We start from the raw sequence: 129,199 nt of genomic DNA on the forward strand, positions 1-129,199 counted from the left end.
GTTTTGGTCCATGAAATGTGGACCTGAGATGATTTTCTGAAATGGTCAAGTAATTAGATTTTTATCTAATATTTGGTTGGCACATTGGGCTGAAATGTCCTGACCTGTTTTCCAAGCCTTGCCGGTTAGAATTGTACAAAGCCTCCTCCATCTAATACATTTTCCAGAAACAAAACTGTGGAAGAGCAGTGGCAATGAAGACTCAACAACTCTTCTAATCCATTAGCAATTTTACCTCTGTAAGTGCTGACAGAGGTTTGATCAAGCTCCAGCAGTGGGGACCCCACTCCCAGACCATCTGTTCTACTACTTCACCATTTTTATTACAAGGAAGTGCTTTCCAGGGTCTAACCTCCATTTCCTGTTCCATGCTCTTCTAGTTACTGACCATTAGATCTCATTAAACAACTGTAGGTAGAAAGTTACTATAAGTAGCTTGTTGGTTTCTTTAATGGGTCACTGTATTTAGATTTATCTGTCAAATTCCCTTTTTTTACTTTGGAAGGTGAAAGTTCATGGTTGATAAAATGAGTCAAGAATCTAGAAAGCAGAGCATACAATGGCTTAAATTCTGTTGCATGCCTGCTAAAACACAGTGGGAGTTGCTGACTTTAGAATAGTAAGAACATGAGATCCTATGATAGGTGGTTTTTTTTTTTAATGGAAGCAAAATGTGTTTGGCTTCAAAAATTCATTAATGAATACACAGTTATAGTGTTTGACTGGAAAACCTAATTCTGTCTTTACAATAATAACTAAACAGCTTTGGAGAAACTAAAAACAGTAGTTTGAAAGCACAGATTTGATCTCATCAGTGATGCAACAATTAACTGCTACTGTTATTTGCTAGTCCAAGTTTAATAGCTAGATTCAATGTCAGTGATAGTTTTCAATTGAAAGAGATGTTTCCTTTTTTCCCTGATGTGTCCCAGGAAACTGCCTCCAAACAAAATGTGATGGTTTGGGAGTTACCTGGCTCCCCCCACCATGAATTCACCAGACTAGACTCAGTTGGCTGGAAGTTAAGGAAGCCATATTTGCAGTTTAGCACAATTTACAAGCATATATATATATATATATATAATATACACAAATGTTTACAGTAATATACAAGTTAAAAGTAACACAGAAACACAAAATTGCTCCCAAAACGGCCCCAGCGAAAACCTTCTCCCCCCTTTCCCCTTCTTTCCCTCCTTTCAGAAATAACCAGATCAGTCTCTGTATATCTCTTGTGATAAATCTGGAGAGATCTGAGGTGAGATGTCAAAAAGACAAACAGAAGGATAGAGAAAAAAAAAGGTTAGGTCAGATTAAAGAGTTAAGGCAGATGCAACCACACAGACCACCAGAGAGAAGGAGAACAAATCAGAACTGAGAAGTGAGTGTCTTATCTTTGACTACTTGCGTTTCTCAGAAGAATGAGTGATATAGTTCACTATTATTTTTCTTTCTTCTCACAGCTAAGGATTTAATTTCTCTCAGTAAAATGTTCATACTAGTCTCAAACACAAAATAAACAGAGGATTCTTCATGTGTGATTGTGCAAAATGAAAAGGTGCTGACAATAAAAGGGACCAATCTGTATGATAACATAGTCTTGGAATAAGAACAGGAAGCTGTCAGTTTGATCTGAAGTCTGTTTCAGCTGTCAGCTGAGAAATGGCAATTAATCCTTTACAACAGGTTAACCAGAAGTGTGATGCAGGAGGATGAGCTTCTTCAGGCAAGTCAGACTTCTGCTTTGGAAGAACTGGATCCTCCGGAGAAGACAAAAGGTAAAGCACTGGTCTTCGGGTTTCACATGCCGGAGTGAAGTGATTGTTACACGTATAAGAAGGTGAACATCCCGAACTCCCTGAGAAAGCAAAGGTGATCCTTGTAGGACCTTCTGTCTGCACCCTTATTTGGGGTGCTCTGCAAAGCCAGTCTGCAGACTAAACACAGTACTTGTGCACCAGGAGAAGAGCTGTTGAAAGTGGTGTTTGTATTTTCATGTAAAAGCATCTGCTGATAGAAACGTCATCATCACTTTTCAGCTCAGGGAGGCTGGATTTCTAAGTTCGTTCTCTTTCCCCCCACCCTTCCCCTCCTCTCTCTTCCCCCTTCCCCCTCCTCTCTCTTCCCCTGCCCCTTTCTCTTTTCCCCCCCCTCTTCTCCTTCCCTCCTCTCTCTTCCCCCCCCCGCTCCCCCCCCCCTTCCTCCCGATTCTATGCATGGACTCTATGCATGGTTCATCTGTAACATTTGTTTTTAATGGATTTTTGTTTTCTCTCTTTTTTCCCCCCACAGCTTCGCTTCCTGGTGGAGCTTGTATGGCCTCTGTCGTTGTTTCTTGCCCTCGTCTGGCTGAGGAAAGTTAATCCACTGTACCGCCAACATGAATGTAAGAGTATTTCAGATATTTCCATGCTCTAACTTGTACTAGATGGCTACTCAGAGATACTAGGCCCTGTTTTCCAAGTATTACTCTGCACTGGTAAAAGAACAGGGTTTCCTTCAAGCAGCATAGTTAATTTTAGCATATATTGTGGTCACACTCGCATGAAGTGTCAGGATTCTGTCCAGTTGCACAATTTTGTCATTCTGTTACAGAGAAAGGACTGCCTTGCTACCTTTGAAGTTAGCTCAGTATTCACCTCAATTTAAAATAATCATAATGTTTAGCTTTTTTTTTGCATTAGTAATGAAAGAAATCTATACAACTCCCATTGTGTTGCTTTTGCAGCGAGTCAGCCCGTCATGCTGTTTGAATTCACACAGGCACATAGGCTGCAATAGAAAAGGCAATAATTCTCCTGCAGAAACTCTTGGCACAAGGCTTGGCTTGGTGCCCTCTGCACTGAATAAACATCTACTTGGATGGCTGAGCCCATGGAGTTCAGTCTGGCTGGTGTCCAGTCACTAGTGGTGTCCCCCAGGGTTCAGTACTGGGACCTGTCTTCTTTAGTGTCTTTGTCAGCGATCTGGATGAGAGGGTTGAGGCACCCTCTGTAACTCTGAGGATAGCAGCAAGCTGGGTGGCTGTGTCCATCTGCTAGAGGGTAGGGAGGCTTTACAATGGGATATGGACAGGTGAGAGGCATGGGTCAAGGCTAAGTGCCAGGTCCTGCACCTGGGTGACAACAACCCCATGGTAAGCTACTGAGCTGGGGATGCATGGTTGAAAAGCTGCAACTTGGAGAGGAGTTCTGGTGACTAAATAAAAGCCAGCAGCACCCAGGTGGCCAAGAAAACCAGTGGCATCCTGGCTTGTATTAGAAACAGGGTGGGCAGCAGGGACAGGAAGGGATCATGGTCCTGTGCTCAGATCTGGGGAGGCCACACCTTGAGTGCTGGGTTCAGTTCTGGGCCCTCACTACAGGAAGGACATAGAGGGGCTTGAACCTGTCCAGAGAAGGGCCTGGAGCAGCTGGGCTGTGAGGAGAGGCTGAGGCATCTGGGGGTGTTCAGGCTGTTAAGCAGCCTGTGGGCCTGTTGCTTAGGGACTTGGTTTGGTGTTGACCCTTCAGTGCTGAGTCAAGTGTTGGAGGGCTCTTCTAATTGGATCTTTTCTGTGATTTATATTCTGTGTTTCTGTACCCTAGGTCACTTTCCCAACAAAGCAATGCCATCTGCAGGGGTGCTGCCATGGTTGCATGGCATCTTCTGCAATGTGAACAACCCTTGTTTCCAGAGCCCAACCCATGGAGAAGGTCCAGGTGTTGTGTCCAACTACAACAATTCTATGTAAGCACAGCTGTATGTGTGAGTCCAGCTTTCAGTAATACAGCCCTGCTAGAAAGCTGCCAATAGGCTGCTCTTGGCACCTCTTGGACACTCATGTGCATGAGTGATGCAAAGAGAAAGGATGGAGTGTCCTAGCTTGTTTAGAAAGATCCCTCAGTGCACTCATATTTTTAAAACAATGGGTCTGTGTTGTGGAAGCAGAGGGAAAGGTGAGCATTTAAGAGGACACCAGGTGCAAATAATGGAAGACAAAAATTTCCAGCAGTAATACACCAGCTTCACCTCAACAACAGTCAGCAAAATAGAGACAGAGCTCATGATGATAGGTTTGGGCCCTTTCAAGAAAGAGTTCACTTGCACAGGTCTATGGGTAATGCACATTCACAAAATAAACTCCATCCTCTGCATTGCCTGCTGCGTGGTGAATGGCACAGGACAAATCCTTCTGATACAAGAGTATGAAACCCTACAGCTTTCATCACTCCAGTGGTCCCTGATGAATGAAGCAGCAGCAAAGGGAAACCTGCATTGCTACTTCTGTAGCACCTCTTTTGTGAAACTTTGGTCATCACAGTCACTTCCAGATACTAGCTAGGGAACAAAACAGGATGGGAAATTGATGGATTGCTGGTGAAAACGAGCTGGGGGGAGTGCTTTACTGTAGTATTGCTTACAGCTGAGTTATGACAGACAGAATATGATACACAGATCCTTAGAGTAAAAATCATCAGAGTAGCCATAAAGAGGGTTTCAAATCTACTTTTGCAAACAGTCCAACTTGGAGCATTGGATGATGGAAAGTCATAAGCTATTGATGTTGAGGTCATTAAATCTCCCATAACAAGAGTGCACATAGCTTTGTGTTAGAATCTGACATTTTCTTCCTAGTAAGGAGAATTAACACAGTCAGCTGGCCCATCTCTGTGGGCTACGGTTAGCCACATGGCAAAGCTAGAGCATTCTGGATTCTATACATTCTGTCCTGTCTAGGTTGCTTGTTACAAAGCAAACTGTCCCTTTGAGAGTCAGAATGATTTCAACACGTGCAGAGGAAGCAAATACATTGTGCTTCCTGAAAGAATTTAGCCCTTCCTGTTGGCACTTTCCTGTAACCTAAAATAAGAGGCGAGGACTGAACTATACCATTCCATGTATGGAAAAGCATGACGTCTTTAAAGCACTGTAGCAGCCTTCCCCACGGTGAGAAGAGTTGCTCATACTTTATAAACTTGGGACCTGCTTGCATCCCTGCTTGAACTGCAGCTTCCAACCCATAACCAGCAGGTGAGCAGTTGCCTGTCACAGCATTGCTCCTGTTTCCCTCTCTCTCCTAGGAGAAGTGTTTTGAAATGATCAAAGTGTCATCCTTACACTGGAGAGAACTGAGCAGTGAGAGGGAGGAGGATTCTGTTTGAGCCATTCCATGTTGCTTTTCTGTCTGAGCAGGGTGGCATGTGCTCAGTGTCCCATCCAGCTGCTGCAGCTGAGCCTGGGCCAAAATGAGAGCAGATTTGCAGTGTCACCTTGAGGTGAAGACTGTCTGGGGAAGATGCCATCTCTCCAGCAAGAGCAGCATGGCTAACAAAGGTGTGAGAGGCAAATATTCCACAACACCAGCAGCCCCTTTAAACCTTCTGTAGACTTCCAAACCCAAATGAATTTGTCACCTGAAACTGCTCTGTCGTTACCACAAAACTGAACTTTGAGTTTCAAGACTGAAGAAAACCAAATTATTTTTACCTCATCCCTAGCAGAGAAAATCAATCTTTTGATTGTTTTCTAAATGTGAAAGTTTCTCAAGAGTTATCAGTCTTAAATTATTGTTGCTCACTGTTCCTTTTTTCAGCCTTGCAAGGGTATATAAAGATGCCCAGGAGCTCTTACTGGGAGCCCCTGAAATCCGTGATCTTGGCAGGATCTGGGAAGAACTGATCGTTATGACTCAGTTTATGGAAACAATGAGAACTAACCCTGAAAGAATTGAAGGTAATTGCTCTGTTTATATCCTTCAGACTGCTGAACTTTCCTTTCCGAGTGCTGAATAGTAGTTACTCTGCAGGCTGAAAACATTCTAAGGTGTTTTAAATGGCTGTTTGTTATTCTGCTTACTGCTTGAGTGAGTAAGTTAAAGCTCATCCAGTGTTACAACAATCATCTTTCTTTTGAGAGCAAAGAGAAAGGCAATCCACTCCGATCCACAACCATCTTCCTTAATAACAGTACACAAAACTCCAAAGGCCAAACCACAGGTATCTCGGTACCAGCCTGGGTGAAGACGTTTAAGTGCAATTACAGCAGAGGCACAAGCAGTGAAAAAGTGTCACCGAAGAATGCTTTGGAGGAATGGAAATCTAGAAATAGGCCTGGATACATACAAGGGGAATGCCCCAGAGAGAGATTTGAGCTCCTTTATTTCAAGCATTAGCTAAAATAGTGAAGGAGGAAACACTTTCCTCTTGTTTTGCTGATGTGTTTAGAGAGGAGACACTGTACACTTATAAACAGGATTCCATTGTTCTTACTTAAAACAACCTGACAACCCGGGGGAAAATATTTGGCTTTAAGCATGGAATTTGAAAAGATACCCCTGCAGCTAAAGGCACAAAAATGGGCTGGCTTTGAGACTTGATCTGTCCCACTCTCAAGTCCTTTCTGCCAAGAGTAATATTTTTATTAAAATCAAATAATCACTCTCCGTATATTTTTAATGTGAATAAACCATCTGACATATTTGCTCCAAAATCTTTGTTGTGGTAGGCCTCATAGGCCCAAAATAGGCTTATACATGTCCTGCCTTGCCTAGGCATGATTTTCTGATCCATCAGGGAGGCAAGCATGGGAAATGGACACAAAAGAACCTGTATCCACAGAGTCTGGCCTGCCCAGGGTCCTGTGATGTAAGGTACACACACTTAGCTTGTGCCTGCCTAGTGCAAGGCCTGTGCTTTTCCCAAGTTAGGGAAAAGCAAGCCTATGGCTTTGCCTAATATGGTATGGCTAACTGCTATTCTTGTGTCCAAAGGGCAATTAATCTCAGCCCACATTGATAAAAGGAGATACACAGGTGAACAACCTGCTTTTGCTTCCCTGCTTTACTTCCCTGCTCTTTGCCTGCTCTCTCTGCTGTGCCCAGCCCTGCTGCTATTGCACGCTGCCTTATTGCTTGCCTGCTGAACGCCAGTGCTGTGAGTTAGCAGGAGCAGACCCTGGATATCTGCATGTGATCAGCCTGTGTGGCCAACGTGACATTGTGCTGAGACTGCACCACATCTGTCTCTGCACCTGAAGGTCCTGCCTGGAATTCCTGGACATATACACAGATTGTCCAGAAGAAGCCAGGAGACAGGGACAGAGATTGTCTGCGTCCTGTCCCCAGAAGCCAGGAAGATTCAAGTTTCAACGCCCAACAAGACAGAGTCCCCTGAAAGCATTTGGGCACTGTTTGGTCTGTGGCTAGCCCCTGTGAGAGTAATAATAATTCATGAGTAAATGCTTAAATATATCTTTGTAATTCTCTACTGCCTTCTGCCATAGAGCAGAATGAGCTTGAGCCCAGCTACTGGGCAAGCAGCATATTGACTGCAAGCGGCATTTGACTGCAGAACCTTCTCTTCCAGTTCAATTATTGTTCAAATATTTTGCTGGTTATTACTAGATCTAGATATTTTCCATAGAATGTTTCCATGACTGTGTAAGAACCAAAATATTATTAAAATTAGTGGCTGGGGGTGGCGAGAGTTCTGAATATAAAAATTAATAAACAATATTAATTTTGGAAAATATAATCTCGCATCAATTAATTTCCCCTCCCCAACAATCTTCTCAGAGGTTTGCAGCAAGAAGGCAAAAGGAGGTTGTCTCCTGTGAGACAATCAAAGTGTCCCAGAACCCAAACAACATGAATTTGGATGTAGTCTGAGCTGCAGTTTGTACACAGCTGTAGAAACCAAACCGATCTGTTTAGAGGTGGGGAAAAGCAAAACATGTCACGGATTTGCAACATACTTCTAAGGGACCATACTCTTGGTTTGGGAAATTGCCTTTGCATCCCACTCTCAACTTTTCTCAGCAGCTGTAACCTAGAACACATCCCTCCCCATTCCTGTGAAATACAGTGCTGATACTTTTGCAGAACCAGTGGGTTTTGTTAATGTGCTTTACTTGGAAAAAAATAAGTTTGGAATCTTCTGTTTCAGAAAGCAAAGCAACAAAGTCAGTTTTGGAGCTAAACTAACAACATGTGTATCATCACCTGTTTTCCACAGACAGAAAGGGTACTGCAGAATTGGTTCTTTAAATTTTCTCTGTATGTAGCTTACTACTATTGCCTGGAAGTAATGGTCCTGATGTAATATTTTTATAGCTACAAAGCTGAGTAATGAAAAATAACAAATCTTAGAAACTGAAATTGTTCCTTCTGATTTTTTAAGCCAGATACACCTCTGGAGTCCTTCCTTGTCCCATTTCAGCCTTGCATGGACACATTTGACAAGACGTGTTTCTGCAGTGTGCTTTTCCCTCTGCAATGCCTGGGTGCCAGGAAAGGCATCAATGAGAATGAGAGAGGCCGGCCTCCTAGTATTGTTTTCAGTGTTTACTGCTTGAATAAATATATGTAGAAGCAATTGAATAGGCTTATTGCAGATGGAATTGTGGAAGTTAGTTGTCAAACCCTGATAAGACTCTACTCACAGAACAGAGATACTCATCAGCAGATCCGTGCATATTTATCTGGAGATGCCTGCAGTTCCATTTCCCATGTCACTGTGGTGCATGCTGGTCCTACCAGTTTCAGCTACCTTACTGACAGAACTAAAATTTGGCAGACATTCTTCACCAAACTCTTGATTCTTTGCAAACCTGCCTTCATAAAGGCTGTAGTATTCAGTGGACACAAGCAAGATTCACTTCCTGAGCTTTTGCTTGGGGTGCACTGGATTCACACTGATAATGACTTATACTAGACAAGTTGAACAGATCAATGCTGTTTCACTGTGAGGGCAGCAGTGTTTTGAATTTTGGTACAGATGAAGGAATTTTTTTGGCCTCTCTTGTATTCATTTAGCAGTGGGTAGTCTGATTCATCTGCCTGAATGTTTGACAGGTTTTAGCTTAGTAGATGGCAACCTTTTTTAATACAACTATTAAGCTTTAGGTTTCTCCAGGGAAGTTTTTATGGGTTTTATGAAAGATTTTCCATAAGACATTTTTGTAACACCGCAGAATAAGAAGAGCTAACTAAGATTAATCAACAACAAGTGATACATGAGTGTGAATATAAATGATTGATTAACATTATTTATACAAGGCCCAGAAAAAAAAGATACTAAAAAGAGTAGCACACTTGAATCTGGACATTTAAAACAAAGCATTACCTTAGAAAAAAAAGGCAGAGATTTCAAATGCTCTCAGGGATGGTACTTCTATTGCTGGTGTTCTGTCTGAAACAAGAGCTCAGACAGGCAGAGTTAGAAAAAACAACATTTTCTGATGATCATTCACCAACAAAGGATTAAAATGATTTTGAATTTAAAAACCAGTTTGAGACTTATTAGTCACTGCTGCACTGTGATGGGATGAAAATTATTGCCAAATAAAATCACCAGACCAGCTCAGAAGGCTTGAAGCAAATGAAGCTATGTATTTACAGCAAGCTGAAATCTAAAAACATACCGTACACTGCATGTGCAGAAACTATATTTGCATATATTGACTATTATTTATAACTCATAAATAACACAGGCCAGAAGGGACTAACCACCACCTTCTTCTGGCCAACCAGAGAGAAAAACCCAGAAAGGCACCAACTGTTATCTACTCAGGTTAGTGCAGAAGTCAGTCAGGGCAGAGGAGGGAAGGATGACAGTGAAAAGCAGGAGGCAGAAAGAAGGCAAAGGAAAGAAAATTGTCTATGCAGCAGACTTCATCCTAAATAGCAAGTGAATGGAACAATATAGGTTTATCTATTGTCGTTGTTCTATAGCCAATATGATTATTTATTTAAAAACTTGTATAAAGCTGGAGTGTTAACCCTAAAACACCATGTGCATATGTGAGACCTTCTGTGGGTTTGGGCCAGGATATGAGATATGAGTTAGTTTTTAACTTCCTTTGTTAGATGCCTCACTAATCTCTGCACTCCTCTTTTTGTTCAGGAAGAGGAATACGAATTCTAGACATTTTGAAAGATGGGGAGACCCTTACTTCCTTCTTGCTGGAAGATGTTGGCCTCCCAGATGTTGTAGTTTTCCAGCTTATTAATGCACAAGTGCGTCCTGAACAGGTGGGTGAAGGAGAATGCAATCTCTTGAGTTGTACATGTGAAACAGCTTACGTGAGGACCTTGTGCTCAGAATACCTGCTGCTTCAGAGGTTGTTTGTACAACTTCTTTTTGTAAGTCTCAAAGAAATGTTGGTTTGTTTTTAAAAACATTTTGAATATGCATGAAATGCAGGGTTTTTTTCATGTTATTGTTGCCACCAAACCACAAACATCTAAACCTGTTGTTGTCAAGCAATGTATTCACCCTGGCAGTGATAAACATTTGGATCTTAAGTAGGAGGCAGCTGTGTGTCTTGTAGGCAGCAGTCCTGACGAACAGCAGCAGAGAACTGTTTTGAGGTTCTTAACTGAACAATTACATTCCCCAGTGCTGCATTGCGTCACAGGAATAGGTTGGAGTGGAGAAGCAGATCTTGCATTCTGACTGAATGATAGATCTTTTCAGAAAATTCAGAGTGAAACTGCAGGTCAAATCCCTCCTGAAGCAGCTGGGCAGGAGACTGCATTTGACCAAACTCAGGCTCTCTGCCTCTGCATGTGCTGATGGCTGGGAGCTCTGTGAGAAATGTTGTATTAATGAATGGATGTTGCTGAATCAGAACTCTGGATTATGCTGTATTATTATGTGGGTGGAAGCAAGTGAATAATTGAGGCCGAAAGACAGAATTCCTGGTTTTCACTACCACATAAATCACAAATGCTGGAGCTGCATGTGGCCGGAATGAGGGAGGGCATTAATGAACTCACATGCGGTCCCTTTTGTGCACCACAGAGTCCAGCTGCTATAGCACTCAGACTGCTTATCTGCTGTATTCCTGGTTGCGACTGGGGGAACCCTGCTTTTCTCCTCATTTGGTCCTGAAGCAGTATTACAAGATCATAGCAAAGCCAGTAAAAGCTGACATCCTACTTAATTTCACATCTCCCTGTCAGCTGAGATGGTGAAAATGCCCTTCCTTACTGGTCTTAACAAGAATACATACAGATGTCCTGCTGGTCTTCTCTTTCCCTTTTAATCTCTAACCTCTTCATGAGGTCTGCTGTGCCAGAGCTGTATATTGCTGTGTATTGCTCTCTTAGCCTCCCACTAACATTCATTAATGTACTATTAAGAACTGCCTGCCAGTGAATGCAGGACTGAAGTCTTCAACACTGTCACCAGAAGTATGATTTAAATGTGTTAGATTGTGATATCTTTCTGCTGTATGATTGCAAAGGAGATGTAGTTCTCTTTATGCTGCATATTAAAGAAATGTGAACATCAGAGATGAAGCTGGAGGAGACCTGATGTTGAATATGTCTTATGCTGTTGTCCATGAAGTTTTCTTGTTAGAAGGAATCATAGATTACAAGATCATATCACAAAGGCTGATTTACAGCTATGAGGAAAGAGAGTGAAGTTACTCCAAGAGCAACTGATGTAGAAAATGGGTTCTGATAATTTTCAAACCACCACTAGATCATTCTTTTCAACGTCATCCCCTGTGGCAGATGAAGCTCTTAATTCCTATAGGATTATCAATAAGCAACTTACTTGGGTTGCACTTCTGGTTCCGGTGGAAGTTGAAGAGCCATAACTAGAACCTAGATCTGTGGTCATCTGAAGCCTTGGCCATGATAGTTGGTCTCTAGGTCTGCGTGTTGCTCTACCCTCTGTTTGCTTGCACATCCACTCTACAGCCTCTCCCCTTGGCTCTGATGGCACTGAGCTGAGCAGCTTTAGAGCTGTTTGTTTACAAGAGCCTGACCTGTTGCAAATAGCTGGCTGCAGATCTAGGCCTGAGCTGGCTGGGAGAGCAGGAAATGACACAGAGTGCTGAAAGCTAAATCTGATCAAAAAGCCAACTAGCTGAAAAAATATTTTGTCAGCTTTGGCCAAACAGTGACACACTGAAAAAAAAAAAAAAAAAAAAAAAAGCAAGTGTTGAAGTTTTTCTCTGAGGGCTTGGGGATTTTTTTTTTTTAAGTTATTCTAAGATAAGAATAAGAGACTGATGTCTAAACCTAGTAAGGTCAAGAAAGAGCGGCAACAGCCCACCCTGCCGGAAAAAAGGGAAGGGCGGAGGTTTGATGTTTTTCCAATCCTATCTGGTTGTGAACACTCTTGAAAGGCAGTTAGTTTGTAAATAATCTCACTCCTGCTGCTTTTGCTTTTGAACGTTTGATTTTTTTTTTTGTTTGCTTTTTAATGCGTTTAATCCTTCTCAATGACATTCACGTCACAGTTTTCTCAGTTCACCAGTAAAACCAAAGTTCTCAGCTGCCTCCCTGTGGAGCTCGGTTTCACTGCAAGTCACACTCTACGATGATCATGTCAGGCATAGGTAGTATAAAGCGACTGAATAAGTAAGCAGATTCTTACACTGACACAAGGCCTGTCAAATGCAGTCTGAGGGAGGGTGCGGGAGTGTTCTGTTTTGGAGGGGTTTTGCAAGCTAGACTGTGTGTCAGTTGGATTTCTTTTGCATTCTGCCTTTCTAGCTGTGCCCATTGACATGGGGACAGCTGTGCTGACGGCAGTTCTCTCAGAGACTTTTGCTAGACATTTCTATGCAATCCCAATGAACCCTCTGTGTCATTCATGTGTTCTTTTTGTCAGCTGAAGCTCAGGGCAATCATGGTACATGAAACATGGTGTTGCCCTAGGTCTTTCTTCATCTGCCTTTCCTACTCTGGTTGCTGACTTTCCACAGTCACACTTGCAGCTTTGTTGATAACTTCAGACGTCTGAAGCACTAATGATCAAATCCTCAGGCTTGAATCCACTCTGTAAAGCAACTGAAATAAGTTTCTTCTCATTCCTCTGGTTTTTGTTTGCCACCAAATTGGTCTCAGATACCAACCATAGGAGATTTGCGGATACAAAGTTTTTATGCCATTCAGGATGTTTTAGATGGCCTTGTTAACTTGCTTAGGAAAACAATGCAGACCTGTGTCTGGTCTGGTACAGGAGTGCTGTGTTTGGTGTGATCCAAGATTTGAGTGTTTATTTCAGTGCATCTTATTGAATTAATTTAGCCCAATGATATTTTGTCAGTGCACAGCTCTTGTCTGAAGGGCTCTGTTTTGTCTCAGATATAGTAAGGCATTTACAGTCAGCACAGTGTTGAGATTTTGTCCTTATAACTTGTACTGTGAAAGGAGATGGAGAGAGGATGGGAACATAAGTTTATGAGGCATGTCCAGTACTGTTTTTTATTATATTGCCATATATTCCATCCATTACAAAGCAAGTAGAATGACTCTTAGCCTTCAGGGAGTATTTTACTACAGCCATGTAAAGCCCAGATAAATCTGCAGATTGTTGCAGACTTACTCTGCATTTATATTGGTTTAATTATAAACCAATCTGTTGATTTAGTTGGGGCAATTAACAAGGCAGGAATTATAAAATACGTAGTTAATTTTGTTTCCTGAAAGCCCTGCCCACAACTCTATATAAATTAGTTAAACTTGGGTTCTAATTCAGTCGGGAAAATCTTCACAAGGATGATTATGGGCAATGCATTAATTTAGGAGAAGCAGACAGTTGGACAAGTTTAGCCACAAAAATGGCTTTGCCCCACTTACAAATAAAAGGCAGCCCAGAGCCCTAGGGAAAGTCTGTTCTACTCACTGCAGTGGAATAGAATTTTCAAGATAGTCCCTGGCTCCTTTGTGTTGGCAGTGTTGGAAGTGCTTGGTTGTTGAGAGGCTTCTAGATCTTCATGGGGTGCTGGGAAAGAGTCAGACAATCTCTGACCTAATACTGGGTCTTCTTGGCATGGAGGTTTGCAGAGATGCAGACAGAATCTCTTGAAGATGTACAGAGAGCATGATGTTGACGTCACTTCTCACAATGTTGTGAGGAACTTAAATGCCTTCTAGAAAACTTGAAGCACTTATGTTTCCAGGTAGTTCAAACCCAAAACATCAGGCTTAATCTAGTCTGAAGCACAAGGCAGAGCAGCACATGTTGTCCAAGAGCAGTGAGGCAGAGGCAGCACAACTGCTTGCAATTTAGCTCAATTTATATTATTTGCCTGAATGTAATGGCTCCTTTAGCCACAGAGATTCACCAATCAAAATGGCATTTGCAAAACCAACCATATTATGTGAAATCGGTCCTTGCTCACCCTTATTTGGGCAAGACACCAGCAAGTACCTAAACACCTGTGGGTACCTGTTTATCACTTTGGGAGGGGACGTAATTGCCCAAGCCTTTGTTTTCCTCCCACTCTTGCTTGCCCCATCAGGAGAAGGGTGGGGCAAGCCAGGACATCTAATAGGCCTATTAGCCTTCCAGGACATCTGTTTCCACTAGTTGAACATTAACATTAAAGATAGTAACTGTTTCTGTTCCAGGTTTACATTAGAAGTGGTAATCAATAGATGGGTGTGGTTTAATGCAAATTGGCTTTCTAAAGCCTGGCTTTATCATAGTATCATAGTATAGTATCATCAGGGTTGGAAGAGACCTCACAGATCATCGAGTCCAACCCTTTACCACAGAGCTCAAGGCTAGACCATGGCACCAAGTGCCACGTCCAACCTTGCCTTGAACTGCCCCAGGGACGGCGACTCCACCACCTCCCCGGGCAGCCCATTCCAGTGTCCAATGACTCTCTCAGTGAAGAACTTTCTCCTCACCTCGAGCCTAAACCTCCCCTGGTGCAGCCTAAGGCTGTGTCCTCTTGTTCTGGCGCTGGCCACCTGAGAGAAGAGAGCAACCTCCTCCTGGCCACAACCACCCCTCAGGTACTTGTAGACAACAATAAGGTCACCCCTGAGCCTCCTCTTCTCCAGGCTAAACAATCCCAGCTCCCTCAGCCTCTCCCCATAGGGCTTGTGCTCAAGGCCTCTCACCAGCCTTGTCGCCCTTCTCTGGACACGCTCAAGCATCTCAACGTCCCTTTTAAACTGGGGAGCCCAGAACTGAACACAATACTCAAGGTGTGGTCTAACCAGTGCAGAGTACAGGGGCAGAATGACCTCCCTGCTCCTGCTGACCACACCATTCCTGATGCAGGCCAGGATGCCACTGGCTCTCTTGGCCACCTGGGCACACTGCTGGCTCATGTTCAGGCGGGTATCAATCAGTACCCCCAGATCCCTCTCTGTCTGGCTGCTCTCCAGCCACTCCGACCCTAGCCTGTATCTCTCCATGGGGTTGTTGTAGCCAAAGTGCAGCACCCTGCACTTGGAGCTATTGAAGCCCATCCCATTGGACTCTGCCCATCTGTACAGGTGGTCAAGGTCCTGCTGCAGAGCCCTTCTGCCTTCCAACTCAGTCACATCTGCCCCCAGCTTTGTGTCATCTGCAAACTTGCTGATGACTGACTCGATGCCCTCATCCAGATCATCTATGAAGATGTTAAAGAGGATGGGGCCCAGCACAGATCCCTGAGGGACACCACTAGTGACCGTCCGCCAGCTGGATGTGGCACCATTCACCACCACTCTCTGGGCTCGGCCCTCCAGCCAGTTCCTAACCCAGCACAGAGTGTTGCCATCCAAGCCATGGGCTGACAGCTTAGCCAGCAGTTTGCTGTGGGGGACAGTGTCAAAGGCCTTGCTGAAGTCCAGATAGACCACATCCACAGGCCTCCCCACATCCACCAAGCGGGTCACCTGATCATAGAAGGAGATCAGGTTAGAAAGGCAGGATCTGCCCTTCCTAAACCCATGCTGGCTGGACCTGAGCCCTTTGCCATCCCTTAGGTGCGCTCTTATCACCCCCAAGATAACCTGCTCCATCAGTTTCCCTGGCACTGAGGTCAGGCTGACGGGTCTGTAGTTCCCAGGTTCCTCCATCCGACCCTTCTTGTGGATGGGGACCACGTTGGCCATTTTCCAGTCTCCTGGGACCTCTCTGGTGAGCCAGGACTGCTGGAAAATGATGGAGAGCGGCTTGGCCAGCTCATCTGCCAGCTCTCTCAGCACCCTGGGATGGATCCCATCTGGTCCCATGGACTTGTGGGTGTCCAGATGGCTGAGCAGATCCTGAACTAATTCTTCATGAATTTCCAGGGGAACACACCGCTCCCTGACCCCATTTCCCTTTTCAAGAGGCCATTCTTCTCCTCCTCCTTCCTTACTGTTGAAAACTGAGGCGAAGAAGGCATTCAGGACCTCAGCCTTTTCTACATCATCAGTTATAGTATTCCCCTCCTGGTCCAGTAAGGAGTGGAGGCTCTTCTTGTCCTTCCTTTTAGCGTTGATAAATTTATAAAAGTGTTTTTTGTTATCCTTCACGGAAGTGGCCAGCCTAAGTTCTAGCTGGGCCTTAGCCTCTCTAATTTTTCTCCTGCATAATCTGGCTTCCTCCTTAAACACGTCAGGAGAAGCCTTCCCCTCCTTCCAGAGGTGATACATCCTCTTTTTTTCTCCAATTCCTTCAGGAGCTGTTTACTCATCCAGGCTGGTCGCCTTCCCCGCTGGCTCATCTTTTGGCACATGGGAACTGCCAGCTCCTGTGCCTTCAAGAGCTCCTGTTTAAAGTAGGTCCAACCATCCTGGACCCCTTTGTTCTTGAGGACTGCTGCCCAGGGGACTTCGGAAATAAGTTTCCTAAGCAAATTGAAGTTTCCCCTCCGAAAGTCCAAGGTGTAGGTTTTGTTGCAGTGCCTCCCTACCTCCCTGTATATTGAAAATTCCACTAACTCGTGATCACTACACCGCAGGCAGCCTCCCACTGCCACATCTCCTACCAGCCCTTCTCTGTTGGACAGCAGCAGGTCAAGCTGAGCTTGACCCCTAGTAGGCTCACTTAGCAGCTGGGACATGAAGCTGTCCTCCATGCACTCTAGAAATCTCCTGGACTGCCTCCTCTCTGCTGAATTAAGTTCCCAGCAGATATCTGGCAGGTTAAAGTCGCCCACCAGGACAAGATCTGATCTTGAGACAGCCTCCAATTGTTTGTAAAATACCTCATCTGTTTCTTCATCCTGGTTGGGCGGTCTATAACAGACTCCAACCAGGATGTCAGATTTGTTTGTCCTCCCTCTGATTTTAACCCACAGGCTCTCAACCCCTTCATCCCTCACTTCAAGCTCAGTGGCATGGAGTGACTCCCTAATATACAGAGCCACCCCTCCTCCTCTTCTCCCTTGCCTATCTCTCCTGAAGAGATTATATCCCCCCAGTATAGCAGCCCAGTCATGCCTGTCATCCCACCAAGTTTCTTAAATGGCAACTATATCATAGTCACCCTGGTGGACCAGGACTTCCAATTCCTCCTGCTTGTTACCCAAGCTGCGTGCATTGGTGTAGATGCACTTCAGCTGGGCTCTTGATTCCCCAATTGTCCCTAGTTTCCTTGCCACTCTCTCCTTCTCAGGGAGAGTAATTGCCTCACCCACCCCCTTCAGACCTAGTTTAAAGCCCGCCTAATGAGCCCTGCCAACTCCATTGCCAGGACTCTCCTGCCCCTCCTAGACAATTGCACCCCATCACGATCAAGTAGGTCCGGTGCAGTAAAAGTTCCCCCATGGTCAAAAAACCCCAAATGCCGCCGCTCGCACCATCCCCTCAGCCATTTATTGATATTGTAGGTTCTGCTGTTCCTCTCTGTGAACTCCCTTGCCACAGAGGGAACTGAGCAGAACACCACCTGCGCTTCCGCCCCATCTATCAATTTCCCCAGGGCCTTAAATTCCTTTTTAATTGCCCTGGTCCCCCTCTTTTCAATTTCATCCCTGCCAGCCTGTATTACCAGCAAGGGGTAATAATCAGAGCGGTGTATTAGGTTAGGGATTCTCCTGGTGATGTCCCTAACCCGGGCACCAGGAAGGGAGCAGACCTCCCTGTGAGACGGGTCGGGATGACAAATGGGTCCCTCTGTCCCCCTCAAGACAGAATCTCCAACAACTGCAACCCTTCTTTTTTTTTTTGTTTTTTTTTGTGGAGCTAGTCACCACAGTTGGTGGAGACTGCTCCACCCTAGGCAATGTCACAGTTGGATGCTCCTCGTTGTTCTCACCCTCTGTACCCTCTGCATGCAGGGCCTCATACTTGTTGTGCAAGGGCAGAGGAAGAGGAGGAGAGGGCTGGGGTGGATTTCCCTTACTACCCCTGACAGGGATCTGTACCCATCCCTCACTGTTTCCAGGGGCAGATTCCTTAGCAGGGGAATCTGCCTGCACACAGTGGTAATGAATAATGGCTGTGGGAAGCACTGGAGTGGAATAATCATAACTGAAATAAACCACTGAGGGAAATCAAGCTCGATGATCAGAGGGAATAGATTTTTTTTTTTTAAATAATATAACTGCCCTAACTAGGAAAGGTAGAGTGGTGTGGCAGAACTGGCTGGTCCTGAGGAAATATCTTCAGGCAATCCTTCAAGCTATTCCTCCACAAGGATGAATGCCTTGACATTAGGTGTGCTGAGATGACAAATAGAGAAGAGTCATCAGAACTTTTGTAATGAAAGGAAGAATTGCTAATTGGAAGAGGGGAAATGTGACTTGTACTCAACATTGGTGAAGCCACACCTTGAGTTTTGTGTCCAGTTTTGGGCACCTCAATACAAGAGAGATGTGGAGGTGCTGGAGCCAGTGTAGAGGAGGACAATGAATCTGGGAAAGGGTCTGGAGAATAAATCTGATGAGGAGCAACTGAAGGATCTGGAACTGCTTAGTTTTGAGAAGAGGAAGCTAAGGGCAGACCTCATGGCTGTCTACAAGTACCCAAAAGGAGGTTGTGGAGAGGTTGGTGCTGGTCACTTCTCACAGGTCATTAGTGACAGAACAAGAGGGAATGGTCTCAAGCTGCAGCAGGGCAGGGTTAGACTGGACATTAGGAAGATTTTTTTCCAAGCAAGAGTGGACAGGCATTGGAATGTGCTGCCCAGGGAGGTGGTGGAGTCACCAAGCCTGGCAGTATTTAAAGGTCGTTTGGATGTGGTGCTTGGGAATATGGTTTAGGGTGAACTTTGTAGAGTAGGGATAATGGTTAGAAATGGTGATCCTGGGGGTCTTTTCCAACTGGAATGTTTCTGTAATTCTGTGACATAAGAGGCAAGCTGATCTAGCATAACATTAACTGAAAGTGGTTCCGAAGTTGAAGTGTTGGCAGGGGTTGACATCAAAATGTTTAATTCTGATAATTCTTCAATTTTTCCTGAGTAGTATGAAGGTTCCATAACAGTAACTGAAATATTTTTTCTGGTTACAGTTTGCCTATGGTGTTCCTGACTTGACTCTGAAGGATATTGCTTGCAGTCAGACGCTCCTGGACCGCTTCATTATCTTCAGCAGCAGACGAGGTCTCCCTTCTGTGCACAAGGTCATGTGTACCTTATCCCAGGAAAGTCTACAGAGAGTAGAAGATGCCTTGTATGCAAATGTTGATTTCTTTAAGCTATTTCAGCTGGTAAGTATTAACACAATCTCTCTGCCTTATTGTTGTTTCTTTCTCTGATATTTCATTGGCCTTTGGGATTTTTCTTTGTGATACATCACCAACGCTCCAAGTGGTCTCTGTTTATACCTGCAAAGGTGAGGTTATGGATATGTGATTGTTAACCTTCCTCAGCAGGATGCTAGACTATTCTGAGTATGCTTTGGGATGAAACAGATGAAATGAACAGTACAACAGAACTTAAAGATTCAAATGCAGCTTTAATATCAGAGTTGTGTATGTAGCTGATTGTTCTAGGCTGTGTAGCAAAATATTGTATGCAAGATCTACAGGGACCTTGCTAAGGGTTCTGAAAATACTTCATACATCTGCTCTTTCCTATGTGAGGCATGACTGAATGTGATGAGAGCAGAGCCACAGTGCAGCCTGAGGTAGCATAACCAATATGAGCCTTTTAACAAATAACCCAACCAACTTGTACTTGCTTTCAGAGTTTCTATAGAAGCTTTTCCTTATCTGTGTTAATTTTCATTGCCCTTCTTTGTGCTGTTCCTATTTCTGCTGTGGTCTTATTGCAGTAAGTTAAACACAACTGTGAACTTCAGTATGGAATGATTATGGCATCTTTGATATTTTTTTGATTGCTATTCTTAACATTTCATTACACATTTAAAAGTAGTAATGTTAAATTTTTTATGTATATATATATATGACATTGTGGTGTTTTTTCCCCTTTCATTCTCTATTCTTTTCCCGATTTTTTTAAAACTCCTTTTGTATTCCACACAGTTAGCTGTTGCTTTCAGAGCACCATAAAGACTCAAAGATCCCTTTCCTCCTGATAGCAAACTAAGAGCCCATCATTGCCTGCATGTGTTTCGTGCTTGTTTTCCCTGTGATCACAACTCTGCATTTTTCAACAATAAATTTTATTTGCCTATTTCCACCTTTTTTGCTAAGTGTCATGAAGGCATCATGTTGTCAGTTTGCCATATGCAGCAGACAAAAGATATCAGCAGCTGCCATAGAGCCATAGAAGTTATCAATCTGACTGCCACAGCAGTGTAGTGCTGTGATTAATTTAACATGGATTTTCTTCAGCTTTGAGTTGCTCAAAGTTAGGAAGAGAAGATGCCAGAAGCTTTAATTGACCTAGCAGCTAAATTACTGTTTGATTATTTTAGCACTGACAGTCATTCATTGTGCCTGTGTGATTTTGCCCAATAAGAATCTGAGGTTAGCATTTAAAAAGTTGCTCTTTTCTATTTCTGAAGATAAACTCAGATATTTTCATATATTAGGTGCTTGCCAAAAGTAGGAAGGAATTAATGCCACAGTGCTCCTAAGATAGGTTTTCATCATTTAAGGACTTCATGTGAATATGCACAGCTGTACTGTTTTGCTTCAAAAGTAAGTTGCTAACACATGATATTGCTGTCATACCAAAGGAAAGATGAGAGCTGATGAATCAGATTTCTGTGTTTAAACAAAAATCCAACTCACAAGGGAAGTAGAAACAAAAGCCTGAAACAAGAATCTGGAGTTACAAAAGACAGCGTTCAGATGTAAACTTATATTCTGACGTGGTACTACAAGATTTGTCTGCCAAGGCTTCCCCTTGGAAGACTATTGGAAGGGTATCCACACCCTGACTTCCAATGGGCTTTAATATGCAGCCAGTTGTGGAGAAGAGGGTTTCTTTTTTCATGTTGCTACAGCTTTGGGGAAGTCTTTTTAGAGGCTAATCTAATAAATATTACAGTCTAGCTATCTAGAACTCCAGCTTTATATTTTGTTGTAAAAACAAGAAGAAAGAAGTGCCTGAGAAAGCCTCAAGAGTGCTCATCCAAGCACGTGTGTAGTTACTCAGCCAGCTGGCAGTGATGTAAGCAAAGTGGTATGTGAGAATGCACTCTGGGCTCAGCTATTGAAGAGGTGAGTGACAGCTAAAGCATTAACTTCTGCTGGAAGGGCCACTGGTCCAGTCTGCAGGAATCTGCAGAAGTAATGCTTGCTGTCAGACCTGATGGCTAGACTGTCTCCAAAGCCAGGGAATTGCTCAAGTGTAATGTACTGACAGTTTTGCTTTCATGGCAGATTGAGGACTTCTGTGCCACAACCTTTGCTGAATTCGGAAGTTAATAAGAGTCTGCTGTACAGCTCACTGGAAGCGTAGCCTCTGTGAGAAGCAGCTTCTCAGAAATCCCTATCCCTGCATTCCTCCTTCATTTTGTTCATCTTTAGGCATGGTGGGCTTAGATCAGCAGAAGGAATCACAAACTGTATTTTCAGTTGCCTGAGACTGGTGCAGCTCTTATTAGGAAGAGTTCTTACACAAGCTGCTGTGTGAGCCTGTGCCTGCACTTGTGTACTGCATTTATGGCCCTATAAGCCAATCCATCTGCATTTTCTTCTCTCACTGTGGCAGGTGTTTTCACATAGAGACTATAAACCCACTCATCTGAATTTCTGATCTGTGCACAGCTTCCCACAGTGTTGGACAGAAACTCACCGGGTGCTGACTTGAGAACCTGGGGCAGGGTTCTGGCTAATGTCTCTCAAGCAGTGCAAAAAGTAAGTGGTTTAACAATAGATGACATCACTTTTTTGGGTGGCACACAGCCCTCTTTTTGCTTTGTTGTTTTTATAGTTCAGTTACCTGCTGTATCAGAGTGAAAACACACTTGTTTGGGAAGAGTTTATTCCTTAGCAATTAATTCTTCTGTCATTACAAGATACATGTGAAAGTAAAGTCAGGAGTTGTGAAGTGCATTCTGTTCTCCAGAAAAGGCACGAGAGAACAAGAACTGAAAATGATGCTTGTGACACCGACAGCGGAGATCAAAGGATGAGGTTCTGACTACATCCATGCTTTACCAGTCTGGCTACAACTGAGACCTCACCAGGTACTTGCTTTCTTTGAAGGTCACAATTAACAGCCTTGTCTTGCTGCAGCTCGTCGGGAAGCCAAGCGTGCAGGAGCTCTTGACAGTTCTGCAGCCATTTGTGCAAGAGGGAAGGCCAGAATCCTTGGACCATTTGGTGAGCTCCCTGTCTGGTCTTTTCTGTGGCTACCCAGAAGGAGGTGGATCTAGAGTGCTCTCTTTCAACTGGTATGAAGATAATAACTACAAAGCTTTCCTGGGAATTGATTCAACAAGAAAGAAATCCACTTATCTTTATGATAACACAACCAGTAAGTTTTTCTACCAACTATTAGAAAGACTCTAGACAGATGAAACTTATGTTAGAGTACCACTGCTACTTTTATAAAATAACAGTTTTGAGAGATTGATTCAGAAAACTTGAGACAGGTGAAATAGGGTTTTTTCCTTCATACTTGGCTCATAGCTGGAAGCAGAGAGGACCAGGAATTGAGAACTTGCAGAAATGTATGTATGCTTTCAATATGAAGGCATAAGTGTTGTCATTGGCATCACTGAGACAGATCCCCTGTCTTCCTGGTATCGGGAAGAAAGAGATGGCCTTGGAAAAGGTTCAGGGAAGTACAGTGATGCACTCTGGAATTAATTTTCTCCAAGATAATTTTTTTAAAAGTCTTTCAGCTTGATTGATGGCCCAGTGTACAAGAATTTCAAAATCTCTCTTTTGAAATAACACTCAAACTGCTACATGGTGGCTGTCCTCTTCCTGCACAGAAGTATAGCACAGTAACACTCTGGAGCATGATTCAATCCCACAGACAAAGCATTTCAGCGTACCAGGTTTTGTCACTTGGATTTCTTCACTTAACCTTCCTGCTCTAGTCATAGGAGAAAATGCAAAGCTGAACCCATTCTAGCTTTTCTACCATTCATTATTTTGTCTTTGTATTATGTCCTCTTCACTCTCTAGTTTTTCTCTACATGGAGAACATTATCAGGCACTTTTCTGTACTAACAGCCACATTATAGAAAGTAGTATATTTCTGTGTCACTCCTGCTATCGTAGATTAAAAAGTACAGATGAGCATTATGCTTGTGGAGAGTTTCATCCCTTTCTCTGTGTTGATACTTGGCTCTATTTGTCTCTGAATCCCTAAAAGACCAGTAAAAGGCCCAGTACTTCATTTCTTCAGCCAAGGAAAAAAATAGTTGCAAGCTATCCAAGTAACCTTTGTTGCACAAGAGTAAGATATTTACATTTAAATGTTTAGTTCTGAATTATTGTAGGATCCAGTTGTGAAATGTTCTGGAGTTCCACTTTGAGACCTGCTGGATCTCCAGTCGGCTAGTTTATACTCTGAGGGAATTAACCACTAATAGGAGGGAAGAGAGCTTCTTAGCTCAAACTGCAATACAAGAGTATAAACTTAGCCATTATAAGAAAAGCAATGAGAACCCAAAATCATTCAGTGAGATCTGAGTTGTCTGGTTCCCTTCCATCTGAAATTCCTTACAAATAACAAAGGGTTATATTTATTTCTATTTACTCTTCCAGAGTGTTTGCCTTATTGCTCCAATATCTGCTTTACAGCCTTTTCCTTCTATTTAGAGGTGCTGCTACTGAATTGCAGAATGTGCGTGACCCACACAGATTCAAAATGCTCTAAGCTGTCTGTGTGACCAGTACTAAGCCATGCAGGACATGACTAGGCCAGGATTTCAATAAGGTTGCATAAAGACTGTCTGTCTTTCTGTCTTCAGCACCCTTTTGTAATGCATTGATCCAGAGCTTGGAGTCAAACCCTTTCACCAAAATTGCCTGGAGTGCTGCGAAGCCCCTGCTGATGGGAAAAATTCTCTTTGCTCCCGATTCACCTGCTGTACAGCAAATCCTTAAAAATGTAAGAAATTTAGAAGTACAAACCCATGTATTTCTAAAAGCCTACTGGAATGTAGGGGTAGATGGGTACAAGCTCTTTAGGAAGGATAGGCAGGGAAGGAGAGGAGGAGGTATTGCCCTCTGTATCAGTGACCAGCTAGAATCAGTGAAGCCCCACCTGGGGAAAGATGATGAGCTGGTTGAGAGTGTTAAAGGGAAGACGGGGAGGGTGATGTTACTGTAGGAGTGTGCTACAGGCCACCTGACCAGCAGAACCAGACAAAAGAGGCCCTTCACAGGCAAAGAGAAGTAGCTTCTAAGTCATAAGCCCTGGTCCTCATGGGGGCTTTCAACCACTCTGACATCTGCTGAAGGACAACACAGCAAGGTGTCAGCAATCCAGGATGTTGCTGAATTGCATAGATGACAACTTCCTCCTCCAAATGGTAGAGGAACCAACAAGAAAAGGTGCTATGCTGGACCTTGCTCTCACCAACAAAGAAGGGCTGATGACCGATGTGAGGCTCAGAGACAGCCTTGGCTGCAGTGACCATGAAGCAGCTGAATTTAAGGTACTCAGGGCAACCAGGAGGACGTATCCTAAGCTTATGGCCCTAGATTTTAGGTGTGCAGACTTTGATTGCTTCAGGGATCTGGTGGCCAGAGTATCATGGGATGAAGCCCTAGAGGGAAGAGAGGCCCAGGACAGCTGGTCAGTATTCAAGGATCACCTCCTCTGTGTCCAGGAGCAATGCATACCAACAAAGAGAAAAGCAGGAAAGAATACTAGGAGGCCTGCTTGGCTGAGCAAGAAGCTCCTGGACATGCTGTCACACAAAAAGAAACTTTAAAAGGAGTGGAAGAAAGGACAGCTAGAATGGGGGGTATGTAAGGAAGATGCCCTAGCAGACAGAGATCTAGTTACGAAAGCCAATGCACAGTTTGAATTGAATCTAGCCAGGAAGGTCAAAGGGAACACCAAGAATTTCTACAGGTATATTAATGGTAAAAAGAAGACTAGGAAAGGTGTGGGCTCCCTCAGAAAGGAAACAGGTGAAATGGTCACAAATGACATGGAAAAGGCTGAGGTTCTCAATGACTTCTTTACCTCAGTCTTTACTGAAAAGGCCTCCAGCCACACTCCTGGAGTCATGGAAGATAATGGCAGGGACTGGAAGGAAGATCTGCCCATCACAAGTGAAGGTCAGGTTCATGATCACCTGAAGAACCCGAAGGTGTTCAAGCCCATGGGATCTGACAGGATACACCCATGGATACTGAGAAAACTGGCAGATGAGGTTGCTAAACTTCTCTCTATTGTATTCTAAAAGTCATGGTAGTCTGGTGAAGTCCCTACTGACTGGAAAAGGGGAAACATAACTCCCATTTTCAAAAAGGGTAAGAAGGAGGAGCTGGAGAACTGCAGGCCAGTCAGTCTCATCTCTGTGCCCAGTGAGATCATAGAGCAGATCCTCCTAGAAGCACTTCTGAGACAGGAGAATAGTGAAGAGGTGATTGAGTACAATCAGCATGGCTTCACCAAGGGCAAATCCTGCCTAACGAACCTGCTGGTCTTCTATGAACAGGTTGCAACACTGATAGATGAGGGGTAACTGATGTCATTTATCTGGACCTGAGTAAGGCCTTTGACACTGTCCTGCAACACATCCTGGTCTCCAAGCTGGTGAAATGTAGGTTTGATGGGTGGACCACTAGATGGATAAAGAACTGGCTTGGCTGTCAATAGGTCCATGTCCAAGTGGAGGCCAGTGGCAGCAGAGTCCCTCAGGGATCAGTCAAAAGACCAGTTGTATTCAACTTCTTTGTCGGTGACCTGGACAGTGGCATTGAGTGCACCCTCAGCAAGTTTGATGATGATAGCAAGCTGTGTGATGCAGCAGACATGTTGGAGGTAAGGGATGCCATCCAAAGGGACCTGGACAGGCTGGAGAGGTGGGCACAAGCCAACCACGTGAGGTTCAACAAGACCAAGTGCAAGGTCCTGAGGACGGGGACTTGGGGGTGCTGGTGGACAATAAGCTCAACATGAGCCAACAGTGTGCACTTGCAGCCCAGAAAGCCAACCAGAGCCTGGGCTGCATCAGGAGAAGTGTTGTCAGAAGGTTGAGGGAGGTGATTGTCCCCCTCTACTCTGCTCTGGTGAGACCCCACTTGGAGTACTGCACCCAGTTCTGGAGCACCTATTACAAGAGGAATGTGGACATGCTGGAGCGTGTCCAGTGAAGGGCCACGAGCATGATCAAAGGGTTGGAGCGCCTCTCCTATGAGGACAGAATGAAAGAGTTGGAGCTGTTCAGTCTGGAGAAGAGGAGGCTCCGAGGTGATCTTATTGTGGCCTTCCAGTACCTGAAGGGGGCCTACAAAAAAGCTGGGGAGGGACTTTTTAGGGTATCAGGTAGGGACAGGGCTAGGGGGAATGGAGGAAAGATGCATATGGGTAGGTTCAGACTAGACATGAGGAGGAAGTTCTTCACCATGAGGGTGGTGAGGCCCTGGAATGGGTTGCCCAGGGAGGTGTTGAGGCTCATCCCTGAAGGTGTGTAAGTCCAGACTGGAATGAGGCTCTGACCAACCTGATCTAGGTTTGAGTGTCCCTGCCCATGGCAGGGGCATTTGAACTAGATGGTCCTTGTGGTCCCTTCCAACCCTGACTGATCCTATGATTCCAAGAAACATCTCTAGAAAAACAAGGAACGGCTCAGCTGCCTCCACTTAATCAGATTTCCCTGTCAGAACTCCATTTGCTCCAATGGCCATCACAGAAGGGATTGTTTGAAAAGAACCAAAGGAGACAGATCTTTACCCATTCTCCTATCTTGGTCAACACTGTGCTTTTCCCAGGCCAAACAGTCTTTTGTTGATAGGATTCCACATTTATACTAGTGACAGCAGAGATGTTTATCCATGTTTTACAGATACAGAAACACCAGCAGTGCCAGGCCAGTAAATATTTATATGATGCAGCTGTGAGACTTGGTTAGACTCACTGACACCTAACACAGCAAAATTACAAACCTATAGCAATATCTGGTTGAAATGATAAATAATTTTAAATTGATAAAAATAGGATTGACCCTGGGCTAAGGATAAGAGCCTTAAGTTGGATGAAACATATCTGAGCAGTTCAATCAAGGTCAAGTATGACCTAGGTGACCTCACAAGCAGCGATTAATTTGTCCTTGACACCTGTGTGAAGCACAGAAGAGCTGCTGCTTGTAGCTTACACAGAAAAACATAAGATGTATAGCAGCCCAATGTTTCAAATCTTAACTAGTATCTCACCTATGAGAATGTGGCTTCTCCAACTGCCTCACATTTATTCATCTATCAACATCATCATTTTGAGTTCCTAAGTGAGATAGTTATAAAAGAAAAGAGGGGGAAAAAAATCATTCTACCTAAAATCTCAGTATTTAAAGGAATTGCAATTAAGTGGAGTTGATGTGCACTTTTTTTTCACATTATATAGACAACAGAAATCTATCCTGTGTGACCTTGATTCAATTTTGTACATTGTTTTTCTGAGGATTATTGAAATTTATGCTATTTTAAAAAGTTCATTAAGTATGAAGGTAAAAATGACAATGTTTGTAAGTTGTAATGTCACTGAATGGCTGGATCATAAATTCTTACCTATCTAATACTCCTTTCTGCTCTTCTATTCCTCAGGCTAACTCTACTTTTGAGGAACTTGAACGCCTCAGAGTGTTGACCAAAGCTTGGGAAGAATTAGGACCTCAGCTGTGGTACTTCTTTCAAAATGGCCTGCAAATGAATATGATCCGTGTAGGTAACGTGACGAGGATTCTCAGTAAGGGCAGCCTCTCACCATCCTTTATTTTACCAAGAGAGAAGAGAATTAATTTGAAATGTTTGACTGGAAGTGCAGCCTTTGCAGCAAGGAATCTGGGGTCTTTAAAACTGTTGGACTTGCTACTGGGCTTAGTTTGGACACCAGTCTTAGGTATTGTGTTGTCTCTGTGACAAAACGTCATATCTGGTCACTCTCTAGAATCTGACTAATGACTTCTTAATAAAGGCAGCAAACACTGCCTTCCTGTCTCTACAAAATGTCTTTCAGGAACAGACAACCTGATGTTATTTGGCTCTATATAGGCAGAGAAGGCAGCAGGATTATGGTTTTGATGGGCCCAGCAGTTTGCTACCTTAGGAAATTGTTTATTTCCAGGTCACTCAGAACTGACTCTGATCAGCTGCAAAGTTAAAGTTTATAAGGCAGTTCATGCTAGAGAAAACATTTGTTTTTATGCACTATTCTGTAACGGAGTAGACATTTATTACCTTTGTTCTCTTATATGGAAAGGATGCAATAAATAGTCAAGGACAAATTTCTTTTCAGCAGCTCTTGGCTCTCACCTGTGACTCAAGTGTGTAATTGCCCACTGACACAGAGAACTCCTTAGCACAGTCTAGGGCATGGCAAGAGGATCCTTGCATTGAAGCTGTCCTGATGTGTTTCCTCAGGACTCTCTGAAGCATCCTACAGTGAGGAACTTCTTGAACAGCCAGCTACGTGCTGAAGGCTTCACTGCTGAACACATTATCAACTTTCTCCACAATGGGTCTCCAGGAAGCCGGGAGGAGGGAATGGCAGACTTTGATTGGCGGAATATCTTCAGAGCTGCAGACCAAGCACTGCGTCTACTCAGTCAGTACCTGGAGGTAAGGTCATCCCTCCTACTGCTGGGAAAATCTTGAAGCAGATTAGGAAGTACCTGGCATCTGTGGCAACAGACAATAATAATAAAATTGGAAGACTTCTTAATTTGTTTCAATTTTAGTCTCAACATTAAAAGTGTGTTTTAAAATAATGCAGTAGTGTGAGCACATAGGGGCTTATTATTGGGGGGAAAAAATCAAAACACTTCAATCTTATGATCCTTAAATACTATATTCAAAATGTTGGCTGAATGTCTGAACACACTTTCATGGCAAGTGGTAGAAAGTGAATAAAAAATCTCAAGGAAATGTTTGTAGGTTTGCTTTTGTTTTTGATTTTTTTTTTTTAATGCTAATTACCACTAATTTCATCAAGAGCAGGACCAGAGAAGCTAATCATTCTTTGATAAACTCTCCTTCAGGTTTTTAAACACCTGACCAAAATGTCATTGAAACCAGTGTGGGGAGTTTACCCTTGTTCTATAGCCCCTCCTGACAAGATGTTTGTGTTCCTTTCCTGGAATCTTTAGCCTTCTTCTCTAGTGCTGTGCTTTAAGTTGGGCTCTCTGAGACTTTCCAAGAGCCATGGTGTTAGCAGAATAATTTCTCACTTAAGCTGCAGCAGGTCAGTGCTGGAACAATCACAATATGAGGGCAGTTAGTGTCCTGAAGTGTTCTTCATAATGATCTTGTTCTTTTAAAGTCTGCTATTTACAGTTTGATGGCATTTTAGAATGTCTTCACAGGGTACAATGGGAACCAGGACTCCCAGGGCCCTCTCCACAGGACTGCTTTCCAGCCCTTTTTGAAGACTGGAGTGACCTTGGCTCTCCTCCAGTCCTCAGGCACCTCTGTCTGCCACGACTTGGCAGAGACGATGGAGAGCGGCAGAGCAATAACCTCAGGCAGTTCTCTTGGCACCCTTGGGTGCATCCCATCAGGGCCCATGACCTTGTTAATATTTAATTTGTATAACTGATTCCTAACCCAGTGGGGAGCGTTCCCTCCTCCAGGCTTCCTCTCCATCCAGAGTCTGGAGTACATAGGAGAGTTCAGCCTTAGGTGTAAAGGCTGATGCAAAGAAGGCATTCAGCAACTCTGCCTTCTCTGCATCCTCAGTTATCAAGGCTGCCTTCTTGCTTTCTCGTTCAGCAGTGGGCCCACATCTTCCCTGTACTTCCTTTTTCTACTGATATGTTTGAATAAGCCCTTCTTGTTCTGTTTTACTTCCTTTGTCAGCTTCAGTTCCAAGAGGGCTTTGGCCTTCCTTGTTACTTTCCTACAAGCCCTGACTACCCTTCTACAGTTCTCCCAGGTGACCAATCCCTTCTTCCATGAATTGTAAAATTCCTTCTTCCCTGAGATTTCCTTCAGGAACTTCTTATTCAACCATGCAGGTCTCCTAGCACGTCTATCTGATTTTTTTTATTCAGGGGAACACATCTAGCTTGGGCTTGGGAAGTGGTCTTTAAAAATTAGCCAGCTTTCTTGGGCTCCTTTACCCTCCAGAGCCTTAGCCCATGAGATTCTGCAAGCATGTCCTTGAAGAGCACAAAGTTAGCTCTGCAAAAGCCCAGGGTTACAATTCTACTTGTTGCTCTCATTCTACCCTTTAGAATACTAAACTCCACCATGTCATGATCACTGTCCCCAAGGCTGTTCCCGACTTTAATGACCATAACCAGTCCCTCTTTATTAGTTAATACAAGGTCCAGCAGTGCACCTCTCCTTGTTGGTTCCTCCACTACCTGCATCAAGAAGTTATTGTTAATACACTGCAAGAGCCTTTTGGACTGTCTGTGCCTGTCTGTGTGATCTTCCCAGCAAATATCAGGGTGATTGAAGTCTCCCATGAGTACCAAAGAGTTAGCTCTAGAGGCTACCTCCAGCTGTCTGTAGAAGGCCTCATCAACATCTTCCTCTTGGTCTGGTGGTCTATTCAATTTCATCTCCTTTTCCACATCTCCTAATTCTTACCCTCAAGCTTTCAACCTGTTCTGCCTCCTGTCTTGGACAGAACTCAGCTCATTTCAGTTGCTCTCACACATAGAGGGCAACTCCCCCACCTCATCTTGCTGGTCTATCCTTCCTGAACAGTACACAGCCATCCATGACAGCATTCCAGTCGTGGGAGCTGTCCCACCATGTTTCAATGATAGCAATTATATCATAGTCATTCAGCCTAACACAGATCTTCAGCTCCTCTTGCTTATTCCCCATGCTCCGTGCATTGGTGTATAAGCATTTCAGGGAGGGAGTTAGTCCATTAGCTTACATTCTTGCCGTCTCACCACTCCTATTCCATGGCCCCACACCTAGCAGTAAGCTCTGCATATGCTGATTCCTCATTGCTTGATCCCTGTGGTCCATCTCTGCAAGATATAAAGAGTTCTTGTGTGTCCTCAGTGTGCTGCAGGGTAACAGGCTGAAGGCTCCTGTTAGCCTCCCTCCCTGATATGCCATATCTTGCCTCTTATCCAGCACACCACTCATTGCTACCTGCCTCCCCTGAGCCACCAGTGGAGATGACACATGGCCCCACAATTGTCTCAAGCTTGCTTGTAGTAAGCCTGGCTTCCACTCTCCCCACTTCCAACCTAGTTTAGAGCATGATTAATGATCCCAGCTAACCTCTGTGATATAAATCTCCTTCCACTTGGAGAGGGGTGGACCCCATCTGCTGCCAGCAGACCTGGTATCATGTGGAGTGACCCATGATCAAAGAAGCCAAAATCCTGTTGGAGGCCCCAGTCTCGAAGCCAAGTATTGAGCATGTGAGCTCTTCTCACTCTCTCTGGGTTTGTCCCTTCAACAGGGAGGATAGAAGAGAATATTACCTGGGCTCCCATTCCCTTGACCACTTGACCCAAGGCCTTTAATTTTTTTCTTCCAAGGTCATCATAACTTATCTGGAAGGTTAGTAATGGGTAGTAATCTGTGGGCTGTACCAGGGAAGGAAGCCTTCTTATTGCATCCTTGACCTGGGCCCCTGGTAGACAGTAGACCTTCCTTTGGAGTGGGTCAGGTCTGCATACTGGGCCTTCTGCACCCTTCAAAAGGGAGTCACCTATGACAATAACTCTTCTCTTTTTTTTGGATGCAATATGGTTCACCTTCCTTGCTGGCCAGTTGCATGTGCAGGACATCAAACCTGTTCTGCAAAGGCACCTGGGGAGCACTGTTAATAATAACTGAAGCAACACTCCCACCGTGGTGGGTGGGAATTTGTTGCCACAGCCCCTTGCTGATTTGGTAGGGGGAGTTTGGGATGGGGGTGGGAGATGGACAAGGCAGGAGTTTCTTTACTGCCTTGGCCATGGACTTGCCTCCCGTCCCTCTTTTCCTTTGAGTTACTGGCTTCAATCTGACAGGGCGTGGATACAGGGGGTACTTGACCCCTTGATAATGGGTAATCCTGTCTTTTCATCAAGAAGGCATAAGCTGTGCTGCAGTCCACCGAGTAAAGCCAAGATAGAGTGTGCAGACTGTTTCAAATGCAGGTTTTTTATGCTGGACTGGATGATCTTGGAGGTCTCTTCCAACATGGTTGATTCTATGTTAAGAAAAATAAAATCTACCTTTTGGCTAGTAGAATACAACATAAAAATCTCTTTTGGCTTCCTCACTATGTGAATTATTCCCACATCAGTGTCCTAGCCTGTGTTCTTACACAAGCTGCGGCTTCATTCTACTCACACATAAGATCTCTGTGTGTTTGCTATCCCAAATACTTACTGTCTCATTGACTGAATCCCTAGATAAGAGCCTATGCTACTCAGCTCAGCCCACACCCAGTCTATTCTGCAGTGAAAATCTAGGTAGAATCAGCTGTCTGTCAATACTCTTCCAAATCCATTCCCAAAGATTCCTCTAGAGAGCTACAGGAGTTCATCTGCAGGTGCCACAAATACCCTGAAAAGAACTCCTCATAACAACAAAACAGCAAATAGCTCTTCAGAGCCTTCAGAAACAGTTCCATAGCAGGACTTTGATGTGAAAGCATTGACACTGGCAAGAACTGTGCCAAATTCCAGAACTTAGCTGTGTGGGGTAAAATATCTTCGCTCCCCCCAAAACATGAATGCAACCTGAGCCATCACTCTAATTTTATTTCTCTCCTGGCATACAAGCCAGATTTTTTTTCTGTCTTGTTATGCTTTCTGGTATGATATTCTCTGGAGTTTGCTTTCATAAAGCAATCTGAGAGAATGAACATTTACAAAACATCAGGAAGAATAAAGCTACCAAAAAATACCTCAAGTTTTAAAGGAAACAGTGTGCTTTATCACAGGGAAACTTTAAATAAAGGAGGCTGTAAGATGTCTGTTCATTAAATAACAAGTTGCCTGTTTGGGCCCTTTGAAGTGGAGCAATTTTTGGTTATTGACCTGCCAGAAATAATCAAGAAGATAAGATCAAACAAGGTAATCTCCAGGAAATCTATGGAGCAAGGTAATTCAGTCAGTATCTTTCCAGCCCTTCAGGAAGTTGAATACTTCTGCCCTGGTAACTTCTTGCAAGTTCTAAAGAATGGAAGCTAAAGAGATGAATGTGAACGTGTCATTTTCTGGATAACTAATGATAGAGTTTGTAGTGTTCACAACATTTTGTCTTACAGTGCCTATTAGGAAGGAGTTAACTGGAGGCACATAAAGGACTTTGGGTTTGGTGGGCTGGTGTCTTTATACAGAGTGATCATTATACACTTCACAGTAATCCAGGAGACTCAGAAAGGAGACAGTTTGTTGCAAAGGGGAAGTTTTTGTGGCCACATTTTATCTCCTAGATGCAAACCAGAGAGACAGGTCTTGATCCTAGTCCCACACTTCTGCTTCACCTTTAATCTATCCTGTCAAGATCCTTCCTTTTTGAGGGAACCTTCCAAGTGTAATTCAACTGGCAAGGTTCATATTTCTATGGCTGGGTGATTACAGCGGCCTAAATACATTTCAAAATTGTTTTGGTCATTCTAATTAGTAACAGTGATAGCACAGGCTGGGGCTGTGCCTCCTGCCGACAGACTGCAATAGCAGCAGCACTTGCTGCAGTGGCTGCACTTGCTTGATTCCTCCCTTGTCCAGATGGACGTTTCTGCGGCTTGGAGGAGGCAGTCCACAAATATTAGGAGTAAGCTGCTGCCAGAATTATTCCATCCATTCACACAATACTAAATCACTTCACCATTCCTTTTAGGAAGAATGGTGTTTTTTAAGCTTGTCTTGATACTGCTGTGTGTTTTCAGTTTGTCATAACAATTAGTCTAAGATAAGGAAGCCTTCAGGAAGGGCAAGAGAGTGAATTTGTACTATTTCAGCATAAGCTCTTAAAGCTGAAAATAGCTGCAAATATTTCACATGCAGCTACTTCCCTTTTCTGTTTTCAACCACTGATGTTTGGTCTAATGCATGCCTTTTACTAGTTTATCCTCATGGAATTTGTCTCTGTGATTCTTTGTAGTGTTTGAACTTGGATAAATTTGAAGGTTATCTTGATGAAACTCAACTGACCCATCAAGCCCTTCATCTGGTGGAGGAAAACAAATTTTGGGCTGGTGTGGTTTTTCCAGACATAGAGCCTACAGCCAGCAGCCTTCCACCACATGTGAAATACAAGATCCGGATGGACATAGATGCAGTGGAGAAAACAAACAAAATCAAAGACAGGTAAGTGAGATTCCTCCTCAGTTCTTGCCTGCCATAACCTGAATATGGGAGACATAAGGATATTAGAACCTGCATCAAATACATGATAGGAATTCATCTTTGTTCACCAGCAGTTAGTATGGAATGCAGCTCAGAATTCATCTCCAGTTACCAGATGCTGACACAAGCAGTATTGCTCCTGATGGCAGCTGGGACAAGCAGTGGGCAGGTGCATGGACACGTGGCAAAGGCAATGGCTACAGAATCCATTTGGTAATCTGCTGAAGGGCAGTGAGGTTGGAGAAGGGCCTGGAGCACCTGTATTATGAGGAGGGGCTGAGGGAGCTAGGGGTATTCAGGCTGGAGAAGAGGAGGCTGAGGGCAGAGCTCAATACTCTCTACAGCTCCCTGCAAGAAGCTTGGAGCAAGGAGGGGGCAGCCTCTGCTCTTTGGTGGCAAGGAACATGAACAGAGGAAATGGTTCCAAGTGGCTCCAGGGGAGGTTCAGGATGGATGCTAGGAAATATTTCTTCACAGAGAGGGTTCTCAACCACTGGAACGGTCTGCCCAGGGCTTAAGCAGCCTGTGGAGCTGGTGTGTAGGGACATGGTTTGGTGTTGACCCTGCAGTGCTGGGTAGAAGGTTAGACTGGATGAGCTTGGAAGGCTCTTCCAAATGGATGTGTTCTGTGATTCTGTGAAGTTCTTACTTGGTTTCATCACTAGGAGAGGCAGACAAGGAAGAGCTGTGTGGTTTGTGACCCATCTGTCTCCCACCTAAATAGTAGCATGTCTCTGTTGTCCCCTCAAGTCCCCTGCACTTAAAGGGGTAACAGAAATTTCTCCCCTAACCCTTTCCTAAAGCCATTCTGCGCCCAAATGATGTTCACAGGGATTTTATTTTGAGGTACTGGGATCCTGGTCCAAGAGCTGATCCTGTGGATGATTTGCGTTACATCTGGGGAGGCTTTGCATATCTTCAAGACATGATTGAGCATGGGATTATAAAGACTCAGACCAACACTGAAGTTCCATTGGGAGTTTATCTGCAGCAAATGCCATATCCATGTTTTGTGGATGATGTGTGAGTAAAAGAAGTTTGTCTTAATTCTGATGAATACTTAGATTGCTGGATGCTTTAAGACTCTCAAGAAGCAATTCTAAACTTAGTCTAGCCTAAGATATATAATCAAGATTAGGAACTGAGACATAACTGGGTGAGCATGTTCTTTGTCTTATCCTGTCAGAACCCAGACTTCAGAAGCCATCTTTGCCAAAATTTTGCTCCTAATCTTGGTCCTGCCTGGACCAGGCAACCAGTGTCCAGACCTAAAATGAACAAAAACACTGGCTCCTTAAAACCAGCTCTTTTCTTTCCATTGTGCATCTCACACAAAATAAAACTGGGGGTGGTGGGTGGGGAGAAAAGTGAGTCTTTTTGGTCTTACTTTTCCAGGCAAGCATAATAACCTGGCCTAAACCTTCACATGGATTACAGACAAGAATTCATTGTCGTCAGGGCACCCCAGGTGGAATGCTTTGATCCCTAGCGATGTCCGCTCTAGGACACTCCTGTGATTACTCAGGACCCAGAAAGCTGGTCTTTTTAAACGCTTGTCTAACTAAAACTAAGCCTCATGCTAGAGCATGTGGAGTCATAAGATCACAGAGTGGTCTGGGTTGGAAGGGACACCCAAAGGTGTTCAGCATGGAGAAGAGAAGGCTCCAGGAGGAGTCTTCAGATTGGATGTGAGGAACAAGTTCTGCACTATGAGGGTGCCAGAACACTGCAACAGGTTGCCAAGGGAGATGGTTTGGCCTCATCCCTGAAGATATTCAAGGTGAGGCTGGACAGGGTGCTGGGCGGCCTGATCTAGTTGAGGATGTCCACGTTGAGTGCAGAGAGGGTTGGACTGGATGATCTTTGGAGGTCCCTTCTAGCCCAGCCTATTCTGTGATTCTCTATCAGTGCTTAGGAGCCTGCAGCAGCCACACAGAGATGATAGCTGATATCCAAACCCAGTGATGGCCTCTGCAGAGAGGCTGCTTAAGTGAAGCCAGATCATCCTCATAGTAAACGAGTAGGTTGTGCTGTGCATGGCCTGGTGATGGGTTACACATGTGAGCCAACAGGTAAAGCCCAGTTCATCCAACACCAGTTCCACAGAGTCACGTCTCTGTTGCAGCAGGCCATAAGTATTGGTGAAAAAGTGAAGATTTTGCATTTGTTTAACAATGGGTAAATTGTAATTCTGCATAGGATATGGCAAAAAGGTAATTCTCTAAGGCTCAGATTCAGGAAGATGAAGGCTGTTTGTCACTTTTTTTTTTTTTTCCAGCTCTAGGCATTTGGCCTTTAAAGGATAAAGACAGGATAATTTCATTGAAAAACCACAATCCTAAGCTCACTGAAAATATTTTCATCCTTTTTTCCCTAAAAATCTCTTTCTCATCCTGGCATTACACTTGGGGCAGTGCTTCACCAAGAAGCATCTGATAGGACTGAGCAGTCAGAGAATCTGAGGGGAGGTACAGAGAAAGGAAGCAACACCTCTATCATAACCACCCACAGCATCTGCTCCCAGCACCACTGTTTTGGAAGGGGTACTGTGTGGGAAATCCCCCAGGTCATGGATTGTATGAATTTCAGATGCCTTGATGGCAGCACCTGAAGCTTTGAGTATTTCATTTGTTTAACTCTTTTGCCAGTGGCTCTTGGGAGTGTAAAAGGACAGTGATACTCTGAGACTATTGAAGTTAGGTCATCTTATATGCAGTATGCAGGCATCCTGGCCTGCATCAGGAATGGTGTGGTCAGCAGGAGCAGGGAGGTCATTCTGCCCCTGTACTCTGCACTGGTTAGACCACACCTTGAGTACTGTGTTCAGTTCTGGGCCCCCTAGTTTAGGAGGGACATTGAGATGCTTGAGCGTGTCCAGAGAAGGGCAACGAGGCTGGTGAGAGGCCTTGAGCACAGCCCTACGAAGAGAGGCTGAGGGAGCCTCAAGCTACACCAGGGGAAATTTAGGCTCGAGGTGAGGAGAAAGTTATTCACTGAGAGAGTCATTGGATACTAGAATGGACTGCCTGGGGAGGTGGTGGAGTCACTGTCCCTGGAGCTGTTCAAGGCAGGATTGGACGTGGCACTTGGTGCCATGGTCTAGCCTTGAGCTCTGTGGTAAAGGGTTGGACTTGATGATCTGTGAGGTCTCTTCCAACCTTGGTGATACTGTGATACTGTGATCTTAAAATGCTATTTGTGCATCACAGTAAAAGCCTTGTGCAGTTCACTGTGAAGAGAGATGCATTTTCATCAGCCACCATATCTTAGGTGACCCCTGGAATCTCTCTGTAAAATAGAAATAAAATGTATCTCTCTGAAGGAAGTGCAGCAATGACGAGTTCATTAATATTTTGTTGTTTGTGAAGTTCACTAACAACATATTACTGATGTTTAGGTGGAGAATTTTCATTTCCATGTTTAATGAATGCATTCTTCCCCACCCTTTTCATTCTCCCTTTTCATCCCAATACTTCTTTGTGTTACTTAAATATCATAATTTCTCTCTTCTTGCTTTGGTAGCTTCATGATCACTTTAAACCGCTCCTTTCCCATCTTCATGGTCCTAGCCTGGGTATATTCAGTCTCCATGATTGTGAAGAGCATAGTGCTGGAGAAGGAAATGCATCTGAAAGAGGCCATGAAGAACAGGGGTGTAGCCAATGGGGTGATCTGGTGTGCTTGGCTCCTAGACAGTTTTGTCATGATGGCTGTGAGCACCTTCCTCCTGACAGCACTGCTCATGGTAAGGATTGATGGTCTCAAACACATTCCTCCTAGCTTCAATGGTTAGTTATGACATAAACTTTACACATTCAGATGAGGAGGAATGCCCTTACATCTTTTCTGATGGGGGGACTAGTGCTGGTATAAAGGCACAGTAGGAGTGTGTAGGGGCCAAATGCCCACCAATGCCACTCTTAGAGGGATATGAGAGAGGGGAACATATACCAAAAGGCTTGTAATAAGCTAGAAGCAATTTAGTAATGCAAAGCCAAAGCAAACCAAGTTGTTATTCTCTGCTGCCCATCAGCAGATGGTGGTTTGGTCACTCACAGGAAGCAGGCCTTTACACATAGTAGGTGTTTCAGAGGTCAGAAACCATGACTGAGTGTCCCCATGCTGCCTTTCACTTACCTGATCTCTGAGCTGACCTCACATGGCATGGAGCACCCCTTTGGCCAGTTTGGATCATCTGGGCTGGCTGTGTACCCCCTCCAAGGTCTTTCTTACCCCTCAGTGTGTTCCTGGGGCAAGGAAACATTGGCAAAGCACAGCCTGGGTGCTCTTTCAGCAGCAGCCAAACCTAGATGTGTTATCGGCACCCAACTCTACAGTGTTGTGAAACTCAGCTCTAGAAATGTGCTCTGGGCAGAATTCACTCCAGCTCAGCCAAACCCAACACAAGAACTTCAATCTACTCCATCTTGTTAGCCTATGCTGATGAGTAGTTCTGTTTCCTTGTGATTCTGGTGCAGCTTGGGTGGCGAGAGAAAGCTTGCTAATTTTTCTGCACTGATTTAATCACAAATCAGGAGGCATTAATACCAGAGAGCAATGTGCTTATATCTATACCTAACTGGCTTCCTTCCCTGGATTTCACCATGCCAGTGTGAGGCACCTTTGTAAATACGGTCTTAAGAGAGAGTGTATCATTTAATAAATCAGTCTCAGAGGCCCAGTGGCATATTGCAATAATGTTGAGACCTATTTACAGCCCTGTAGTCTTGAGCCTGATATATGGCTCAATACAAAGCTAAGCAGGTCTCAACACTGTTTTTTTAGGCATACATAGCTAATCAGCAGCAGTACCTGCTCTTCTCTGAGGAAGTGTTTACAAAAACAAGTCTAAGGAGGAAAGGTCAATAAAATTTTGCTCAGCAGCTTAGTACACAAGGATCTCTGAGAAACTGAACTTGGGCTCTGCAGCTGTGACACTTTTATGGAGTTTGGATGTAATTTATGTTCAGAAGCTTTAGAATTCTCCTCTAAATTATTTTTTAAAATATGCATTTTGTCAGGCTTCCTTAAATCGTTTTCCCTGCACATTGAGCAAGTGGACTGAGGAGATAAGATCAGTGGAAACATTATCATAGTTCAAATAACTTGATTTCTGCATTTCCTAGCAGACACATCTGACTGGAATCACTTTCTCAGTAAGGCACTGTGGAATGGCTGTTTTTAGTCTGTTACGATCTCAATTCAGTCCTCAAACATGAATATGAACTCCACAGTCTGATTTATTACCCTGAAGTCACAATCCAGGAGCAAAGATTAAGTTAGATGAAGGATTTGCTGTAGTGATGAGCACAGGTGTTGAAATGTTACTGCCTGGGAGAGCTGGATGTCAGGTCATGTAAGAGAGGCTGGTTTATTGTTCCTTACACAACAGGTGGCAATGGCAGTCCTGTGCCTTGCTGCTGGTTCAGCAAGTGGCAGCGCTTCTAAATGTTGCCGTTTCCCTTTTGCTTTACAGTGTGGAGAAGTCCTACAGTACAGCAGTCCACTGCTGCTCTTTCTGTTCTTACTGACGTTCACCACGGCCACCATAATGCAATGTTTCTTGTTCAGCACCTTCTTTTCCAAAGCAAATCTGGCAGCTGCCTGCAGTGGAGTCATCTACTTCACGTTGTACCTGCCCCACATTGTCTGCTTTGTCTGGCAAGAGCGCATGACTGTCAAGCTGAAGATCCTACTGGTGAGTTGTTGTGGAGGCAGGGAATTAATGTAGCCGAGTCAGGGATTATGAGCAGAGAATTAAGGGAATAGCAGGCTTTACTCATGGAAGTGAGATTGGTATTCTATGGTGATCCCTTGCTGGATTTCTCTGAGACTCAGCTTGTCCTCCTGGCACTGCAAGCAATATTCAATAGTCTGGATCCACACGGCCGAAGCCTAAGGTGGGTGGCAAAGCCGCCAAACTCAGAAATGTCTTCTGACATGGCTGCCACAAGACAGGGATTCATGGAAGCAATGCTGCCTTAGCAGTGGCAGGGGAGAACCAAACTGCTAGGGTCCCCCAGTCCGCAAGGCAGCCAGGAAGTTGGCTGCTGATATGGTCCAAGAGTAGTCAAGTCCGGGTGCCACCAGCAGCTCTCTCTCAAATGGGTCCCATGACTTGCCAAGCTTTCAGGTTTGCATAGAATGGTGTAAAAAAGGGGAGAACTGTCCATAGGCAGGGACAGCGTAAAAAAGAGAGCTGTGTAAAAAGGTAGTAGCCATCCAAAACTGGGGACGATCCAAATGGGAATTTTGTCACAGCAGGAACCTGTCCTGTCAGGAGCACTTTCAAGGCAGGAACCCCCTCACCTTCTCCCTTGCTCTATCCTTTTTTAGACAGTGTCCATTTTCCATTTTATTCTGGGCATGGAAAACCCAGCCAACCACCAGCCTGACTCCAGTGCAGGCTCCCACATGAGTTAGCATACATGAAGAAAGGCACCTCCTTCTCCTTCCCATTCAACCCCTTGGGGCAGGGGAAGAGAAGAAAGGAATTGGGAGTACTCTGGAACATAAGTCTTTGGCTGATAGTTAGGAGATTTGCCTTCAATTTTCAGTATCCTCTCCCACTGTTCATATGTGAGCAGCAGAGCATCACACACCATTTGGTCCCTGCTTGCTTCAGTCAAAGGAGACCTCTGAAGCTCTGTGCAAGTGAAAAAGCCTTTAATAAGCCAAGTGACCAAGAGAGATTTTCATGTCTTTCAGAAAAAACAACAACATTTTTTTTACCTTTTTGAATGCTAGGAAATTAGCATGGATTTCAAATGCTTTAAATACTTCCTTATAAGTTAAAGCAAATTTAACTTCCACTATGATTAATAAATACAAAGGCAATTCACAAAGTTAAGGTAGTTATCTTTTTCATGTACTGTAACCTTGTTAAGAAGGTAATACTTAAGGATGTGAAGACCTCAGATTCACGTTCCTGCTTTACCTGAATATTGTGTTAGGAACCAGCAGTGTGCCTGTGTAGCCCAGGTGGCCAAATGTATCCTGGGATGCATCAGGAGGAGTGTGGCCAGCTGGGCAAGACAGGTGATTTTCCCCCTTTTCTCTGCTCTTGTGAGACCCACCTCAAATACTGTGTCCAATCTGGTGTCCTCAGCAGAAGGAGGACAAAGAGCTCCTGGTGTGAGTACAGAGGAGGCCACAAAGATGATCCAGGGGCTGGAACACCCCTTCTGTCAGGATAGGCTGAATGTGATGTTATCTGGGGGTGTTCAGCCTGGAGGAGACACCAGGGAGACCTTAGAGCTGCATTCCAATAGCTGAGAGGGATCCTGCAGGAAGGCTGCAGAGGGACTTTGTTCAAGAGTGTCCACTAATAGGACAAGGGGAAATGGATTTAAAATGAGGGAGAACAGGTTTAGATTAGATCTGAGAAAGAAATTCTTCACTAGGAGGGTGACAAGGCTCTGGAAAGGATCATTCAGAGAGGTTGTGCATGCCCTTGCCTGGAGATGTTAAAGGGCAGGTTGGATGGGGCCTTGAGTAACCTGGGCTAGTTGAGAGGCTTCCCTGCCCATGGCAGTGCAGTTGGGTTAGATGATCTCTGAGGTCTCTTCCAGCCTAAGCCATTCTATGATTCGACTCCAAGTGCCAAAGTTCTGAGAAATAATCTTCCAGCTATCGTCACAGGCTGTGATACCATAGTATCAGGGGTAATAAGAGATAGAGAAAAGCAAGCTTGATACAAGCAAGTTCCAATCAGGAATCGAATCAAAATCCAAACCCCATTAGAATCTGAATCCCACCCAAATCCCTTTATTGCACCCCAAGCATAGGGTTATATACTTTTTTTTATCAGAAGGCCACACAAGAAGGTTACAAATCATCTCAGACTTTGATTGGTTACATGCACCTGCGTTAGGACTACGTTAGGATTACACACTACTTGGCATAGACATTCTTCATATTCTCTCAACAACACGTATATTGTGTCAGGCAATTCTAAGTCAGCAGAGATAGGTGAAAACCACAGACTCCAGGCTTACACTTGTTTACATTTGCTACACCAATTTCTAAGGTCATTCCAACACTCTATCAGCACTTACTGCACTCTCTCCTGTCCATGGCTGGACAATAGCTGCACCACAGTCACACAATTCTATAAAATCACTGCATTTAATATTACTGTATCCAACAAGCTATGAAGCTGTAAACATTCTCCATGCAGTGCCTATCAGGTCTCTTCATTATAGGTAGGGTTCACTGAGTAAATTCAGTAAGTTTCACTCAATGAATTCTCTGAGGCCAGAAGCTTTTTTCTGGTTTTTGAAATGGAGCTGTGAACTTAGAAAAGAATTCAGACTGATTTTCTGTTCCCCAATGAATCAGGAAGGGGAGCAAGTGTTTGAATTCAGTCTGCCATTTACTGAGTATTCTAACGCTGTAAGTAAAAAAAAAATACTGTCTTCTTTTGCACTAAGAATCCAATAAAAAGGGAAAAAGAAAATACAACACTTCAAAAGCTGTAACTAAGTCTAAATTTGCCTCTGACTCAACTTTCTGAACTGATGTACTACACAGTTGTAGCATATACCATCTTCAGTTCTATCAATAAAGCGCAAAACTTGATCATTAAGTCAGGAAATGAGTAGGGTTGGCCTCTGACAGATTCTCACTTGGGAAGAAGTCTTGAGAGCAGCACACAGTCTAAGCATAAAGACAACTGTTACCTGAACGTGGAGAAGGAGGCATACATGTAATTAAGAATGATTATTGCCCAGAAGCCATGGGTATTTTTCTCTGTTTCTGGTACACTTGGTCAGTCTCTGAAGAGGACCTATTACAAGATGCTGGAAAGTGTCCAGAGAAGGGCGACAAAGCTGGTGAAAGGCCTGGAACACAAACCCTATGACGAGAGGTTGAAGGAGCTGGGGCTGTTTAGCTTGGAGAAGAGGAGGCTCAGGGGGGACCTCATTGCAGTCTACAACTACCTGAAGGGAGGTTGTAGCCAGGTGGGGATTGGTCTCTTCTCCCAGGCAACTAGCAATAGAACAAGGGGACACAGTCTCAGGTTGTGCTGGAGGAGGTATAGACTGCATGTTAGGAGGAAGTTCTTCCCAGAGAGAGTGATTTCCCATTGGAACGGGCTGCTCAGGGAAGCGGTGGAGTCACCGTCCCTGGAGGTTCAAGAAAAGGCTGGATGAGGCACTTAGTGCCATGGTCTAGTTGATTGGACAGGGCTGGGTGATAGGTTGGACTGGTTGATCTTGGAGGTCTCTTCCATCCTGGTTGATTCTATGACTCTAAGGGATGAGAAGGGGCAGAGTGTGCATGTGTAGGGGCCCTGAAGGAAAAAATAAACATTTTAAAGGGAAAGCAAAGTAAGTGAAGAAGAAATGTTTTGCTGAAAACCAAACATTTTTTACTTAGCATGATATGATAATACATGGCTGAGAGGTGCTGTTGGGTTCCCTCTTGTGTCATTTTCCTCAAGCCTCTGTTCTGGGCAGAACTGTGTACCCTGCAAAGCAGCACTGTGGCAATTCTTGCTCTGGGTTTGCAATGCAGTGTTGGAGAAGAAGTTTGGGCACTAGGTTTAGTAGCTCATTTCATGAGAACCAGGTAGCAGATGCAGCAGTGGAGGAGATGCTTGTGGTTTTCCTTATCCTGAGCCTCTGTCATGTTGCCCATAAGGGCCCTGCCCCACAGTCAGGGAATAAACAGGTAAACGTGCACACTATAAACTTCTCGATGACTGTATAGTATCTTGCGTGTCAAAAATGGAATTGTGAAGGTTGCTTAGCAGCTAAAGCATGTACAGTCGAGATTGGGATCAGTCTACTACAGCTCAATACTGCTTAGAATTGCTGCCATTCAGAGGAGTAAGCATCTCAGTCCAACATAACAGTGAAAACACTTTCCCCAGCATATTTGTTAGGGGTTATCAAGCTTTGCAGTCTGGTTCCTAAAGGCTGCTCTTCTGGGCAAGCCATACAGAATGCCCTCATGGCTGAGCTGAATGTCATTTCCTTTATTCCAGAGTCTGATTTCTCAAGTAGCTTTTGGCTTTGGTACCGAGTATTTGTCACGCTATGAAGAACAAGGTCTTGGCCTACAGTGGGGTAACATCAGAACTAGTCCATTGGAAGGAGATGAATATAGTTTTCTTTTTTCCATTAAAATGATGCTTTTTGATGCTTTTCTCTATGGAATACTTTCTTGGTATCTTGACAACGTTTTCCCAGGTAAGTCCGTTTCTTATTCATTCTAGGTAGTGGTAGATGTTGTAAACTGTGTTAGTCTCATCAGTCTCCAAATAATTCTCTATCAGAAAAAATAAGGTATTTGACATTTTAGCCCGTGAGTCTTACCTAGTATAGCACTTTTCTGTCTATCTTTCTCCCTCCCCCCACACCTGATTTGAGTTCTGAGAAGGAGAAAAAGGAGTGAGGAGGAGCACACAATTTCTGACCCCATTCTGAAATTTAAATAGAAAATACATTGACAAAAAGACCATCTGTTGAAAACAACGTGTATGCATATTTTGTCCTTTGAGAGGTTTCAGGCATTTTCAGTGAAGATTTTTGGAATCTTCAGTTCAGGCCAACTGTTTTTGAGACACGTAGTGTCCTAGGCAGCTCTGAAAGTTCCCACATGGATTTATATCATAGATCATAATTTCATTTCTAAATGAGAATCCTGGTTGTAGAGCAAAAATTTGACCATGTTATTAATTACAAATTTTGTGAACTTTCTTTATGAGAAAAGGGCTTGGCCACGTACTTTAAATGAAACACAGAATTATAGAAACCTTCAGGTTGGAAAAGACCCTCAGGATCACCAACTCCAACCATTGACCCTACTCTACAAGGCTCACGCTGAACCATATCCCCAAGCAGCACATCCAAATGACCTTTAAACACCTTCAGGGTTGGTGACTCCACCACCTCCCTGGGCAGCTCATTGCAGTGCCTGAACACTCTTCCTGGGAAAAGAATTCTTCCTAATGTCCAGTCTAAACCTGCATTGCTGCAGCTTGAGGCCTCCTATTCTATCACTAGTGACCTGTGAGAAGAGACCACCACCAATCTCTCCACAACCTACTTTCAGATAGCTGTAGACATCCATGAGGCCTTCAGCCTTCTCTGTTTCAAACTAAACAGCCTCAACTCCCTCAGTTACTAAATGTTTATCTTATTTCTTAGTGGATATTGTCACAACATAATAAGTGCAGACTCTTATGCTGCACAAGAAAGTAGTTTTCATTGATTTATTCCTGCCACACATGAGCTGCAGTTTCACAATGTGCTTCCTGGCAGGTGTTTGTTTTGTTCTTTTTTTCCCTTGTGTGGTTATTTAGAATTTTAGATGTTGCAAATGTTGTATCTATGAAGGAAAACTAATGACAGATAAAGTCAGATACTGATTGTATGCACATGTCATTTAGTTACTGGGTTTAGAAAAGGGTTCTTTAAATGATTTTAGATGTGTCTGAGGATATTTCACTTCAAAATTAGAATAAGACCTTAAGTCTGCATTTTTGTGTCCCTATCAAGGTGAACTACACCAAATTAATGACTTTCCAGTTTCCAAGAAATGTGTTCTCACAAAGTATTTCAATACATTTTTAATATATTTCTTTTCAGAGCTTATTTGCAGTATAACTCTCCTGAAAGTTCCTCTGTGAAGTCCATGTTGCAACTCTCTTTATTTTACAAAAGAATGCACGAAGTAAAATTTCCATGAACACAGCAGGAGTGAAAGTAGCTCCAAGATCAAACTTGTGTTTTTCAGCTAGCACTTCATACAGAAGTCATGCCTCTCAGGGCTTCTATTCATTAGGTCATCTATTTCCTCCTCCTAATATTTGCCCTGAGCCCTGAGTGCCTCACCAGGTTTCTGCTTTTCTGTTCCTGTGGGATTTTTCATACCATTTCTCTGTCACATATGCAGACCTATTAAACCAGAGCTGTAGTCTTTGATCTTCCTGTATGAGTTCGATGGATAATCCTTTGAACTTTGGCTCAGTTCCTGCAGCCAGCCACTCACTGGCTCTGCTGGTCCCCTGGGATGTTTGTGCATTCTGCTCTGGGACTGATGTCACTTGAATCTGGCATTCATTCTAAATAAGAAACAATTGCTTTAGCACCACCTCTGAAAGGGTGTAATACAGCCCACAAAAAGGGGCTGCAGCCCTGTATACATCTATAAGCAGCAAACTGCTTACAGATGTATGCAGAGCATCTGTGTGCATTAATGGGAGTACATGCAGTTGCCTGAAGAATATGGTACTTTTGGCAAGTCAGCAATCAGCAGTCATTGCCACAAGCAGTGGTTTTCAATACAGAAGAACTGACCATCATCTTACGGTGAGTAGCTGGGCTACTCACTGAAACATCTGGGCACACAAGCATGTCAGTTTTTAACATGGCGGCTCAAACCCCTGCGTGCTGTAAGTCAATGGCATCTAGCAAAGCAGCACTGAACTTGCACTAACTCTGGTCAGGCCTGACAATAATCAGTGCTTTCTCTTTTCAAAGCAGACCTAACCTGTGACCAAAGCAACCCATTTCTGCTTAAGAGAGTGATTGGTTTGATGTGACTTTTTCCCACAAGACTCTGTGATGAAATAACAGCCAAGGTCTCTTTTCCCATTGCCAGTTGAGAATGCAGGTCTACATTAATAAATGTAAATATAATGAGTAATTCATGTAAACCCTTGAGTACTATGTGACCCTTAAAAGAAAATCCCTGATTGAGGCTGGGATCCATTCTTAAACAGTCAGGGTGTTCCTTTGCTCCTCTGCCTGCTCATGAGGATTTAAATTGTCTCTGTGCAAGGAGTAGTTTCATTCTGTAACTAAACCACATTCTACTTGAGAAAAAATGAGGCCAGACAGATCCAGTGTGCTTGAAACATTGTGCTCCTGTCCAAGAGAGGAAGAAGAAAACCAAACCAGTGCAAATCAGATCTGCTCTCTCAGGTATTTGATGGGTACTCTGACCTTCTTCTAAGCAACACTAGGACCAAAAGTGTTTATATCTCAGACTTTGCCTAGATGAATTTGTGCCAGCTGAGGAATGTGTTTATGAAGTGCACTTCACCTACCTGTTTTTGGTTTAGGGGACTATGGGCTGCCACAGCCTTGGTACTTCCCTGTGCAGAAATCCTACTGGCTTGGCTCCAGGCACTCAAAAGCTGAGCAAACAGCAGCTGCTGATGGTGAGTTCCGTTAAAACGTCGGTGTTCAGAAATAACTGCAAACCCACAGCTTTGAGGTTGCTGTGTAACATTGTCATTGCCTGAGAGCTTTTAAAGCACAGGTAACAATCAACATCAAACTGTTGCTCTCCAACCTACATCTTTTGAGACATTCAAGGAGTTCTCAATGCAAGATTTGTGAAATGAGTGAAAAATTAAATACTTTGTTGATGTTATTTGCATTCAGGCTCTCCTGTCTTTCCAAATCTGATTCTCTTCTGCCTACTTTGATGCCAGTTAAAGTATGTTTGCTTTGGATTTATGAGCTAGATCAGAATTGATTCTGCCTTTGTGCCAACTTGAATGAGTGTGAAAGTCCTGCTTTTGTGGATTTTTTTTTTCTGTCCATCAATACTGGAGTAGTTAAGAACAATATGGGGGTGACTGTATTTAAATTTGTATTAATGGAGAATTATTCATGTGTGGAACAGAGACTTGCTGAAGGCGATGTTTTGAACTATACCTTAAATCTACAGTGAAACCAATGAAAATGACAGGTGAAGAAATAACATCTTCAGACTGCTCATTACTGTATTTAACCTTCTCACTGCTGACAAGGCAGCCTCACCTCAGGGCAATACTTATATACCAGAAGGGAGGATTTTTTCCTATTAGCATGCTGATAGTATATCCATTGCTCACATGCTTTGCTCAGAAAAGAGGAGGTTATAATACTGGGGCTTTTGAAGAGGCTTTGCCTTCCAGTGCATTCTGAAGGGGTGAACAGATTTTTCTTTAGCCTCATTGTGAGGATATTCAGAATGGTAGCATCTGTCTCGGTTCTAAATTAAATTTCCAGAGACTCAGATAAATTTGATAGAACCAATAACAATTTCCAGAGTGCCCTTCACTCTTCCCCCTCCTTTCCCAATGAAAGGAATTGGAAGTAGAGAGAGAGGAAAGGTAAGCACACCCAAATAAATGAATCTCACTCAATTTGGAAGTTAAAAAAAAAAAAAGAAAGAACAATAACGAGAAAGAGGTATCTGAGGTAGGGAAGTTACAAAGGATATAGGGAAGGGAAAGCAAATACAAAATGTATAAATATAACCCGATTGTGATGGTGATGGCTTTGTCCGCCTTGTGGGTGATGGCCACATGGTGAAACAAAGAGAACCCAGGTAATGGTGGTATGCCGGGAGTTACAGAGAGAGATGCAGAGCAATGCAGAGAGAGAGGCAGAGAGTGAGTGAGAAACAGGAAGTCCCCCTGCTTTTATGGGACAGGAAGGGGGAGTGGGCTAACCATCACCTAGAGTCAGGTTCAGGGTTTACCCTCCCTGAAATGTTAACCCTATACATTCCACCCCTTGGTTAGACCATTTCCACCTTCCTACGAACAGTCTTCTTTTCCAAAGATAGGAAAATGTATCCATGGATTAGGAGTTCTCAAGTCCTTCTTGGTCCCTGGCTGTATCCCAAGGTTGGTGAGGTGAGGTGTGAGCAGGACAGGAATGTGGAAGAAGAATCAGTGAAACAGGAACAGTTCTTGTGGGAACTCAGTAAAAAGTCTTTTCCTTCTGGAAGGAAACATCAGGAACAGTCTTTTGCTGTAGGGCATCAGGAAAACAGATGTAGGTGAGATGTCTGTAGACATCCTCTGGAGGGAAATCAGGAACAGTGTTTCACTGCAGGGCATCAGTGGAGAATCAGGTTCAGGGTTCTGTTGGATGCCTCATTGTGATGATGTAGAACTCCTCTGGATCTCTGCTTATGTGGTGTAGGTTCTGTTGGACACCTTGTTGTGATGTGATTCTGTAGAACTTCTCTGGATAGCTGCTTGTGTGGTGTGGATTCTGTTGAATGTGTTGTGGTGAGAGTGTAACTAGAAAAACAACTTATAACCACTTATAAACTACAATACAATTATTACACAACTATCATACAAATATTATACAACTATAATACAAGATCATGTGGAACCAACTCTGAGAATTTAGACCTTTTCAGCCAAAGTGAGGTTTATCTGGGGAACGCACTCAATAGTACCAGTTTCCAGCATTACGCAGTATATGTGACCAGGACCCTCTGCAGATACCACCCCTCTGATAGGTGTTCCCCCACCAGAGACAGGAGCAACCCACACAGTTTTCCCCAGTAGATTCCTTTCACAGACTACAGGAACTCCATCTCCCTCAACTATGGGCAGTAGGGCAGACTGAGCAGGACCAGCTCTGTTGACTGATCCCCTGCTGTTCACCAGTCAGGTGGCTTCTGCTAGGTGTTTCTCCCAGTTTTCGAGCGTTCCACCTCCCATAGCTTTCAGGGTGGTTTTCAGCAGGCCATTGTGATGCTCAATCTTTCCTGCCACTTGTGGATAGTATGGGATGTGGTAATCCCATTCTATCCCATGCTCTTTTGGCCAGCTGCTTACAAGGTTATCCTTGAAATGGGTCCCATTGTCTGACTCTATTCTCTCTGGATGTTGTGGGTTTTTTAAAGAGAGCTGACAGAGATTACACTCTCAAATCAAATTGGAAAGAAAATACAGAATTATATCACAGTATCACAGTATCACCAAGGTTGGAAGAGACCTCATAGATCATCAAGTCCAACCCTTTACCACAGAGATCAAGGCTAGACCATGGCACCAAGTGTCACGTCCAATCCTGCATTGAACAGCTCCAGGGATGGCAACTCCACCACCTCCCCGGGCAGCCCATTCCAGTGTCCAATGACTCTCTCAGTGAAGAACTTTCTCCTCACCTCAAGCCTAAATCTCCCCTGGTGTAGCTTGAGGCTGTGTCCTCTCATTCTGGTGCTGGCCACCTGAGAAAGGAGAGCAACCTCCTCCTGGCCACAACCACCCCTCAGGTAGTTGTAGACTGCAATAAGGTCACCCCTGAGCCTCCTCTTCTCCAGGCTTAACAATCCCAGCTCCCTCAGCCTCTCCTCATAGGGCTGTGCTCAAGGCCTCTCACCAGCCTCGTCGCCCTTCTCTGGACATGCTCAAACATCTCAATGTCCCTCCTAAACTGGGGGCCCCAGAACTGGACACAGTACTCATGGTGTGGTCTAACCAGTGCAGAGTACAGGGGCAGAATGACCTCCCTGCTTCTGCTGACCACACCATTCCTGATGCAGGCCAGGATGCCACTGGCTCTCTTGGCCACCTGGGCACACTGTTGGCTCATGTTCAGGCGGGTATCGATCAGCACCCCCAGATCCCTCTCTGTTTGGCTGCTCCCCAGCCTGTATCTCTGCATGGGGTTGTTGTGGCCAAAGTGCAGCACCTGGCACTTGGAGCTGTTGAATGCCATCCCATTGGACTCTGCCCATCTGTCCAGGTGGTCAAGGTCCCACTGCAGAGCCCTTCTGCCCTCCAACCCAGCCACATCTGCCCCCAGCTTGGTGCCATTTGCAAACTCACTGATGACTGACTCAATGCCCTCATCCAGATCATCTATGAAGATGTTAAAGAGGATGGGGCCCAGCACAGATCCCTGAGGGACACCACTAGTGACCGTCCGCCAGCTGGATGTGGCACCATTCACCACCACTCTCTGGGTCCGGCCCTCCAGCCAGTTCCTAACCCAGCACAGAGTGTTGCCATCCAAGCCATGGGCTGACAGCTTAGCCAGCAGTTTGCTGTGGGGGACAGTGTCAAAGGCCTTGCTGAAGTCCAGATAGACCACATCCACAGGCCTCCCCACATCCACCAAGCGGGTCACCTGATCATAGAAGGAGATCAGGTTGGAGAGGCAGGATCTGCCCTTCCTAAATCCATGTTGGCTGGACCTGAGCCCTTGGCCATCCCTCAGGTGCACAGTTATTGCCCCCAAGATAACCTGCTCCATCAGTTTCCCTGGCACTGAGGTCAGGCTGACAGGGCTGTAGTTCCCGAGTTCCTCCATCCTCTCCTTCGTGTGGATGGGGATCACGTTGGCCAGTTTCCAGTCTCCTGGGACCTCTCTGGTGAGCCAGGACTGCTGGAAAATGATGGAGAGCGGCTTGGACAGCTCATCTGCCAGCTCTCTCAGCACCCTGGGATGGATCCCATCTGGTCCCATGGACTTGTGGGTGTCCAGGTGGCTGAGCAGGTCCTGAACTAATTCCTCATGAATTTCCAGGGCAACACACTGCTTCCCAACCACATCCCCCAGTTCAAGAGGCCACATGCCCTGAACTCCTCTCTCCTTACTGTTGAAAATTGAGGCGAAGAAGGCATTCAGGACCTCAACCTTTTCCTCGTTGCCAGTTATAATGTTACCCTCCTGGTCCAGTAAGGAGTGGAGGCTCTTCTTGCCCTTCTTTTTAGCATTGATAAATTTTATAAAAGTGCTTTTTATTATCCTTCACAGAGGTGGCCAGCCTAAGTTCTAGCTGGGCCTTAGCCTCTCTAATTTTTCTCCTGCATAATCTGGCTACATCCTTAAACATGTCAGGAGAAGCCTACCCCTTCTTCCAAAGGTGATACACCCTCTTTTTTCCTCCAATTCCTTCAGGAGCTGTTTGCTCATCCGGGCTGGTCGCCTTCCCCGCCGGCTCATCTTTCGGCACATGGGAACTGCCAGCTCCTGTGCCTTCAAGAGCTCCTGTTTAAAGTAGGTCCAACCATCCTGGACCCCTTTGTTCCCAAGGACTGCTGCCCAGGGGACTTTGCAAATAAGTTTCTTGAACAATTTGAAGTTTGCCCTCCGGAAGTCCAAGGTGAGGGTTCTGTTATAGTTCCTCCCTATTTCCCTGCATAATGAAAATTCCACTATCTCATGATCACTACACCCCAGGCAGCCTCCCACTGTCACATCTCCCACCAGCCCTTCTCTGTTGGAGAACAGCAGGTCAAGCTGAGCTTGACCCCTAGTAGGCTTACTTAACAGCTGCGTCATGAAGCTGTCCTCCATGCGCTCTAGAAATCTTCTGGACTGCCTCCTCTCTGCTGAATTGAGTTCCCAGGAGATATCTGGCAGGTTAAAGGCACCCACAAGAACAAGATCTGATGATCTTGAGACAGCCTCCAACTGTTTGTAAAATACCTCATCTGTTTCCTCATCCTGGTTGGGTGGTCTATAACAGACTCCAACCAGGGTGTCAGTTTTGTTAGTCCTCCCTCTGATTTTAACCCACAAGCTCTCAATCCCTTCGTCCCTCACTTCAAGCTCAGTGGCAAGGAGTGACTCCCTAATATACAGAGCCACCCCTCCTCCTCTTCTCCCTTGCCTATCTCTCCTGAAGAGGCTGTATCCCCCCAGTATAGCACTCCAATCGTGCCTGCCATCCCACCAAGTTTCTGAAATGGCGACTATATCATAGTCACCCTGGTGGACCAGGACTTCCAGTTCCTCCTGCTTGTTACCCAAGCTGCGTGCATTGGTGTAGATGCACTTCAGCTGGGCTCTCAATTCCTCAATTGACTCTAGTTTCCATCCCACTCTCTCCTCCTCAGAGAGAGTAATTGCCTCACCCACCCCCTTCAGATCTGGTTTAAAGCCTGCCTAATGAGTCCTGCCAACTCCAGTGCCAGGGCTTTCCTGGCCCTCTTAGACAACTGCACCCCATCAGGATCGAGCAGGTCTGGCTCAGTAAAAGTTCCCCTGTGATCAAAGAACCCAAAGTGCTGCCGCTCACACCATCCCTTGAACCAGTTGTTGATGGCATAGGTTCTGCTGTTCCTCTCTGTGAACTCCCTTGCCACAGAGGGAACTGAGCAGAACACCACTTGTGCTCCCACCCCATCTATCAATTTCCCCAGGGCCTTAAATTCCTTTTTAATTGCCCTGGTGCCCTTCTTCTCAATCTCATCTCTGCCAGCCTGTATTACCAGCAAAGGGTAATAATCAGAGGGCTGGATTAGGTTAGGGAGTCTCCTGGCAATGTCCCTAACCCGGGCACCAGGAAGGGAGCAGACCTCCCTCTGGGATGGGTTGGGATGACAAATGGGTCCCTCTGTCCCTCTCAAGACCGAGTCCCCAACAACTATAACCCTTCTCTTTTTCTTGGTTTTTGTGGAGCTAGTCACCACAGTTGGTGGGGACTGCTCCACCCTAGGCATAATCCCAGATGGATGCTCCTCAGCCCTCTCATCCTCCCTGCCCTCTGCATGCAGGGCCTCATACTTGTTGTGCAAGAGCAGTGGAAGAGGAGAGGGCTGGGGTGGATTTCCCTTGCTGCCTCTGACAGGGATCTGTACCTATCCCTCCCTGTTTCCAGGGGCAGTTCCCTTAGCAGGGGTGATCTGCAGGGCCTGCTCTCACAGATCCAGCTGCCTTTCGTTCTCCCTTATTGACGTGAGCCTGGATACTGCCACGGGCAGGCTAGCTCTCTATCGGCTCTGCAGCCAAAACAGCATTGTGCACAGCACCTGGCGGGGTTTTAAACTTCCCACGGCAGACGTCACGTGCCTGCATCACAGCCCCGCTCAATCCCACAAGATCACAGCCCTGCCAATCCCCCCTGCCTACCTGCTCTCTCGGTTCTGCAGCCAAAATGGCGTCGCGTGTGGCGCCCGGCGGGGATTTAAACTTATACAGTGATAGACATTACAAAGCAATTACCACAGCAAACCCCCTTGAAGTTTCCCCCATCCCCAAAAATCTAAATCTACATTCCCCAGTGCTCCAATCCTCCCCCCCAATGCCTCTGCCATCCAGGATGCCTACTGCTTACATGTTTCCGATAAATTGGCTCCCGCCACACACTCAGGGCAGGAGGAGGAGGAAAGGAGCATGGACTGACCTTGCTGTGGCTCTATAAAGAGATAGCAGAATTATGGGATTGAATAACAATCTTCAAGTCCCCCTAATTTTTTTTTTAACCCTGTAGCCTCAACCTGGGACATTGAGGTACCATGTCTCCACAGGATGTGACTCTGCAGACCCAGAATGGTGTTACGGGCAGTAACATGAGGTACTGGTTAGGTTTCCAGCCACCCAGTGCTTCTCTCCACCATGGTTAGCACATACTGTTTGCCACTGTGAGGCCGAAGCAGAGTGATGTAATTGATCTGTCAGGCCTCCCCATACTTGTACTTTGACCATCATCCCCCATACCACAAAGGCTTCATGCACTTAGCTTGCTTTATGGCAGCACAGATGTCACTGTTATGGATAACCTGAGCTATGGCATCCACGGGTATGTCCACGGACCTGTCTCGGGCCCATTGGTATGTGGCATTGTCTTGGGTTCTAATTCAAATTCCCAGAGACTCCCACAAATTTGACAGACCCAATAACAATTTGTAGACTGCCCTCCCCTCTTCCCCCTTCTTTCCCAAAGGAAGGGATTAGATATAGGGAGAGAGAGAGGTAAACACACCCGAATAAATCAATCTCACTCGATTTGGAAGTTAAAAGGAAAAGTTTAACAATAACTTAGAAAGGTATTGGAGGTAGGGAAGTTTACAAAGGATAGGGAAGGGAAAAATAGCAAAATACCAAAGGTATAAATACAACCCAAGTTGTGTGATGGTGGCTTTGTCTGCCTTGTGTCTGCCACATAGTATGGCTGGTATGCAGGCAGAGATGTGTAGAGTGAGGTGTGTGGAGAGAGAGAGAGAGAGGCAGCCCCCCTCCTTTATTGGACAGGAAGTGGGGGGGAGTGGGCTAACCATCACCTAGAGGTGTGACCCACCCCTGGGGAGGGGTCAAGACTCCTAGGGTCAGGTTCAGGGTTACTCCCCCTGGAGTGTTAACGCTATACAATCCACCCCTTGGTTAGACCACTTCCACCTTCCTACGAACAGTCTTCTTCTCCCAGGATAGGAAAAAAAGTGTCCATGGATTAAGAGTTCTTAAAATCCTTCTTGGTCCCCATCCGTATCCCAAGGTGATGTGCTTCTCTGGTCTGGTTGCTGAGGGGAGATGTGAGCTGGACAGGAACGTGGAAGGAGAGTCAGTGAAACAGGAACAGTTCTTGTTGGAACTCTGGAAAGAGTCATTTCCCTCTGTGAAGAAAAACATCAGGAACAGTCTCTTGGTGTATGGCATCAGGGAAACAGGTGTAGATGAGATGGCTGTAGACATCCGCTGGAGGGAAATCGGGAACAGTGTTTCACTGCAGGGCATCAGTGAAGAGTCAGGTGAGGGGTTCTGTTGGACACCTCATTGCGATGCGATTCTGTAGAACTCCTCTGGATTGCTGCTTGTGTGGTGTAGGTTCTGTTGGAAGCCGTGTTGTGATGTGATGCTGTAGGACTTCTCTGGATAGCTGCTTGGGTGGTGTGGATTCTATTGAAGGTGTGGTGGTGAGGGTGTAACTACAGTTTTCCCCAGTAGATTCCTTTCACAGACTACAGGAACTCCATCTCCCTCAACTATGGGCAGTAGGGCAGACTGAGCAGGACCAGCTCTGTTGACTGATCCCCTGCTGTTCACCAGCCAAGTGGCTTCTGCAAGGTGCTTCTCCCAGTTTTCGAGCGTTCCACCTCCCATAGCTTTCAGGGTGGTTTTCAGCAGGCCATTGTGATGCTCAATCTTTCCTGCCACTTGTGGATAGTATGGGATGTGGTAATCCCATTCTATCCCATGCTCTTTTGCCCAGTTGCTTACAAGGCTGTTCTTGAAATGGGTCCCATTGTCTGACTCTATTCTCTCTGGGCTACTGTGTCTCCACAGAATGTGGCTCTGCAGACCCAAAATGGTGTTATGGGCAGTGGCATGAGGTACTGGGTAGGTTTCCAGCCACCCAGTGCTTCCCTCTACCATGGTTAACACATACTGCTTGCCACTGCAAGACCGAAGCAGAGTGATGTAATTGATCTGCCAGGCCTCCCCACACTTGTACTTTGACCACTGTCCCCCATACCACGAATGCTTCATGCACTTAGCTTGCTTTATGGCAGCACTGATGTCACTGTTACGGATAACCTGAGCTATGGCATCCATGGGTATGTCCACGGACCTGTCTCAGGCCTATTGGTATGTGGCATCTCTTCCTTGGTGGCCAGAAGAGTCATGAGCCCACCGAGCTAAGAACAGTTCACCTTTGTGTTTCCAGTCCAGGTCTATTTGGGAGATGTGGGCAGCCAAGTTAGCTTGGTGGCTGTGCTGTTGCTCTTCAGTGGCTCTGCTCTTGGGTATGTGAGCACTGATGTGTCTTATTTTAACTGGTAGCTTGTCCAGGTGTGCAGAAATGTCTTGCCAGATGTCAGCAGCCCAAATAGGCTTCCCCTTTCTCTGCCAGTCATTTCACTTCCACTCCTTCAGCCACCCCCATAAGGCATTTGTTACCATCCATGAGTCGGTGTAGATGTATAGCATTGGCCACTGTTCTCATTTTGCAATGTCTAGGGCCAGCTGGATGGCTTTTACCTCAGCATATTGGCTGGATTCGCCTTCTCCGTCTCTTGCCTCTGCAACTCTGTAGGGTTCCAGATGGCAGCCTTCCATTTCCGCTTGCTGCCTACAAGATGGCAGAATCCATCTGTAAACAGAGCAGATGCCTTTTCCTCATCAGGAAGGTCACTGTATGGGTGGGCTTCCTCGGCATGGGTCACTGTCTTCTCTTCTGCTGGCTTTCTGAAGTCAGTGCCTTCTGGACAGTTGGTGATGACCTCCACAATGCCTGGGCGCTCGAGAGTCTTCATCCAAGCTCTCTGAGTTATTAGAGCCATCCAGTTGCTCCAAGTGGCATCTGTGGCATGGTGCAGAGTTGAACCTTTCCCTTTAAACATCCAAGTCAGGACTGGAAGCCTGGGAGCTAAAAGGAGTGGTGACTCCGTTCCAGTCACCTCAGAAGCGTCTCTAACTCCCTCATAGGCAGGTAGGATTTCCTTCTCTGTGGGAGTATAATTGGCCTTTGAGCCTTTGTACGCCTTGCTCCAGAACCCAAATGGGTGGCCTCGTGTTTCACCAGGAGCATTCTGCCATAAGCTCCAGCTAGGACCATTCTCACCGGCTGCTGTGTAGAGAATGTTCTTAACCTCTGGGCCTGTTTGAACTGGTCCCAAGGCCATGGCATGGACCACTTCTGGTTTTATCTGGTCGAATGCCACCTGCTGTTCAGGTCCCCACTCAAAGTTATTTCTCTTTCTTGTAGCGTCAAAGAGGGGTTTCATAATTTGGCTGTACTGGGGAATGTGCATTTTCCAAAAGCCCACAAACCCCATAAAGGATTGTGTCTCCTTCTGGTTAGTGGGTTCCACCACAATGGTCACTTTATTCACCACATCCATAGGGATGTGGCATCAGCCATCCTGCCATTGAACTCCCAGAAACTGGATCTCTCTGGCAGACCCTTTCACTTTGCTCCTCTTAATGGCAAAACTAGCATCCAAAAGGATATTAATGATCTTCTCACCCTTTTCAAAGACCTCTTCTGCTGTCTCACCCCATACAATGATGTCATCAATGAATTGCAGGTGTTCAGGTGCTCCACCCTTCTCCAGTGCAGTCTGGATGATGCTGTGGCAGATTGTAGGACTGTGCTTCCACCCTTGAGGTAGTCTGTTCCAGTGGTACTGGACTCCTCTCCAAGCGAAGGCAAACTGAGGCCTACATTCCTCTGCAATGAGGATGGAGAAAAAGGCATTAGTGATGTCAGTTGTGGCATACCATTTGGCCTCCTTTGTTTCCTGTTCATACTGGAGTGCCAGCATATCAGACACAGTTGCGCTGATTGGAGGACTCACTTCATTCAGGCCTCTGAAGCTGTGATGGTTTGGGCTCTTACCCGCCCCCCACACTTTGTAATTGCCTCAGCTAACTCAGAAGGGACTCCAGGAATATAAATGAAGCTATTTATTTTACAGCAGCAAATATACAAGCAGATATTTACAGTATATACAGTTATATGCAGAAATATACAAAGGATAAACAATACAGAAGCACAACTCCCCTCCCAGAAACCTAAGTCCCCAGAAGGGGTTCTCAAACCACCCCAACACCTCCCCTTGCCCTCTCAACCTTACCCCAGTTCCCAGGAAGAATAGAGGTGCAGCCAAGAGGTTAAGAAGGAAGGTTAGTGGCAGTGGGGTTAAGGAGATGTGGCTAGGTCTGAAGACAAAGGCAGAATGAAAAGACAAAATGGAGAATGTTATCAAATGTTTTCCTTCTTCTTCCCAGAACTCTCAGCGAGACTGATGAGGGAAGGAGACACAACCATGTTTACTTTCTCACTGCCCATTATCTAGTTCTTTTAAAAAAACATTCCAGCTTGCTTCAAACTAGCACAATCCACCCCTTGTCTACTTTGCTCAGAGTATCGCTGAGAATTATCCAATCTAATCTAAATCAATATTTACAATAAAACAATATATACAAGCTCAGTTCACACTTCAATCCAGATGTAGGTGATTCAAAAGCTCAGAACAGGGACTCCCAGGTGACGTTGGGTTCGTGCTCACGTACTGTAGATTTCTCTCAGTGTTGGACGCCGATGGTACCTAGAACAGAAAACTCCTAACAGCTTGTGTTACACACTCTGAATTCAAACTCTCTCAGCTAAGGTTAGATTTCTCTGTGGAATACACTGAATTTCACCATTCTCCTGCATTACCCAGTAGATGTGACCAGGACCTTCAGCAGACACCACCCCTCGGACAGGTTTCCCTTCGCCCGAAGGAGAAAATACCCAAACAGTTTTCCCTAACAGATTCTTTTCATGTACAACAGGAACTTTATCACTGTCTTCTGTTTGGACCAAATCTGATTGTGCAGGTCCTGCTCTGTTTACTGAACCTCTACTATTTACCAACCAGGTAGCTTGTGCTAAATGTTTGTACCAGTTTTTCAGAGTTGTACCCCCCATGGCTTTTAGGGTGGTTTTCAGCAAACCGTTGTAGCGTTCAATCTTCCCTGAAGCTGGTGCATAGTAGGGTATGTGATAGATCCATTCAATACCATGCACTTTGGCCCAGTTTTTCACAAGATTGTTCTTGAAATGAGTACCATTGTCTGACTCAATTCTTTCTGGAGTTCCATGTCTCCACATGATCTGTCTCTCCAAGCCAAGAATGGTGTTACGTGCAGTAGTATGTGGAACTGGATAGGTTTCCAGCCATCCAGTGCTGGCCTCTACCATCATCAGCACATACTGCTTGCCAGAATGAGATTGAGGTAAAGTGATGTAATCTATTTGCCAGGCTTCACCATACTTGTACTTTGACCATCTCTCACCATACCATAAGGGCTTGATTCACTTAGCCTGCTTAATAGCAGCGCAAATGTCACAGTCATAGATGACTTGGGTGATAGCGTCCATGGACAAGTCAATTGACCTATCACGAGCCCATCGGTATGTTGCATCTCTGCCTTGATGTCCAGATGAGTCATGGGCCCACCGAGCTAAGAACAGCTCACCTCGGTGTTTCCAATCAAGGTCGATGTCAAGGTCAGAGTTGGTATCAACTTGAGCAATTTTAGCAGCCTGGTCTGCCTTCTGGTTATGTTGATGTTCCTCAGTGGCTCTGTTCTTAGGCATGTGTGCATCTACGTGCCGCACCTTACCTGGAGTTCTCTCCAGTCGTGCATCAATGTCCTGCCATAGATCAGCACACCAAATAGGCTTTCCTTTCCTCTGCCAACCATTCTTCTTCCAGTCCTTCAGCCAACCCCATAGAGCATTTGCTACCATCCATGAGTCGGTGTAGAGGTAAAGGATAGGCCAATTCTCACGTTCAGCCACATCAAGAGCAAGTTGAACAGCTTTTACCTCAGCAAACTGACTGGATTCTTCTTCGCCATCTCTCACTTCAGTAACTCTCCTGGTCGGACTCCTGACAGCTGACTTCCATCTTCGCTTGTTCCCAACAAGACAACAGGAACCATCTGCGAACAAAGCATAGTTCTTTTCCTGATCAGAGAGATCACCATAAGGAGGAGCTTCCTCAGCACGAGTTATTTTCTCCTCTGGAGGTTTGGTACAGTCTGTGCCTTCCGGACAGTTGGTGATCACCTCCACCAGACCAGGTCAATCAAGATTATCCATTTGTGCTTGTTGGGTTATCAAAGCCATCCAATTAGACCAGGTTGCATCTGTGGCATGATGCGGTGATGAACCTTTGCCTTTGAACATCCAGTTTAGAACTGGCAATCTGGGAGCTAAAAGCAATTGTGACTCAGTTCCAGTTGCTTCGGAAGCTTCTCTCACTCCTTCATAGGCTGCTAGTATCTCTTTCTCTGTTGGGGTGTAATTTGCCTCTGAACCTCTGTAGATACGACCCCAGAAACCAAGTGGACGACCACGTGTCTCATTTGGAGCTCTCTGCCAAAGGCTCCAAGTTGGACCATTGTCACTGGCAGCTGTGTACAGAATGTTTTTAATGTCCGAATCAGATCTCACAGGTCCCAGGCCCACTGCATGGACTACTTCTTGCTTGATCTGATCAAAAGCAGCTTGTTGTTCAAGTCCCCACTCAAAATTGTTTCTCTTACGAGTCACATTGTGCAGATGTTTGGCAGTTTGACTGAAACCAGGAATGTGTAGTCTCCAAAATCCCACTGCACCCAAGGAAGATAGAGTGTCCTTCTTATTGGTGGGAATAGCCATGGTGGAGACTTTGTTTATCACATCCTGTGGAATGTGACAGTGACCATCCTGCCACCACACTCCCAGAAACTGAATTTCTCTGGCAGGTCCTTTGACCTTGTCTCTCTTAATGGCAAAACCTGCTTGCAGCAGAATGTCATTGATTTTGTTACCTTTCTCGAAGACTTCCTCAGCAGCTTGGCCCTACACAATGATGTCGTTGATGAATTGTATGTGCTCTGGAGCTTTACCTTTCTCCAGTGCATTGTGGATGACTGAGTGACAGATTGTTGAGCTGTGTTTCCACCCCTGAGGCAAACGGTTGATCTGGTACTGGATTCCTCTCCAGGTGAATGCAAACTGAGGCCTGCACTCCTTTGCTATGGGAATAGAGAAGAAAGCACTAGCAATGTCTATAGTAATATACTGTTTAGCCTCCTTTGATTCCAGCTTGTACTGGAGTTCCAGCATGTCCAGCACAGCTGTGCTCATGGATGGAGTTGCCTCATTGAGGGCACGAAAATCAACTGTCAGTCGCCAGTCTCTGTTAGGCTTGCACACAGGCCAGACGGAACTGTTGAAAGGTGAATGAGCTTTCTCGATGACAGCCTGACTCTCCAACTGACGAATCAGCTGATGAATGGGCAACAAAGAGTCACGATTAGTTCTGTACTGCCTGTGGTGTACAGTTTGAGTAGCAACTGGCAACTCCAGATCCTCTAGCTATGACGTCCCACAGCTGCAGATTCATCTGAAAGTTCAGGTCTAATGGACAACTTTAATTTACTGTGATGGTTTGGGGGTTACCCCGCCCCCCCACACTTTGTATTTGCCCCAGCTAACTCAGACGGACCCTGGGAATATAGATGAAGCAATTTATTTACAGCTAGCAGAATTTACAAGCAGCTATTTACAATATTTACAGTTATATACAGTTATATACAGAAATATACAAAGGATAAACAATACAAAAGCACAACTCCCCTCCCAGAAACCTGAGTCCCCAGGAGGGGCTTTCAAAACCACCCCAACACCTCCCCCCGGCCCTCTCAACCTTACCCCAGTTCTCAGGAAGAAAAGAGGTGCAGCCAAGAGGTTAGGGAGCAAGGTTAGTAGGAGCAGGGTTAATGAGATGTGACCAGGTCTAAGGCAAAAGCAAGAGTGAGAGACAAAATGGAGAAAAAAGTCTTTCTTCTTCCCAGAGTTCTCAGCGAGACTGTGAGAGAAGTTGACATCAATTGTTTTCATTTCACTGCCCCTTATCTAGTTCTGTTACCAAAACATTCTAGCTTGCTTCAAACTAGCACAATCCACCCCTGTCTACTTCGCTCAGAGTATCGCTGAGAATTATCCAATCTAATCTAAACCAATATTTACACTAAAACAATATATACAAGTTCAGTTCACACTTCAATCAGATGTAGGTGATTCAAAAGCTCAGAACAGGGACTCCCAGGTGATGTTGGGTTCGTGCTCACATACTGTAGATTCTATCGTAGATTCTCTCAGTGTTGGGCGACGATGTTACCTAGAACAGAAAACTCCTAACAGCTTGAATTAAACACTCTGAATTTAAACTCTCTCAGCTAAGGTTAAATTTCTCTGTGGAATACACTGAATTTCACCATTCCCCTGCATTACCCAGTACGTATGACCAGGACCTTCAGCAGAAACCACCCCTCGGACAGGTTTCCCTTCGCCCGAAGGAGAAAATACCCAAACAGTTTTCCCTAACAGATTCTTCTCATGTACAACAGGAACTTTATCACCGTCTACTGTTTGGACCAAATCTGATTGTGCAGGTCCTGCTCTGTTTACTGAACCTCTACTATTTACCAACCATGTAGCTTGTGCTAAATGTTTGTCCCAGTTTTTCAGAGTTCCACCCCCCATGGCTTTTAGGGTGGTTTTCAGCAAACCGTTGTAGCGTTCAATCTTCCCTGAAGCTGGTGCATAGTAGGGTATGTGATAGATCCATTCAATACCATGCTCTTTGGCCCAGTTTTTCACAAGATTGTTCTTGAAATGAGTACCATTGTCTGACTCGATTCTTTCTGGAGTTCCATGTCTCCATAAGATCTGTCTCTCCAAACCAACAATGGTGTTACGAGCAGTAGCATGTGGAACTGGATAGGTTTCCAACCATCCAGTGCTGGCTTCTACCATTGTTAGCACATACTGCTTGCCAGAACGAGATCGAGGTAAAGTGATGTAGTCAATCTGCCAGGCTTCACCATACTTGTACTTTGACCATCTCTCACCATACCATAAGGGCTTAATTCGCTTAGCCTGCTTAATAGCAGCACAAATGTCACAGTCATAGATGACTTGGGTGATAGCGTCCATGGACAAGTCAATTGACCTATCACGAGCCCATCGGTATGTTCCATCTCTGCCTTGATGTCCAGATGAGTCATGGGCCCACCGAGCTAAGAACAGCTCACCTCGGTGTTTCCAATCAAGGTCAATGTCAAGTTCAGAGTTGGTATCAACTTGAGCAATCTTAGCAGCTTGGTCTGCCTGCTGGTTATGTTGATGTTCCTCAGTGGCTCTTCTCTTAGGCATGTGTGCATCTACGTGCCGCACCTTCACTGGAGTTTTCTCCAGCCGTGCATCAATGTCCTGCCATAGATCAGCACACCAAATAGGCTTTCCTTTCCTCTGCCAACCATTCTTCTTCCAGTCCTTCAGCCAACCCCATAGAGCATTGGCTACCATCCATGAGTCGGTGTAGAGATAAAGGATAGGCCAATTCTCACGTTCAGCCACATCAAGAGCAAGTTGAACAGCTTTTACCTCAGCGAACTGACTGGATTCTCCTTCTCCATCTTTCGTTTCGGTAACTCTCCTGGTTGGACTCCAAACTGCTGACTTCCATATTCGCTTGTTCCCAACAAGACGACAGGAACCATCTGTGAACAAAGCATAGTTCTTTTCCTGATCAGAGAGATCACCATAGGGAGGAGCTTCCTCAGCACGAGTTATTTTCTCCTCTGGAGGTTTGGAACAGTCTGTGCCTTCCGGCCAGTTGGTGATCACCTCCACCAGACCAGGTCGGTCAAGATTACCCATTCGTGCTCGTTGGGTTATCAAAGCCATCCATTTAGACCAGGTTGCATCTGTGGCATGATGTGGTGATGAACCTTTGCCTTTGAACATCCAGTTAAGAACTGGCAGTCTAGGAGCTAAAAGCAATTGTGACTCAGTTCCAATCACTTCAGAAGCTGCTTTCACTCCCTCATAGGCTGCTAGAATCTCTTTCTCAGTTGCAGTGTAATTTGTCTCTGAACCTCTGTAACAACGTCCCCAGAAACCAAGTGGACGACCACGTGTCTCATTTGGAGCTCTCTGCCAAAGACTCCAAGTTGGACCATTGTCACTGGCAGCCGTGTACAGAATATTCTTAATGTCTGGACCAGATCTCACAGGTCCCAAACCCACTGCATGGACTACTTCTCGTTTGATCTGATCAAAGGCTGCTTGTTGTTCAGGTCCCCACTCGAAATTGTTTCTCTTACGAGTCACATCATGCAGAGGTTTGACAATCTGACTGAAACCAGGAATGTGTAGTCTCCAAAATCCCACCACACCAAGAAAAGAAAGTGTGTCTTTCTTACTGGTGGGAACTGCCATAGTGGAGACTTTGTTGATCACATCCTGAGGAATGTAACGGCGACCATCCTGCCACCGCACTCCCAGAAACTGTATTTCTTTGGCAGGTCCTTTGACCTTGTCTCTCTTAATGGCAAAACCTGCTTGCAACAGAATGTCAATGATTTTGTTACCTTTCTCGAAGACTTCCTCAGCAGTTTGGCCCCACACAATGATGTCGTCGATGTACTGGATGTGCTCTGGAGCTTTACCTTTCTCCAATGCATTATGGATGACTGAGTGACAGATGGTTGAGCTGTGTTTCCACCCCTGAGGCAAACGATTGAACTGGTATTGGATTCCTCTCCAGGTGAATGCAAACTGAGGCCTGCACTCCTTTGCTATGGGAATAGAGAAGAAAGCATTAGCAATGTCTATGGTTGCATACCATTTAGCCTCCTTCGATTCCAGCTCGTTCTGGAGTTCCAGCATGTCTGGCACAGCTGCACTCATGGGTGGCGTCACCTCGTTGAGGGCACGAAAGTCAACTGTCAGTCTCCAGTCGCCCGTAGGTTTACGCACAGGCCAGATAGGACTGTTGAAAGGTGAATGAGCTTTCTCGATGACAGCCTGACTCTCCAGTTGACGAATCAGCTGATGAATGGGCAACAAAGAGTCACGGTTAGTTCTGTACTGCCTATGATGAACAGTTTGAGTTGCAATTGGCACTTCCAGGTCCTCTATGTCATGATGTCCCACAACTGCAGATTCATCAGAAAGTTCAGGTCTAATAGACAATTTCAATTTATCATCCTCAATCTCTACAGATGCTATTCCAAAAGCCCATTTGTGACCCTTAGGATCTTTGAAACAACCTTGTCTCAAAAAGTCAATTCCCAGAATGCAAGGCGCATCAGGACCAGTTACAATAGTATGTGTCTTCCACTCTTTACCAGTTAAACTGATCTCAGCCTGTACCTTAGTTAACTCTTGAGATCCACCAGTGATTCCAAAGATAGAAATGGACTCTGTCCCTTTGCAACTAGATGGCAATAAAGTACACTGAGCACCTGTGTCAACTAAAGCCCTGTATTTCCGAACTCTTGAACTGCCAGGCCACCTAATGAATACATTCCAATAGATTCGGTTCTCTCCACTATCCCTTTCCTCCTCCTGGCTGGAGGCAGGTCACCCCTAATGCTGAACATGGCATGTAGGGTGTACACAATGATTGGTGTTGTTGTGAGAGGAACTGCAACTGTTGGAACAAATGCAGTTGCTCTCAGGAGCTGAAAAAGTGACAGCTACTTTCCTGGCATTGCTGCCTCTGTTTCTGCCACTCTGCAGATCCTTGACCCTCTTTGAAAGAGCTGAAGTAGGTTTACCATCCCATTTGTTCATGTTCTCACCGTATGTGTCACGCAGAAGTATCCACAGTGACGCACGTGATTGCTGCTGTCTGGGTGGAATTTGTCTCCTCCTGGGCTGGAATTGCCTTGCAGGAGGTGGGCGTCTGTTCCTGACGGCAGAAACATGCACCCATTCAGATGATGCAGGAATGGTATCCTTTACCAGATTTTTGAGATCCTCCTTCAGTTCTTTCATGCTCTCCTTAATGCCATCTCTAATACCATCTTTAAGCTCTGTAGTCATAGTCTTTATGGCACAGATTATACCAGAATGTGACAAGCTATCCTCTATCTGCCTGAGCTGGTCAGTGAATTCACCAACAGTGAAAGACCTTCCATTATCACTCCTTGCTAGAAACTTACTGGCCAAGATGTTAGCATAGGATGAAGGAGCAAGCTTAATCAGCTTCTTCATGAGACCTGTTCCCAAAGGAATATCGTCAGGCTCATGAGTACCATGATCTCCATAAAGCACTTCCTTCACAGCAAACTCCTTCAGAAGCTTAATTCCCTGCTCAACGGTGTTCCACTTCTTGGCAGCCCATGGCAAATCATCTCGGGAAGGATATCTCATAGCCACAGCCAACAGAAGGCGTGTCCACAAGCTAACCCTACCAAGAGGACTTGCCAGGTGTTTGTCCACTCCACTCTCCTTAGTGAGTGGTCCCAGCTGCTTGGCAGACTTGTCTCCTACCTGCAGAGCATTAGCACCAATGCCACGGCATCTCACTAGCCAGCTTAAGATTGGCTCACCTGATTCCCTTGTGTATTCCTTCCTAACTTCCCTGACCTCTCTGAGTGGATCCTTGGAGCCCTGGATGTCATCTTCCTCCTCCTCTTCCTGTTGTTCTGGTGGTGCTGGGCCTAACACAATCTTCCTCATAGCATTCCTAAACTCATTGGAACCATCCTCTCTCCTGGCAGCTAACCTCACAGCACTCCTCTCACTTGAGTATTGTTGTCTCAGCACATCTACAAGGTCTCGCAGACTAACTATCTCCTCCTCCTCCTCTTGCTGCTGATCACCAGAGGTCCCCTGTCTTACATCCTCCTGCGAACCACTCTTTGTCTTAGCTTTTGCCTTAGCAGGTGCCAGAAGGGCCTGAGCAGCAACAGACTTGGATGTGTCTGCTGGAGGATTTGAATCTTTAGGAGTCTGACTTGGAGGGTTTGAATCCTTAGGGGTCTGACTTGGAGCATTTGTATTACTGGGGGTCTGACCTGGAGCTTGTGAGTTCAAATCTGCCTTGCTTTTAACAGACTCTGTGGCATTGTTTTTATTTTGGTTCTGGTCTGCTGGCCGGGGGTTCAAATTGGCTGAGCTGGTGTCATTAGGATCTGGACTGACTGGGCTAGCGTTACCAGCACTAGTAGTATTATTAACATTAGTGGGATTATTTGCCTGTCCTCCTGGGATGCCTGCCAACCCTGACGTGTTTTCATTTTTGCTAGGAACATTCTGATTTTGGGTATTTGCCTGTGCTCCTGAGGCTCCTGCTAAACTCTGCGGCTTGTTTTGGTTATCCTTATCATTGTTTACGTTATTGGCAGGAACACTGGCTGCGTTCCCAGCACTTGGAGAAGGAGGGGCAGAGGCTGGCAAGGGGGAAGCCGATAACTGTGTTCCCTTGTTTTGCTGTGAAAGAGACTGCTTCTGAGACACAGAATTTTTCCTAGCTCTTACAGAAGCTGGTTTTGAATTTTTCACCAATAATGTCAAAATTAATATGAAATTTAAAACTACAAGAGCCAGTATAATGCCCAGCAACCATGCCATGCTCTGTTTCGAGTAGCAATCCTTGCAGGGATTTGGCATTTCAGTTTGGGGCTGGATGACCCTCATGAGAGCAGTAGATAAAGCAGACTCTCGATTGATTGTAACATTATTGACAAAAACTCTTGTAATATCACTAGTAATATTCTCAGTGACACTAAAACCAGCATAACCAAGAATAAAATCACCCCAGCTCCAGAACATGTTTGAAAGCTTAACTTTAGCCTTCTTAAAAACTACATGAAGCAAGAAATAACCAATTTGATCTTTGATCCAATTGTACACAAAAAACCAGAAAACAGGCCACACAGCAATCCCCACCAAGTACAATAGCTGCTTGATTAGCTTCATCTTAATTCCCAGAGCTTATTTCCACTCACTGAAATATCTAGCCCCACGTTGGGCGCCAATTAAAAATGTGATGGTTTGGGGGTTACCCCGCCCCCCCACACTTTGTATTTGCCCCAGCTAACTCAGACGGACCCTGGGAATATAGATGAAGCAATTTATTTACAGCTAGCAGAATTTACAAGCAGCTATTTACAATATATACAGTTATATACAATTATATACAGAAATATACAAAGGATAAACAATACAAAAGCACAACTCCCCTCCCAGAAACCTGAGTCCCCAGGAGGGGCTTTCAAAACCACCCCAACACCTCCCCCCGGCCCTCTCAACCTTACCCCAGTTCTCAGGAAGAAAAGAGGTGCAGCCAAGAGGTTAGGGAGCAAGGTTAGTAGGAGCAGGGTTAATGAGATGTGACCAGGTCTAAGGCAAAAGCAAGAGTGAGAGACAAAATGGAGAAAAAAGTCTTTCTTCTTCCCAGAGTTCTCAGCGAGACTGTGAGAGAAGTTGACATCAATTGTTTTCATTTCACTGCCCCTTATCTAGTTCTGTTACCAAAACATTCTAGCTTGCTTCAAACTAGCACATTTACCATCCTCAATCTCTACAGATGCTATTCCAAAAGCCCATTTGTGACCCATAGGATCTTCGAAACAACCTTGTCTCAAAACATCAATTGCCAGAATGCAAGGCACATCAGAACCGCTTACCATAGTGTGTTTCTTCCACTCTTTACCAGTTAAACTTATTTCAGCCTGTAAGTTAGTTAGCTCTTGAGATCCACCAGTGATTCCAGAAATAGTGATAGACTCTGTCCCTTTGCAATTTGATGGCAATAAAGTACACTGAGCACTTGTGCCAACTGAAGCCCTGTATTTCTGAACTTTTGAACTGCTAGGCTACCTAATAAATACATTCCAATAGAGTCGGTTTTCTCCACTATCCCTTTCCTCCTCCTGGCTGGAGGCAGGTCACCTCTAATGCTGAACATGGCATGTGGGGTGTACACAATGATTGGTGTTGTGAGAGAAACTGCAATTGTTGGAGTAATTGCAGTTGCTCTGAGGAGCTGAAGAAGTGACAGCTACTTTTCTGGCATTGCTGCCTCCGTTTCTGCCACTCTGCAGTTCCCTGACCTTCTTTGAAAGAGCTGAAGTAGGTTGACCATCCCATTTGTTCATGTTCTCACCATATTGGTCACGGAGAATTATCCACAGTGATGCACGTGATTGCTGATGTGTAGGGGGAATTTATCTCCTCCTGGGCTGGAATTGCCTCGCAGGAGGTGGGCATCTGCTCCTGATTGCAGAAACATTCACCCATTCAGATGATGCAGGAATGATATCCCTTACCAGATTGGAAGTGGGGGTTTTAAGAGCCTCCTTCTGTTCTTTCATGCTGTCTTTCATCCCCTTTATCTCTGTAGCCATAGTGTTTATAGCAGAAACTAGGGCAGAATGTGACAAGCTGTCCTCTATCTGCCTGAGCTGGTCAGTGAATTCACCAACAGTGAAAGACCTTCCATTATCACTTCTTTACAGAAACTTGCTAGCCAAGATGTTAGCATAGGATGAAGGAACAAGCTTAATAAGCTTCTTCATGAGACCTGTTCCAAGAGGAATGTCATCAGGCTCATGTGTGCCATGATCTCCATAGAGCACTTCCTTCACAGCAAACTCCTTCAGAAGCTTAATTCCCTGCTCACTGGTGTTCCACTTCTTGGCCACCCATGGCAGATCATCTCGGGAAGTATATCTCATAGCCACAGTCAACAGGAGGCATGTCCACAAGCTAACCTTACCAAGAGGACTTGCTAGGTATTTGTCCACTCCACTCTCCTTTGTAAGTGGTCCTAGCTGCTTGGCAGACTTGTCTCCTACCTGTAGGGCATTTCAACCAGTAGTATGGCATCTCACCAGCCAGCTTAGGATTGGCTCTCCTGATTCCCTTGAGTATTCCTTTCTAACTTCCCTGACCTCTCTGAGTGGATTGCTGGAATCCTGGATGTCATCCTTCTCCTCTTCCTCTTGTTGATCTGGTTGTCCCTGGCCTAGAAACAGAACTTTCCTAAGAGCATTTTTAAACTAATCGGAACCATCCTTTTTCTTGGCAGCCAATCTCACAGTGCTCCTCTCGTCAGATTACTGGGATCTAAGCATGTTTGTCAAATCTCGAAGACTATATATCTCCTCTTCTCCTCTTGCTCACCAGAGGACCCCCCTCCTAAGTGCTCTTTTGAAACACTCTTTGTCAAATGTGGTGTCTTAGGTCAGGCTTTGACTGGTGCCAAGATGGCCTGCGCAGAGACAGCCGTTGACAAGTCTGCTGGCGGGTTTGAATTACTGGGGGTCTGGCCTGAGGCCTGTGAGTTCAGATCTGCCTTAGAGGTAGGGTCTTTTTTGTCTGCTGCCTGGGGTTTTGAACTGGCTGAATTAGTGTTATTAATTGAGGGAACATCTTGGCTTTGATTATTTCCCTGTACTCCTTGGAATCCTGCCATGTTATCATTCCCGACAGGGACACTGGTAGCTTTCCCAGAACCTAGGGGAGGAGGTGTAGTGATAGCTCCTTGCTGTGCCCCTGAGTTATCTTTGTTTTGAGTTGGATCGCTGGGCTGTTTATGCGACACTGTCCCTTTATCTTTCTTTTTAGTTCTTAGAGGCATCACAGTCAAATTTCTCTAACATAATGCAAGAATTAATATGAAAATCAAAATTACAAGACATAGGTTCACACATGACAGAAATGCCACAGTCTGACATGAATAACATTCAGAATAAGAGTCAACCACCTGAATTTTAGGTAAGATAACTCTCATGAGGGCTGTAAATAAAGCAGAAGTAGTAACACTTCAATTTCCTGTGATGTTACTGGTGAATACCCCTGTAATGTTAGTGGTAAAAGACTCAGTGACATTAAAACCAATATAGCCAAGAATTAAATCCCCCCATCTGCAAAAAATGGTTGTGAGTTTAGCTTTGATCTACTTAAAAATTATATATATATAAAAAAATAACTGATTTGGGCTTTGATCCAGTTATAAACAAGAAAACAGAAAATAGGCAGGTCACACAATAGCCCCCACTAAGTAAAATGCTTCGTCATTAGCTTCATTCTGATTCCCAGAGTTAATTAACAATCACTCAAAATGAATTTACCCCACATTGGGCACCAAATAAAAAGATGTGATGGTTTGGGTGTTCCCCGCCCCCCTCCCCCCCCACTTTATAAATCACCCAGACTAGACTCAGCTGGCTCTGGAAATATGAGTGAAGCTTATGTTTACAGCTAGTAAAATATACAATCAGCTATTTACAGTATATACAGTTATATACAGAAATATACAAGATAAAATGTAATACAGAAACACAACTCCCCTCCCAGAAACCTGAGACTCCAGGAGGGGCTCTCAACCACCCCTTCACCTTCCCCCTACCCCTCTCAATCTTACCCCAGTCCCAAGGAAGAATAGAGGTTTGGCCAGGGCGTTAGAAAACAAAGTGGATTAGCCCAAAATGGAGGGTGAGGTTAGAGAGATGCATCTCAGCCAGCAGCCCAAGCAAGAGTGGTGCCAAGTGTGTTATCTGTTTTGACTTATGTTTTTATACATCTCAGCAAGACTGTGAGTGAAGCAGACATCACCACCATAGTTTTCCTTTTACAACCTGTAATCTAGTTCTTTCCACCAAAACATTCTAGCCTGCTTCAAACTAGCACAAGCACATACCAAATATTAGTCAGGATCTTCTACTCTGAGCTTATAATTGTCAAATCTTCCCTAAGCAGTCATCTTCCCTAAGTACCTGTTCCTGACACTGTGAAGTAGATTTTAAACCAGATGGCCTTGTTTTCCTAACCTGGGTAAAGTACCAACAAACGCTGATGGAGAGCCCAAGACTGAGGACCACCTCCTTTTCTTCAAAGCACTTACGGAGATGAGAGGAAAGTGAGTCATTATTAATAGTTGGTTCCTTTTGGTTTATGCAGAAATACCAGAGTCAGAAGGCTACCTGGATCAGAAGGCCATGGAAGGGGGAAAAAATGGAACAAATAAATCTGAAGGACTTGAAAAGTCAGAAGAAAAGAGAGACGACCAGGGGAAGAAGTATGGTAAAAACAAACAGTGTAAACACAAACGAGAAAAAGACCCCGGCGAGCAGGGGAAGCCCCAAGCAGATGTCCAGGACAAAGATGAAATTAATAGTAAGGAGAGAAAGCAACCTGAGTAGCTCTGAGTTTCTATACTCATTGTACTTCATAACAGATTAGACTCTGCAGTGATAGAGCTCAAGCTATGAAAGCCCAGCAGGTTACAGAGGATAGCATGAAGCTACCAGAGCTAAACTCCTAAGAGGCACTAAGTGTCCCAGCTGCTGATTCTTCTGCATTGACAATCCCTTAGAGTATTTCAGATACCATGCCTAAGAGCTCTTCTTCCAGGAGAGCTCTGCATCTTGCCCTTTGTTGTGCAAGTGCAGGCTGTGCCTGTGGCCAGGTAGTGTTCATGCTGATGGAAGTCTCAGAGATACATAGGTTGATTTCTTGTCATTGAACAAAGCCATGACCTCAATAAAAATACTAACGTTTGAGGAATGTCCTTCTCTCCCAGCCCTCTTGTCCTTCCCCCCTTTATTTTTCATCTCTAGTGTGCCTGATTTCAAATGGGTTTATCTAAATTGTTCTGTGTGTCTGCATGAAGCCTTTTCTGATGCTGCCATTAGCCACCACCTAAGAATTCCTGCATGACCTGTGTGGTTTTTGAGTCCCAAAGTCTTTTGTGGGGAACCAGAGGAGTTTCCTGTATGTGATACTCAGAGGAATTTATGTGGATTCTGTGGCAAAAGTAACTGTTACAGACAGCTCTAAGCCCACTCTGACTCGAAAACTAAAGATAAAAGTGAGGTCATCAGATCTCCCTACGTAGGGACTGAGAACATACATTTATGTGACTGGAAACAGGACAAGACTTCAAAAGGAAAAAGACAGGCAGAGGGCAAAGGTTATTTAAGCCATCTTCTCCTACTACTGCCTTGTTTTTGAGGTGCTGTATTCCTCAGCTCCAAGAGTCCAGCTGCTCAACAGAGGGAGGTCACCGCACAAAAAAGCCTGCCTTCTCTTTTGTCCAGCCACACAGCAGCTGCCAAGCATGTGGAGAAACGAAGAGCAGACTTGGGGTGGTTCAAGGACAGTTTTCAAATGGCTTGATATAAAAGCTAGTGCTGCATCTAAGTGTACTGAGATGCACAACTGTCCTTGTAATAACTTAATTCTAGCACAGTCCAATACTAGCCAGGATAGCAGAGTGGGGCAGACATTATACATCTGTCCTACTTGCTCGATAAGTTTTAAGTAGTTCTCACTCAAACTTCAGTCACACTTCCCCAAAATGCTGCAGTCTCTGAAAAATAATTTACTCCCTGCAAACTTCTGTGTATATGGAATGTTTATGTTTGGCCCACTATGGCAAAATGAAAGCCAGACTCCTTTGCAAAAAAAAATCTTCTCTTAAATAGAATTTGTTTTAAAATAAAGCTACCCATTCTAAATTAATTATTCCAGCTGCTTTCTAGTGTGCACAGCTCTCATATACAGTATATCTGGGACTTTTGCCTGAGTGTCATTTATAATGACAGTCCCCACCAAGGGAGGTGGGGCTGGTTTCACCCAGATGGCATTGGCTGCTCTCCACCTAGGCCTGCTGGGTACTAAGCACTTTAAGTAAATCGCAATTGTAAAGCAAGCCTCCCCTCAAAGCCTTCAGCATTCTGAGTAAACAAAAGGGCACAGGGTCTTTAGTTTAAAATTTTCAACTCCCATAATCTGTGTTCCCAATGGCTAAATTTACTTCAAAGGAAGTTTGTTTTGTCTAGAAGCTGATGCAATAAAATATCCTGGTGATGCTATTCAGAACAATGCTTTTTTAAATCTGGAAGAAAGCCATCCCATGGCTAGGTACTGCTTGGAGCTTGAACTGGCTTCAGCAAAGGGTCAAATTTCATCTACCAGGATTAAAGGCAAATACTGTTTTTAAAGCAGAATGGTAAAAGAATGCACAGATGGGCAAATGATTTGAACAGCAGATTTCACCCCGACTAGAAAGGCAACCTGCTGCTCATTTAATGTAATCTCTCAGCCTAAGTACCTCCAGACATTGTGATGGTTTGGGTGTTACCCGCCCCCCCCTACTTAAGAAAATTACCCAGACTAGACTTGGCCGATCTGGAAATTAGAATGAAGCTTTATATTTACAGCTTAGCACAATATACAAGCAAGTATTCACAATATATACAGCTATATACAGAAATATACAAGTTAAAAAAAAAGTAATATAGAAACACAATACCCCTCCCAGAAACTAGAGTCCCCAGGAAGGGCTCCCAACCACCCTTCCACCTCCTTTCCATCCCTCCGCCTTTATCCCAGACTTTGCCGTATGTTCAAAGTGAGTTTGGAGAATTGGCCAGGGGGGTTAGGAAGCAGACAGATTAGTCACACAGACAGCAAGTTAGAGAAAGAGAAAAGCAAGGCAGCCAAAGCCAGAGAGCAACTGTGTTATCTATGTTTGTGTTCTTGTTTTTATACATCTCAGCAAGCCTATGAGTGGAGTACACATCACCATTGTTTTGCTTTCACAGCCTGTAATCTAATTCCTCTCACTAAAATATCCCAACTAGGTTCAAACTAGCACAATCTACCTCTGTCTATTTCACTCAGAGTATTGCTGAGAACTGTCTAATCTAAAACAATATTTACAATAATGAATATTACAAGTTCAGTCCACACTTCATTCTGGCTATGTCAGATGTGGGTGATTCAAAAGCTCAGAAAACATCAGTTTGTCTCCTCACAGATGAGACGAGAACAGAGACTTCCAGGTGACATTGGTTCATGCTCACATACTGTAGATTCTCTCGTAGATCGTGTCTTATTGGATGCTGATTGTACCTATAACAGTAGACTCCTAACAGCTTGTATTATACACTCTAAATTTAAACTCTTTCAGCTAAGGTTAAATTTCACTGTGGAATTGTCGTGGAGGGGGATTCTGCCCGTACACTGGTTGTGGCAGAGGGAAGAAATTAATTAATGGAAGAGGATATTTATAAAAATAAATATATATTTATTAACTTCCAATATTTTCAACTCTTGCCACCCCCAACCACTGAACTTTAATATTAAATTATTCTTTACACGGTTATGAAGACATTATGGGAATATATATCTACAGAAACATATTAATAACTAGCAAACATTGAAACTATTAACAGAGAGAGAGTTTTCCCCATGGCTTAATGCCACTTGGGGTCTTATACTATTTGCCCAGCAAAGCTGAGCTGAAAGCTGCTCTCTGCTTTATGGCAGAGGTAATAGAAATTACAGAGGCATTTCAAGTATTTACTCACAATTCAGATTAATAAGAAATCACCCTCCGGGCTATGTCACAGCCTATTGCAAGTGTCCAATTCTTCAGGGTCTCTGCCTGTGGACTTTAAGGCTGGAATCCTCAGGCGTCAGGGGAGACGGCAGTCTCTGACCTTATGTGGCTGGATCCTGCTGGCTGCTCTCTCCAGGGGTACGCAAGCAGGATCTCCAGGTGCAGAGGCAGGATTCCGTGCAGTCTGAGCATGGGTCTAACGCTGACTAAAGGCAGGCATAAAGCTGCAAGGAAGTACACATGCAGGCAGGCAGGCAAGCATGTGACAGAGCCGCAAGTAATGTGGGGCAGGCTGCACGTGAGCCTGTGCACCTCTATTTATCAAATGTGGGCTGAGAGTTAATGGTCTCATTGGCCACTCAAATGACCTATCAGGTTGGCAGTCAGCCAAACCTTACCATACTAGGTAAAACCCACAGGCCTGGACTCCAAATATGGGAATCACATGGGCCCAGCACCAGGCAGGCCCGAGCTGGGCGTGTGGGGACTTACTCAATCAGGTGTCCTGGGCAACTGACTTTATGGCCCCGGTCTGTTGTGCCCCTTTGTGCTCGTTTACCCCTGGTGCAGGTAGAGAGACATATCCAGGCAGAACAGGCATAAATAAGCCTGCTTTTGGGCCTACAGGCCCTCCACAACAGGAATACACTGGATTTCACCATTCTGCATTACCCAGTAGGTATGACCAGGACCTTCAGCAGAAACCACCCCTTAGACAGGTTTCCCTTTGCCCAAAGGAGAAAATACCCAAACAGTTTTCCATAACAGGTTCTTTTCATGTGTAACAGGAATCACCTGTTCAGATTTATTTGTTCCATACCTGTAACATATCACCATCCACTGTTTGGACCAAATCTGATTGTGCAGGTCCTGCTCCGTTTACTGAACCCCTACTATTTACCAACCAGATTGCTTGTGCTAAATGCTTGTCCCAGTTTTTTGAAGTTCTACCCCCCATGGCTTTTAGGGTGGTTTTCGGCAAACCATTGTAGTGCTTGATCTTTCCTGAAGCTGGTGCACAGTAGGGCATGCCCAGTTTTTCACAAGATTGTTCTTGAAATGAGTGCCATTGTCTGATTCAATTCTCTCTGGAGTTCCATGTCTGGAGTCAAACAGACAGAAAGTTAGAGAGAGGGAAGCAAGGCAGCCAAAGCCAGACAGCAACTGTGTTATCTATGTCTGTGTTCTCGTTTTCATACTTCTCAGCAAGTCTATGAGTGAAGTAGACATCACCATTGTTTTGTTTTCACAGCCTATAATCCAATTTCTCTCACTAAAATGTCCCAGCTAGGCTCAAACTAGCACAGACAATCAGCCCAGATAATTTTCCTGCTGCACAGTGAAAGCAGAAAGCATGTGCGGCTTCAGCTAAGCCAATGATTTACCGCTCCAGAGAGGTAAATGCCAGTGCCTGGCTCCACTTTGGGTAAATCTAAAGAATTCCCAATGTGATTGGGAATTTTGCCTGGGTTTGGTACTGATGTAGATAGAGTATCTGGCCCTGGCACATGATGCTGTGTTTCATTGTGTACCTGTTCTTACTTGTGCACTTACTGATATGTCATCATTCAGCACTGGGATTAAAACATGTGCTTTGCTTTTTTCTTGTTAAAAATTTTTCTTCCTTTCAAGCAAACACCTGCTTTGAGCCTGAGCCAACAGGACTGATTCCAGGAGTATGTGTTCAGAACCTAGTGAAGATTTTTGCAAACAGACCCAAGCCAGCAGTAGATGGGATGAATATTACTTTTTATGAGGGCCAGATCACAGCCTTCCTTGGTCAGAATGGAGCAGGAAAGACAACTACCATGTAAGTTTATTTTAGAAGAATCAAATCCAGGGCAGTGCTCTTTTGCTCTTTCCTATTTTTTTAATCTTTCCCTTTCTCTCTACTGCCTCCTGCAGCTTGATGCACTCAGGTTTGTTTTTTCCACACAGGGAAATGCTGCCCCTAGGCAATGGGAAGATATTCGGGATTAGGTCAAACCCTGGGAAAGAGACAATGCATGGTACAAGCAAGGGAAAGTCTAGAGAGAAAGACAAAATTCTCTCTCTTAGAATTAATTTCCTGTTGATGAACTCCTAGTAGGTGAAGAGGGAGAAAGATCTTCTGGCTGAAAGAGCTGAAAATTTGAAACCCACCCCAGTCCACTTGTTCTTGCTTTCTCCATCTAACAGTTTTTAAAATCACTCATGTAATTCAATTTGCATGCAAAGGGCTGTAAGACGCAGGCTTTCTTTAAAAAAAAAAAAAATGGCTACCTATATGCAAGAGCCATGTTCACATTAAAATGTGCCTCTAGTTCTAGAACACTAGCATCTCAGGAAGCTGGACTTCAAGAATGTTTCATTGTTTTTACACATAGCTTTATTTGGAAAATAGGATTAATTTCTAAACAAAACATTTCATGAGTCTGTGACAATTTCTTTGAATGTTGAATGAAATTGTTTTATTATGATTTTTCCCATCAGAAAAATTATTTTAAAATAATTTATAAAGATTTTTATTTCAAATCCAATTTAAATTGCCCTTAAAAAAGTGTTCACCAAGAAACATGTTTGACCCAAAATAAAAGTGTTCTAAGCTTCTAAATTATTTTGTACATTTATTTTTCTGTTCTGACAAAACCAAGTATCTCTATTGCTTTGACATTTTCAGACCTGAAAAACATCCATTCTTCATCCAAATCCAGTAACAAGTTCTACCCATTTGCAACATAACATTTGACACCTTTCCATTTTTCAGAAAATAAAGGGGTAGCAAGGCTGGAGGCATCAAACCATTGTTCTCTGTCCTGGTCCTAGTCAGCCTCATTTTAGACCCTTTTGTACATAGCAGTGATACAATGTGCTGAACAAACCACTCTGAAGCAGAGTAACTCGTGAAACCAGGGTTTTGGCAGCCCCATCCCTGGATGTTTTTAACGTCAGGCTGGATGCAGCTCTGGGCAGCCTGATCTATTGGAAAGTATCTCTGCCCATGACAGGAGGGTTGGAAATGGAGGTCCTTTCCAACCCTGACAATTCTGTGACTTAATGCAGAGCAGAATTTTGAAGACAGATGTACCAAAAAATGTCATTAGCAGACCACAAGATTCTCCCTGTTAACAGAGAGAGGCATTTTACTTGAGTCATTTGATCAAGGGCCATAGTAGAAAGTCATCATGTTCTATCTAGTGGATTCGTGGAGTGCATCAGCCTGATCTGGCATGGAAAGGCAAGAGAGTGGGTATTTTCTCATGTTTTCTCAGGTCAATACTGACAGGCCTTTTTCCACCCACTTCTGGAACGATACTGATTGATGGCCTGGATATTCAGACTCATATGGATTCTGTTCAACACAGACTGGGGATGTGCCCTCAGCACAACATCTTATTCAACCAGTAAGTACCCTCCTGCACCAGCTTTAAGGATCCCCGTCTGCGTGCTCAACCATCCCCAAAGCTTGTGTTATTTCTCTTACTGTGCTGCCAGTAGACACCTTGGAGATGTGTCTCCAGCTCTTGACACTCACATGATGAAAGAGCCTTCTCCTGCAGAAATGTCCTGCATTACTTAGCTGGGAACAAAGAATCAGAGAATCATAGAATCAACCAGGTTGGAAGAGACCTCCAAGATCATCCAGTCCAACCTATCACCCAGCCCTAGCCAATCAACTAGACCATGGCACTAAGTGCCTCATCCAGTCTTTGCTTGAAGACCCCCAGGGACGGTGCCTCCACCACCTCCCTGGGCAGCCCATTCCAATGCCAGTCACTCTCTCTGTGAAGAACTTCCTCCTAACATCCAGCCTATACTTTCCCTGGCACAACCTGAGACTGTGTCCCCTTGTTCTGTTGCTGGTTGTCTGGGAGAAGAGGCCAACCCCCACCTGGCTACAATGCCACTTAAGGTAGTTGTAGACAGCAATGAGGTCATCCTGAGCCTCCTCTTCTACAGGCTGCACACCCCCAGCTCCCTCAACCTCTTGTCATAGAGTTTGTGTTCCAGGCCTTTCACCAGCTTCATCACCCTACTCTGGATACGTTCCAGCACCTCAACATATCTCTTGAATTGAGGAGCTCAGAACTGGACACAGCACTCAAGGTGTGGCCTTACCAGTGTTGAGTACAGGGGAAGAATAACCTCCCTCATCCTACTGGCTACACTGTTCCTGATACAGGCCAGGATGCCATTGGCTCTCTTGGCCACCTGGGCACACTGCTGGCTCATCTTCAGCCTACTATGTACCAGTACCCCCAGGGCCCTTTCTTCCTGGCTGCTCCCTAGGCACTCTGTCCCCAGCCTGTAGCACTGCTTGGGGTTGTTGTGGCCAAAGTGCAGAACCCTGCACTTGGCCTTGCTAAATCTCATCCCATTGGCAGGGCTCTCCTACCCTCCAACAGATCAACACCTGCTCCTAGCTTGGTGTCATCTGCAAACTTACTGATGCTGGACTCAATCCCCTCATCCAGATCATCAATAAAAGTGCTGAACAGGACTGGGCCCAACACTGATGCTTGGGGAACACCACAAGTGTCTGGCTGCCAACTGGATTTGGCACCATTCACCACCACTCTCTGGGCCCAGCTTTTCAGCCAGTTCTTGACCCATATCAGAGTGAATCTGTTCAAGCCACGAGCGGTCAGCTTTGCCAGGAGCTTGTTGTGGCAGATGGTGTCAAAGGCTTTGCTGAAGTCCAGGTAGACTACATCCACAGCCTTCCCCACATTCACCAGGCAGGTAACCTGATCATAAAATGAGATCAGGTTGGTGAGACAGGACCTGCCCTTCCTAAACCCATGCTGGCTGGGCCTGATCCCTTGGCCATCCTGTAGGTGCTTTGTGATGGCACCCAAGATGACCTGTTCCATGCCCTTTCCTGGCACTGAAGTCAGGCTGGCAGGTCTGTAGTTTTCTGGTTCCTCTTTTCAATCCTTCTTGTGGATGGGCATCACATTGGCCAGCTTCCAGTCTTTGGGGACATCTCCAGTGAGCCAGGACTGTTGATAAATGATGGAGAGCAGCTTGGGCAGCTCATCTGCCAGCTCTCTTCACACCCTAGGATGGATCCCATCTGGTCCCATGGACTTGTGAGGATCCAAGTGTCTCAGCAGGTCCCTTACTTCTTCCTCATGGATTAGAGGGGGACTATACTGGTCCCTGACTCCATCTGCCATGTCCTGGAGACAACCTGTCCCACTATTGAAGATTGAGGCGAAGAAGGTGTTAAGCATCTCTGCCTTTTTGTCATGCTTTGTCACTATATTCCCCTCTCTATCTAACAAGGACTGGAGGTTGTCCTTGGCCCTTCTCTTGCCATTCATATATTTATAGAAATATTTTTTATTCTCCTTAACAGCTGTGCCCAGCCTAAGTTCTAAATGGGCTTTTGCCTCTCTGATTTTTTTCCTACAAGACCTAGCAACTTCCTTGAACTTTTCCTGGGACACCTCCCCTCTTTTCCAAAGGCAATATACTCTTTTTCTTATCTTTAATTCCTTCAGCAGCTCCTTGCCCATCCAGTCTGGCTGCCTCTCTTGTCGGCTCATCTTCTGGCGCAATGGCACAGCTGCTCCTGTGCCTTCAGGAGTTCTTTCTTGAAGCAGGTCCAACCTTCCTGGACCCCTTTGTTTTCAAGGGCTCTTTCCAACAGAACTTTCTGAGTTAGTTCCTTAAATAGGCTGAAGTCAGCCCTTCAGAATTCCAATGTGGAGGTTCTGTTGATGCCCCTCCTGGTTTCTCCATATATTGGAAACTCTATAATTTCGTGGTCACTGGACCCCAGGCAGCCTCCAACCACCACATCCCCTACCAGCCCTTCTCTATTTGTGGGCAGCAGGTCAAGCAGGGCTGCCCCCCTGGTAGGCTCATGTAACAGCTGGGATAAGAAGTTGTCTTCCACACACTCTAGAAACCTTCTAGACTGCCTCTTCTCTGCAGTATTTAAGTCCCAGCAGATGTCTGGTAGGTTAAAGTCACCAGAACAAGGGCAGGTGATCTTGAGGCAGCCTCCAGTTGTTTAAAGAGTAATAAATCAACCTCTTCTTCCTGGTTGGGTGGTGAATGGTGCCACATCCAGAGTGGTGGTGAATGGTGCCACATCCAGCTGGCGGACGGTCACTAGTGGTGTCCCTCAGGGATCTGTGCTGGGCCCCATCCTCTTTAACATCTTCATAGATGATCTGGATGAGGGCATCGAGTCAGTCATCAGCAAGTTTGCAGATGACACAAAGCTGGGGGCAGATGTGACTGAGTTGGAAGGCAGAAGGGCTCTGCAGCGGGACCTTGACCGCCTGTACAGATGGGCAGAGCCCAATGGGATGGGGTTCAATAGCTCCAAGTGCAGGGTGCTGCACTTTGGCTACAACAACCCCATGGAGAGATACAGGCTAGGGTCGGAGTGGCTGGAGAGCAGCCAGACAGAGAGGGATCTGGGGGTACTGATTGATACCCACCTGAACATGAGCCAGCAGTGTGCCCAGGTGGCCAAGAGAGCCAGTGACATCCTGGCCTGCATCAGGAATGGTGTGGTCAGCAGGAGCAGGGAGGTCATTCTGCCCCTGTACTCTGCACTGGTTAGACCACACCTTGAGTATTGTGTTCAGTTCTGGGCTCCCCAGTTTAAAAGGGACGTTGAGATGCTTGAGCGTGTCCAGAGAAGGGCGACAAGGCTGGTGAGAGGTCTCGAGCACAAGCCCTATGGGGAGAGGCTGAGGGAGCTGGGATTGTTTAGCCTGGAGAAGAGGAGGCTCAGGGGTGACCTTATTGTTGTCTACAGCTACCTGAGGGGTGGTTGTGGCCAGGAGGAGGTTGCTCTCTTCTCTCAGGTGGCCAGCACCAGAACAAGAGGACACAGCCTTAGGCTGCGCCAGGGGAGGTTTAGGCTCGAGGTGAGGAGAAAGTTCTTCACTGAGAGAGTCATTGGACACTGGAATGGGCTGCCCGGGGAGGTGGTGGAGTCGCCGTCCCTGGGGCACTTTAAGGCAAGGTTGGATGTGGCACTTGGTGCCATGGTCTAGCCTTGAGCTCTGTGGTAAAGGGTTGGACTCGATGATCTATGAGGTCTCTTCCAACCCTGATGATACTATGATACTACTATGATAACATACTCCAACCAGGATATTGTTCTTATTGGCCTTCCCCTTAATTCTCAACCATAAAGACTCAACTTGATCATCCTTGATTTCTATCCCCATGACATCCTGAGCACCCCTAAAACACAGAGCCACTCCCCCACCTCTTCTCCCTTGCCTGTCTCTCCTGAAGAGTCTGTAGCCATTGATTACAGCACTCCAATTGTGCGAGTCATTCCCACCATGTTTCTGTGATGGTGACAATATCATAGTTTTCCTTCTGCACCAAGGCTTCCAGCTCCTCTTGTTTGTTACCCATACTTTGTGCATTGGTATACATGCACTTCAGCTGGGCTGCTGCTTTTACCCCTATCTCTAGCCTACCATCCTCAGTTTCCTTTGGTTTACCTCTAGTGCTGTCATGTTTAACCCCTTTCCCCCCTCCACTCTAGTTTAAAGCCCTCTCAACATGCCCAGCCAGCTCATGTGAAGAAGTTTCCAAGGAAATGGCAGTGGCCTTGGTGTTGGTGTTTGCAGTGTGAGTTAGCAGGAGTTCAGCCTGGGGATTCATGCACTGTAATGTAGGTTTCTAAAGCAAATGAAACCCACAAATCTCAGCTGGCAGTGCAGTAACAGGATGCTTTTACACCCATTTGGTATTACCAGCCAACCGATTAGTACCTACTCAAGAGATTTTCAGCTTCACTTCTATTAGATTGTGTTCATCTCAACAGCAGACTCTTTCCTTAATCCAGCTACTCACATTAGCTTCTTTTCAGTCCTGTAAGTGGAGAGCTTGATGTGTGCTATACCTGTCTTTTAACAGCAGATACTGCTTTGAAAGTGTTGGTCCAAAAGAAGATCTGTGATCTAGGTTTAAGCAAAGCATCTCTATTCCTTTAGCAAGATAAAGCTAGAGTGAATTCTTTGCTGCTTGGGGAAAATAAATCTGCTTCTTCATTTAAGTTGCTCTGGTGCTTTTATGTCTCTTTTCACAGGCTTACTGTAGCAGAGCACATCTTGTTTTACTCTCAACTGAAAGGGAGATCCAGAGATGAAGCTGACCAAGAGCTGGAAACAATGCTAGAAGACACAGGCCTCACACATAAAAGAAATGAAGAGGCTCACAATTTGTCAGGTGCCCACAGGATGTTCTAAGATAGTTTTTTCTGCTGCCTTTTCTTTGATTTGGAGCAATTATAGTTTGAAATTCATATTTGAGGCCACACATCACTATACACTGGGGAAGTCTTTAATGTCAAAGAGTCAGTGGGACTGTACAAATACTATAGCTGTCACAACGTGTCTCTAGAGTGTCTCCTTCTTAGACACCAAATTACATTGTGAAGCTATGATTTTATTTTTAAATGAGTGTGTGTGTGTATATATATTGTATAAATGTAATCTGTAAATGTAGGAAAACCAAATGAAGTACAATGTGTTATCATTTCAAGGCAAAATGATATTGTATTACGATGCTACTCCGTGTTTGGGATCAGTAGTAATCTCTTTTGTTATGAAAGATGATGTACATGGAGTATTTGAATGCATTTGCTTTCAGATTCCATTGGTGATTTGAATGAAGAGCCAGGTATTGTTACACTCCTTTATCCTGTTTGCAACTGAAAATGTTGGCTAGTTTCACCTGAAAACATGACAATCTCATCTATTCCTGTTTTCTTCTCCTGGCAAGGCATAGATGAAATAGATATTTTATAAAAATATTAACATGAACACACTGTTCTGAAATTCAGAAGAAAAAATATTTGCTTAATTTTACAGAACTATTTTCCTAAAGATGGGTTCTGTTTCACTTGTGTTAGTTTGCTACTACACTGAAAAGCAATGATAATTGCATCCCTGCCACTTGCATGATTCCTGGATGTGTCTGTCCTCTGGTAGGTGGAATGCAAAGGAAGCTCTCTGTTGCCATTGCTTTTGTGGGTGAAGCCAAAGTAGTAGTGTTGGATGAGCCCACTTCTGGAGTTGATCCATACTCCAGGCGATCGATCTGGGATCTTCTGCTAAAGTATCGCTCAGGTAACACTTTTGGAGTGGGAATTGTTTTGATTTTTTTTTTTTTTTTAAAGCTGTGATAGTTGCAGCATGTTGCCTGCTGTGCAAGCTGTCATGAGTACCTGGATATGCATACAACCAGGGGAGCCTGACTGTGGTACAGAGAAAACACTGCCTTAATTGCCAGAAAACTAAGCCCAGTTTTGAGCTCCAGAGAGAGTCCATGCCTTGAGGAGTGCTCCCTTTCTTTTTAGGCAGAACCATCATCTTTTCAACTCATCACATGGACGAGGCAGACATCCTTGGAGACAGAGTAGCCATCATATCCCAAGGGAAACTCTTCTGCTCAGGCTCTCCTGTATTTCTGAAGAACTGTTTTGGGTCTGGCTTCTATCTCACTCTTGTTCGCAAGATGAAGAACACCGGAACTGGAAGGGCCACAGTAAGTATGTGGCTCTCTCTCTGCAGTATGATCTGAAAAATTACTGCGCTACACTAAAGCAGAAAGGTATTAAGTGCTGCTTGAGGCTGTGTACAAAACTGACTTCAAAATTAAGAAAGGGAAAATCTGACGACACTCAGGAAAGGATATGGCTGTATATTCATTCAGAGAGGTGAAAATAATATGTGGATGTGAAGCCCTTGGTGGTCTGTAGTTCACTCTTCTCAGTTAAGCATGCCTGAACTCTTGCAAGTTCAGCTGTCTTTGTCCAGATACAGGTCTTGCTGATACTTGATTTGCAGTACACTTCTTTTAATACTGTGCAGTCTGGTAGCTAGCTTCAATGCCAGAGAAGCCTGCATTTGCCCGTAGCTAAACCAGCCTCACTTGAGAAATAAGGATTGTGTTCTTCTTCTGTTGGCAGTGCTTCCAGTCTTGACAGCACTATGACCTTTATACCCTGAGCCAATGGTGATAACACTTCTCAGGTTATTTTGCATGCAGTTCTGAACTGACGGATAGGCTTTGTGCAGGTGTGATTATGTTTTCTGCATTACTCAATCGAGTCCTCAGGTTACTTTCAGTGAAAAATGTTCAAGATGCTCCAGGTATTTTCCCTTGACTCTTACGTTCTGTTTTGCATGTATCTGAAACACTTTCATCTTTGTATCTATTTCATCTTTTAGTCACTTTGTAGCTGTGGATCCCAGTGCTCCTGCTCCTGCTCCAGCTGTGCGCAGAGGGACAAGGAAGAAGCTCCAAGCCTGGAACTGGACGGTGAGAGGTGGGATGGTTCAGCACTGCAGCACATAGCTACGCCTGTCATGCTACAATCTCGTCTGGCAGATCAAAGGCACTGAGACCCACCCCTGCAACACTTTTATCTACCACCTCTATTGTGTTTTAAGAGGGAGTGATGAAATTTATTTGTGGTTTTCCTTACCATTGCCTCCTTTTGATGTAAATTTGGTCTCAGGTGCAGATGATGAACTGGAAGCTTGTGTGCTTTAGAAATATGGACCGAGTTCTGAACTCTACTGCTACTACTTCTACTCTACTACTGCACAAAAAAAGTGCCATTCATAAATGAGAAGTGAACCACATCTAGAGCAAGGAAAACTGCCCTTCTCAGAAAAAGTCGTTTTGGCTTTTCTGCATAAAAGAACTTAAGTAGACATTCCAGAGGATTTTATTGTGCTTTATCAACAGCCCTAAAGTAGTTTCCTGCTACATAGCTCCAGAGCACAACTAGCAACATAGCCCAGTCTAGTACAGAGTTAATTCAGCTATGTGGCAGTTGCGCATCAGAGCAACCTTTTGTATAGTGCAGAGGGCAGCTTCTGAGCTCCTGCTTGCTGAGCACTCATGCTATGAACTCTGTTTTGGCTTTTCACAGGAGACCTGAATGAGTTAGAAGAAGTAATTCATCATCATATTCCAGAAGCAAAATTAATCAAAAGCATTGGCCAGGAACTCATTTACCTTTTGCCCAATAAACACTTCAAACAACGATCTTATGCGAGTCTCTTCAGAGAACTGGAGGAAACATTGGACGACCTGGGGCTCAGCAGTTTTGGAGTTTCAGACACACCACTTGAAGAGGTAACAGAGAGATTAACATACCTGGTGATCCTACAATAAGTCCCCACAATGTTTTCGGAGATTGTTCTGCACTTAAACATGTAATTTTGTTACTTCCTAATATCCCCTTCAAAACCTAGACATATATGCTGTGACACACTCAGAAGGCCTTTGGCATGGGTGTAGAGAAAGGATCCAAGATTGTTAAGATTGTGGAGTGTGACATCATGTTGTGCTATAAATCCTCAAATCTATCTTGATAAGTTACTTTGTTCCTTTATTTTCTGAGTCAGTTCCTAAGAGGCCTTCAACTGTTTAGTACGAAGGAGTTCTGAAATGTCATCTAATTTGTGTTCTGTTCCATTAAATTATGTATGAGTTCAGGTTATTGTATCTCTTATGTTCCTAACTGGGACATGTATTTGTCTGTGGCAGGTTTTCCTAAAAGTAACAGCAGAAGCTGACCCTGGGATTCAAAAAGCAGGTATAGATCCACCAGTATTTGACAAGCCTTTCTTGGGACTGTTCTGTATTCTGAATATTGAGTGAAGAAGAGCCTCAGAACTTTCAGTCTTTGTGTGGTGTCCCTGACAAAATGGATTTGGTCAGCAAACATCTGTTTTTAGAGCCTGACAAGATGTCTGAGAAACAAGATGAGGTCAGATGGCAGACTTTTATTTAAGTTGGATGAGGCTGTAAACTAACTAAATAAAAGTTGAGTGTCAAGCCTACAAATGTCAGTAACACTGTTGTGAAGGGGTTTTGTTTGGGTTTTGGGGGGATGAAATATGAGGCCGAATTTGAAAGGGTTTAAATAATTTAATATTATATACATAAGGAATTCCCCCCTTCCCCAAACTATATACAGCTAACCTACACAAGTCCTTTGTATGCAGTTGTGAAATTACTTTACAGAATGTCTATCTACAGCAAAAATCAGGAATTTAGCAGAGGTTTTTGGAAAGGTTTGGATAGAGAGAGTCTAGTGGCATAAACGTGCCACAGGTAAAGTCCGAAAGTCTATGCTGCTCTAGCCGAGGTTGCTCAGTTACTCACTGGCTGGAGTCAGTCTCGGGGATCTCAAAGTATGTATAGCAAAAGCCACGTTGTTGACCTTCATGGGTTTGAATAGTTCAGTTCAGGTATTATTGGGGTGCGCTGTCTGAGGGGCTCCACAGGCATGATCAAGCTGGGAATGACGGGCTGGAGCGGCAGCTGGCCAGGAGCACCTTGGTCAATTTCCCTGGGCTGGTGAGAAGTGCTGTGGGTCAGAATCATGCAGCAGCGATGGTCCCAGAAGCGGCAAAGTGGCTAGGAGCGGCAAAGTGGCTAGGAGCAGCGAGTGGAGGAGGGTGGCAGGAACACTGAATTGTCCCTTTTATGAGATATGAGCCCGAGATTGATGGTCCTTGTCCACAATTCTGTCCAATAAGAGTCTGGCAGCAGGCCAAAACGTGCCAAATAAGGTGAAATCCACGGGTCTGGTACCCCCAAATATGGAGGGGGCTCAGGTGGATCCCCACCCTAGGTGCTTGAGCTTACATAATGTGTTTACTTCAGCCTTGCAAGCAGGCAGGCCAGATTCAAAGGCACCAGGCTTATGGTGCTCCTTTGTCCCCCTTAATTTGTTTTCCCCAGGTTTGGGCAGGACAACATCTTTTGGGGGGACAACATGTCCGGGCAAGAATAGATTTGTAAACACGGCCCTTTGGGTCTGTGTAACCCTCCACCACAAACACTTTGCTGACCATTAGCCCATGAACTACAGACAAGATTGACTTCCTGACAAGGTGAAAATCCTGAGGAGTAAAAGCAGTGTTAACCCATTCAATGCCACAGCTACAGCCACAGTGCAACAGTTGCGATTAAAGGAATCTGATGAGTTGGTAAAGTCAGGAGCTCATTGAAATGCTTGTGCTATCTTCATGTGTGAAGGATAAAGTGTCTTCTTTGCCTCCTGTCATCTTCATTTAGGACACGCTCAAGAAAATGGTTCTACTCTTTGCGAAACTGCTGCTGAGAACCAGCCAGCTGAACAAAACACACTGAGAACTACTGACACCTCTCGAATGCCAGTAGGTCTACCAGGAGATGAAAATGAAGGCAAAGGATCCCGACAGTATAAAGGTTTGGAGCTTGTCCATCAGCAGATCAAAGCACTGCTCATTAAACGGTTCCACCATGCTTCTCGTAGCTACAAGGACTTCCTAGCCCAGGTATCAGATGACTTTTGTTTCTTGACTCTTTCCACATTCTCAGCACTCTCTTTACTTAGCAGTGTCTGGGGAAAGCAAGATCTTTCTGCCTAGAGTCTGTCACCTGCATCAAGTTCATGTTTCTATCACTACTAGTCCAGCCATGTACTTTTAACATAATGCAGTCCTGTGACAAACACAGTCCCAACAGAAAGCACTGGAAAATCAACTGTTAGTGTTCAGGAGTTAAACCAGATCTGATTTAAGTGCTCCTGCTGTCCCTTTTTGATATATATATATATATATATATGATTTTTTTTGAGTGTAGACTGTCACTCTACAACATACATTTAATAACCAAGAGTGATGTTTTCATGTTCCCTGCAGATTGTTCTCCCTGCTAGTTTTGTGTTGCTGTCTTTAATAATTACGGTCGTTATTCCTCCATTTGGAGAATATCCTGCCTTAACATTACATCCCTGGATCTATGGACAACAGTTTACTTTCTTCAGGTAAGAGGAAAGGAATCACATGAGTCATATATCCATCTTCTTCTCCCTGGCATTTAGGATCATGGGATTCTGTCTTACGGTGTTTTCCATGCTCTGTGTAGTATAAAAAAGGATTAACTCCTCTGGAATGAAAAAAAACCCAACAACAAACAAAAACCAGCTCCATCATATTGAAAACTGCACGACATTGGTGCAGGTGGAGAACACAGCTGTTGGTATAGCTAACCTATAGTTCTTCAAATATCTTCCTATTTTTTGTACTCTCCTCTTCTACCTGAATTCATCACTTAAACACTTATAAAGTTGCATCTCCTGCCTAGCATGAGATCCAGGACAGCAAGAAAACTGTTTCACATGTGTTGATAAATGTCTCCTGCGTTTAGAGTCCAACAAAAATCTCTATCTGCTGCTGTGTGCTGGATTCATTTATAAGCAGTACCATATTTGGGACAAGTCACAGAAAAAAAGATGAAAGTGAGGCCCTCAGGTTCTCTTACTCTTGCTGTTCAACAGTTTCTCTCCACCCCACACAGCTGGGTCTGATGTTTGGGGTTTTTTAACTGTTAGCACTTTGTCTCCTTTCATTCTTCATAGAAGCTTCAGTTCTGTTCTTTTCAGGTCAGTGCACAATTCCTGTGCTCTTCTAAACACTTCCACATATTCCAAATTTGAACAGGTACCAAGTCAAAACACGTGCAGTGCAGAGGAAATCTATAAACAATGCTCAAGTCCAAAGATAGATTGCAGCTATCAGAAAGCAGCAAAACAGAAGGCAATCATTTTAAGCATTTTCCTTGAGCTTCACACTGAAAATTCAACAAGAAACTTTAATTGACAGAAGGTAGTGTGTGGAGCAGAGTTTGTTATTCCTACCTGCATAACACTTGACACTAGCAATATGCTGTAGTCTGATGTTACTATGTGCAAGCACTCTACTATTATCAACATTGCCTCTTTGGCTTCAGCAAATGAAAACGCAGGCTATGTTTTTTCACCTCCTGGTTATGAGTGTTACAGAGCTGGGAGGCTAGAAATGTGGACTCACTCACATTTGGAAAATATTGCTGCAGGACTACGTCAGAAGTCATGCTTTAGTGTGAGCAGAAAAAAGCCATTGCTTTAGACCGCCAACCACCCTGGAAGGTTCCAGGGAGCTGCACAAATGAAGTAATTGAATTATCAGTAGTCGAAGGAGGCAGTTGGTTCTTCCATGTGTCTGTCCTTCAGCAGTTGCTGTATGTGGTACAGTACAGTAGTCTCAAAAGATATTAAATGTAAACACACAAATTCTGGAGAAAGGCTTCTGTTGTTCCCTCAGCAACGAGCGTCCTGGGAATGAGCGGATGGTCTCCCTCACTGATGCTCTCCTGAACAAACCTGGCTTTGGAAACCGTTGCATGAAGAATCAGCCTCTGCTGTAAGTTGCTGTCTGAGCTGTCTGGAGTGAGATCCCACCAGGGTGTTATTAGCTCCACTCGAGGAGTGAGACAAGAATGAATTGGACACACTTTTCATTAGAACAGAGTTTGTAATAATACCTAGTGTCTGGTCTGAAGTAACAAAGACACAGAAGAACAATAGTGCTGCTGTATTAGGAATGGTTTCCAGTGCTCAGCTGGGCAGATGCTCACCTAACCTTGTATTCAGAATTAAGCAACCTTGACATCTACATCAGATGGCCCAGAGCTTCACATCTTCCCTGATACTTTACACATATAAGTCCTCTCAGATTCCTTCTGTTCCCTCTGGTGTATTTGGAAGCAATAGCTTTGACAGTTGTGAAGTACCAATAGGACAGTCTCTATGACCTGAGGCTATCCTCACTCTCAAGTAAGAGTAGAGCTCTTACTTGAACACGTTCTTCTACCCACTTCCCTTGCCTGTGGGTCCTGCTCTGGAGGTGTTTGTCACTGGCATGCTATGCTTTGCCATTTGTTCCTTTCCTCCTGTCTCTTTCCCAGTCACAATATCCAGCAACTTGATTCTTCCAGCTGTCGTCTCTTTTCTCTTCCTTTTCATCTCCTCTGCCTATTACAGCAGGAACGAAGAGACTTTTTAAAATACAGAAAAAATGGTGCATGAACAAGGAGAAGGATAGTTTCTTCCCGAAGATACTTGCCCAGTGCATAATTTGTGTGTCTTAGCCAGTCTCCTTGGCCCCTCAGTGTTCCATCCGCAAATTGGAGGCAGTAAACTTGGCAGAGATGTGTGGAGACATTGTATTTATTCAGGTTCAGTAGGTACTCTAAAATTATTGGTAACTCACAGGATAAGTGCTGAGAGCATAATGTTTACTTGTGGCTTGGTGGATTTGTGAGTTCCCTTGAGCTGTGTTTCTGCACAGCTTAAAGAGTCTGTTCCTCCACACAGGGGCTACCCATGCAATAATGTGACGACTGCCTGGAGCACACCTGCTGTTCATCCTGACTTGAGCAGCTTCCTTCTGAGCCACAAGTGGAGCCCGGAGAAGCCTTCGCCTCTCTGCAAGTGCAGCTCTCAGAAGAAACTGACTATGCTGCCAGAATGCCCAGCAGGGGCAGGAGGCCTCCCACCGCCACAGGTTGTATTCTTGTGCCACAAATCTTCACAGAAAAGCTCGTGGCAAGTGCTGGAAAAGAGATCAGTGTGCAAATTCCTTGCCATGGCAACACACATGGGATTTTTTTAAGGGAGCAAGGGTTGCTGGAATTTGGAATTCAGTTTTATAGTACACTGAAATGAAATTTGATAATTTGATTATCATTTTAATCCAAATTGCAAACTTTTCTTACAGAAGAGAATAAAAATCTCCTTAACAAAATTTCTGGTGATTTTTTCCCCCTCAAAGAATAGTTTTACTTAAACGATTGCCTTTCTTTAAAGAAGGGTAAGGGAAGGAGAGATAAAGAAGAAAGAAAGGAAAGATTTTGAAAACACAGAGTGGGGTCATCTCATTAAAAATGGAAAAAATCATATTGAGTTAAACCCAAATATTTTTTTACATGTCTTTTGATCTTGTTTCTAGAAAGAAACCTCTGCCCTAGCCAAACCAGCATTTGTATGCATGTGCAGGAAGAGAAGTAATGTAGTAACTACTGATGCTGTGTGAAGAAGAGATGAGAGCTACGCTCCCACCTGTTCCTATAAATGAATTATCTTAGCAGTGCCCTTCAGAAAATGTTCATTTGAGGAGCAAAGGACAATTATTGCCTGTTAGAGTTTACGCTGTCTAAATGCCTTTTTTAAAACCAAAGTAAACAGAGTTGTAGCCACTGTCAGAGTAATATCTCACTAATTGAATGTCTCACCATGCACACATTCAGCTTTGCTATTTCTGTTTGCCAGGCTGCACACATTAGCCCAGTTATGAAAATAATTCAAATTTTAACGTTCATGTCATCAGCCTAACCCATTTCTGCAGCCCAATGTGTGACACCGTCTCTGAACAATACCAATTGAGCTTGCTTTGGTTATCACTACTCACAAACAACAGATTAAAAAAAAATATTAACAAGATTAAATTCTGGCCATATTCACAGCATCCTCAGTTATTGACAATTTCCCAGCCATCCCTGTCCAATGGGCAGCCAAAACTGAGTTTTTCTAGTTGCATGTTAGTGTATTTGAAAAGGAAATTTATTCTAAAACTTCAAATCCAAGTAGGATGTAAAGTTAGCTTTTTTCTTTGCTCGTGGGGATTCTAGCTCTTTAAAATCACTGTCTTTATTGTAATCGTCTCCTGATAATTTTTCAGGATACAATCATTTTGAGTAACTTGTCAGGAAGAAAGAGTTCACATTTGAGTCTCCAGGCAAGCAAGAGTATGTAAATAACTGCACAGGATGTCTGAGCATAGACAGGCTGTTTGATGAAAGCACTACGAGGGTGCTGCCCACTCACCTTCTTGTTGTCTAGAATCAGTTAGATGTTTGTAGTGTACCTTCTGTAGCATCCACTACTGCCTCTCTGCACAGATGGGTAGTTGTAGTTTTTTTTTAATTTAAGAGTGCAACAGACTTAGATTATTTTACTTTTTTTTTTTTTTTTTTTTTTTTTTTTTTTTAAGGCAGTAAAATAATAAGGCTCTGCTGAATTGGGGAGGAATACAGAAAAGTTGTATTTAAAGATGTGCAGGAAAAGATATGGCATCCATGAATCCTTCACACCTAATACAGATACAAGATACATGAGAATTCCCCCAAAACCTTCCCCCTCAACCAGGCTAAACCATCAAACCTCAAGTGCTCATTTTCTCCCCCCTTCATTGTGTCCCATTTAGACTCAAGCAGGCCTGAAATGTGCAGCTGGAAATTCGCTGCAGCTGTGGCCTTGAAGGCCACAGGCAGGTTTACACCTACATAGTTACCCAGATAAGAGTCCCTCTGGAGATCTGAAAGGAACAAAGAGAGAGAATTCAACTTTGCTGCCCACTTATAGTGTCATCAGGATTATGGGATTGAATAACAGCATCACTATATCTGAGGATGACCAGATCTATCGCCTAGGATGAGATGTGTCTCTGTGGCCATGAACCACAGTGGAGGAACTTCTGCCAAGTTGACAAGACTTCCTTTCTAGATCATTACTAGATTGTTTCAACTTGCAGACTTTGCTCTGTAAAAATGCTTAGAAACCTTTTTGAGTATAATCTACCTTGAAATAAACTCAGCAAGTCCAAGGCCTTGCATTTCACAGTGGTTTGTAGTTGCAGAAGACTCTCAAAAGACATCACATGACACCATTTTCATTACAAACCAACCAGCCCCCCCAAAAAACTGCATATCCCCCCTCCCCTGAGAAATTTTCATTCAAATTATTTAATGTGCTAGTTGAAATAATATAAAACTACCTCATCTGCGTTGGGATGTCAGTTTCTTCGAAAAGCTTCCTCCTTTCACAGCGAAGAAAAGTCCTGGAGCAGCACTGACCTTTGCCAATCACTTGGGCAGTTTTATAGAGCAACCAAGTACAGCTGTTTTATGTCAGACTTCACAAACTTCTGTGCTTTCATGATTCCTGCTGAAATCTTAGTAAAGGAAGGATTAGTGAACTCAGGCGAGAAAGCAAATCACCCACTCTAGCTTCGGTGGTGCTACAAAACTGAGCAAATGTACTTTTTTCTGTGTCTTTAATGGCTGTAAAGTTGCCTGGGATTGATGAGGTTTTCTTTCCTTTCCAGCGAGTGCAGCAAAGCACAGAAATTCTTCAAGATCTGACCCACAGAAACATTTCAGATTTTCTGGTGAAAACATATCCCAGCCTGATAAAAGGGAGGTAAGGATGAACCTCTCTGGGTTTCACATTCAGTATCATGTATCTGGCCATGAAACTCTCATTTAATATTAGCATAGCACCTGAATTGTCTCACTACTATGTGGACTTGAGCAGCATATCCTTATTTCTGATGTAGAAGTAGGAGATGCTGATTTCAAGGGAGTTACACTGCTGTGATTACAGCCATGTGCAGGATCAGACACACCTCCCTAGGCAGATCTAGGGCTCAGTGCTAAAGGTAAGTGTGGCAAAGGTGAGCACACTGGTGCCTCAAATGCTGAGGTGCCTTGCAGAGGTACAGGTTTGTGTTCCAGAAGAACTGTAGCTGCACAAAAGTGACGATAATCATAGAATCAACCAGTTTGGAAGGGACCTCCAAGATCATCCAGTCCAACCTATCACCCAGCCCTATCCAGTCAACTATACCATGGCACTAAGTGCCTCATCTGTTTGCTTGAATTATCACTTGATCCCAGAAGTGCTTAGAGCCAAGGAACAATGTGGCATAGATACATCTCTCCTGCTGTGCAGCATCCACAGCCCACAATTTCCGATTCAGGCATTGCTAGCTTTCCAGTTTGTAGCAGAATTCTTGAGCCTCCTGTTTTATTAGCTATGTGCTGGGTACTTCTGATGTATCATAATATTTTTAGATACATCTTTTCAATGTCAATTCATAGGACAGCAGTATGTGTCACTTAAGAAATCGAGCTGAGGAGGAATCGGGTCAGAAAACAACAACAAAAACTCTAGAACACACTGCAGGAAATACCAACAGTCCTATCAGCAGCATCAAAAAAAGAAAGCAAATGAAAGACAAAACCTCACCAACAATTAAAAAAAACCCAAACTACCAGGAATAGGGAAAGCCACCAAAACTCAAACAAACCAAACAAGAAAAAAAAAAAAAAGGCACTTAATTTCCATTTAAGCCTGACAATAGCATTGACTTAGGTTCAGCCATTAAGACACAAGATTCTCTTTATCTGTTTCAGCTTGAAGAGCAAATACTGGGTCAATGAGCAAAGGTAAGAAATTCACAGATTCTGCTGGTAAATAAACAAACAATAAACTTCTGTTTAACCTCAGAGCCTGACATTGGTTCTCTGAAAGGACAAGAGGAATTGTGGCAGATAGTATAGAACAAAGAGATGTCTTCAGTGGGAAATAGGCTGGGGAGAGCAAGGGGTTTATAAAGAGCAGGGATTATAGTTGTTTGGACTACCCCCAGGAGGATCAAGACCAGAAGCACATAATGGAATTGTCACCGGTTTATTATCTAAAAGAGTCAGACTAATGGGACCTGAGTGATGGAAAGTTATGAACAATACTGCACTGCATTGCTATAGTGCAATGACACACACGCCCCCTCAAAAAAAGAGGAACAAGGTAAGATGAAAGCTAGACAACAGCCTGTTCAAATACAGCCACAGCTCCGCATGCCTGCTCTGAACATCTGCAGCAGTTATAGAACAGGTTCCACTAGCACTCTACACTTAAAAGCATCACTTAACCCCAGTGTGATGTCTGCAGTGTAGATACTAAGCTTAAGAGGATGCCTGACTAGCCAGAAGGTTGTCCTTGCTTAGTGCTTCAGCAAAACTAGGAATTCACTTGGAAAGTAACAGCTGGGTTCTTTCATGGGATACCTGTTTATGTGCAAACATTACCTTCTGTGGAATCAGACTTAGGTTCATCTGGTGCAGTAGTACTTAGTATTGTGGAGTATTGGCTGCCATCAGCATTGGTGAATATCTGCTCTTCTTTGGGCAACTGAAATGATAACTGAGCTCCATGCTGATTGCAGGTTCTCTTTGCTGTGCCAACAACTCCATGACAATTATCTTAATTGAAGGATCTTTTCCTCTGTAGAATTAGCAGTCTTCTCCAAGTTTTCTATCTGAATAATAATGTTATCAAGATCCTGGCACTAACCCCTCCAAAACTGGTAGAAACCCTGTTTTTGTTAAGTGCTATGAAGACCGAATACAACTTGTTAGAAAAAGAGTAGAGATTTGTCATACATTAATTCTATGGAATGTAGAAGGAAAACTACACTGAGTGTATCTGTAGCAGTTTCATCAGTGTACAGAGTTCTGCCTCTGTGGTACAACTGACCAATGACAGCCTTTTCCTTGTTAGGTATGGAGGAATTTCTATAGGAGGAAGGCTTCCAGTCCTTCATGTTTCTGGAGATCAGGTTGTCAATTTTTTAAGTGATCTTGGCCGAATGATGAATGTTACAGGAGTAAGTAAGATATTTTAAAAATTATTATTACTTTTTCCTTTCCCCTCTCTTACTAAAGAATTGTTACAGAGCTGAAAACCTGCAGTACCAGACTTCACCTAGACACATGACCTTTAGCTTTTTTCTTTTCTTTTTTTTTTTTTTTTAATTTTTATTTTAGGGACAAAATTCACTGACTGCTGCTAAAGAAATGTCTAATTTCCTTAAATATATGGAAACTGAAGATAATATTAAGGTATTTGATGGAACTAATCTAACAGCTTTAGTTGACATAGCTTCCAGATTGTGAGAATACCGATAGTGCCATTCTCAGACGCAAGGGGAGCTAAAATGCCTTACTTTCAGTACCTAATACAGATTACAGAGATTAACCATGTTCATAGTATTTAATATTCTAAATACTTCTGAGCAGAACACATTCTGCTATAGTCTAAAAAGTGTCTCTATGAAATCTTTTTGACAATGATCCTCCTACTCTTATAAAAGCAGAGTGTGTGAGCTCCTTCTGGACTGTACCTAGGTAGCCATGAATTGCTGCTGCTGGATTCTTCCCCGTAGCAGATAAAAGGCAGACAAGTTTTCTCCTGCAGCTCAGGATCACTAGTGGCAGCTTCTTAAACGAATCTGTGATTTCTGACTCTTTTAGGTGTGGTTTAACAACAAAGGCTGGCATGCTATAGTTAGTTTCCTTAATGTAGCAAATAATGCAATCCTTAGAGCTAACCTGCGAACTGGCCAAGCTCCTGAGGAATATGGGATCACTGCTGTAAACCATCCTCTTAACCTCACTAAGGAGCAGCTCTCTGAAGTCACTGTGTAAGTCTGCCTGTGTCTGGCTTTTACCCATCCTTGTCCTGACAGTTTACCACCTCCAATGTACTTACACTCTGAGGAGAAACAGTTCAATTGACAGAACATGAAGTTTTACTCCAATCAAGAATTAGATACACAATCTAGTCTTTCTGCTTAATTTCTTACTCTGTCTACCAGAGTTAATTCCCACCACATGTAGGAGCTGCGACACAATTATCTGTTTCTGTTGATTCCCAAGCACAAAGATGCATAAGTCTTTGTTCACATTCCAAAGCCTTGTCAAATCACACAGAGATCACACCTAGAAAAGGAGTTAGACATTGTCCTTAACTGACTAGAGATAGGTGGTAGTTAGCGACCTCAGTCTTGATGCCAAGGACAGCACCTGGACAGATTTTTGGTGGTGTGTACTACAGTTGGGGTTTCTTGAAAAGACAGCCTTAAGGAAACGTGGCTTCTCACTCTTTCCTATTAAGTTCAGAATTCAGAGAAACTAAAACCATCCACATTATCACAGGGGTAAGAGCTCACTGTCTGCAGTTTGCCTCATGAGCACTGTCTGCAGTTTGCCTCTTGTGAGTCCCTCTGTTCCCAGCCTACAGAGCACTTCACCTATTGTGCCTTCCACGCTGTCAAACTGAGGAGCTGAACTGTTCAGAGAAGGAAAACAAGTAGCAGTGCCATCATCATCCATGACTGCTAGCTACAGCCCACAACACTACCTGCAAATGCACACTAGCACATTTTGAAGCTGAAAGCTTTCTACTTACAAAATAAACTTGCTGCTTTCAGATCTTCAAATTCCCTCCAGACTCCTCAGATGCTAACACCCTTCCCCATGATCACAGCCTCTTCTTGTGCTTCCTTTTAGACTGACTACTTCAGTGGATGCCGTTGTTGCCATCTGTGTCATTTTTGCCATGTCCTTTATACCAGCCAGTTTTGTGTTATACCTGATTCAAGAGCGTGTGACCAAAGCTAAGCACCTGCAGCTTGTCAGCGGTGTGAGCCCTGCCATCTACTGGCTGACTAACTTCTTGTGGGACATAGTGAGTAACTGCTGGGCTCATTTCACACCTGTTGGTGGGTTTCCATGAACTGGAGTCTGATCAGTGAATTAAGTGATTCTGAGGGTTGCAAATTTCTCCTCAATGAGCATGCTTAAGGACTTGACCTCCTAGCTGTCTTGGGTTTAGGGAGTGAGAGAGATGATCTTGATGCCTTCCCAGAGGAGTAAAAGAGAACACTCCACACAGGATTGGACAGAATTGGAAATTTAAATGGAAGTACTATTCACAACTACATAAAACAGTACAGAAACATGCAAAATACATGAATTGGTATTCACCCTCACAGTCTCACTAAGCCAAAACCTTCCAAAGCCTCCTTTTTCTGCAACCAGACCTCAATCCAAGGCCTCTATGCCCCCATACCTCCCATACCGAGGCCCAAACAAAGCAGTTAAAACTCACCAAGCTGCTCAAGGCCAGAAGCCTCCCCTAAAATACTAAACAGGGGAGAGCAGTCCCCATTTGGAGCAGAAGAGAGGGGAAAATGGACAGAACTGACTCTGCAGTAAGTTTATACAGAGGGATGCAGGCATTATGGTATGAAATAACAAAAGGTAATATTTTTTTGGTGTCCATCCCCTGGCCTATCTAGTCCCTTAGAAGAGTGTAGCCAATGGTTAAGACATAACCATTTCTTAAACCCATAACACTAACTAAATACAGATGTAGAAATTAAATCAGGTGTGCAACTCATTGCCAACTAATGAAGCTGCATTTGTGGTTCTCTTAGGGCTTCCAGTCCTTACAGCTGAGTGTATAACGAAGTCCAACCTACCACAGCAGGGAGGAGAGCCCAGCTGCCTGATGCTAGCCACTCCTTCCCTCTAGAAGAACCACAACATGTTTCCAGACACTAAAAAAATACCCCAGATCTAAGTGGAAAGGATTTACAGGCTGCTGGAACAGTAGCTGGGGGCCAGACAAAAATACTCTAGAGTGTCTAAAATAACATATTAATATGTGTAAGCCACTGATGTATGTTCACTCACTGTGTTGTTCCAAAAGGATTTGGACCACAGGCCCAGGCTTGTTTAGACAGGGGTCAGATACTGCATTTTTACTCGTTGAGTCATTCTGTCACAAAACAAGCGAATTCTTTGCCTAGCTGAGGTACAGTGAGGGACTTGTGTTCCACCCATGCCTTCTGAACAGAGAGTGGTCCTAAGAAAAACATGAATGTGGAAATGAAAGAACTTAAAAAGAAAATAAAAATGAAAATTATTGAAAAGACCAGAACTCTGTGAGTTTTGGAAGGTGGTCTTTCATGAGAAGGTAAAGCAAAGCATTAATTTAGAAAATGAAGTAACAGAAGCAGGTGTCTGCCTTTCTATTCCCTGCTGATCAAAGCAGACTCCCAGCAGCTTCCTTGACAGCAATTGTGCTTGACCACAGGCCCTGCCAGCATGATGCAAAGGCGCAGGCTGCTGTAGCGGGTCTTCAAAATGCCACCTGCCATTCTGCATGGCGACCTCTGTGCATTGCAGTGGACCAAGTACTGCTGGCTGACCAGAGAAATGCTAATTGGTGGCCAAGCAGTACCCACTTTAGTCTCTTCCAGGAATGTGGCTCAAGTTATCAGCTTGCTCTCTCCAGTCACCAGAAGCTGCAGTTCCCTTGCATACTCACAGCCTTTTTTCATGGGCAGCTTGCCAGTAGGACAGTAAAATAATTGCATCCAAAATCATAATCTAAGACATAACAGCAAATACTGCATTTTTGATGAACGGTACTGCCAGGGACACATTGATACAACACTTGTGTGACTAGTCTAGGTCATAAATTCTGTTGATCCTCAGTACAAAATAGTTTTTGGAATAATGATGTGAAGGATCTGGATATGTTTGCTGACCTTCCCATCTCTTATACACTGATCTTCACCTTTGTGATGTGACAGGTCAATTATGCACTGAGTGTTGGAATGGTTGTGGCTATATTCATTGGATTCAACAAGAAAGCATACACTTCTCCAACAAATCTTCCTGTGCTTGTTGCCTTGCTGCTTCTATATGGGTGAGCGTTCGAATTTTATTCTGGCACATGGGATTCTTATTTCACAAAGCAATTATTTCACGTTATTAAGGAGTAACTCAGTGCAATTCAGCTTTAAATAATAAAAATGAATGGATACAATGTAAGTTAGAAGTTTGGTTTTTTCCCTGCTCCAGCGTATTTACACACTCTGATTGGCCACATGCTGGGGCTTTTGTTTGTTTGTTCAGTTTTGGGTTTTATGGTTTGGCTTTGTTTGTTTTGTCACTGCATTTCATTTTAAGCATTTAATGTGATTTTTATATGCAAATACATTAGTTCAGTTTCCTTCTTTCAGTTTGCTACATTGTATAGGGGTTTGGTGTTTTTTCCTTTGCCTCTCTGAAGCCACTGCTAAAATATCTTTCAGTATTTAACCTGAGAGCAAAGAGTACTGAGTATTTGATGCTTTCAGGTGAGTGTTTGTGTTAGTAAAATATGGTGTGCTAGTTTGAAGCAGGCTAGAATGTTTTGGTGAGGAAAAGTAGATAATTTAGCTGTGAAAAGGAAAACAATTGTGATGTCAACTTCCCTCACAGTCTCGCTGAGAGGTATGGGAACAAGAAAGTAAACATTAGATAACACTTTTTGCCATCTTTTCACTCTGCTTCTGGCTTCAGACTGAGCTACATCTCCCTAACCTCACTGCCACTAACCTTGCTTCTTAACCTCTTGGGTGAACCTCTTTTTCTTCCTAGGATTTGGGGTAAGGTTGAGAGGGGCAGGGGGAAGGTGCAGGGGTGATTGAGAGCCCCTCCTGGGGACTCAGGTTTCTGGGAGGGGAGTGTTGTTTTTGTATTACTTTTAACTTCTATATTTTTGTATATTTCTGTATATAACTGTATATACTGTACATATCTGCTTGTATATTGTGCTAGCTGTAAATAAATAGCTTCATTTATATTCCCAGAGTCCCTCTGAGTTAGCTGGGGTACCTTCTAAAGTGTGGGGGGGCGGATAACAGCCAAACCACCACATATGGTTTGATAAGGCTGACTGAGATTCATTTGCTGTCATTTAAATAATGATCATATCTTTTTGTCTACAAACTTGTATTCCTGACAGCCCTCAGCTGATCTAGTCTATGCAAAATGCTTGGACTAGTTGTATTTCTAGAGCTGAGGAGAGAAACGAAGCTTTTCATGTCCTCCTATGTATATCTTAAATTCAGCCTGAGAGGGAAGAGTTGTTTTCTGGGCAGGCTAGCCTGTAAGTTTTTGAAGTTCTTGTGTTCTTTGAATGAAAATCTTGAGAAACTGCAAGGTGTTATCATGGTTTAACCTCTGTAAGACACCTAGTGTTAAAAAGTCCTAACAGAATATTTATCAGTTTGTTTATTTCATTCTATTTTTAAGAAGTCCAGTAGTAGTATCTTTACTAAATTATCTGTGGATCTGTATTTTTAAAAAAATATGGCAATTTGTGGCTATGTGTAAGGACATTGAAAATGTCTTTGCCTATTTTAAAGCATCTACCATGATGAAATTTCCAGAAAAAATATAATCACATGCCTGTCAATTCAGTGAGAATCCCATCATTTGCTACTGAATACAAACCAAACCAGAAAGGAAGGTGAATTCACATAACTGTATGTTGGCCCTTGTGTCCACCCCCCAGTCACAATGGGAAACAAGAATTTTTCCTGACCCCTTGTGTGTTGTCCTGGTAAGCAAGTGAGGCTCTCGTTGCTGATTGCTTCCCAGACAGACTGGTTGCTGTTAAACATTGTGGGCTCATTCCAGAGGAGTACTTCTCTTGTGCTGCTGAAGGTGCCTTTGCTGTATCACAGAGATCATGGTGCAGGAATCTCCTATTCAGAAGTAAAAAAGACAGTGGCAGGGTTAGAAAATTATAAAAATAATGTAAAGAGTTTGTGGTTTCTACAGACACTTCCAAAGCTTGAGGAGTGTATCACATTTGCTTTATGTACTGTTTTATTTCACTCTTCTTGTGTATAATCCAGTGATATCTGCAGGGGATAGCTAGGGTGGTAAAAACCTCAGTAACACGGAGTTCTCTTGGGTTTTGTGGTTTCTATTGCCATGTGTTTTTAACAGCAAGAAAGACTAAGCAGAAAAAGCTTTTGATCTAGTAACCAGGAGACAAGTACTGCAGTGGTACCTCTGGCTGGTGACATCTTTTCTTTGGAATGGAAAGAAAGGTCAACTTGGTACTGTCGTTGAGCCAGCCAGTGTGAGAGCAGTGACAGCTCTTCTATCTTTTGTATGCAGGTGGGCAGTAATTCCCATGATGTACCCTGCTGCTTCTTTCTTCAGCGTCCCCAGCACTGCGTATGTGGTGCTGTCTTGCATTAATCTCTTTGTCGGGATCAACAGCACTGCCATTACCTTCATCCTGGAGCTGTTTGAGAACAACCCGGTAAGGAATGCTTTTGTTGGCACCTGGCTTTAAGGAGCTGTGCAAAGCCAGCCCAAGCATGACCATCTCTGCCAAGAACTGCCTTTGCCACAGGGAAGTGTCTCATGGCCATTGATACCTTGGGTTGCAGACATAATGGAATGACAGGATGGGATTTTTTCATCCTAAAAGGAAATGTCTGTACACTTTCACAAATGGGGATGAGGAGACATGGCACTTTGTGCTTGACTGCAGCTTGGTTTCGTAAAATCATAGAATGCTCTGGGTTGGAAGGGACCTCCCATTTGGTGGATATGGATGGTAGAAAATCATGGAGTCACCACTGAGCAAGGAAAGACCCTTACGCCTCATATTTCTTAGATAGGCTATGAGATCAACACTTTTAGTTTGCATGCACTGATACTGCCACCTCTACAGTTGCTAATATTCTGGCCACTGGCACCCTTTCTACATGGGACAGCAATTCAAGTAGCTCTCCATACTGGCAGTGAATTTTCAAACACCAGATGCTGGTCAAGCCACGTTGTTTTCCAGGAAAGAGAAGCACATCTTGGTTAAGTGCATGGTTTTAAGGGTCAGCTTTACAACACTTTCTGTACCTGGTGTTCCTTCATTCTCAGACATGCTTCTTGATTAGCAGAGGGTTCATGCTAGTGCCACTCTTTCTGCAGGACAGCAGGCCAATATTGTTCCCTTTGAGCATATATCTCTGCCCTAGACACTGTGTCTCTAAAGTGACCATTGCCCTTCTCTGGATTTATCATGTGGCAGCATTCTGCCATGCTGCATTTGAGATTGCAGATGCTTTGGGTGCAGCTGGGTAAATACTCTCTTTTTCTGTTCTGAAACATGGCACATCCACTTTCTCTGAGGTAACAAAGAACTTTTCAGTCATGTTTTCTTCAGTCTGCTTTCAACTACTTACTATATTGTTTCTCTTTCATATAGTCTTTGCTGAAGTTTAACAAGACATTGAAAAATGTGTTAATTGCCTTCCCACATTTTTGCCTGGGCCGTGGACTCATTGATTTGGCCATGAACCAAGCTGTGACTGAAGTATATGCCAGATTTGGTAAGTAAAGCCAATGAGCATCACACTACACCAGCATCATGTGTCCCGGCCTTGAATGAGAAGGCTGGAAGTGTTACCTTGGAAATTTAGTGGCTATTGCGGAAATTCTCCACAGTGCAGTAATCTGCATTGGAAATTGACCTATTCATTCAGTGCCAGACTGAATGGGTCATAAGACTGCAGTCCTTAGATCATTACAGGAAGATGGATTATTTAATTTAATTTGAATATTTCACCAGCCCTCATATGAATGCTCAATGTGGATGCTGTTCTTCAGACCCATTCTCTTGGGATACAGCTGTATTTGAAATCTGACAAGTAGGGGCTGTTGGACCTTTGGAAGACCTCTCCAACACAATCCATTCTATGATTCCTCATTAAAATAAGTCAGATATTAGAATCCATCCATTTTTATTCAGAAAATGTGTCTTTCACAGAATCCAAAATAATTCATCTGCTGAATTTTCAAATTGGTGCATATTCAGAGAATTTATAGTAATTTTTACTCCTGTGGAGCTGAGTTTTGAGTGTATTTTCTTAAAAATATTTATAAACTCTTGGAAAACAAAGACATCGCTTGATCATGATGAAATAACATACAGATTTGAATCCTAAATCACTATGATTTTTTCAGCAGTAAAAAAACCCCAAACAACCAAACTTACATTCTGACACTTTCTCTAAAGGTGAGGAGCATGTTTCCAACCCTTTTCAGTGGGACTTTGTTGGAAAGAACTTGGTTGCCATGGCTGTGCAAGGGGTTGCATACTTCATTCTGAATCTCTTTATGCAGCACCGTTTATTCTCCATGAGATGGTATGTCTGAATGCTTGCAGTAATGTTTCTTTAGCAACAGGGTAAGTGTCTATTATGCTCCAACTTCTCCTTAGTTCTTTTGTCTCTGAATTGCCAGTTTGAAAAGCTGTAGCCTCAGAAGTACTGATATGAACTATGAGCCTCACACCCCAAGACAGAAATTCCAGTCCTTGGCACAGAACAGCTGCAGTCCAGGTGCTATGCAAGTTTCCCCTCCCTGCTCTCCCCCAGTGAAAGCTACTGCCTTTCCAGCTGTGAGTGGGCATTCGCTGGCACCGGAGACTGACAACAAATTGCTGCAATTACAAAAATCCTGCCCTACTCAAAGATGTGTAAAAGACGTCTCAGTAGCTATTGAAGAGGAGCCAAAGGATAAAAGCTGTGGCTGAAAGGCAGATGAAGTCATAGCAGCGAGTGACAGAGCATGCTCTTTTGAGCAACTACCCTTTCAGTATCTAGAGATTAGTTTTCAAAGGTCAAGGGGTCTTCCAACAGCAGGAATGCTCCAGCCAATGTCACAGTGTGAATTTTCAATCCTATTGCTTCCACCAGCCAAATTTTGGACAATAATTAGCCACTGTTTCACACTGTTCTTTTACCTGCATCTGTAGCAAGTGGTTGTTTTTACTTGGGTTTTCCCAGGTTTGCTGGGCCTGCCATGCCACCTATTATTGACGAAGATGAGGATGTTGCAGAAGAAAGAAAAAGAATTATGAGTGGTGGGAACAAAACAGATATCTTGGAATTGCAGGATCTGACCAAGGTAAAATTTTGAGAATGAAGCAATTTAATCTAGTGTAAATTTATTCTTTCAGAATTTGTTTTAGCTATGCTGACTCAAAAGCTGCCTCATGCCTTAGAAAATAACAAGCTGCTTCATTTGATGAGTAATCAAACCACTGGGAAGTCCAATGAGGGTAGTGCAACCTTCCCTGCTTAAGTTTTGTCTCTCATCACCTGAAATGACTGTTAGTGGTTTCTGCTAGCGTCCATTTCTCCTGCTGATTTATCTTCTTTTCAGACATGGAAGGCAGCTGGAAGCAGGCAAACTTGAGCTACAGAAATACAAAGCCTGCACATATTGCTGGACTCTTTAATGTATAAGAGACTTATCATTCTTCAGGCTATCCTGCTGTATGGTTCCACTTTAGTTTGATATGTCAGAGCTACTCAGGTCTGTCTCCAGCTGCTAAAGATGAGAAGTAAAAGGCTTCATGTAGAAACTTGTATTTTAGAGATCATAAGAAGTTTATTTAATGTAAATAAATATCTGACTTTGCAGAATGCTTACTCTTTCTAATTTGTTTATTCCTTCTTGAGCTGTTTCTAAAGTTGCTTCAGGCCAATAACATTAAACTAAAAAATCCAGAAGATTTGCTTTGCTATGGAAGTCTTGAAATAGGATGTTTTGGTTTTTTTTTTCCTTTGTCTTCCCCTGCCCTTTTAGATCTATGCAGGTAGGCACAAGCCTGCAGTGGACAGACTGTGTCTTGGCATCCGTCCCGGAGAGGTATGTTGTCCAATAACACTAGGTTACATTCCATGGATCAGTTCCTATTTCATGCCCCTGCTGGTCTTCAGGTTGGAAATACTGAAGAATGTGATAAATTTTGTAATTTAGTGCTTTGGTCTTTTGGGAGTGAACGGCGCTGGCAAAACAACAACATTCAAAATGCTGACTGGAGATACTGATGTGACATCTGGGGATGCTGTAGTGGCTGGCAATAGGCAAGTACCTTATAAACCACCTGGGGCAGTCTATTTACCAGACTAGATGTGTCCAGATCATAGTCTCAATGACCTAGCAGCTTTTTTCCAGTGTCGTGGCTCTGAGAGAGACCAAATTTAACACACACTGGCACTTTACTGTGCCACCCATCTGTGGCTAAGTTACAGTAATGCTAACAGTGGGACAAACGTACTGGATGTAGTAGGAAAAGCTGAAATGTAAGATAATCAGGCCAACAAAGCACTTGGGTCAGAGTTGTGGGACTCTTCCCTGGCTGTTTGTAGCATCTTGGTTTCACACAGTGCCGGCATAATGTCACAAGTTAATATGAGATGATGTGGTACTTATTTACTTTAGTTTACTTAGTTTGGTTCCAGCTTCTGTGTCTTGGTTTGTTGGGTGTAGTTGGGATTTGACACTTTGTCCATTCATGTGATTTGAACAATAGCTATTCTGTTGCCATGGTCCTGAGCAGCTTGCTCTAGCAGCTCTGCTTGAGCAGGGTGAGTGGACAAGATGACCTCCAGAGTCGTCTTTCAATCTTAACTGTTCTGTGATTCTGTACTTCTCTGTACTACTACTACTAAAGAAGTGTTGGACTTGTTTCTTACTTGTCTGTTCCTACTCAACATACTCTGGCATGAAACTGATCTTTTTTCTTCCAGAAATAAACACCATTTGTAAAAAAAAAAAAAAAAAAAACAAAAACTCATTCGCTGTTCAAATAATTTCTTGCTAAGTTTGCCTTTACTTAGATAGGAAACAGGTAAAGGGAAATGGACTTGCACTCAACCAGGACTGACCTGAGCTAGGTGGAAATGCTTTCCTTGCTACTCTGTACAGAAAGACATTGTTAATAGGATATCATATCAGGAAGACTTCATTCTCCCCTTACAAAAGTTACTGCCCCAGGAAAGAAAGACTTTCCTCAAACTGTCTCTCTCGGCCTTAATGCTGGTGTTATAGGACTAAGATTTGTTTGGGTTTTTCCTCCAGCATATTGACCCACATTTCCAACGTCCACCAAAACATGGGCTACTGCCCTCAGTTTGATGCTATTGATGACCTGCTCACAGGAAGAGAACATCTCCACTTGTATGCACGCCTGAAGGGAGTTCCGGCAGAGGAAATCAAGAGGGTAAAGCAGTCTTGCTTTTGACTTCTGTGTAGTCAATGGTGAATCATTAGCTGGGCTCACAGCACACCAAGGGCTGGGCATTCCCAAATGGGCATGCCATTCTGTGTTTTGAAGCCATAGGGGTGGTTCCTGTCATTTGGGAGGTTAAGTACAAGACTACATTTCAAATGCAGGTTCTTAGGTATACTTAGTTTACTTAGGTAAACTGTGGTGCCAACCATGGAAGGCTAAAGATACAGCTGCTGTGACTCAGAACTGTACTGGTTGCAGTTTTGTTCTTGTCTTCATAAGATGCAAAACATGAAGAAGATTCCAGAAGACGATTTAAATTAATGTACAGATAGAAAGTCCACAGTTGAGACTGGTTCATGGCTTTCCCTCAAGAATTCACATCATCACAAATATTTTGGACTCCCCTACTCCTGCTGTAAAATGAGCATGCTAAAAGCCATGGGATTGTTGGAAGAGGGTTGTGTCAGCACCTCTGTTGGCTGTGGATCACTTGCTGTGTGACAAAGGCAGGCTGTCTGTTTGCGTCATAGGTTGCTGAATGGGGCATCCAGAAGCTGGGCCTTCCTATGTATGCAGACCACCTGGCTGGTACCTACAGTGGTGGCAACAAGCGCAAGCTCTCCACTGCTATTGCATTGATTGGCTGCCCACCACTCGTCTTGCTAGTAAGTGTCATGGTAACATAGCTCTGTGATGGCTGTATGTAACACCAAAAAGCTGTGTGCTAAGGAAGTACAAGGACTACTATGACAGTCTCGGCAAGCTCCTCTCTGCCCTTGACTTACATGTCTCAAGTGTAATTTTGGGTAATTTCAGGGATAGACTAGGAGGCATAATAGGCTCAGGGGTGACCTTATTGCTGTCTACAACTACATGAGGGGTGATTGTGGCCAGGAGGAGTTTGCTCTCTTCTCTCAGGTGGCCAGCGCCAGAACAAGAGGACACAGCCTCAGGCTGCGCCAGGGGAGATTTAGGCTGGAGGTGAGGAGAAAGTTCTTCACTGAGAGAGTCATTGGACACTGGAATGGGCTGCCCGGGGAGGTGGTGGAGTCGCCGTCCCTGGGGCAGTTCAAGGCAAGGTAGGACGTGGCACTTGGTGCCATGGTCTAGCCTTGAGCTCTATGGTAAAGGGTTGGACTTGATGATCTGTGAGGTCTCTTCCAACCCTGATGATACTGTGATAGGTTTCTAATGGACCCCAAGGGAATATGAAAGAAAGATCTTTGACAGTGAATGGCTTGAGATAATTATCTATCATTCAGACAAATGTGAATGTAAATCCATATCTGGTTTCAGTCTGCCTTTTCTTGTCAGAGTATAGATTCATATAGATATTCAAATAGATCCTGATCTTACAGCATATACTCTGCTGCTTTATCCTTCAAAACAGAGGAATCTGTAATAGCTTTGGAATAAATTCTACAAATTTAGATTAAACTATACAAATGCTGATCAGTGAGTAGAACACTGCCTCTCTCAACATAAATTCTGAATGCAAATGCTACAACAGTTATTTAGATTATACTGTAAAACCATAATTTGTATGCTGAAAAAGAAACCTTTTGATAGTGTGGCTATCAGATTTAATGTCTTTACATATATTCTGCCTGTAGTAAACATACAAAAAAAACTTCCCATAACTTAAGGTAAAATGTTGAATGATTTTTTTCTTCAATGGAAAAAAAGAAAAAAAAAAAAGCTTTCTTCTTAACCAATTTATGCAGGACTACATCCTTAACTGATGTAAATCAGAATAATTTCAACAGCTGCTTGGATTGAGAAATGTGTTCTATATGTTCATGTGAGTAAGAAGATTCCCTGGGGAAGATTGACTCTCCTTTTGCAAGATTTGTTGCCCCAGAAGAGGGAGATTAGATTGGAAATGTCCATCTCTGTCTAAAGCTAGGAGATTCTTTTTTTCTCCAGTATATTAACCTCTAATGCCCACCAAAATATGGGAGCCAAACTTGATGCAATTTGGTATTACCACTACTCTATGAGACTCTTCCCATTTAATTCTGGTTTGGGTCCTAAATGGTTTTTGTTCTTTACCATGAGGGTAGTGGAACACTGCAGCAGGTTGCCTGGGGAGGTGGTTGAGGCCCCATCCCTGGAGATACTCAAGGTGAGGCTGGACAGGGCTCTGGGCAACTGGATGACCTATTGAGCTTCCTTCCAACCCAGCCCATTCTATGGTTCTGTAATGTTACAAATGCTTACATTTTTGACAACTAATTCTGCATTCCCTTCCCTGCAGCTGTCCCCTGCACATATAGTGCTCTATTCCTACCTGCAGTTTCTTGTGCTTGCCTCCTTTCTGCTTTGTGCCAAGAAGTCCCTCAGTCTCCACTCTCGTGTGCTTCTCAAGTTTCATGCGCTGTCTCAAGGTGTGGATTTCAGTAGGGACGCAGCTCTGTGCTAAGGACCAAGAACACAATAACTTGATTCTAAATAAATTTTCTATTTTTGTATCTGCTTCTCTGAATATCCCTGCCCTAACATTGCTCTTACAGGATGAGCCAACTACTGGGATGGACCCGCAGTCCCGGCGCCTTCTGTGGGACTCTATTGTCAGCGTGCTCAGAGACAGACGAGCTGTGGTTCTAACCTCACACAGGTAAAAATGGTTAGAGTTCAGAATCCCAGAGCAGAGGAAGTTAATCTGCTGTCTTTAATCTCAAATATCTCTTGTTTATTTTGAAAGTATGGAAGAATGTGAAGCCCTCTGTACCCGTTTAGCCATCATGGTAAAGGGTACCTTCAAATGCCTGGGCACAATTCAGCAGCTAAAGTACAAGTAAGTAGAATATTTTCATGGGCAAACTTAGTGTGCATGATAGGTACCATTCTTAATACAGCAATCCAATCTGAAGAGCTATTTTTTAAATAAACAGACCCCTTTCTAGGTGCAACTCTGTGTAGACAGTGGTATGCTACATATTACTTCTGCAGGGCACAGGAAGAGCTTCTTACAAAACTAGATCTTGTGCATTGTCTTTCAGATGCTGTTATTGTTTTCATAGCTGCAGAAAACAGATTTCCTTCCAGAATAACAAACCTATGTCTTCACTCTAATTCCATACGCCTCCCAGGTTTGGAGATGGCTACATTGTCACTCTGAAAATCAAAGCTCCAAAGTCAGGGCTGCCTCCAGATCCTACTCCTGCTGAGCAATTCATACGTGTGAACTTTCCAGGGAGTTTACAGAGAGAGAGACACTACAACATGCTGCAGTATCAGATTTGTTCCTCATCTCTGGCTAAGATTTTTCGGTTAATAATCTCCAATAAGGAAAATTTGCATATCGAAGAATATTCTGTGTCTCAAACAACTTTAGATCAGGTGAGTAAAACCAAAAAATCCATAACAAAGCCTGTCCATCAACAATCAGGCAACAGAGCGTATCCAAACAACTGAAGGACCAAGCGTTTCAGACTAGAGAACTATGTTGCACCTTTTCCCAGGCAGAATTCCCAGACTTCTTATCAAGGTGGATTAGATGTGAAACTTGTAACTAATTCTCTATGCCATTTGAAAGCTGGTGAGAGTGATTCCCAAATGGCAGAATTCAGATAACCTTCTGGAGCAGCAGTCTGAGCAAAGTCAGCCACTCAGAGTGAGACTTACTCAGCTGGGAGGAAGTTTAGCTTTAAATTGGATGCTGTGGTGCTGGGGATGGTGTGATGGCTGGCTAAATGGTTACATTTCTCTGTCATACACTTTTATACAGGAGCAGTCAGACACACAAAACCTGGAAAGTCCACTGGGGCTGTTGGCAACACCCATCTACTAGATGGCATCAGCCTTATCTGCCTGCTTTCCTAAAGAGCTAGGGGTCTGCACATGCAAAACTGCACCAGACAGGAATGTTGGAGAGACATTCCTGCCTGCCTTACAGCTTCCTCTGAAACATTCTGTCTCTCCCATCACAACCAAACTCACATTGTGCAAGCTATGCAAAGCTTGCTGACCCCATGTCCTGCTTAAGGAAAAAACAGACTTCAGTTACAAGTGCATCCAAAGGAAGGACGTTGCAAGAAGTTTATCAAAATAAAGAAGACATACACAGGGTCTCTGTTCATGCTTGCAGATTCCTTGTTCTGTCTCCTCCCTGCAGAGAGGCCAAGAGGGTGCAAATGTACAGAGATACTCCAGTAACTCATACTAGTTAATGAGATAGTGACAATTTCTTTCCTCACACAGGTTTTTGTGAACTTTGCTAAACAGCAGATGGAGGATGAGGACATTCCTTTGCATCCCCGTGCAGCTGGAGCCAGCCAAGAAACAAAGGTGTCCCCTGCTTCATGTCAGCAGGTGGTTGCGTAGACTGGCACTTTCTATACGGTGTGCGGACAGTGCCATACAAGAGCAGAACAAGGGTAAAATAAAGCTTCCCATACCCAGTATTGTGTTGACTTTTTTGCACCTTTCTGAGCACTGTGCTCATAACCACAACAGCTCTAGCAACAGCAAACTTTGGCTGGTCTATGGAACACAAATGCCATAGTAAGTCACAAGAAGAGAAGTATCATTCCTCCATGTTGGCATGTAAAGAACATTGAAGATGGTTTCTCTATCAGGTTCTTTCAGTCTGGTGGGTTTTTCTTGCTTAAGTCAACTGTTTCTAGTCAGCAGAGAGGTCCCAAGGCAGAGCTCACTGTTCAGCTTGAAGTGGATTCCTAACATCCTGAGTGCAGGAGACACAAGGTCACAACATCAGTGACTGATTGTGCTAGGCTCTTTCTTTCACTGTCTCACCAGCTGCCAGTGAAAACAGATGCTGTCTCAGCCAGAAGGGGAAGATTAATTCAGATCTCAGACCCAGGCGAGAAATGTGCTTTTATCTTTAAAAAAACAACAAATAAACCCAAGCTAATCCTAATGAAAATTGTCTCACCTCCAAGTTTCTCAAATAGAAGCAGAACGCCATAACGGAGATGAAAAGAAAAAGGGGGTATGTCCAAATCTGCCAAAAGTTTTGTTTCTTTCTCTGGAAAGAGAGATCTTTTTTAATAAACAAGACCAACTTTTTTCTTTTTTCCTGTGTCTGGACCTGCAGTGGCTGTATAGTGTGAATAGGGTATGTGCTGCCTTCCTTCTCAGAAGGAAAAGTTCCACCTGCTTGTACTCCACCCTGCACTCAGTGGGAAGTCATTTGACATATAGCTCTTTTCTCTGCTTCACGGTTAAACTAGCAGAAAATGAACAGTACTGAAAACAATTCATAAGGATAGATTGCTTCAGTTATAAACCAGATACAATAATTTCTAAGAAATCTTCTCCAACATAACTTATACAGAAATAAAACCTGGGGCATGTCTTTTCCCTTTGTTATCTTTGTTTTCTTCAATTGGTGTAGATTTAAAAGAACAAAAAATATATATACAGGGACATTCCTGCTTTTGACTGAACAAAACCTGAGCGAAAGACCACAGTATTGAGTGGATATACCACATCTCCTATTATGCACTTGCCTCATACAAGATTGAGCATTATAAAGGTTTGCTGAAAACAACTTTAAAAGCAACGGGGGAGAGGAACCTTAAAGAACTGGGAGAAACACCTAGCCCAAGCTACCTGGATAGTGAACAATAGAGTGTCACCCAAGCAGGTCCAGCTCACTTGGATCTGTTACGAAAGGTAGAAGGTGACAGAGTTCCCACTATTCGTGAAAAGAATCTGTTGGGGAAGACTTTGGATATCCTCCCCTTCAGGTGAGACTACACCTGTCTGAGGGGTGGTTCCTGCCAAAGTACTTGGTCATACATACTGGATCATGCAAAATAAAATGTTGAAATACTACATATTCCACAAAGGAACTTGACTTTAGCTGAAAGAATGTAGGTAAAAGGTGTTATGAGTTCTTTTGCAAATAATTGTGGTGACCATAAAACCCATGGAGAACATAAGTATGAACCCTGTGAGTCCTAAGAGTCCTGCTCCATCCCATTTACTGAAGAAAACACTTGACTGTTTCCTGAACCTCTGAGCTTGCCAACACCTGAGACAGATGGAAATGAAGAAATGGATGGCTGGGAAATGGAGGAATGACTGAAGCCTGGACAACTACTGTTCAAGACACTGGTACTGTCCGTAATTAGATGGAATGACTTGATACTCCAATGGGAATTATATTAAAGGGGTGGCTTGTGGCTATTTCAGCTGGATTTCTAGCTCAGACATAAAAAAAAAGGAAAAGAGAAACTTAGAGAAGAGTATTGGAATCTCTAAGTGGAGAGGTGAACACTCCAGGGATAAGCCATGAAATGACACCAATGGATAAGTTAATATAATTTCATTGGAGCATCAAAAGCTTTATGTCTGGAAGCACAGCTTGGATCTTCTGTTTTGCTGCTTCTGCTGCAAACGAGGATATCAGAATGTGTTTGTGTGGTTTTATTTCCCTAGGGTGGACTATAAATCACAGAACTGACTCTTTTCACCTGCGCCATCAGACAAATGTCAAAAGAGATTTGCCAGAACAGCTGCAGAGCAGAAGAGATTGCTGCTCCAGCTGCATTCTCCTGGAGAGAAAGGGCTACAAGGTGCTGCAGGTAATGAACACCAACCTGCTGGCAGCCTTTCACCACTCTGCAGGACCAAGCCCTCCTACAGCATTAAAATGGATGTTCTGGGTTACTGTTGGGCTTTGGAAGTGCCTTTAGAAGGGACAAACAGTTTGCAGAGTAACGCCAACTGCAGAGGAGCTCCCCAGGGCCCTTCCTTGCTCACCTGCATTTTGATGCTGCTCTTGTACTTTCCTTCCACCTCAGAGAAGGCAACAATGTCACAGCTCCATGTCTGGAAGGGAAAACAGAAGCTTCCCTTTGCAGCTGGCAAAGCAGAGCAGATCTCAGCAGGATGGACTTTCAGCTGCTGTGCTCACAGGGAAACTCCCAGAAGCAGGTGCAGCAGTGATGGCTGCTGTCCCTTGCCTGTCTTCAGGTCCAGCTGCAGGAATCTCTTTGCTACCCCAGTAGCAGTTTCTGTGTCTCCTTTCACAGCTGCCTGCAGTACCAGTTTGATCATCAGCAGCAATGTCATGTTCAGGTAACTAGGCTGTCACTGGGAGAGTCTCAGTCCGTGCAGAAGTCCTGCACACTTCTACTCAATTTGAGAGGTGCATCACACAGCATGTGCAGCTGCTGTGACCTCAGTCATGGGCAGTGTCTGCCCAGGGAGCCTCTGCCCTTAGGGCTCTTAGGGACATTTCTGCTGCACAGGCAATGCTGAAGGGGGCTCATCAAAGGGAGCCTAACACACAGAGGGATAAAAGCTCTTGCTGTGCTTTGCCTCTTCTAAGCTCTCAGGACAGTGCCTGTTTCAAGCCTTGTTCATTTCTGAGCACTGATTTGGATAAAGGTGGAGCTTGCCTTGTGGTTTAGATCAATTCATGTCACAGAATAACACAGTGGTGGGGTTGGGAGGGACCTCCAGAGATCATTGAGTCCAAGCCTCCTGCCAGAGCAGGGTCACCCAGGGCAGGTCACACAGGACACATCCAGGCCGGTTTGGAAAGCGGTGCAGCCCTCCGGACATTTGCTTTTCTTTACTGCTCCACGGCCACAGTGAATTGCTTTCTTGGTGTAACTTTGTAGCTGTCTTCTGTCTCCATTGCTGACACTGCCCCGAGTTTGGGCTCAGACTCCTGTAAGGTCTGCGGGCAGGGGCTGGGCCATGGCAGCCAGGCTGGAAGCCAGGCAATGGGGATTTGTGCCCTGCAGAGGAGACTTTGGGCTGAGCCAGGACAGGCTGAAATGCTGTCAGTTACAGAGGAGAGTGCTCAGAGTCACCAGCAGGTGACTCTGGCCAGAATGAGGGCACCTTGCTGTGGAGCTGCAGGGGCCAAAGCAAAGAAAGGAGCCCCAGGAAGTTGGGGCTGTGAAAGGGCTACCAAGGGGAGGGCCAGCAACAGCCTCCAGGGCTGAGGAGAAAATTCTTTGGTGTGAGAGTGCTGAGGACCTGGAGCTTCTTCCTCATGGTCTTACTTGTGAGCTACTGCTTCTGGGACAAAGCTACCTGCTGACCCCAGGGACCCAGTGCCTCGATGCTGTTTTCTTCTGCTGGACCACTCTCCAGCATGGGACTCTGCTCCACCAGCCCCTGCTGCAGGGATGCCCTTGGGGCCATGGGGAGTTGTGCTTTGCTGTCTGCCCTGGTCTGGCTTTGGGGGCTGTTGGCTGTTTGAGCTCCCGGCAGAGGCCCCATGGTGTCCATGGGGGAAGGGCAAGGCAGACCAGGACAGCCTAGGCTGGGCTGAGGCTTTCATGAGAACTGGTCACTGTTCTGGGGGGGGTCTCCAGGGTCTGAACCGTGGTAGGTGCAATCCTGAGCTCATTCCTGACCCCACTCCCATCCTCCCTTGTGGGTAGCTAGGGCCTGGCGGCCAGAAGATATCATGCTGTACAGAAAGATAGGGCCCCTCTCTTTATTGCCATAACCAGTAATATTTAGTTAATGATGTAAGCAGACGGAAATGATGCATTATTCCACACTATATAACCCAGCGTTGCACAATGAATAAACACCATTTGCTTTCCACCGCATCGATGTCTGGGCTGATGGTCCAAGTGGCCGAGGATGAGCCGCCGTGTTGTTACTGAACCAGGTCACTGCGTGTCGCAAGGCAGCACTCCCTCCCCCTTACTCTGTAATCATGGCTCTGTGCCCCACTGCCTGGGTGACCTCATAAAGCTTGGTTGAGCTGAGCTGCTGAGGCTTGGCTGGTGAGGAACTGAGAGTGGAGCTTCCGAGCTTGTGGGATGGTGAGATCCTCTCATAGATTGTGTCTTACTAGATGCCATGGAATACCTAGAACAGAAAACTCCTAACAGCTTGTATTATATACACTCTGAATTTAAACTCCTCAGCTAAGTTTAGATTTCTCTGTGGAATACACTGGATTTCACCATTCTCCTGCATTACCCAGTAGGTATGACCAGGATCTTCAGCAGACACCACCCCTTGAACAGGTTTCCCTTTGTCCAAAGGAGAAAATACCCAAACAGTTTTCCGTAACAGGTTCTTCTCACATACAACAGAAACTTCATCACCATCCACTGTTGGTACCAACTTTGATTGTGCAGGTCTTGCTCTGTTTAATGAACCTCTACTATTTACCAAACAGGTTGCTTGTGCTAAATGCTTGTCCCAGTTTTTCAGAGTTCCACCCCCCCATGGATTTCAGGGTGGTTTTCAGCAAACCATTGTAGCCCTCAGTCTTCCCTGAAGCTGGAGCATAGTAGTGTATGTGGTAGATCCACTCAATACCGTGCTCATTGGCCCAGTTTTTCACAGGGTTGTTCTTGAAATGAGTGCTATTGTCTGACTTGATTCTCTCTGGAGTTCCATGTCTCCACATGATCTGTCTCTCCAAGCCAAGAATGGTGTTACGTGCAGTAGCATGTGGAACTGGATAGGTTTCCAGCCATCCGGTGCTGGCCTCTACCATCGTTAGCACATACTGCTTGCCAGAATGAGATCGAGGTAAAGTGATGTTGCCAATCTGCCATGATTCACCATACTTGTACTTTGACTATATGTCACCATATCATATGGGCTTGATCCACTTAGCCTGCTTAATAACAGTGCAAATGTCACAGTCATGGATGACTTGGGTGATAGCATCCTTGGATAAGTCAGTTGATCTATCACATGCCCATTGGTATGTTGCATCTCTGCCTTGATGTCCAGATGAATTATGGGCCCACCGAGCTAAGAACAGTTCACCTCGTTGTTTCCAATCAAGGTCAAGATGAGAGCTTGCATCACCTTGAGAAATCTTAGCAGCTTGGTCTGCCTGCTAGTTGTGTTGGTGCTCCTCAGTGACTCTGCTCTTAGGCATGTGTGCGCCTACATGCCGCACCTTCACTGGAATTCTCTCCAGCCATGCATCAATGTCCTGCCATAGATCAGCACACCAAATAGGCTTTCCTTTCCTCTGCCAACCATGCTTCTTCCAGTCCTTTAGCCAACCCCACAGAGCATTGGCTTCCATCCATGGGTCAGTGTAGAGGTAAAGGATAGGCCAATTTTCAGCCTATCCTTTTCAGCCACATCGAGAGCAAGTTGGACAGCTTTTACCTCAGCAGACTGACTGGATTCTTCTTCGCCATCTCTTGCTTCAGTAACTCTACCGGTAGGACTCCACACTGCTGACTTCCATCTTTGCTTGTTCCCAACAAGACAACAGGAACTATCTGTGAACAAAGCATAGTTCTTTTCCTGATCAGAGATCACCATAGAGAGGAGCTTCTTCAGCACGGGTTATTTTCTCCTCTGGAGGTTTGGTACAGTCTGTGCCTTCCGGCCAGTTGGTGATCACCTCCACCAGACCAGGTCAATCAAGATTACCCATTTGTGCTCGTTGGGTTATCAAAGCCATCCATTTAGACCAGGTTGCATCTGTGGCATGATGCGGTGATGAACCTTTGCCTTTGAACATCCAGTTTAGAACTGGCAATCTGGGAGCTAAAAGCAATTGTGACTCAGTTCCAGTTGCTTCGGAAGCTTCTCTCACTCCTTCATAGGCTGCTAGTATCTCTTTCTCTGTTGGGGTGTAATTTGCCTCTGAACCTCTGTAGCTACAACCCCAGAAACCAAGTGGATGACCATGTGTCTCATTTAGAGCTCTCTGCCAAAGGCTCCAAGTTGGACCATTGTCACTGGCAGCTGTGTACAGAATGTTTTTAATGTCCAAATCAGATCTCACAGGTCCCAAGCCCACTGCATGGACTACTTCTTGCTTGATCTGATCAAAAGCAGCTTGTTGTTCAAGTCCCCACTCAAAATTGTTTCTCTTACGAGCCACATCATGCAGAAGTTTGACGATTTGACTGAAACCAGAAATGTGTAGTCTCCAAAATCCCACTGCACCCAGGAAAGATAGAGTGTCCTTCTTATTGGTGGGAATAGCCATGGTGGAGACTTTGTTTATCACATCCTGTGGAATGTGACAGTGACCATCCTGCCACCACACTCCCAGAAACTGAATTTCTCTGGCAGGTCCTTTGACCTTGTCTCTCTTAATGGCAAAACCTGCTTGCAGCAGAATGTCATTGATTTTGTTACCTTTCTCGAAGACTTCCTCAGCAGCTTGGCCCTACACAATGATGTCGTTGATGAATTGTATGTGCTTTGGAGCTTTACCTTTCTCCAATGCATTATGGATGACTGAGTGTGTTGCAGAGGGGGTATTCTGATACCTATGCCTATTTGGTGGAGGGGAGAAATTAATTGGGGTGAGATAATATTATATGAAAATATATATTTATTAATTCAATATTCTGAACTCTTGCCACCCCCAACCACTGTATATTAATATTAAAGTTCAGTACACAGTTATGAAAACAATTTAGGATGAAATACTTACAGGAATTTGTTTTAACTAGTAGACATTCAAACTATATACAGAGAGAGGAGTTTTCCCTGCAGCTTAATGCCATTTGGGATCTTTGTGTTATTTGCCCAGCAGAGCCGGCTGAAACTCTTTCTGCTCTATGGTAGAGGCAACTTATATTGCAGAGGTATTAAAGCTTTTACTCACAACTCTTTAACAATTATTAATCACCTTCCGGGGCTGTGTCACAGCCTGTGTCTAATGTCCAGTTCTCCAGGGTCTCTGCATGTGGACTCTGAGGCTGGAATCTTCCCGGCTTGAGGGGAAAGGATAAGTCTTCCCAGCTTCTGGGGAAATAGGTTTTCTCTAACCTTTGTTCTCCTGGCAAAGAGGCAATCTCTGCCTTTGGTGCTGCTGGCCCGTTCTGGATGCTGTGTCCAGGAATTCTCAGCTGGCAGGATTTCAGGAGGATATCGTGGTGTCTCTGGCACGGTTGTTCATGGCTAGCAGGCCGGGTGTACGTGTGCAGACAATCCAGAATCTGCTTCCTGGTTATCTCAGCGGCAGGCAATGATAGGCAGAGGGCATGCAAAGTGTTCACGGATGCTGGGAATCTGAGCTCTGTAGGTAAAGGCAATGCAGGATCTGGTCCTGGTAGCAATAGTGTGCAGATGTGCATGGCTGCCTTAGGAGGCTATAGGCCCCTTATATATATATATGTATATATATATGCAGGCTTAAATGAGCTCTGCAAGAAAGGTACGCAGGCAGGTGAGCTGCGAATGAGTCAAAGCATGAGGTCTGGGCCTCTGAGCATTGGAGCTATGCAATGGTGTCCAGGTGTGAAGGTCTGACTGGCTGAGTGCTGCAAGTGAGGGTCAGAGTACGTGTCTGAGCCATGCAGGTGAGTCAGAGCGGCAGAGCTCTGCAACGGGGTCTGAACTGAGCACGTTGTTTACCTGTGCACCCCTATTTATTGAATGTGGGCCAAGATTAATGGGCCCTTTGGCCACTAGAATGACAAACAGGTTGACAATCAGCCAAACCTTACCATAATAGGCAGAAGGCACTTGCCTGGACTTTCCCAAATATGGGGATCACCTCCCACTAGAACAGGTGGCCTTGAACACCTTCAAGGAGGGAGCAGCCACAACTCCCTGGGCAACCTGTACATCCTCATTGTAAAGAACTTCTTCCTACCATCTAGTTTAAATCTCCCCTCTTCAAGTTTAAACCCATTACCCCTCATCCTGTCATTACAAGCCCTTGTAAATAGTCTCTCCCCAGCCTTCCTGTAGGTCCCCTTCAGATACTGGAAGGCCACTATAAGGTCTCCTCAAAGCATTCTCCTCTCCAGGTTGAATAGCCCCAATTCTTGTAGCCTGTCTTTGTAGCAGAGATGCTCCGTCCCTCTTATCGTCTTCATGGCCCTCCTCTGGATCCAATCCAACAGTTCCAAGTCCTTCTTGTGTTGAGGGCTCCAGAACTGCACACAGTACTCCATTCTTACCTACCTTCCTCTTTTTTTGAATGCATTACTCCTGGGCCTGGAGGAGGTGATCCTTGAACATTGGCCAGCTTTCCTGGGTCCCGCTTCCTTCCACATTTTTTTCCTGTGTCCCTGCCAAGGAGGTCTCTGAAGAGTTGAAATCTGCTCTTCTGAAGTCCAGAGCAGTGAGTCTGCTATTGTGCTAGTTTGAGGCTAGCTGGGATATTTTGGTGAGAAGAATTAGATTATAGGCTGTGAAAAGGAAACAATGGTGATGTCCACTTCACTCATAGTCTTTCTGAGATGTATAAAAATGAGAACACAAATACAGATAAGGGAGTCACTCTCTCTCTGGGGCTGCATGAACTTCTCTCTAACCTAACCTGCTGCCTGTGTGACTAATCCTTCTGCTTCCTAACCCCCCCAGCTGACCCTCCAAACTACCTTAAGTGTAAGGCAAAGTCTGGGGTAAGGTAGAGGGGTGGGAGGAAGGTGGAAGGGTGATTAGGAGCCCCTCCTGGGGACTCCGGTTTCTGGGAGGTGTGTTGTGTTTCTGTATTACTTTTTAACTTGTATATTTCTGTATATGTTGTAAATATCTGTTTGTATATTGTGCTAAGATGTAAATATAAAACTTCATTCAATTTCCAGATTTGGCTGAGTGTCATGGAGGGCCCACAGGCCCAAAAATAGGCTTATTCATGCCTTGTCTTGCCTGGACATGCTTTTCTGCCCAAACCAGAGAAAAATACATTAAATGAACGCAAAGGAGCATAACAAACCTGGTGCCATAAAGTTTGGCCTGCCCAGGGCCCTTAGTTGTGTAAGGTGGTTGTATAAGCCCATGCGCCTAGCTTATGGCTCATCAGGTGCTAGGCCCATGCTATCCCCATATTTGGGAGGTCCAGGCTTGTGGCTCTTGCCTATTATGGTATTGCTTTGGCTAACTGCTAAGCTCATTGGTTATTTTGGTGTCCAAAGGGCCATTAATCTCGGCCCACATTTGATGAATAGAGGTACACAGGTAAACAACGTGCTCACTCGCTTGCTCTCATTATCCTGCTTAGACTCCCCCGCACTGCTTTTTGCTTTTGCCTGCTGGCCTACTCATCTGCAGTGCTCACTCTAACACCTGCTTGCTTCCTGCACACCACTGCGGTGACTTACCAGGACTACATCCTGTATTGCCTGCCTTTATCTATGGAGCTCAGTCTCCCATGCAGATGTGCACCCTATTGCACGCCTGCTGTCCTATTATTGCCTGGTGCGCACCACTGCCACAAGTTGCCAGAAGCAGACCCCAGTTGTCTGCAGGTGATTGGCCTGTATGGCCAGTGTGACACCGTGCTGAGACTGCATGACATCCTGCCTCTGTACCTGTAAGTCCTGCTTAATAATCTCTGGACAGAGAGTCCAGAAGAAGCCAGGAGAACAAGGTCAGAGACTGTCTGCAATTTCCTCAGAAGCTGGAAAGATTCTCCTTTTCCCCTGAAGGTGGGAGAATTCCAACCTCAAAGTCCACAGGCAGAATTCCTGAAGATTGGACACCTGCATAGGCTGTGATGTAGCCCCGCAGGGTGATTGATAATTAATCAGAATTTGTGAGTAAATGCTTTAATGCCTCTGTAATTCTCTATTGCCTTCTGCCATAAGCAGAAACAGCTTGGGCCCATCTACTGGCCAAACAGCGTATTGACCCCAAGTGGTATTGGCTGTGGGGAAATACCTCTCTGTGTTTACAGTTTGAATGTTTGCTATGTATTAACAAGTTACTGTTTGATATTATTCCTAGAATGTCTTTCATAACCATGTAAGATCCTAAATAATATTAAAATTCAGTGGTTGGGGGTGGTGAGAGTTCAGAATATTAAAATTAATAAATTGAATAATTTTATAAAATATCATCTCGCACCAATTAATTTTTCCTCTCCACCACAATGGGGGTAGGTGGCAGAATCCCCTCCACTGAGTCTAGTCTGGATGATTTTTACAAGTGTGGGCGGGTGGGTAACACCCAAACCATCACAGCTATGCACCCTACTTAATGCCTTGAGGATCTTAAACTCTACTGCAGCCAAGGCTACCCTTCAGCTTCACCTTGCTCTTCAGCCCCTCCTTGTTGGTGAGGACAAGGTCCAGCATAGCACCTTTCCTAGTGGGTTCCTCTACCACTTGGAGGAGGAAGTTATTATCAGTGCATTCCAGGAACCTCTTAGATTGCTGGTGCTGTGCTGTATTGTCCTTCCAACAGATGTCAGGGTGGTTGAAGTCCTCCATGGGGATGAGGGCCTGTGATTGTGAAGCTTCTCCTATTTGTTTGTAAAGGGCCTCATCTGCTTCACTTTCCTGATCAGGAGGTCTATAGCAGACTCCTACTATGATGTCACCTTCCCCTGCTTTCTCTTTAACTTTTACCCATGAGCTCTCTGTTTTTGTGTTGCACATCCCTAGGTGGAGCTCCGTGGATTCTATCACTGATGGAGAGAGCAACACCCCCTCCTCTTCTCCCCTGCCTGTCCCTCCTGAAGAGTCTATAACCATCTATCCCCACACTCCAATCATGAGATCCATCCCACCACGTCTCAGTGATGCCAGTGACATCATAACCCTGTAGGCTTGCACATATTTGCAATTCTTATTTGTTCCCCATGCTCCTTGTGTTAGTGTTGAGGCATTTCATTGTGCCTTTATTGGAGCTGACTTGCTAACTGATTTTCCCTTACCCTGACCTTTGGGAACTCTTTTCTCAGCCTGTACTACAATCCTAGGCTCAGATCACACCTGTCCATGCTCAGGCACCTCTGTAGCTATCAACCTATCTCTGCCCCTCACGTCATGTGATGTTTTCCTGTTGGTAGCTACTACTTGAAGGGGATCTGGCTCATCTCTGCAAGATTTTGACTGTATTGTTTTGTCTCCAGCATGCATCTGGGCAGCAGGTTGAGAGCCCTTACTAGTCCCCCATTGCTCCCACACTGGTGTGTCCTCCCATACCTTGCCACGTGGAAGCCTGATGACTTTATCCCCCTCCCCCTTCACATGCCATTTAATGCCCTGTCATCTCCTCCGAAAAGACCCTCTTCCCCGTTCAAGAGAGGTGTCTCCTGTTTGGTGTCAACAATGCTGGTGCTGTGTAGATCATACCATTGCCAAAGAACCCAAATTTATGGTGGTGACACCATCCATGGAGCCATGTATCTGTGGCTTGCCTGGTTGAGATATCAAAAATTTTAGAAAGGCTTCTGGTATTCTTGTGAAAGAACTCATGCATCAATTTAGCCTGTTGGAGTTTATTAGGGAGCTGTGCCATCACTGTCAGGCTGTCTGCAATGGCATTACCTTCTGTAATGGGTCCTGGCAAATTGAGAATGAGAACAAATGCAAGTCACAAAATATTCACGCACTGTAGTTTTGCAAAGTGTTGATAACTGTACACAAAGATTAAACAAAGACTTGTTTTCCAACTGTTTAAGAAAAGCTAATTCCAAATGTAACAGAACACCATATATGTATTTTGAATCAAGAATTCAAGGATTCATTTGTAAACAAAGAAAACACTTCTGCTGTGGCTCATAATTCTGTCACTTGAACTGAGCCTTCTTGATGCACAATGTGATTAATCCAGGTATTCGTTTCACTGTTGTACCAAGCCACCACTGCTTTGTGTGATGATGGAGAACCATCCAAAAATAATGTTCTAGCATGAGGTATTGGATCAGAGAATACAATGGGACATAACTGTATAGGTATATCAGAAAGAGATTGTGGCTTGGAAGATCAAACCAACTTGGTGTATAAGGCATGGAAAATTCCATGATGCCCATTCTATTCACTTACAGGGGTGAAGGGTGATATGGTACACTTGTTTGACACAGGTGAAGATTAATGTTTGACAAAAGAGGAGCCTCTGGAGCAGTTGTCGTTGAAGGGTTTGAAGGCAGTCCCGTGCCGATCACAGAACCACAAAACCAGGTTGGAAGAGACCTCTAGGATCATTGAGTCCAGCCTATCACCTAACCCTTCTAATTAACTAAACCATGACAGTAAATGCCTCATCCAGCCTCCTGGATCTGGTTCCCTTACAGAGTCAATATAACCTGGATCAAACTGACCTGCAAAATCAACCCCAAAACTCATGCAGAATTATGAAGTAAGTATGTTTTATTACAGCGCTGGGTGCAGGCAGGATCGCTCCATCAATCCTGCACACCCCATGCTGGGGCACAAGCCACAGTTTATGTCACAAGAGCATGCATATTCATAATAGGAGGTAGGGTTATTACAATTATTTCTTGGAGTTCATTAACATAAGTATTTTCCCATTCTCCACCCCAATTCCAGCGATTCCAACCCTGGTGGTCTGGAATGGTGATCATCAGCAATGAACATCCCACACAGTCTTCCTTCCAGGGTCTTTCTCATCTCTGGTCAAGCAGACCCTTCTTTGTTGCTGATGTCAGGATATCCCTGCTTCTCCTTTATTTCCTTCCTGCTTTTTTTAGTCACTGCAGGCCTGGGTCTTTACAAGATTGCTTATCAGAGATCTCCAATGAGCAGCTGCAGACACTCCTACAGTAGCCCTTGTTTAGGTTTGCAGATTATCAAATGATTATTATAAACAAACATCTCTACAGAGTTTGTTATTTTACGGTTTGTCACAGACACCCTCAAAATGAGCATCTGGTCTATGAGACCTTTTTACCAGCATTCCTTGATTTTTCTTGCATCAAAACAGATCTGATGATTCATCTGAGTCACTTTCAGTAACATCTGGAAGTGGTGGGAAGCTATTCTTAGCTGTCAGATCTGATCTTGGTTTTGTTTGCTTGGATTTTTTGTTTGGTTTTGTTTGTTTGATTGATTTTTTGTAGGGATTTAAATTATTTTTTCATTAGATTTGGCTTTTCCAGCTGACAGAAAAGTATCTATGTCCATCAAGTCTGTGTGCAGATCAATGTCTATTGTAGGATTTTGCAATATTATCAAGTTCATAATCAGAGGATTATGACCTGCATCTATTTCCATAGAGCTTTCTGTGTTTCCTATTGTGTCTGTGCACTGCAGGTTACTAACTTCTACGATGCCTGCAGCTGCTAAAGTTACACTCTGAGCACATCTATTAGTGTAGTAGGTGCAAGCACTATAATGTGCCAAGTTAGTAAAGTGTGCGGTGAAAAGTAATTACCGGTACATTGCGCTTCTTGTAGGGCTTCTCCCACCCTATTCCATTATGTTAATTCATAAGTTCCAAATTCAGGGAACCAGAAGCAATTGTGGCATATCCAGAACAGCAGCAGTGTAAGCTTTTGAGGGTTTCATCTATATCCTTACTCTTTGATGATATGCACAAGCACTTCATGGTGCAATTGCCGTGATTTGGTTACTCCCTCTCCCATTGTTCCTACCTCACCACCATCCCTGTACCTTTCTGGTGGGTGTAGGGGGCAGACGACAGATGCATTGGATATGTTGTTTGCTCACTCTCCTGTTCAGCTCAATGGGAATGCAATCCTAGGGAATCGGAGATACGACCTCACTGAAGTCCCTAGTCAGGGTGTCATTTTGTCGGAATGCATGCATGGACTCATGAGTTGGTGAGGCAGGAATTGTGTATTCAGTAGAACAGAGTATATTATATAGGGTAAAAAGGCGTGTGTGGCTATAATCTTGTTAGATTTACAACTTTGTTTTCAACGTATTACTCTCCTTTGAGCATACAGTTGTGCTCTTTAGACAATGCATCTGTTCTCATCTGCACTCCTTGTTAGGATATGTTAATATTTGAATTCAAGAACTATCTTCTCTAGTCTAGCACAAGGAGGTTGTTTACTTCATATACACAAATCATTGTTGGATTGTTCTGTTTACTTGTACTGTGAAGCCTTTCATATGTTCTTTCAGATATATCACAGACAAGATGATCTTTGAAGGTCCCTTCCAACTGGATGCAATCTGTGAATATGTGAAAAGAATCCTCCAGACAGATTGATCTGTGGGACTTCTACTCAGACAGTAATTCTGTCAGTAATTCTACTCAGACAGTAGTAAGCCCTGGTTCTCTTGGATAGAGCTCTTCGAAACAGCTAACAGCTTCTGAAATAAGAGAAGATATAAAATAAGAAACAAACTGCTATTTGCTCCCTCAGCCACTATACTTTTTATAGATTTTTTTTTTTTCTTAAACTGATTACAGTTTCCAACAGGATTATCCTTCCTTGTGAGTCTGAATGAGGAAACTACTTCTAGGTATTCATATATTTTTAAGAGTGTTCAGAAGTGTGCATCCCATTCTCAATGAGCCAAGACACTAAAATAAGATCTTGAATATATTTGAATATTAATTCCACTACAGTATGAGTGTGGTGGAGGGCCTGTAGGCCCAAAAACAGGCTTATTTATGCATGTGCTTGCCTGGACATGTTTTTCTGCCAGGACCCCTGGCTGTAAGCCTGGGGTTGTGTAAGCCCCCACACACCCAGCTCGTGTCTCCCTGGAGTAAGCCCATGTGATCCCCATATTTGGGAAGGTCCAGGCAAGAGCCTATTGCCTATTATGGTAAGGTTTGGCTGACTGCCAACCTGATTGGTCATTCTAGTGGCCAAAGGGCCCACTAATCTTGGCCCACATTCAATAAATAGGGGTGCACAGGTAAAGAAAGTGCTCAGCCACTCTGACTCACCTGCACAGCTCAGCTCAGGCCCTCAGGCTCAGCTGCTCAGCTGCTACCTTGATAGCTCAGCTGCTCAGCCACTACCTTGATAGCTCAGCTGCTCAGACCCGGGCTTGGACGCCATTGCTCACACTTGGAGCCTCACTCACAGCTCACCTGTCTGTGTACCTTTCTTGCAGAGCTTACCTAAGCCTGCCTATATATATATATATAAGGAGCCTATAGTCTCCCACCAGCTGTGCACATCTGCATGCCACTGTGTTATCAGGACCAAATCCTGTATTGCCTTTACCTACAGAGCTCAGACTCCCAGCAGCTGCGCACATCCTGCATGCCCACTGCCTATCATTGCCTGGTAAGCGTGCCACTGCCACTGAGATAACCAGGAAGCAGACTCTGGATTGTTTGCACACACACGGCCTGCTAGCCATGAAGAACCATGCCAGAGACAGCATGTTATTCTCCTCCTACACCAGAGATCCTGCCTAAGAAGTCCCTGGACAAAGCATCCAGAAGAAGCCAGCAGCACCAAGGCAGAGAGTGCATCCCTCGCCAGGAGAAAAGGTCAGAGACCACTACTTCCCTAGAAGCTGGGAAGATTCTCCTTTGCCCTCAAGCTGGGAGGATTTCAGCCTCAAAGTCCATGGGCAGAGATCCCCTGAAGTTTGGACACTAGGCACAGGCTGTGACGCAGCCCCGAAGGGTGATTAATGATTCATAAGAGTTGTGAGCAAATGCTTTAATACCTCTGTAATATAAGTTGCCTCTGCCATAGAGCATAAAGAGCTTTCAGCCCGTTCTGCTGGGCAAATAGTGTGCAAACCCCAAACGGCATTAAGCCACGGGGAAAACTCTCTCTGTTTATAGTTTGAATGTTTGCTGGTTAATTAATAAGTTTCTGTACATAATTTATCCTAGAATGTTTTCATAACTGTGTAGGGAATTTTAATATTAGTATACAGTGGTTGGGGGTGGTGAGAGTCCAGAATATTGAGTTTAATAAATATATTTTTTTATATAATATTATCTCACCCCAATCAATTTCTCCCCTCCGTCAAATCAGGTGCAGGTGCTGAGAATACCCCTCCGCCACAATGAGTTATGAATATAAATGTCAAGAACATCAGTCACAGAATCACAAAATTGTGAGGGTTAGAAGGGACCTCAAGGATCATTCAGTTATTTCTGTTGGTATTTGTCACACAGGGGCTGTTTTGAATAAGCATGTGTTCAGTAGAAACATGCAAGCACTTAACAGAGATGTATGCAATTGATGTCGTGGAGGGCCCATAGGCCCAAATAGGCTTACACATGCCTTGCCTTGCCTGGACATGTTTTTCTGCCCAAACCAGAGGTAAACACATTAAACGGACAAAAGGGGCACAACAGGCCTGGCGCCACAAAGTCTGGCCTGCCCAGGGTCCAAGTTGTATAACACGGTTGCATAAGCCCACAAGCTTAGCGTATGGCCCACCGGGTGCAAGGCCCACGCTATCCCCATATAAGGGGAAACTAGACCTGTGGAGCCTTCCTAATTTGGTGTGTTTTGCCTGACTGCCAGAAGCCTATTGGATGATATTGTGGCCAAAGGACCATTAATCTCGGCCCACATCCGATAAATAGGACAATCCAGGTAAACAAGATGT

The 129,199-nt window shown here is 44.4% G+C and overlaps 1 protein-coding gene across 1 annotated transcript; it reads left to right on the forward strand.

Moving 5' to 3' along the window:
• The first annotated feature begins 1,712 nt into the window (after positions 1–1,712).
• ABCA4 (ATP binding cassette subfamily A member 4) lies at positions 1,713–112,430 on the forward strand. Its single transcript, XM_064148254.1, is given in 52 exon segments — positions 1,713–1,778; positions 2,293–2,386; positions 3,588–3,729; positions 5,576–5,715; positions 9,885–10,012; positions 19,169–19,366; positions 21,839–21,928; positions 22,310–22,550; positions 24,001–24,140; positions 27,809–27,925; positions 28,625–28,822; positions 34,277–34,482; positions 35,368–35,544; positions 38,044–38,266; positions 39,998–40,219; positions 44,513–44,717; positions 47,597–47,653; positions 51,555–51,577; positions 64,320–64,334; positions 72,447–72,487; positions 74,411–74,427; positions 77,330–77,507; positions 78,949–79,080; positions 83,751–83,890; positions 84,655–84,792; positions 85,023–85,210; positions 85,897–85,987; positions 86,607–86,812; positions 87,227–87,275; positions 88,766–89,007; positions 89,374–89,498; positions 90,817–90,915; positions 91,869–92,058; positions 94,657–94,751; positions 95,747–95,779; positions 96,894–96,999; positions 97,160–97,234; positions 97,646–97,815; positions 98,684–98,861; positions 100,777–100,892; positions 103,142–103,289; positions 104,238–104,361; positions 105,048–105,177; positions 105,820–105,940; positions 106,625–106,687; positions 106,799–106,905; positions 107,903–108,044; positions 108,587–108,721; positions 110,570–110,673; positions 110,761–110,853; positions 111,149–111,398; positions 112,260–112,430. Coding segments are annotated over 52 exon segments (6,831 nt in total). The 3' UTR covers positions 112,383–112,430.
• The last annotated feature ends 16,769 nt before the right edge of the window (positions 112,431–129,199 follow it).

This window comes from Pogoniulus pusillus, chromosome 8 (assembly GCF_015220805.1).
Source record: "Pogoniulus pusillus isolate bPogPus1 chromosome 8, bPogPus1.pri, whole genome shotgun sequence".
NCBI lineage: Eukaryota > Metazoa > Chordata > Aves > Piciformes > Lybiidae > Pogoniulus > Pogoniulus pusillus.